The 144,179-nt window shown below is 36.9% G+C and overlaps 1 protein-coding gene across 1 annotated transcript; it reads left to right on the forward strand.

The window, feature by feature from the left end:
* Positions 1 to 4,294: 4,294 nt before the first annotated feature.
* NECTIN3 (nectin cell adhesion molecule 3) lies at positions 4,295 to 68,974 on the forward strand. Its single transcript, XM_028110554.2, has 6 exons — positions 4,295 to 4,454; positions 44,698 to 45,039; positions 52,186 to 52,482; positions 55,241 to 55,358; positions 61,820 to 61,971; positions 68,394 to 68,974. The coding sequence occupies exons 1-6, from the start codon at positions 4,295 to 4,297 to the stop codon at positions 68,972 to 68,974; spliced, it is 1,650 nt and encodes a 549-aa protein (XP_027966355.2).
* Positions 68,975 to 144,179: the final 75,205 nt, after the last annotated feature.

Here is a 144,179-nt window from a genome sequence, read left to right on the forward strand (position 1 = left end):
AGACTCCTTGCTGAGCAGGGATCCCAACACAGGGCTCTCAATCCCAGGACCCTGGGATCATGACCTGAGCCGAAGGCAGACATTTAACCAACTGAGCCACCCAGGTCCCCCTAAATAGAAAGTCTTAAGCAATGGTCAGCTAATCATCTTCCAGCTTAAAAAACTCAATATGATCATATGCTCAAGGCCTTAAAAAATCAATAAATTAATAGTCTTCTGTTGACTTTGTCTGTGATTAGACACACACCTGAGTATGCTATGTCACTATAGTTATCATTTAGTCATCCGGTCTGGGACTTACATGGCAGATGCTGTTCTAGGCGGTTGGGTTTCAACAGTGAAAAAATAGGTCCCCGCCCACCCTCGTGGAACTTTCATTCTAGTGAAGGGGAAACAGACAATAAATAAAAACATAACGTGTCAGATGGTGAGTACAATTAATAAAGGCAAGTTAAGGGGGATAGGAATTGGGGGTAGGGGAGCTCTTTATATGGGGTAGTGATACAAGATCTCAATAATAGAGTGAAACTTGAGCAAAGATCCAAAGGAAATATGAGGGGGAAATCAGTATGAATATATAGGGGGAATCTTTTCAGTAGAAAATGGTTGCATTTGATAAATGTGAGACTGGTGAAGATTTTGCAAGTGGGTGGACTTTTTTGTGGGTTTGCGGTTTGATTTTAACTATTTGCATAGTTCTGCTTTAGAAGACTGTGATTCTAGTAGAGTGACATCAACTTATTATCAAATATAGTACCAAGTTCAAACATTCCACAAAGCATTGCTCATCTCTTCCACTGAGGGAAAAACTATACTTCTTCACACAGCAGGTTATAAAAAATTCACTGATGGTAAGGAGAATGAGCTGAGTACATAATGGCCCACCTTCACTATAAAGTACTTTCTTTGTTTCAGAGTCAGCTATGAAATTATTATAATAGTCTCAAACCTTTAATTTGGATTATTTGAGTAAATGTAAAGTGCCCAGTACTGTACATAATTACTTCTTTGTTAAGATGTCAACCTTTGTTTTTTAGTTAAGAGTTAATGAACCTCGATAATTAGCCAACAGTCTTTGAGGCAGAAAGTGGGATGGACACCATCAGTACTCTTAACCCAAAACAATGAAATCATTGTTGGCAGTAGGATCTGTTGCCTTTTGTTCAGATAATTTTCTTCTTGGAAAATACATGCATATTTTGGATTTAATGGTGCCAGAAATATTAATAAGTTAGCTATAATTATTCCTGAACCGGTTTGTCACTCAAACAATAAAAGTGAACTTATCTATAAAGTTAGACAACTAAAATGGTATAAAACACAGTAATACTCTCATGATAAAGGTTTTTTTTTTAAGTCAACAGTAATTCTGGCCCTTGAAAGAAAATGAACTGTATCATATAAAATCTCTTTCTGTAGCTAGTAATAATTTCCAACAGCAAGGCTCGGGGTGAGTGTGTCTTCATTTGAGAACAGTGTAATTTAAGACTGGACACTTAGAAAGTAGAAATTTGAGTTACCTCAGTAAATTTGTTTTTAACGTTAAAAGGAATCTTGGGAGGTCAGTGTGCCCAGCGGAAGGCAAGAACTTGGATCAGGCAGGAAAACCACCCACATGTGGCTTGTAGTATTTTCAATTAACCTCTCTGCCTAGGTTCCTCTCCTTGTCAGGTAGGGATAATAGTAATTGCTACCTTCCATGGGAAGTAAGCCTGTGCTCTGACATCTCTGGCCAAAGATGCTATATCAACACAAATGATTAATATTAGGACATAATGCATGTATGCACATAAAACACCAGCATAGTGCTCTTTTAATGCTTATATTAATATCTATAAATACTGCTCTTCCATGCTCTCTCTTCACTTTAGGTCAGAGAATAATATAATCATAGCATGTCACTAATCCAATTTCTCAAAATATGGAGGAAATACATTTTTTAAAGCTCCATATCATCCTTTTGAGAAGCACTAAACCTGCTAATCCCTCCTGGTCTCTGTAGCAATTGCACAATGGCCCCCCATATTAAGCCTTTGGCACCTTTTCAAATGTTGGCCAAATTACTTTTTCTGGAAACTGGAACCATCAGGGGAAGGCCAGGGGAATGAAATTGGCTAGTGATATTAAAATTTTGGTTGTTTAATATTTAACTTGCTCTCAACAACGTGAAGTGCTATCTAAACAGATAATTAGCTAGTCGCTGCACAGTGGGCTTTATCTAAATTTAGCAGTGAAATTAGGTTTAGAGAATGAGAAAATAGGAAAAGAAATTTTCTCAAGGGAAACGGTGGTGTCAGCACAGCTGAGGAATGTCACAATAGCTACATTTCGTCAATTATGATCATCATCAGGGGATCTCCGGGAGAGACGCAGGACAAGGTTTATTCACAAGTGCATCCTGAGGATAGGCGATGGAAAAGAGTGGCCGCAGGAGACAGGCTGGATGAGAGACAGAGATAGAAAGAGAGAAAAAGAAAAACAGAGGATGGAGGAAGAGAGGTACTAAGCCGAGCGCTTGTAGACAGGATGGGAGGCGGAAGTTGAGAAAGAAAAAAGAGCGGTAGGGAGGGGTAGAATGGTGTGTAGCTTTGGAGGTGAGTAAAACACTGTAAACCGGGGGGGGGGGGGGGGGGCTGCTAGTGATGGAAAGGGTGTGATCTTGGCGGCAGGCAAGCATTGGTTTAACTGCGACAGGCGGCTAAATCCTTGTTCGACTTTCCTTCTTGCTGGGAGCACATTTCTAGCTATCTGGTGGAGATGCCAGGACCTCCATAAAATTAATGGTGTCCGGATTGAGGACGTGTGTCCTCTGCCTCCAGTCCCTCTCGGGACAGTCCAAACTGTCCTCCGCCCCTGCAGAACCGCTAGTGGCTGTGGCTTCAAGGTCAGGCCACCAGGGCTGTGCGTGGCGGGCGGATGAAGAGGGCAGGGCGCGTAGCCACCTGGGGTGAGGGAGGGTCGTGATGGATCCCAGACATCTTACGGGCAAATGCTTAACACTTCCCGAGGTCGCTTTACCGCGATCAGTTCAGAGGAAAACAGGCAATGAAAATAAAATTACACGTGCGAACATGCAAATGAAACAAAACCAAAGAGAAACACCACCGCACTCGAGGCGCTCAGATGGGGGAAATCCATGGCCTCCTGTTACCAGTTGCCCGGCGAGGACAGCGGACAGCTCGGCGGCCGGAGAAGCAAGAGCGAAAAAGCAAACCTTCTGGGGCCCCTCTTCTCCCCTGCCTCCGCTGACCCTTCCACCAAGCCGCCCTCCCAAGAGAAAGGAGCAAGAAAAACGCCTGTGCAAACAAGCCTCGGAGGGCTGGGGGAAGTGGAGCTGGAAAGAAGGGAGGGATTCGGGGAGCGCCGCTGTCCCGGGAAGCAGGAAGGAGAAAATCTCTCCTTTCAGTCCCCGGCGAGGAGGGAGATGACTAGTTCTGCAGGCTATGTACAGCCTCCTAGACAGGGACCTTTAGCGTGGGCAACGGAAGGGCAGCCCCATCCTGCCTTCCCCTCCTAACTCCCCCCGCCTCCTGTCCCGGCTCCCCGCCAGAGGGAGAGCGCGGCCCGGGCGAGGCGAGAAGCCAGCACGATTGTCCCGCCGCCCTCCACCTCCGTCTGCGCCTGGGCAGCGGTGGACCCGCGAGGGGCGGAGTGGGAGAGACCATTGGAAACGTTGGGAAGGGGGGAACGAGGCGGGGACGAGGCAGGAACGAGGGGCGGGGCCTACTAACCTATTCCAGATTTTCCTGTCCTCTTGAAAGCCCTGCTTTGGGAGAAACCCGTTATCAAAGTAGAGAGAAGAGATTTTTTTTTTTTTTGAAGAGGGAGGAGCGTGTGTAGGAGGGCGGGGTGGGAGGAGACGCGGCTTGCAGTCCGCGATCAGACGGGAGCTGGAGTTGTGCGGGGAGGGCGGGCGAGTCCCAGCGCCGGCTCTGAGGGTCGGCTTCTTCTCCCCCTCCCGTGCGGGGCGGGGTGGTGCGTTCCGAGTTCCCAGGAGTTCGAGGCGGGCGGGTGCCTGGGGGAGGGGAGTGGCGGCGGCGGCGGCGGCGGCGGCGGCGGCGGGCGGCTCCCGCCTCAGCCTCGGCAGTGGCGTCGGCGACGGCGGAGTCGAGGCAGCCGTGAGCGCTCCGCTTAGTGTCAGCCCGCGGCGACGGCTCAAGAACTGGGAGTTGGGGACCCGCGCGCCGGACTCTCCGCCGTCGCCGCCGCTGCTGCCGCCGCCCAGAGCCTAAGGCGCCGGGGCCGGGGGAGCCGGGGGGGCGGGCGAGCCAGCGGGCCGGGGGGAGGGTGGGGGATGGCGCGGACCCCGGGGCCGGCCCCGCTGTGTCCCGGAGGCGGCAAAGCACAACTTTCCTCCGCCTCTCCCCCCGGGGCCGGACTCCTGCTGCCGCCCCCGACGCCACCACCGCTACTGCTGCTGCTTTTCCCGCTGCTGCTCTTCTCCCGTCTCTGTGGTAGGTGAACCTCGGCGGCCGGCGCGGGCTGAGGGAGGCGCGACCTAGGGTCCCGGCGCCGTGGCCGGCCGGCGCGGGCCGCTCTCCGGGGCGGCGAGGCAGTTGTGCTCGGCGGTTGGCTGCGCGAGCGGGTGCCGCGGACTTTGGCTGGAAACTTTTCGCCGCGCCCGGGGCGAGGCCGGGGAAGGGCCGGGGCCGGCGGGTGCAGCGCCGGCCGCCCGCTCCCCTCCCCCGCTCACCGCGCCGTTGCCCGACGCCGAGTGCTGGGTGCGCTGGGAGCTCCTCAGTGTTTGCTCCGGGGACCGTTACCTCCTCTCTCTTTCGCGGAGGAAGCCGAGAGCGCGGACTTCTGGGCTGGGGCGAAGGTGCCTGGCTGCACGGTTGCTGCCTCCTTTCCCTCCCTCCCCCCCGCCGTGAAACTTGAGCTCTGAGCCCGGATACCTTTTGGGACCACAGCCCGACGGGATGAAACCTTTGGCTGCCAACCCCTCATCGCCTTCCACCCTGGAGAAGGCACCATGTTAGCCCACCCTACAGCATCCCCTACAGTCAGTTTTCTACGGTCGTCCGGCCCGGTTCTGCCCTCGCAGCCTCTGGGTCACGTTGCATTGAGCCCGTCGCTGCCTTCCAGTTTGTGGGACGTCTCTCACACTGTCCGCGTTTATCTTAGCGAACCCTGTTTGTCTTCGGGACTTTGATTTATGTGTTAAATACCTGATTGCATCTACTGTGCTCCGGCTGTTCTGATCAAAACAAACCCCACACCTCTTCCCGTTTCTTTCTTCCCTCGTTTTATGTTACAGTTTTCCTGTCACATTTGGGAGTTAGTCTCTTTGTAAATTCTGTACCTAGGTATCGGAGACTAGAAGTCCACTTGTTAAGGATCGTGTAAAAAAAAAAATCTGATCTCTCACGCAAGAGAGATGGACGTAAGTGATCATTAATGGAAGGCGGTGATTTGGGAAAGTAAGATCACCAGTCTTTGGGGATTAGCTCTGTGTGTCTTTTGGTAATACTGAAATACTGCAGGAAGTTATTCATTTCTGACACTTACTTGGTGAGGAAGGTGGAGAAGCAAAAACTTAACGCTTGCTAAAGATTGGTTTACTCAAAACATTTTTATTGGTACATTAAGGCTGCTGTTGGATCTGTGTTTAATGAAATCGTAAATGAAACCAGAAGTTTTATCAGTGTTTATTAAAAGGAGAGATGTGTGCAGATTTCTGGGATGGTGTGATTTAGAAGAAAGAACGTCCTGTTCCGGGAGGTTGTGTCAGGGTAGTTGGTTATGAGGGAGGCAGAGTTTTCAAGAGATGAGTGCCCCTTATAGGCTGAGAATTTCCTCTACCAGTTCACCACCACGTTTCAAGCATTGTAATGAAAGTTTCTGATTTACAGAGTATAGTCTGATAAACTGCTTGTTATCTAATCTGCATTGTTTCTGTAGCTCCACTCCCCAGCTGTTTGGTTCCACAACACAGTTCTTAATGCTGTTACCTCTTTAAATTGATTTAAGATTCTAAGTTGAATTTGTGTACTGTTCTTTTCCATTAGGGAGGATTGTGGGTTACAGTTGGGTGGGAGAAAAGTTGGAGGGGGTGTTTGTTAACAGTTTACTGGCCTGATTTCGATTGTGTTAAGGACCCAGTGAGTAGTACTTGTATCTCTAATAAAGGCTTATCTAGCTGGGCGAAGCCTTATAGAAGACTAGAACTAGGTGGTATGTGCAGATAATCAAGGATATAGATTTTGAGTAATAATTTCATAGTGCTTGTACAAGTGAAATGTTGATTACTTTTGAAGGAATGCATTGGTTTTCATATGGAAGAAGAAAGGAGCTTTTTTTTCTTTAACCTCTTTAGTAATGTCCTATCGGAGGGGCTTGATATTTTTATTTTAGGTCCTAAAAATTCAAGTAAAATAGGCAAATGGATTGTGATTTAGAGCAGGTGTAAATTGAATTTTTAGAGTCAATTCTGCTTGTAGTTGTAGAGACAGGCACTAGCTTTGTGTTACTGTGTGCCCTGTTCTTTTAAAAAGCTTCCTTTTCTGGCTTATAGTGTTAATAACACCCTAATTTGTGAATCCTTATGACTTTTTTTTTTTTTCCATCAACCTCTCTCTCTATTTTAGAAAGTCTTTGAGTAGGGCACAGTTTTCCCGACTTTCGGATCCTTAATAAGTATGGAAGTAGAATTTTCTTCATGTAACCTGTTTGTTGATCTGACATTCATAGTACTACTGACAAGGTTTTATGTGTACTATTGTTTGAGTAGTCAGTTTTAGAGTTGAAAAGATTTTTAGGCTTTAAAGAGATGATTATCTGATTTGTTAATCAGAATCCATTACTTGTTCAACATTTACGGATATTTTTTTCTTTTTGCTGCTATTTTTGATATGCTGCTTGTGTAAATTTAGCACGACCTTAGCTATGCTTAACATCTGCAATATCATCTATTAGTGCAAGGTAATTTTTACACCATGTTCATTTACTTAAAAAAAAAAAAAACCCTTGCAACTGGTAGACTTGATACTCTGAAAGCTGTAAAAAATGACATCATTTATGTTGTTTTGCGGGTGTACACTGTCTTCTATGAAGAACTGAACTTTTAAAATGTTTACAAACTGTCAAGTTTTTTGCTTTTTGTTTTTTAAGCCTAAGAAATAAATTTCTAGGTATAAAGGTCAAGGGGACTAGATTTACAATACCATGTGACTTCATAAATCTCATTTATTTAAAGCTCATTATTCGGGAATTCCATATTTTTTTTAACTGAAGTAGAGTTAACACACAATGTTATATTAGTTTCAGCCATATTTTTTTATGATGGCAATAATTAATTTAGAGGTGATTAGATTTATCTCACTTTCCTTCCACCATTTTCTTTAAAGGTAGAGAATTCTACCTGGGATATGGTATCAATGAAGGAAGAAGGTAAAGGCTTCTTGACCTTTGTCAATTCCTATTTGAAACTAGGATTCTGTGACTTTCCATTTTCATCAAAGTTTTATCTGAAGGTGGATGTTAGAAGGTGATAAAAAAGATCTAATATTATATTGAACCTTTAACAGCACTTATAGTACTTTCCGTATTCCGGCACTTGTTAGGCACGTGGGGACATAAAACATGAGTAAGGCAGAGTCCTGGCTTCAAGGAGCTTACAGCATTGTGATGATAGACATGAAAGAAACAGTTGTTCATAGGACAGTCCAGTGTTTATGATAGAGATCTGTATGAGGTACTATGGGGTTGCCCAGAAGAGCGATACCTAACTCATTAGGTAAAGATATATGAATGTGAACTGAGGAAAAAAAAATTACTTTTTAAACTATCAGTTGAGGGGCACCTGGGTGGCTCAGTTGGTTGAGCATCCGACTCTTGATTTCAGCTCAGGTCATGATCTCAGGGTCCTGGGATCTAGCGGATTCTGCTTCTCTCCCTCTCCTTCTACCCCCGCCTCTCAAATAAATAAATAAATCTTTTAAAAAAGTAAAAAATCAGTTGAGTCAGATCTTATTGAGATTAGGCATTGTGGTAGGTGGTACAAGTTTGCTTTCTCTCTCTCTGCTCTTTATGGTTTAGATACTAAATAGGCAGTTTGATTCTGAAAAAAGGCTGCCACTTACTAGCCTTTTTGAATCCTTGGCAAGCTGTTTAACCTCAGTAAACTTAAGGTTTTTCATCTTAAAAAAAAAAAGATGTTATCACTTTGCCTATAGAGTTGAGAGGATTAAATCAAAGAATAAAATAAAACAGGGTGCATGGAATATAACGAACGTTCAAATGTTAGCATTTATTAGATTGCACCTTATAAGCTAACCTGCGTAGTATTTGTCATTCTTAAATTCTACTCTGATGTCTTGAATAATTGAGTTTTCAAGGTAATTGACTTATTCTGTTTGCACTTTACATCTTTATTTTGAGTGTATAATGCAGTGTTCTTCAAATATTTGTTAAATTTACCTCAGATAAATATTCAGAAGACCAATTTTCAGATTAGGACACAGTGAAATTAACTAACTTGTGTAATTGTATGGAACCAAGTTGAATCTTCCCTTGGTGATGCAGAATGCCTTTTAAGATTTGGCAGTTCCATAGGTTGCTTGGAATGTTAGTGTTTATATTGAAAATGTAGAGTTGGAGAAAAGTGTTACAATTAAGTTTATCAAGTTATCAGATTGGGACCTGTAATACACACAGCCTATATAAATCTTTATGCATCCTAAACAGATATAATTCGAAAGTGAACCAAATTTAGAAGCAAGCAAAAACACCCAAATCTTCCATTCTTGCATTTAGCTATAGCATCAGAAATAGGAATTGGAAAAAGCCGGGCAATTATATATTTGTGCATGTATGTATTTATAGTCTTGCCTTGTTTATTTCACCTATGCTTCCATATATTTATATATGTTTAATTTAGTGATTCAGTAACTCTGATGTACATTTTGTATCAGTGTAGTAAGAAGTAAAACTTACGGCTTATTGCCTGTTATTTGAAAATTACTGAAAAGAAGCTGGGTGGGATACCCTTTTTAAAAAGTAGAGTATTTTGACATTTTGTAATTTGCCCCTTTAAAATGAGAGTAAGTAACATTTTTATAGCATATTCTATACTCTACTAAGGTGCTCATAACAATTCATAATAAAAAACTAGTTTGTGAAAGATGTGACATTTAATTAATAATGGCTATTAATATATAAATTTAGGATAAAATCAAATAATCCTTAAGTTAGTAATGGGATGACTACTAGATGATTTTATGTACCAGGCATTCAGATCCAAAAATCTAAGTAGATAAATGTCATACTTTTGATTACCTTTTGTATTTTTATGTAAAATTATTTAAAGTCTTGAATATGTATCATTTCCTGAATTTTATAAAACTTAAGATTTCTATTTTTATAATAGGTTCTGACATATTTAATCATTTAAATAAAATTTGTTGTGAATCTTTATCAAGGGTGAGCTTTAAGTTTTATCCTAAATGACTCACTTATTATACCATAGGTCATTAATTTAAAATTTTAGTGAGAGCTGCCCCTTATGAGTTTAGGTACAGCCATTTTGCAAGTACTGTAGTTATTTTAGAAAGGATATTGTATCGCAGACTTATTCTGAATTTTACATATTCTCTTTAATATAGCATCTAGGGAGATTGTTTTTCTTGCAATTCCCCAACAGACATCTGCTAATTAAGATGAGTAGGAAAAAACTACCTGTTGTATCGTGAGTAGATATTCATAAACTGGAATTTGAGGCATGTGTGAAAATATGCCAGTTTGTAACTGGATTAAGTGGCTAAGAATTGGCAGTATGCTTTTCAGTACGTCAGATGATTATTTTGTAGGTGTAAGATACTAAATTGTACATGTGGCTCTATAGATAGGAAAGTTTTAAAAACTTTGATTTTCTTTAATGGTTAAAAAGAATCAAAGTTATTTTAAATAGGTTGGCTTTGAACTGAATGGAGGCTTTTTAGGCTCTCAGGTTATTCAGGTTATTCAGAAGAAATAAAGGTGGGGGGGGCTATAAATCACTGTTCTCAGCTGGCCAGGGTCAGCAGAAGTAGGGCGCGCAGGTGCGTTCATATCTTCGTTACTAGGAAATCTTTTTGAAACAACTTTCTAGGCCCCACTGTGGACTTCCTGGATTGACAATTTTTGCAAGAGGGGTGGATATGGAGCCTGGGGATTGGGGTATTTGTATTTTGAGAGACATCTTCAGATGATTCTTTCCTTGATGAATGCTGTTTGTTATATTTTAATTTATGGTTTGACGAGATGTCCATATATTCCACTTGTTTTGTGCACTCATGTATCAGAAGTGCTTGGCATGTAGTAGGCACTCAAATTTCTTTATTTCAAGATTTTAACAGCAAAATCAAATTTAATCTAGTCCAGTACTGTCCAACAGAAATATAATGAGCCATATACATAATTTTAAGTTATCCTGATACCACATTAAAAATAATAAAACAGGTGAAATTAACCTTAATAATATATTTTATTTAACACAACATAACCAAAATATCACTTCATGACACAATTTGATGTTAAAAAGTTGAGATATTTTACATTTTCTTTCCTAGTCTTTGAAATTTGGTGTGTATTTTATACTTACCATTCGTTATTTAAACTAGCTATATTTCATGTGCTCAGTAGTCAGTTGTGGCTGGAGGCTACCATATTGGTCAGTGCAGGTCTAAACTGTACATGTCTCTGAAGTAGGTTGTGCCCTTCTTTGGTCCTTACTTACAAGGCCTAAAATGACATTGCTCTTCCTGCCTGCCAACTCAAACTCTGAAGTACCTGGTTTAAGGTTAATTTTCTCTGTGAAGCCTTCTCTTACCACTTCTTGCCTAAAGTGAGCAAATTCTTTGTAAAGTAGTTAGTCTTCGTACTTGTTATGTAGTATTTAATTGTAAGTTGTTTTGTGATATGTGGTCTTTGCCTAAAGATCTTGCCTCAGGCTTCATTGTATGTATTATAACACATATCACAGAATAAACAAATTATTTTTCAAACTATATAGATTTTAACATTTGCTTTTTTTTCCTGTTTAAGAAACTGACCAAATTTGCTATACTGTAAATGGCATCAAAAGAATGGTTTATGATTTCATCTTTCATGTTGAAATGAAATAATAGAATAATAGCTATACTAAGTAACTGTGAAACTTTTCTGAACTTGATTTTATTTCTTATCTGATCCTAGGTATCTTTTATTCCTTAGTCCCCGGATGCCTACTGTGTTTAATAATGTGACATGCAGTCATTAGAGGGAAAAACATGCACACTCTATTCACTTTTTTTTTTTTTCCTGTTTTTAGGTTTAGAGCAATGTTTGCCAAAGTGTTTCTGTGGAACTTAAGTCTCAGAAGATATGTTTCTGGGAGAAAGTACCATGGTGAAATAGACTTGGGAATGGGAAAAACTAACCATATAACCCCCTTATGTAAAGTTAGTTTGTTAATAGTCTAAGAAATTCTTCCATAAGATATCCTGTTTTACAAATTAATTAAATTCTTTTTTGTGTAATATCTGTTATGTTGAAGAAACTATATTTTAAAAAGCACACTAGAAAATATATCTTTAGAGAGATGCGTGTATTTGATATTATTCCTATTTTGACATTCCTATTCCTACCTTCCAAGATAGGGGGAATATGTGTGTGTGTATATTTATATAAATTTATTATATATTATATATAAAACTAGAAGAGGTTGTTAGCAACATTTAAAGATACTGCTTGATGAGGTAGTTATTGGTTTTTCTTTTTTCTAAAATTCCTTTTGCTTTCTTTAGTTCTGTCTCTTTATTCCCCATTGTCTTATCCATTTTGAATCTGAGATGTTTGCAAAATTGACCTTCTAGGAGGAATGCAATTTTTTTTCCTTTGGTATTGCAAAATCAGTTGTGTATTATTTATCCCAGGACATATGTAGTTTAAGCAGCTTCTGTGTGACATACCTCACTTTATGTATAACACATCTCACTCTGGGTTTGAATTTTTGAAATAAGTTGGGTAAATTTAAGATAGCCAATTGTTTTGTAATGGAAATATGTCAGTGCTGTTATTGGGAAGGACATGAAAAAACCAAGAGGCAATTATAAAAATAGGTGCATACAGTGAGGACTCCAACTCAGTGTTGAGAACATTGTATAAAATTAAGAGTGTACTCAGCTTTTCTAATGGCTTCAATTTAGAGGAAAAAAATACTAATGAAATGCTAGTATTGCTAAACTCTGGAGAGACCATTTTCATATAGTAACTATTTCTATGTGTTACCCATGATAAACATTATTGTCATTATTAAAATATTTTAATATTTTTTGAATATTGCCATTGTTTTTGAAATTTATTAATATGATTTCTAATTTAGTCATAGCTATTGTGGGCTAGATTAAGATTCATTTCACAAGTGTCCTGTCATTATGAACTCCAAATTCCCTTCTAATTTGATTTAGATTAGAGATAATCATTCATGGTTATAAGTTCAATTTAATATTGACTAAGTCACACCATTATAAACTGTCTAGTTTTTAAATCTGCTTAGAGATACCCTGGTTCATTTATTTTAAATGCAAAATTTTTAAAAAAGCTTCTCTATTTACTTTTTACTGAAGAGATTCAAGTGGGAGAAGGTACTTAGCTACAGTTCAAGCCTTCTCATTAGGGGCACAGGGCTAGAACATCATAGCATTTTTCACTAAACCATGAGTCTGCATATGTTAATGGCTCTAACAGCTGCTCTAAATCTCTGATTTCTGCTTGTTAAACTTAAAAGAGATTAAAAGAAAATTACCACAAGGAAAAGCCTTGGGTAACATGTGCAAGTAATGCAGTTGTATCAACTTTTATGGTAGTTTCACTATCCTTGTAAGCATTGTAAATATCTGATTATAAATATAATTATAAGCATATGATTGTTTTATGGTACAGTTTTGGCTAATTCATGTTAAAACCAGAATGAACTTTAATATTAAAGTATAATGGTAGGAACTCCTATTCTCTTTGAAGTTGTTACCTTCTGTTTGTTGTACACGAGTATAATGTCAGAGATTTATTATTTTTTTCTGTTAAAACTGGTATAGCTCCTGTGGTTGCCTGACTGATTTTGAATAACAAAAAGAAGGCATATCAAGGCTAGAATTAATAACACTAATGATGACATCTATCCTTAGCAAGAAATAAGGCTGTTTAGACTACTGACATTCTTTTCTGTATTTAAGATAGATTATTTTTACACTTTTTAATGAAAAAACATTTCAACTTTTAGATTCGTAAGAATTAGCAATTATGGTGGCTGTTTTGAAGCCATGCATTATTGTTCATCAAACTTATTTTTCCATATTGTGTATAAAAGGATCTGGACATTGACACAGTTTTGTTATATTTATAACTGATAGTGAAAATGTTTAAATACATAAATAGTTGGTGAAATTTGTATAGAGGATGCAGAAATGTCTCTTGCCTTCTAAAAGCTTTAATCCTAACAACATCTGTTAAAATATAAAAACAAATCTGAAATTGCCTAAGAAATATACGTAGTTTTCTTTGGGGATACTGCTGTTGCTTTGCTGCCCTCTACAGTCATCTAAAATAGTCACTCTAGATTTTTCTTCCAGCAGATGATTAAAATACTTGACATGGGAACTTTAAATTTCAGGAGTGGGTTGAGTAATATTTACTGTTAAAATATAATGTATAGTCACAACAGTTGACTCATTCCTGTAATGCAAAAAATAAAGGACATAGAAATTAGAGCAGGGGATAGAGAGGGGACCATTGAGCATCAATCAGGAAATAGGTAATATAGCACCAACTGACTGCTAGGTAGTTTAGAGGATACCTCAGTGAAATAAGATATGGTGGTTGGTGCCAAGTTTATAAACCCATTAGTAAGACTAACTGCATGCTAAAATATAGACAAAGATATTTGTAAAAATGGGCGCCTGGGTGGCTCAGTTGGTTAAGCGACTGCCTTCGGCTCAGGTCATGATCCTGGAGTCCCTGGATCGAGTCCCGCATCGGGCTCCCTGCTCGGCGGGGAGTCTGCTTCTCCCTCTGACCCTCCCCCCCATCTCATGTGCTTTCTCTCTCATTCTCTCTGTCTCTCAAATAAATAAATAAAATCTTTAAAAAAAAAGATATTTGTAAAAAAACATTGCAAGTAGTATGATACAAGCTTAAAAAAAGACTAGTAGGGCCTGGAAGAGTCAAGGAAAGCTAATTAGAGGAGATGAAACTTTTGAGCTCTGTCTTCAAGAATGGATTAAGTTTGGACAAGTAAAACAGGGTTATTTCAAACAGGGAAAAGAATATTAAAACACAAAGCATCTGTTACACAGAAAGGACTGTATGCAAGGGGCTTTGGACTCTTTCTTAATAAATGTAAAACTTAATTGTTAGGAGATTTGGAATTAGAAGTGTGTGTGTGTGTGTGTGTGTGTGTGTGTGTGTTAAATCCAGTTACTTAGCCTCTCTGCCTGTTTCACTCCCTGTTTCATAAAGGTGGCTAAATAGTTCATTTACAGAGTTGCTGTGAAAATTAAATGAAATCCTTATTAAACTGCAATAAAGTGCTTTGTAAATACAACTAACAATAATGCAAGGGAAATTGAATTGTCTTATATTAGAAATTTATATAAGAGTATTGTGGGATTATAGAAGGAGCAGTTTTATTGGCAATGGAGGAAGACTTAATAGAAGATCTAATTCTGTAGCTGAACCTTGCAGGAAGAATCTAGATTTCCATTTGTGAGGAAAAGTCAAAGAAAAAGGGCATTCCAGGATGAAAAAAAATCACTGGACTGAGAACTCTGTGGAAGGAATGTTCCCATGTGGTTCAAGCATGAGCTTTTTGTAGGGAAGTCATGGGATTTTTAAATACTTTGCTGATGCTGAGGAGAGTAGACTTTGTATGGTAGGCAGTGAGGAGCTTTTGAAGGCAGGTAACTACTGAATCTTTCTGTGATTTGCGGATATTGTATAGCCCTGACAGCAATGCATAAGATATATTGGAGATATGAGAGACAAAAGGGAAAACCGTTGCAATTGTCCATGGAAGACAAGGTTGTGGAGACAAATGACAATTTGGCAAAAGGCTTGAGTGGAGAGATGGATCTGAGCAGAATACCTGGTGTTTGGATATCATAGTGGGTGAAGAAGGAAGAGTTGGATATGTACTTAATGCTTATCTTTTGAATGGCTAGAAAAGGATAGTAAAAGGATTGATGGATTTTAGTCCCGTAACTTTTTCAGAGGCATTTAAATTGTGGTGCCTCAGGGATATATTTTAGAGCTGTAGTTGGAAATTTATTATGAGATGGTGGGGGTAGTATGTGGAATTGGGAATTATCGGGATTGAGGTATTTGGAATAGATGAATTGTTTGAGGTGGGGGGAGGGGGGAGGAAAGAGGGAGGGAGAAGAGAAGGAAAAAGGAGGAAAGGGAAGCGGGTAGGGGACTGGGAACGTTTTTCAAGATTGCGGTATTTTAATTGAATAAGAAGGGGGAGGGAGGATAATCTAGAAAAAAATTACTTGATAAATAGATCAATATATTTAGTAGTTAAGAGGAGTCCGCGGATGACTCAGTGATTTAGTAAAAGTGGTTAGAAGTCAAATTCCAAAAAATCAACAAATGAGGGGATAGTTAAGAAGTAGTAGGGTAGGGCCTACTCTTGGGAAAGATGGAAAAGAGAAAGAGTAATTTGAAGGGGAAGAATAATGTATCAGTTGTTATGGGCTGAATGTTTGTCATCCCAAAATGATACGTTGAAGCCCTAACTCCCAATGTGATGGTATTAGGAAGGGTTCTTTGGGACGTAATTAGATTTAGATGAGGTTCTTGAGGTTAGAGCCCCATAATGAGATCAGTGGTCTTATAAGCAGAGGAAGAGACATCAGAGTTTCCTGTCTACATCATATTGTGGATACAGTAAGAAGTCAGCCATCTGTAAGCCAGGAAGAGAGTTCTCACCAGAACTAATCATGCTAGCACCCAGATCTTGGACTCCCTATCCTCTGAACTATGAGAAATGTTTGCTGTTTAAGTTACCTAGTCTATGGTATTTTGTTATAGCAGCCTGAGTTGACTAAGACATCAGTCAAGGTTCTGAATTACAAATATTAGAAATTTAACTTTCACTAAAAGGAAGTCTTTTGAGGGATATCAGGTGGTTCAGGTATGGAAATTAAGACCCAAAGGAGGCTAGGCATCTAGAACCATATCCAAAACTACAGCCAAGATAATGTCAAGGGGCAGTCTGTCAAGGTCATTGCTTTTTGCTTCTTGAGACACTGGATGTTATAGCTTCGCCTCTTAGACTGGCATTGCTGTTCTTGGAAACTGGAAATTGTTACCATAGCACAGGGGAATATACTTTCTAATGGTGTCACTACAAAAAGTTGAAGAAAAGCTTTTTTAAAAAAAATGATGTGTAGTTGAGATATACAGTATTCTTTTTTAATTTAATTTTAATATGTTATATTAATCACCATACATTATATCATTAGTTTTTGATGTAGTGTTCCATGATTCATTGTTTGCGTATAACACCCAGTGCTCCATGCCCAATGTGCCCTCTTTAATACCCATCCCCAGGCTAACCCATCCCCCTAACCCCCTCCCCTCTAGAACCCTCAGTTTGTTTTTCAGAGTCCATCGTCTCTCATGGTTCGTCTCCCCCTCCGATTTCATTTTTCCCTTCCTACTATCTTTTTTTTTTTTTTTTAACATATAACGTATTATTTGTTTCAGAGGTACAGGTCTGTGATTCAACAGCCTTACACAATTCACAGCATATACAGTATTCTATTAGTTTCAGATGTACAACATAGTGACTCGACAATTATATACGTTATTAGGCTGTGCTTACCACAGTAAGTATAGTTACCCTTTGTCACCATGCAATGTTATTATAATATTATTGACTTTTTTATTCCCTATGCTGTAGTTATCATCCCCATGACTTACTTATTTTATAACTGGAAGTTTGTACCTCTTATCTTCTTTACCTGTTTCACTCTTCCCTCCCACCCCCTACTGTTTGGCAACCACCAATTTGTTCTCTGTATTTGTGATTCTATTTATTTGTTTCTTCATTTTTTTTTAGATCTACATATAAGTAGAATCATATGGTACTTGTCTTCTTTGTCTGACATATTTTACTTAGCACAATACTCTCTAGGTCCATCCATGTTGTCACAAATAGCGAGATCTCATTCTTTTTTATGGCTGAGTAATATTCCACTGTGTGTGTGTGTGTGTGTGTGTGTGTGTGTGTGTGTGTGTGCGCGCGCGCGCGCGCACGTACATACGTACGTACTACACCTTCTTTATCCATTCATCTACTGATGGACACTCAAGTTCCTTCCATAACCAGTAAATATACTGCAGTAAATTAGTGTTTTTGTTTTCTTTGGGTAAATATCCAGTAGTGGAATTACAGAATCATGGTATTTCTCTTTTTAACTTTTTAAGGAACCTCTGTACTGTTTTCCACAAGAGGTTTCACCAGTTTACATTCCCACCAGCAGTGCTATATAGTTCCCTTTTCTCCACGTCTTTGGCAACACTTGTTATATCTCGTCTTTGTGATACTAGCCATTCTGATAGGTGTAAGGAGATATATCTCATTGTGGTTTTAATTTGTATTTCCCTGATGATTAATGATGTTGAGCATCTTTTCATGTGTCTGTTGGCCCTCTATATCTTCTTTGGAAAAAAGCATGTTCAAGTTGTCTGCCCATTTTTAATTGGATTTTTTGTTTGTTTTGGTCCTGAGTTGTATAAGTTCTTTACATATTTTGAATATTAACCTCTTAAAAGATACATGATTTGTAAATATCTGCTCCCACGCAGTAAGTAGTCTTTTTGTTTTGTTGATGGTTTCCTTAGCTGTGCAAAAGTTTTTTATTTGGGTGTTGTCCTAATAAGGTTTATTTTTGCTTTTGTTTCCCTTGTCTGAGGAGACATATCTAGAAAAATGTTGCTAAGGCCAGTGTCCAATAGATTACTGCCTCTGTCTTCTTTAAGGAGTTGTATGGTTTCAGGTCTCAAGTTTAGGTCATTAATACATTTTATTTTTGTGTATGCTGTAAGAAAATGGTCCAGTTTCATTTTTTTTTTTTTTTTTTGCATGTTGGTGTTCTGTTTTTTCAACATCCTTTATTGAAGAGACTCCCCCCCCCCCCATTCTATACTCTTGGTCTCCTTTGTCATAGATTAATGACCATGTAAGTGTGGGGCTCTTTTGGGGCTCTCTATCCTGTTCTGTTAATCTATATGTCTGTTTTTGTGTAAGTACTATACTCTTTTAATTAATACAGCTTTTGTAGTCTATCTTGAGATCTGAGATTTCGATACCTCAAGCTTTGTTCTTTTTAAGATTGGTTTGGCTATTCAAGGTCTTTCATGGTTCCATACAAGTTTTAGGATTATTTATTCTAGTTCTATGAGAAATACTATTTTTTTAAATAGAGATTGCATTGAATCTGTAGATTGCTTTGAGTGGTATGGACATTTTACCAATACTAATTTTTCCAATTTATGAGCATGGTATACCTTTTCATGTGTTTTTGTATTATCTTCACTTTCATCACTGTATTTTAGTTTTCAGAGTACAGGTCTTTCATCTCTTTGATTAAATTTATTCCTAGGTATTTTATTCTTTTTGAAGCAGTTATAAATGGGATTGTTTTCTTAATTTCTCTTAAAATCTTTTTTAGTTTTTATGATGATATTTGTCTGTCTAGGTGAGGCGGGGGGTGGGGCACAGTGGGAGAAGCACAATGATAATGGTAAGGTCCAGGAACAGAAAGGAAGTAGAAAGATAAGATCACAGATGAGAGAGGGTAGCCTTAGAAATGATGAGCAGCTCTTCTTTCTACTAGATAGGGGATAATAAAATGATGGGTGAAGATAGACATGTCAAGGTCTAAGAAAGGGAGGTTGTGGCAAGGCTTGGATCTTTATGATATAAGTGATATATTTTGACAATAAATGAGTGTAGGGTAATATGGGACTTCATAGTGGAATTTTGGGGGCAAAAATGGAATAAGATATCAACTAAGAATGAATAAAATAATGGGGTATTTGAAAGCATGAGTTGGCATAACATGAACTTGTAAAATATAATAGCGTGGCGGTAGTAATAAGTTTATGTTGGTGGTTAGTATTTAATTGAGCAGTGTCTACCAGAATTATTCTAGATACTGAGAAAAACTAGCTGGTAAAGAATAAAATGTGGGGGTGCCTGGGTGGCTCAGCTGGTTAAGCGTCTTCCTTCGGCTCAGGTCATGATCTCAGGGTCCTGGGATCGAGCCCCACATTAGGCTCCCTGCTCAGCGGGGAGTCTACTTCTCCCTCTCCCTCTGTCACTCCCCCTGCTTGTGCTCTCTTGCTGTCAAATAAAATCTTTAAAAAAATGTGTTCTTGGGAACCAATTGTGTTTATGTATTGAAAAAAGTAGAATAGAGCCAGACTGCCAAGCACCTTTTGAATATGATGTAATAGAGTGTTACTGAAAGTTTGGGAACAGAAAAAAATGACACAGGAAAGTAGTATTTAAGCAGTACTTATCATAAGTGGGATAGTCTAGTTGTGGAGTTATTAAGGCCTGAATTAGGACGGCAGTGGTAGAAATGAAAGGGAAAAGTTTAAAAACAATAGATAATTAAAAGGCAAAATATCTCTTGATGATCCCAGTATATGAGGAGTGCATTTGGCGTTTGTGTATTAGATAGATGGGAGAATAGTGTAAATACTGCTGAAAGGGAGGTTGAGGTAAGAATTAAGATTTTACATGGAAGGGTGTATTAGTTTCCTAGGGCTGCCACAACAAAATATCACAAACTGGGTGGCTTACAACAACAGAAATTTATTCTCTCACAGTTCTGGAGCCTAGAAAGTCTGAAATCAAAATGTCAGGAGGACCACATTCACTCTGAGACTCTGGGTAGAACTCTTTATTGTCTCATCCTAGCTTCTGATGGTGGCCATCAATCTGTAGCTTTCCTTGGGTTGCATTACTACAATCTCTTCCTCTGGTGTCAATGGCATTTCTGTCATGGCATTTTCCTTTTTGTATAAAGATAGCAGTCACATTGGATTAAGCCCACCCTCCTCCAGTATGACCTTATCTTAACTTACATTGTGATTACATATGCAAAGACTGTATTTCCAAGGTCTTTGGAATCTTGGTTCCTAAAGTCACTTTCACAGGTACTTGGAATTAAGGGTTTCATTGTATCTTAAGGGGAACACAATTCAACTCATAACAAAGGGGTAATGATTTTGGTTTTGACTGTGTTAACTGAGATTTTGAGGCTTGATTTGAATCAAAGGGCCAAGTGAGCACAGCATTAGAAGACGTGAGGTATGAGTTAGTTTGAACAAGGCTGGAGACATAGATTCATGAATTATTAAAACTTTATTGACTTACATACAGAAAAGTATTCATGGTAAGTGTGCAGTTGGATGAACTGTTGCAAAGTGAGCATGTCCATGAAACCATCACCCTGGTCAAGAAATAAATCTTTACTGGCACTCCAGAAGCCCCCTCACACTCTTAGACTCTTTCCAATCACAAATCTCTCTGTCTTCCCTAGTAATAACCACAATTCTGACTTCTAACACCATAAATTATTTTGAACTTTATATATAATACTTTTTTGTTGACGTTGTGAAAGTCATTCATCTTGTTAGATGTAGCATTTTTTTTAACACCACTGTGCAGTATTCTGTCCATCACTGATCCATAATTTATCAGTTTTAATGTTGGGCACACGTTTGGGTTGTGTTCACTTTGAGGCTTTTATGAACAGTACTGCTATGAACATCACCGTACTTCTCTTTTAGTGGTGGAATTTCTGGCTCATTTTGTGCATGTTTTCGTTTGAATAAGTTCTCAAAGAATACCAATTTATACTTCCTATCAGTAGCTTATAAATTTCAGTTGCTTCACATCTTCACCAGCCCCTTGTAATGTCAGTATTTTTTTTTTTAACCATTCTGAGCAGTATGCGGTGGTATGACATTGTGATTGTAATTTGTATTTCCCTGATGGCTGGGATCTAAGGATTATGGGCCATTTGAATATTCTCTTGTGAAGTGTCTGTTAATTCTTTTCCCATTTTATTCAGTTGTATTGTCTTTGTCTTATGGATTTGTTGGAATTGTTTATGCTAGGTTTGAAACCTTATATGTATTGCAAATTCCTCCTATTCTGGCCTTTTCCCTCTATTAATGGTATCTGTAGATGAACAGAAGTTCTTTAATAATTATCCAGGTAGTCAGAACCAATCTTTGTCTTTATAATTAATTCTTTGCCTTATTTACAACATCTTTCTCTAGTGCATCATCATGAAAACATTTTTCCCCAGGGATCTTTATCATTTTTGCCTTTACTATGATTCATCCAGAATTTGTTTTTGTGATTCTGAAGTAGGGCCCATATTTTTTCATTTACTATCCAGTTGACCATCACCATTTATGGAAGATAGCTTCTGCTCTGCCGTGCTGCCTTTATAATAAATCAAGTAGCTGCCCATGCCTGGGTTTATTTTTGGACTCTCTTTGTTCTATTGGTCCACTTTGCTATCTTGGCATAAATGTCACAATATCTCATTATAGTTTTATGATATATCCTGGTATTGGGTAGAGGAAGTCCACCTACTTGTTCAAGTTTAATGTGGCTAGTCTTTGTCCTTTCCCTTTCTATATACATTTTAGTAGCAGTTTATCAATTGCCACAAAAAACCTGCAGGGATTTTTTTATTGTGAGTGCATTAAATCTATATGAATTAATGTGGGGCTAAATTGACATCTTTATAATACTGAATCTTTCAGTATGTGAATCTGGTTTATCTTGCCATTTACTGAGGTTTTCTTTACTTTTTTTCCCCATAAAACTTTCTAGGTTTTTCCGTGTGTAGCGATCTTGCATAACTATAAATTTTTTATTAAATTTAATCTTATTCTTTTTTTTTTTAGATTTTATTTATTCAGAGAGAGAGCGAGTGAATGAACATGAGTGGGGGGTGGAGCAGGGATGCGGGGGAGAGAGAGAATCTTAAGCAGACTCTGCCCTGAGTGTAGAGCCCTTGAGGGACCTGAGATCATGACCTGAGCTGAAATCCAGAGTCAGTCACTTTACCAACTGAGCCACCCAGGTGCCCCTAATTCAAGTTATTCTAATTAAAGATTTCAAATTATTTGTTTTTTGATGTTATTGTAAATCATATTTTAAAATATTACTCATTATTTTCAGGCATATAAAAATCTGATGATTTAGATATCATGACCTTATATCCAGAGACCTTGTTAACTTCATTTATTTCTAACACTTTGTTGAATCTTTTGGATTCTCCATCTACACAGTCATGCCATCTGTGAAAAAAGAAAGCCTTATTTCTCTCCAATCCCTGTACTTTTTTTTGTCTTTTCCTTTGTTTATTGCTCTGGCTAGGACCTCCACTGTGATGTTGAATTAAAGTGGTGATCACGGGCATCGTTGTCTCATTCCTAATCTCAGAGTTAAAAAAAAAAAAAAGTGTTCAACATTTCATAATTAAGTATGATGTTCTCTGTAGTTTTTTTTTTTAATAGAATCCTTATCAGATTAGGAAATTTTCTATTCCTAGTTTGCTAAGAAATTTTATCATGAATGGTGTTTAATTTTATCAAGTACTATATCTTAATTTTGAGGTGATTGGGTGATTTTTTCCCTCTTTTTAAATAATGTGTTGAATTCCATTTAAAAAAATGTTAAACCATCTTTGTGTTTCTGGAATAATCACAGTTTGGTTTTGATGAATATATATCTCTCTTATTATATCACTGGATTCAGTTTACCGTTATTTTCTTTTTTCATCTATATTTATCCATTGTCTTGGACTATTCCTTTCTTATGATCTTGCCAAGTTTTGGTATCAAGGTTATGCTGGGCTCAAAAAAACTGAGTAGTATTGCATCTTTTTCTATTCTGTGTATGAATTTAAGATTGGTACTATTTTTCTCTTTAACTGTTTGATGGAATTAATAGGTAAAGCCATCTGAGCCTGGAGTATTTTTTTATGGGGAGGATTTTTAGTTACAGGTTCAATTTCTTAATAATTTTGGTACTACTTAGATTTTCTTTATTCTGTGTCACTTAGGACCCATTCTGTTTTTGTAGGTATTTGTCAATTTTGTGCTTTTAAATCTAATGACATGAAGCTTTTTTATAGTGTCCTCTTACTACCTTTTTTTTTTTTAATATCTGAAGGATCTGCAGTGATGCCCCCCTTTTCATTCCTCATATTTGTAATTTGTGTCAGCTTGGTTTCTGGATCAGTGGCAGGGAGTTTTATCAATTTTATTAGACCTACTGAAGAACTCATCTTTGATTCATGACTGATCCTATTTTATGTTTTTGTTGTTTTTTCTATTTCACTATTTTCTGTTCCATATTTTCTTCTACTTTTTTTGCAGTTTATTTCCTCTTTTCTGTTTCTTGAGATGAATGGTTATTGATCTGAGTCTTTCTCTTTTTCTTATATATACATTTGAGCCTATTTTTTTCCCTTTAGTTATGATTTTGCAGATATATGTAAAAAAATTTCCATGTGATCTTTTTTGGAGTCTTGGATTATTTTGAAAATTATTATTGGGGTGCCTGGTAGCTCAGTTGGTTGAGCGTCCAACTCTTGGTTGCAGCTCAGGCCATGATCTCAAGGTTATGAGATTGAGCCCCGTGCCAGGCCCCACGTCAGGCTCTATACTCAGCTTGGAGTCTGCTTGAGAAATTCCATCTCCCTTCCCCTTTGCCCCTCCCTCTGTTTGGGCGCTTGTGCTCTCTCTCCCTTTCTGAAATAAATAAAACCTTAAAAAAAATTACTTAACATATGAAGATATTTTAGTGACCTTAGTTTTTGATTTTTAGCTTAATTAAATTGTGTCAAAGAACTTGTGTCTGAATTCAGTCTTTGGGCGCAACATTAGGTCAATGTTGACAATTCCATGTATACTTGAAGAGAATTTACATTGCCCTTGTTCAGTTAATTGTTTTCTCTGTGTGTTATATATCAATTAGGTCAAGTTGGTTGCATTGTTCAATCTGTCCCTTTTGATTTTTTCTCTGATTTTTAAGTTAATTACTGAGGTGTCTTAAAATGATATTCCATGTTGTGGATTTGTCTTTTTTTTTTATTTTGATTCTGTGAAGTTTTGCTATGTATACTTTGAGGCTGATTTATCAAGTACAATTAAATTTGGAATTGTTTTATCTTTTGGTACCTGGCCCTTTTATCATTAAATAGCCCACTCTCTCTCACAATACGTCTTTCCTTAAAGTCTACTTTGATTTTAGTATAGCTATGTTAGGTATATTTTGGTTAGTGTTTGCATTTTATCTTTTCCCCAACCTTTACTTTCAACCTTTCTGTGCTCTTAAATTTAAGGCATGTCCCTTGTAAACAGCATGTAATTTTTAAATCGAAGCTGCTAAGCTTTGTCTTTTATTTGGCATATTTAATTATTTATAATTAATTATCACTTACATATTTGGGCTTAAATGTTATGTTACATTTTAATTTCTGCTTGTGCATATGTTCTTTGTTTTATTCATTTATTCATTGCTTTCCTTTCTATTACTTTTCATTCTGTTTTCCCCCTTATTAAATTGTTAGTGTTGTAGTTTTTTACTGTTCATTCAGTGGCTACTTTAGAGATTATAAAAGACATTCTTGACTTTATTAAAGTTTGATATAAATTAGTATGTATATTATTCCTTTTTAGACAGTACAGGAGACCGTCAAACCCTTCAACTCTACGCTTAGTCTGCTATTAGTGCTAGCATCTGTGTCTGTGTATGTGTATCCTATAAGACTTTAATGTTTTATACAGTAAATAGTTTTTGCAGTATGTTTACCTTTTCTATAGTTCTTTCTCTCTGCATCTTGTTTCTGTCTGGAATCTTTTCTTCTGCCTAAAGAACATCCTTTGTATTTTCTTTAGTGAGAATCTGCTGATTAATTTTTTTTTTTGCCAGAAATTTTTCTACTTTCTTTTAAAATATATAACAGCTTTATTGATATAATTTGCACACCATATACTTTACTGATTTAAAGTGCATAATTCATGGTTTTTAGTATATTTAGAGCTTTTCAACCATAACCAATTTTAGAATATTTTCATCACTGTCTGCTCCCCCCAAAGCAGTCATTCTCCCATTTCCCGTCCTCTCCCAATACTAGGCAATCATTATTATACTTTGTTTTTATAGATTTACTTATTCTGTACATTTCATGTAGATGTTATATAATACATAGTCTAATATGTCTGATTTATTTCAAGGTTCATCCATGTACATATATCAGTACTTCATTCTTTTTTATTGCCACATAATCTGTTGTGTGGATATATCACATTCATCAGTTGATGGACATTTGCATTATTTATGCTTTTTGGCTATTATGAATAGTGTTGCTGTATACATTCATGTGTTAGTTTTTGTGTGGACATATATTTTTATTTCACTTGGGTATTTACCTAGGAGTGGAACTGTGGTAACCGTAACCTCTGAAGAATTACCGGTTTGTTTTCCAGAGTGGATGTACTGTTATACATTCCTACTAGCATTGTAGGGGGCTTTTCCAGGTCCTTAACAAACACTTATTATTTGGCTTTTTTTTTTTTTTTTTTTTTAGGGTTTTATTTATTCACTTGAGAAGAGAGCAAGTACAAGCAGGGGGGGAGGGAGAGGGACAAGCAGACTCCCTGCTGAGCACAGAGCCAAGAGGCGGGCTCAATCCCAGGACCCTGAGATTATGACTTGAACCCAAGTCAGTCGCTTAACCAACTGAGCCACCCATGCATCCCTATCTGACTTTTTGATTGTAGCCATCATAGTGGGTGTGAGGTGGTATGTCATTGTTGTTTTAATTTGCATTTTCCTGATGGCTAATTCACCTTTAAATGTGTTTATTGGCCACGTGTCTGTCTTCTTTCAAGACATGCCTATTTAGATCCTTTGCTCATTTTTCAATTGGATTATTTGTAATTTTACTATTGAGTTACAAGAGTTCTTTTTATATTTCTAGATACAAATACCTTTGATCTATGATCTGCAATTTTTTTCTTCCAATCTGTAGGCTCTATTTTTACTCTTGATGTTGTTCACTTAAACACAAAAGTTTTTGTTTTTAAGTCCAGTTTATCTCCTTTTTTATCCTTTTGTTGCTTGTGCTTTCAGTGTCCTAACTAAAAAGGTTTTGCCTAACATAAGTTCATAAATATTTGTTACTATACTATAGGAGTTTTATAGTTTCACTCTTACATTTGTGTCTATGATCTCCTTTGGATTAATTTTTATGTATGCTCTGATGTTTTTATGTGGATATTCAGTTGTCCCAGGACTGTTTGTTGAAAGATTATTCTTTCCCCATTGAATTGTACAGGCACCTTTGTTGAAAATCAATTGACCTTAAATGTAATAAACTTGTTACTGGACTCTCCATACTATTCCATTGATCTCTCTGTCTTACACTAGTTTCACACAGTTTTGATTACTTTATACAGTTTTGCCACATGTTTTTTATTACTATATAGTTTTGCATAGTCCTGAAATTTAGAAGGTGTTAGTCTTCCAACTTTGTCTTTTTTTTTTTTTGGTTTGGTTGTTCCTACTCACTTAAATTTCCATATGCATTTAAGGTAACCTTATCAGTTTCAGCAGTGATGCCAGAAACTACACAATAGGTTAATCAGGGAAAGTTTAACTTAAAGAATTATTAACTTTGATAAAAGAAAAACTATACAATATAAGGAGACTGTGTGGTATGGGAAGGCTGTGAGGGAGTGTACTCAAGGAAGGACAAACTTGGAAGGGGCTCAGACTTTGTTGAGAAAGTATAGTTCAGGCCACCTGATAGTAGAGAAGGCTGGAGCTTGTCTGGAATTATTAGGCAAGGAATAAGCTACTTTCTGGGAGTAAAAGTGGTGGAGTGTGTAGTGGGATTTGTGGTGCTAGTGGGGCAGTAGACTTTTGAGAACATTTGGCTGCATGGAGTCTGGTTTCTGTGTTATGAAGACTGAGGAATGGTTATTGCCCAGCTGAGGCTGCAATTTGTAGGGGGACTGAGTCTGGACACATGGCTGGGGCTGGCTTTTCCCAATATCCTCACACCCATGCTGCTCACTCCTAGTCTGCATTGGACATAGTCGGAGAGCCTCTCCCTGCAGAGTTCCTTAGTGCCATGTTCTGAGGAAGCTTAACACCATATTTACATGAAAGGAGAAGTGCTTAAAGGAATTCCATTTATCAGAGCATATATGGATGGTGCATTTGGAGTTGACAGACAATAAATTGGATAACACATTTGTCTCCATAGTGTAGAGGCACTTTAAAGGTATATGAGATTAGAAGCTAAATATTATGTGTTTTGTTGTCCTCTTAAGCCAAATGAAATGAAACACGTCTATATGAACTATCCATTCATGTAAATAAAACATTTTAATTTAAATATTTAGAAAGTATATGGAATGTAGAAACAACATAAATATAATTATTTTTAAATTTCTACTAGTCTGTTTTTTGAATGTTATAGTTTACATTAATTTCTGACTTATGTGAGATACTTATTCTGCACATGCTGATTTACTGCTTTAACATATCAAATTTTGACAGTTATATTTCATCAAATGTAAGAGGTCATTGATTAAGAGATACACTGATTTTATAGACCATTAAGAAGAAAACAACCTATGACAGTACTTTCCTATCACCTGGAATTTTTATTTTATGTGTATTGACTTATTTTTATTTATTGGACTTTTATTTCATACTTACCAGTATTCATAGGTTTATAGACATCATCATAACTTGTGTGCATCCATGAAAAGCAAAATGTAAGTGGAAAAATGGTTAAGGTATTTCTAGTCTTCAAATTCAGAGTCCTTTATGTTTTTGCCTCTGTGCTGTGAAGAGCTCTTTGATGCTCTTTCTTAAAAGATGTGTTTGTAGCATAGGGAATATAGTTAATAGTATTTTGATAACTTTATATGGTGACAGCTGGTAACATTTACCGTGGTGAGCATTTTGTAAGGTATACAATTGTCAAATGACTTACGTTGTATACCTGAAAGTAATATATTATTGTATGTCAATAATACTTTAAAAAAAAATGTGTTGTAGAGTTATAAGACCACCCTTAGATTCAGTAATTCTCTAAGATTTTTAGGACTGAGCATATATTTGTACTCATGGTTATGATTTATTACAGTAGAAGCTCCCACACTAAGCAAAAGATCACAATGCAAAGTCTGGGGAAAATCAGGCACAAGCTTCCAGAGCCCTCTCCCAGTGGAGTTGAACAGCATGTACTTAGTTCCCCCAGGAATGACTTGTAACAACATGGGTGAAACGTAGCTAGCCATGGAAGTTCATTAGAGACTCCATGAACAGAATTTTATTGGAGATTGATCATGTAGGCCTAGCCCATATCCAAATTCCAGATTCTTAGAAGGAAAGTAGGTGTTCGTCATAAACCTATTGTTTGTACAAAACAGTTTAGGCACAGTGAGCCACTGTTACCAATTAATGGTGAGAACTTTCCTCAGATCTTTTAAGTTACCCACCATTAGCCAAAGGCCATCCTTGCATGAAGGCCTTTTTAAGGATACCAGTTTAGGTTCACTATGTTAACTCTTTATTGCACAGAAGTACATTGTCTCTGAGATTTTTCTTACAAGCCTCTAATACCCATTCTGCAAGATTTCATTCTAGTACTGTCCTGATCTTACTAGAAAGATACAGTGGAACATATAATTCTTGCTTTAAAGGTCATAGGTCATAGGGTTGCCTATCATCAGTCATGCCACCAGGAATAATAACCAAGTTTGCATATACATAGGCCACTTGTGACCCAGTTTTAGACGTGGAAAAGATCTGCATCTTGGAGACAGTGGAAAAAAAGTGGTGTAAAAACAGCTTTTTTTTTTTTTGAGATTGCTTGCTATATTGAATGGTATATTAAAGAGCTTAACTAGATTCAAAGGATAGTGAATATTTTCACTGAGATGATCTTTATGGAAATTAGGATGGAAGAGATTATGGTGGATGGTAGGATTATAGTATAAATCGTGGGCGTCTAGTCTTGTCTGTCTTTTGACAATGCAGAAGAAGGGCCAAATCGCCAAACAGTGCTGAAAATGATTCTAGACATATAGTCTGGTAATATTCATCCTCCTTACTTTTTCCATTTTCTTTCCCCTTCATCAGTTTTACATGTGTAAGATTGGAACTGCTCTGATAGAAGTTCTAAGCACTGTGCTTTGTACTTTTCTCCCGTAAGTCTTTTCTGTTTGCATGTGTATTCTCACTACTCTTGTTCTAGGCATTTATATCTCATGCTTAGTTTAGTACAGTGGCCTCCTATGACAGTTTCTTAGGGCTGCCAAATTATCATAAACTTGGCTTATAACAACAGATATATTCTTTCATAGTTGTGGAGAATAGAAGACCATGCTACGAGTGTCTGCAGGGCCACATTCCCTCCAGAAAGCTCTAGGGGAGATTCTGTTCCTTCCTTCTCCCAGCTTCTGGTGGTCATAGACATTCCTTGGCTGCATAACTCCAGTCTCTGCCTCAATTTTAACATGGTCTTTGCCACTCTTTTCCATGTTTGTTACTTATAAGGATACTTGTCACTGGATTTGGGGCCTACTTGGGTAATTCAGGATGTTCTCATCCTGAGATTTTTAACTATATCTGTAGAGACCCCTTTTCCAAATAAGATCATAATCAGACCTTAATGCTCCTAATTGCTCTTTCTGTATCTGTGCTTTTTCCCCCACTATAACATGTGAACTTCTGCTGGATGAATTTCCTAGCTCATTTTTTGGCTTCCTAAATCTTCACTCTATAACGTTACTTCTTTTTTTTTTTCTTCTTCTGCTTGTTTGCACTTTCTCTGATTTGGCTTTAAGCTTCTGAAGGGTAAGGAATGTTCCTCCTCCTTGTCCTTCCTCAGCATGAAGCTTGGTCAATAGAGGTAGGTGTTAAATAAGTGTTAATGAACAAAATGGATGCACACATAAACTGAATTAAGAATTTGCCTTTCTGGCTTAATTTCTGTTATTTTTTAATTTTTTATTTTTATCAATACCTGGATTTTTTGGTTTCTCAGACTCTCCTTGCATTTTCTGTTTCTGTTTTCTATAGTGCCTTTTCTCTGCTTGGAAAAACTCCCCTTGCCTAAGATCCAGCTTAAATTCCACTATTCTTCCACAAATTTACTGAAATAAAATTAGAATTACTAGTTTAAGCTTAGCTAAAAGAAAATATCACTTTTTCGATGGAGCTTTTCTCACTGTATACATCTCTCATTCCTTCTCCCAAGTTACTATACGTTGACACCCTTGCCTGGGGTGGCTCTCATAAAGGTGATATGTCCCATTTTTTCTCGGAATGCCTAGGTAACTGTTATTCTGACACAATTATCAATAATGCTCTCTCACTTCCCATTCACTCTAAAAAATTTATGTTTTGGCTCGGATAACAAATTATATGGTCACTCTACCCATAATATCCATTGCCTTAGAAGCATTATTTTCTCTTCTAAATTCTTAGCTCTTGGAAATCCCAGGGTATACTCTTTTCTACCTGATAGTACCTAGTACTTAATATTCAGTGAATGAAATTCAGTAAATATTTTAACTCTCACTATGTGCCATACCTACTTTATTTTGGTCCATATTAGCTCACTTCCTTTTTCAATCTGGATTTGTCTTATAATATCGAATCCTTTGCCCCAATATTTTTCACTTATACCAGCCTTGTAAAATCTTAACTCTAAAATCAGCATAGCTGTACAGATGTTTTATGCTTACCTCTCAGCTACTAGTGGTGCTCGGGGGGGGGGCATACAGATTGGTGCCACTATAGAATTAGGTGTTAGCTTTAACTGGATCTAAAACAATTCTAGCAGAGTTTCCTTTGGTGCTGTATGTTTTGAATTTTTTGAAAAAATTTAGTGAAATCTTGTTAATTAGGTGATAATAGTCCCATTTTATAGGTGCTAAAACAGGCTGTCAAGTACCCAGGGTCGCAGTGATAAAAATTTAGACATCTGTGTGTTCTTGAATCTAGGTTAGTCTAGCTCCAAAGTTCTTGCTTTTTCGTTCCACCCTCTCATCGTTCACAATTTAAGTCTCATTCTCAGTTCTGAGAAGTACTGTACTACTGAACCATAGGCTCCACATAATTGTTTAGAGATATCTCTTAAAACAGTAAATTTGAGTTTTCTGGATTATTAATACATGTTGTATAAATGTGTGTATAAATTTTTACTTGGGTCTGGCTGTCCTTTATGAGAATTGATATAGATCAGTGTCTTTGAAGCACCTGTTCTTTACAATGTCTACTTCATCTGAGAGTACATTTCATAGGTCTTCTGTTTTTATGTATCACTTTTAAGGTTAAAGTAAATTAAAGGATCAGAAATAAATTCATTAGTATAGTTTAAAAACAATTCTTTTGGTTGAAAAATTGCTTAATATTGATTATAAATAAAGCTTAAGTTAATATAATTAGTATTTGGGGAAAGAAATGTTATTAGGATTAAAACTCATAATTTCATTGGTGGTTAAAACTTGCCACAATTTCACAGGTTGCAATGGGATTGAAAGAGCAAATTTTTAGTAATTGTTAGGAAAATCCATTCTCCCAAGAGCATTTCACCTCTGGTAGGAGTAGTACTGACTTAAGAACTATAGCCCCCCCCGCTTTTATTTTGAAAATCACTGAGCTTTTGAATGTCCCCACTAATAGCCTTTCTAGATATTCTTTCTGTGGAACATTTAGAATTTATTTATAATGTGCTCAGCATAATGGAGTTGGAAAGATTACTTTTTGAAGCCAGAAGGCTTCTTGTCTTTCTTTTGCCACTAGCTATATGTTCAGGGCAGATCACCTCAAATGTCTCTCTAAAATGATATTAGATTAGATGTTCTCTGAATTCTCTTCCAGATCTAAGATTTTGTGCTTCTGTTCTGAAAATATGAAGAAACTGTGCTTTTAAGCATAAAGTAAACTTAAGAGAACCTTTATTTATGTTGGTTAAATCAAGATATTGTCTTTATTTGAAATTGAAAGGTGTGATTGAGAATAGATTGTGGAAACAACATTTTAGAGCATTTTGTAAAGGCTGAAATTACTACTTCAAGATAAGATGGTATGATACAATGGGACAAAATTTATAGTTAGTGTTAATATATGGAAATATTGTAGTAGAAGTTTGCCGTCTCTTTCACCCGTTATTCCTGTGTTTGGTTACATGTAAATCATTATAACTTTTTGGCTGATTTTTTTGTTGAGTTTTATAGAAAACTCAGACCTGTAGTTAGAAGTTAAGTTTTATTAAACTTCCATTCTAGAACTGTACCCCATGAAACAAATGTTACATAGCTGTACTCGAACTGTAGTCATTGGCCACCTGAGGCAATTGAGCTCTTCTAGGAATTGTTAAACACGGTGCCAAAGCATAATTAGAAGTTTTAGTTTTAGTTTAGTTCTCTGCTGTGTCATTTCTGATTACTGCCCTTTACTCATTTTGGATTCAGCCTTCCCTCTCGTCTTATTTTCTGTATTTTGGCCTAATATTGGATCTTTGATTAACCTGCATTGGTATACCTAGCCTATGAAAATCTTAGTTTTCAAGGCACAGCTTAAATTCCACCTCTTGCAAAGCTTTCCCTGATTCTACTATGGCAGATGGCACTGTCTTATTATTTGTATGACCTCGGGTAAGTTTTTTTTTTTTCCTTGATGTGTCATATGGGGAAAAAAATTACCTCTCTACCTCACAGTGTGCTTTTTTTGTGGGGAGGGATAGGGTGTGGCGATCAAATGAAATGGTTAAATGGAAATCCAATAAAATGGTATGTAAAAACTGACAGTTTTAGGAAATGTACAACTGTAAGGTGATGAGACATCTTAGAAATGTGAAAACTAAGTCTCAGAGAAATTGACTTCCCTACCATCTCACATTATCCACGTCACTTTGCTTAGAACTTTAATTCCGACAATCTTTAGCTACGTTGGTTTCTATAACCCTTTGATCCTATTTCCTTTTCTTCTTTTCTTGACGAGCTGAAAGTCTGTGGCCTGTCATTGAACTCACTTCTTTGTACCATCAACCCCTTGTTCATCTTTTATCTGTGCTAGCCTGGCAAAACTCTCAACCTAGGTTCAATCTTACATATTTTTGCCTTTTCTATGCCTCCACTCAGGCAGCTGCATGCTGATGGATGTCACCATAATTCAAGAGTAGTAACTGCAGATGATTCTTGGTACTACCCTGAAATCTACGTTTTCCTAGTCAGTGGTTCTTTTTTCTACTCTTAAAAAAATTATTGAGGACTACAGTGAGCTTTTGTTAGTGTGGATCTTATCTGCCAGTATTTACTTGATTAAAAATTAAAACAGTAATTTTTAGATGCTTTCATTCCTTCAAAAGTCATTATTATATGTTAACAGATATTTTTATGAAAATAAGTATCTTCTAAAAATAGTGATGAGTGGTATACTTCTTTATTTTGCAAATGTTTTTAACATCTATCATAGTGACAACTGGATTTTCATAGCTGCTTCTGTATTTAACCTGAATATCATATGTTCTGGAATATCCACTGTATACTTATGACAGAAGGGAATGAAAAAGATGGTTACCTAGAACAACTGTGACCTTAGTTTTGATTTTATTAACTGCCTTAAAAGGTCTTGGGGACTCTCAAGAGTCATACTTTGAATACTACTTTGTTCCGTCTACTCTTCCCCCACAGCTATTTTATACCTTATGTCTTTTTAAGCCTCTAGACATCCTCTCTTATTCTTACATGAAATCCTTGCTTTCTGTTTTAAAGAGCAAATACAAGTGGTCAGAAAAGAACTTTCACTACCATACCTACCCATCTGTGAAGGTAGACTGCAAGCTATACCTGAGGTACAATCAATGGCTAACGATATCCCTCAGAGTCCTGTCCCACACTGTCTTTTCTCAAATCTTTGAGATTTTAACACTTTTAACAACTGTCCTTTTCTTGTCTCATATATTTTCTTTTCAATCATTTCAGTCAGCATGAAAATATGTTCTAATATTTCTCATTAAGAAAAGACTTTCCGTGATGCATAGTCTCTCTTGAGCTACTGTCTGATCTCTTTGTCTTTATAGTAAAAATCGTCTCAAGTTACCTATATACAAAATGTTCTCCCATTCTTCCCCTAGTCTCTTTTTTATATAAAACAGTTTTATTGGGTGTAAGTGACATATAATAAGCTGTACTACTTAAGGTTTAGAATTTGATAAGTTTTAACAAAGATGTTGCCTGTTAAAACGTCACTACAGTGAAGATATTGAATATTATCACTCCCCAAAGTTTCCTTGTATTGTCTGTAAATCATCCATCCCATCCCTTCCTATCCCCCTTCCCCTAAGCAAGCACCTGCCTGCTTTTTGTCAGTGTAGTTTGCATTTTCTAGAGTTTTAATATAAATGGAATTATATTTTATGTACTCTTTTTTCTTTCAGCATAATTAATTTGAAATTTAACCATATTGTTGTATGTGTCAGTTTATTTCCTTTTATTGTGAGTAGTATTTGGTTATATTAAGTATTCCTTTTTAAAATTTTTAATAGACTTTACTTTTTAAGAGCAGTTTCAGTTCATAGCAAAATTGAATGGAGAGTTCCCATATGCACTCTAGTCACCCTTCCCCTAGGCAACCCCCATCAGCATCTTCTACCCGAGTGACACATTTGTTGAAATTGATGAACTACTTTGACACTTCATCATCATCACCTAAAGGCCATAGTTTACATTAGGGTTCATTCTTAGTATTGTACATTCCATGGGTTTTGACAATTGCATGACATGGATTCACCATTATAGTATTATGCAGAGTAGTTTTACTGCCCTAAAAATTCTTGATATTTTACAGCTGTTCATTTCCCCCTTCCCTCCAACTCCTGGCAACCACTGATCTTTTTACAGTCTCCACAGTTTAGCCTTTTCCAACATACCACATAATTGGAATCATTCAAGTATATGGCCTTTACAGATTGGCTTTTTTTAACTATATACTTTTTAAAGTTCCTCCATGTCTTTTTGTGGCTTGATACCTCACTTCTTTTTAGTGCTGAATAATATTCCATTCTCTGAATGACCACAGTTTATTCATTCATCCCCTGAAGGACACCTTGGTTGCTTCCAAATTTTGGCAATTCTCAGTAAAGCTGCCATAAACATCCATGTGTACGTTTCTATGTAGATGTAAGTTTTCTACTTTTTTGGGTAAATACAAAGGAACACAGTTGCTGGTTTGTAGCATAAGAGTATATCTAGTTTTCTAAGAAACTGCCAAACTGTCTTCCATAGTGGCTGTACCATTTTTCATTTCCACCAGTAATGAATGGTAGTTCCTGTTGCTCTCTATCTTTGTTAGCATTTGGTATTGGCAGTGTTTGGATTTTAGCCATTTTAATAGGTGTGTGGTGATATATATTGTTGTTTTAAATTGGAATTACTTAATATGTCGAGCATCTTTTCATACATTTCTTTGCCATTGATATCTCTTTGGTAATGTGTCTGTTAAAGTCTTTGGCTCATTTTTTAATTGGGTTGTTTCTTTTCTTACTGTTGAGTTTTAAAAGTTCTTTATGTATTTTGGATATTAGCCCTTTATTAGGGTGTTTCTTTTGCAAACATATGTAATCTCCCAATCTGTGGCCTGTTTTCTCATTCTCTTGATAGTGTTGTTTGCAGAGCAGAAATTTTTATTTTGATGATGTTCAGCTTGTCCATTATTTCTTGGATCATATCTTTGATGTCATGTCTAAAAAATGATCACCATCCCCAACATCATCTAGGTTTCTTCCTGTGTTATCTTCTAGGAATTTTAGAGTTTTGCATTTTACATTTATGTTTGTGATCCATTTTGAGTTAATTTTTGTGAAGGGTGTAAGGTTGGTCGAGATTCATATTTTTGCATGTGGATATCAGTTGTTCCAGCACCATTTCCTGAAAATATTCCCTTTGCTCTATTATATTGCCTTTGCTCCTTTGTTAGAATCTATTGACTATAGTCATCTACTTCTGGGCTGTCTATTCTGTTTTATTGATCTGTTTATTCTTTCATCGGTGCCACACTTTCTTGGTTACTATAGCTTTATACTAAGTCTTGAAGTCATGTGGTGATAGTCCTCTGACTTTGTCCTTTTTCAGTATTGTGTGGGCTCTTCTGAGTCTTCCATTTCTCCAAGAATCAGTGTGTTGATATCCACAAAGTAACTTGCTGGAATTTTGCCTAGGACTATGTTGAATGTATAGATCAAGTGGGAAGAACTGACATCTTGACAATATTGAGTCTTCCTATCCATGGACATGGAATATGTTTACGTTTATTTAGTTCTTTGATAATTTTGATCAGTTTTGTAGTTTTCCTCACTTAGGTCTTGTACATATTTTGTTAAGATTTATATCCAGGGGCCCCTGGGTGGCTCAGTCGTTAAGCGTCTGCCTTCGGCTCAGGTCATGATCCCAGGGTCCTGGGATCTAGCCCCACATTGGGCTCCCTGCTCCATGGGGAGCCTGCTTCTCCCTCCCCCACTCCCCCTGCTTGTGTTCCCTCTCTCGCTGTGTCTCACTCTGTCAAATAAATAAATAAAAATCTTAAAAAAAATTTATATCCAAATATTTTATTTTGGGGGTACTAATGTAAATGATACTGTGTTTTTAATTTGAAATTATACTTTTCATTGCTAGCATATAGGAAAATGTATCCTACAGCTTTGCTATAACCGCTTATTAGTTTGAAGAGGGTTTTTTTTGGTCATTTCTTTCTGATTTTCTACGTAGACAATCATGTCATCTGTTAACAAAGTTTTATTTCTTCTTTCCCAATCACTATATGTTTCAGTTCCCTTTCTTCTTACATTAGCTAGAATTTCTAGTATAATGCTGAAAAGCTACAACGGAGGGGGGCATCCTTGCCTTGTTCCTGATCTTACTGGGAAAGCAGTTAGTGTCTCTCCATTAGTATAACGTTAACTGTAGGTTTTTAAAAAATAAGTGTACTTTTTCAAGTTGAAGGTGATCCCCTCTGTTCCTATTTGGGTTTTTCCCTTTGTTGCTGAATAATATTTTATTGTATGGCTGTGCTACAATGTGTTTCTTCATTTACTTGTTAATGGACATTTGGGTTGGTTCCAGTTTTTGGCTGTTAAGAATAAAGTTGCTGTGGGAGCACCTGGGTGGCTCAATTGGTTAAGCATCTGCCTTCAGCTTAGGTCATGATCCCAGGGTCCTGGGATTGAGCCCCACATCAGTATCCCTGCCCAGCAGCTCTGCTTCTCCCTTCTCCCTCTACCCTGCTCATGCTCTCTCTGTGCCTCACTCTCTGTCTCAAATAAATAAAAATCTTAGAAAATAAATAAAGTTGCTGTGAACATTTGTGTACAGGTTTTTGTATAGACACTTGTTTTTCTTTCTAGTGAGTGAAGACATAAGAATGAAATGGGTGAATGATATGGTGCTTGTATATTTAACTTTTAAGAAACTGCTGGTGTGGGGCGCCTGGGTGGCTCAGTTGGTTGAGCGACTGCCTTCGGCTCGGGTCATGATCCTGGAGTCCCGGGATCAAGTCCTGCATCGGGCTCTCTGCTCGGCGGGGAGTCTGCTTCTCCCTCTGGCCCTCCCCCCTCTTGTGCTTTCTCTCTCTCTCTCTCTCATGCTCTCTCTCTCAAATAAATAAATAAAATCTTTAAAAAAAAAAAAAGAAACTGCTGGTGTGTTCCAATGTGATTGTACCATTTTGCAGTTCAACCAGCAATGGAGAGTTCTAGTTCCTCCACATTCTAACATTTGGTATTTCAGTCTTTTTGATTTTAGCCTCTCTAATGGATGAGTGTGGTATCTTATTGTGGTCTTAATTTACATTTCTCTAATGATGTTGAGCACCTATTCATATGCTGCTGGGTGATGTGTCTGTTCAGATCTTTTGCTCATTTTTTTATTGGCTTGTTTTCTTTTTATGAAGTTTTAAGAGGTCTTCATGTATTTGCATTCGAGTTCTTTATCAGATGTAAATCCTTTATCAGATATGTTCTGAAAAGTTTTTTTTCCCCATTAAATGGCTTAAGAGTGTGTTTTGAAGAGTAGAAAATTTTTTATGAAATCCACCAATTGTGCTTTTGGGTAACATACCTAAGAAATATTTGCCAACCTGAAGTCACAAAAATTTACATTTGCACGTCCATGTGAATTTTAAGAAAAACTTGTCAATTTTTAAAAAAATCTGCTTGGATTCAGATTGGGATTGTGTTTAATCAGTAGCTCAATTTAGAAAAAAATAATCTTTTAAGAATATTGAGTTTCTAACCTATGAGAAAAGTTTATCTTTCCATTTATTTAGGTCTTTAATTTCTCTTAGCAAATTTTGTAGTTTTAACTGTAGGTGTTTCATACTTTTTGTCAGATCTGTGCCCATTTCATCTTTTTTTTCTTTTGATGTTATAACAGCAGTGTTTTAAAATTTTTTCCCCAATTTTTCACTGTTAACACATGGAAATAAAATTGATATTGATCTTAGGTGCTATATAAGAACTACTGTCCTTGCTAAATACCCTTGTTATAGTAGTTTTCTTGTAGAAAATCCATCAGATTTTTCACACAGATGATTGTTTTCTGCAAATACATTTTTCCCCCTAATCTAGATGCCTTTTATTTCTTTTTCTTCTTGATTGTACAGTGTTGGATAGAACTCAGGGAGAGATTTCTTAGCTGTTAGATTTTCTCTCCCTATGTTAAGGCCTTGGAATTCATGCCAGGTGGTAAGCTGAGGCCAATTACTGGGCTTACCTTGTATGTTCACTGTTTATCAGGATCAATATTCTTTGTTGCCTGTTGATTGTTGTCTTGAAATGGTTGTTTCAAGCAGGAGGGTAAATCCCTTTACTACTCCTTGTCTACAAGCAGAGGTCTCTGTACTATTATAAATCTATTCTAGTCAGGCATTTATCCTCACCACTCACTAAGACACTTGCTAAATTCATTGGTTACTTACGGGTTCTTCTTTTTTGGCCAGTTGGTAGTATTTGGAATAACTGATCACTCTCTCTTTCAAGGTACTTGCTTCACTAACAGTGCAGGATTTTTCTTTCTTCCCTGACTAGTCTTTGTCATCTTTTTTTGGATTCTACTCAACTTCCAAATCTTTTGAATGTTTGAATGCACCAGGGATGCTTGGTCTTAATGCTGTTATAATACTTTGTAGGTGGTTTCATTCAGTCTCATGACTTTATATACCTTTTATGTGATGATTGGTCTAAATTTATATCTTCAGTCTATCACTTTCTCCAGAACAGCATATTCTTATATAGCCAGCTGCTTATTCAACAATATGCATTTGGTTGTGAAATAGGCAAGTCCAAAACTACTTCTGAATTCCTGCCTACCTCTAACCCTTAAAAATGTTCCACTTGCTAGTTCTCATTTTGGTAAATGGCACCTCTTTTCATTTCACTTGCTCAGGTCAAAAACTTTGGAGTAATTTTGTCTTCTCTCTTTCTCTCAGACCCAGCTTTTTGTTCCACCAGCAATCCTATTTTGTTTTGTTTTGCTTTTGTTTTGCAATACAGTATATCCAGAATCTGACTGCTGCTTACCACTACCACTTTGATTATCCTGATTCAAATCCCATCTTCTCTCTCTTGCATCAACAAAAAGCTATGCTAGTGCCCTTAAAAAAGCTACGGTGGTACCCTAAACCAATCACTGTTACCTTCCTTTATTTTCCTCCATAGTTCTTACTATCTGATATCTTTTTATTTTAATTCTTTTTCTCCGATTAGAATGTAAACTGCATAAAGACAGGGGCAGCTGTTCAGTACTTATATCCAGTACTTAGAACAGTACCTGACACAAAAGCGTGTACCTAATTCAAACTGATAAATGAATGGTCCTGGGTTTTCTCCATCATTTTCAGTATGTAATCCAGTTTCTTCTTTAGGCTGTAGGACCTCCTATGGTCTCAGAGTTATTTTTTCTAATTAAAACATGACAAGAAGTTAGAGATTCTCTCACATTCTAATAGTATTTGAGTTTGCTGTTACACTTAGTCCTTATGTTGTATTACTTAATTCACTTGGCTTCACTCTTCTATGCTTATTTCTGTTTTGAGTGTTGTTTGGGGATGTTGTTGAAAAGACTTTTTTACATTTTTAAAGCTCATGTGACTTAAACACTTAAAACAATTCAAATTAATTATTGAGTGTACTAGTGATAAATCTGATTCCTCTAAAATTTAAGTATGCCGAAATTGTTGAGAATACCTAGATACTGTGATTTTGCTAGTTTCTTGAAAATGTATACTACTTCAGTTGTTGCTTTAAAAATTATTCTAAATTTGAGGAGTCTAAAAGGGTCCACACCTTAGAGATTTTTGGAGGTTTTATTTGTATTTGGACATAGAGTACAGTAAAGTTTGATTTGTAGAATATTTACATATACCTATTTTCTAGATCGTAACATTTGAAAGATCCTGGTACCTAAAATGTCCAAGATGCCTGCCGTTTCCATAGTTTGAAAATGAGATATGATTAAAAAAATAATAACAAAGTACCAAAAAAGGTAGTATTAAAGATAGATTTGTGATAACTTCTATTGCTTTTTGGTTCATTGTTGGTAGTGGGAGAGGTAGGAAAGTGAACTGTTGTCACTTTCTACTTGCATTTCAGACACTTTAATATGATCTCTAATATGAATGTCAAGTCATTTTGTTTTTGTTTTTAAATAACCCATAGAAGTTATAGTACACAAATCACTACATTTTATTTTTCTGTCACAATTCTTTTTGAATATTTCCAAATGATCTGTGTTCTCTGTATGCTCTAAAACCTGACTGACTGTTCAAATATACATGAAAAATCCAGACAGTTTTATTTTCATGGTTCTAGCATTTTCATAGGAGCTACAAGTAGGAGGAAAACACTTATTTCTCTCTCTTTCTCTCTGAAAGGATAATAAGTTCAATTTAATTAATTAGTTAATGGTACAAATGGTGTGTTTTTCTTCGGCCTCTAGAGTGTACTTTCTTTTATGCTGAATGGCTTTCCCTATTTAAATATTGTAGAGTGTATTTAAATAATGTAAATATGTTTTTGAGTCAGTGGACTCGTTTTTTCTTTTTCCTTTCTCCCAATACTCCCCGCTTCACTAATGGTGGCTCACTAGGTCATACTTCTTACCAGTTGTAAGGAGTTAGGATTTAGCACTATCCCTCCCAGGTTATTTTGATATTTAATGTCTTAGATCAGATTGCTATAACAAAGCACTATGGACTGGGTGGCTTAAACAACAGATACTTATTTCTCACAGTTTTGGAGGCTGAGCAGTCCAAGATCAAGGTGTGAGCAGATTCAGTTCCTGGTGAGGACCCTCTTCTTGACTTGTAGATAGCCACCTTCTTTGTCCTCACATGGTAGAAAGAGAGAGCTTGTCCTTCTTCCTTTTCTTATATGAACACTAATGTCACCATAGGGGCTCTACCCTCATGACCTCATAAACCTGATTACCACACAAGGGCCCCATTTATAGACATTATCACTTTAGAGATTAGGGCTGTAATATAAAAATTTGGGGAAGTGCAAATACTCAGTCCCTAACACCTTATCCTATCTCTTTTCCATTTCTACCTGAGGATTTAATTCTGTTTATTTTTATTTTTAATTTGCTTTTATTATGAACATTACTTATAAATGATTTTGACATCAAAGAGGAACACAAAGTAAAAAACTGAAAGTTCTTTCCTTAATCCTCAGTATCCCACTCTCTAGGAGTAACTAATGTTATTTGCCAGAATATACAAATTTATTGTCAGTATATGTGCAGGCATATGTGCCTGTTTTTTACATTTTGATCTTCAGTCCTTGTGTGTGTGTGTGTGTGTGTGTGTGTGTGTGTGTGTGTGTTTAGTGTGAAGCAGGGATCTATTTCCAAGTATTTAGCTCTTGTCCTTTCAGCATCTTGACTAATTCGCTATTTCCCCACTCATACAAAATACTTTGTTGTGTATCAATACTATTTTATGTATGTGTGTATATATATGTTTGTGTACTGTAAATTGTTTTCAGATACTAATAGTAAGCTTTTTATTATTTTTACTTTAGCATTTCTCCTCCCTCCTACTGGGCCATTGTTGTTTTTGAAATATTTCTTAGCTATTGTCCCTAGTCTAGTTTCAAGAATTTTTATCAGAGATTTCACTGCAGTTGCTTTGAAATTTGTGTGATATGGGGAGATATGATGTCTAAATAGTATTAAGTTTTCCTACAGGAACATGACATATCTTACATTTATTCAAGTCAGTTGCTCAGGTTTATAGTTCTTTACAACTTTATGGATGGGCATTTGAAATATTAATGTTTTACAAATACTGTCTTTTTCATAAATTTGTAAAGGGTATCACCTATCCTAACATGTTGATTATATATTTTGGATATATTTTGCATGTTTTATATGCACCCATATTATTTGTTCTCATAGCCCTTTACTTGGTCTTCTTAGATTTTTCAGGTAATAGGTTTTTCAAATAATAATTCTGTCTGTTCCTTTCTAATGCTTTACCTTCCCTGTTTCTTTCTTTCTCTTTGTTTCTTTGTTTCTTTGTTTCTCTTTCTTTCTTTCTTTCTTTCTTTCTCTCTTTCTTTCTTTCTTTCTTTCTTTCTTTGTTTTATCTCATTGCACTGGAATTTCCATTGTCAGTTGAACAGTGATAATGATACTGCACCGTTTTGTCTTGATCTTTTTTTAATAGCAATGCCCCCTTTTTCTATTTTAGTGTTGTGATGGCCACTGATTTGAAAATAATCTACTTTATTATTAAGAATCCTTCTTTTCTCAGTTGTTAGAGTTTTCTAAAAAATCAGATAATGAATGCTAAACTTTATAAAATGCCTTTTCAGCATCAAATGAGAAAGTCAATGTGAGCTTTCAGTGTGATAAATAGTTTAAAAATATCCTTACAATCTTGGAATATCCTACTTTGTCATTGTGTCTTTTTCTTTAAACACAAAGCTGGGTATTATTTCATAATATGTGAAAATTTTAATATTCATAAACTATCCTTTTCTTTGTATATTTTCTGTTTTAGTACTAGGCTTTTGATAGTCTGCTAAAATACATTACAATACTTATAAAATTTATATGTTTTGGGTTAATTTTAAAAGCTTAGTAATTATCTACACTTGAAAGCATGATAGAACACAATGGTAAATTTTGAGGACTTGATACTTTTTTGGGACAATGGTTAAAAAAACCTTTTTCTTCCATAACTGTTAAGTATAGTCAATGCGAATTCTCTGTCCTTTTTTGTTTTGTTTTTTTTTATGATTTCTTATTTTTTTATTATGTTATTCTCTCTTGTAAGACATCTTCAATCATCTCCTAGATGGTACACTTTGCTCTCTTGTTTGTTTATTTACTATTTTTTAATTCATTTACAATTTGGATGACATAGTTTGCCTATTTCTTTATATTTTACTTATACATTTATGGTTTTTTTCTGCCAAAAAGTGCTGGTGGAAATAATAATTTGTAAAGTTTTTGTTGTTGTTTAGAACTCTCTGAACATGTTTAAACACATTTTTCTTGGTTATTTTTAAAGTGATACCCTCTACATTTTTGTATTTAAGAATATTAATAAGACATAACTTTAAATTTCAAAAATGATATTTATACAGTGTATTGTTTTTACAGTTTCCATGTTTGAGTGTTTATATTGATTTACTTCTGAATTTGAATATTTATTTTGTCAGGAGACATGTGAGTCATAAACTCTCCAAGGGCTTATATGTATGTTCCAATATACTTGTCACTGAGCAGCATCTTGCCTGACTTTAATATTCATAAATATTAGTCTTATTTGTCCTAAAATAATTTAGATTTGGCCCAAGGAAATCACTATTACAGGGGAGAAGTTTGATGTCATTTCATTTTAACTTTTGCTTGTGGGATTTTTTTCTTCATCCATGAAACAGGAAAAAAAATTGATTTCACATTTTATGTAAATGTTTTTTAAATTAATGCTTTCTGGTAGTTGGTCTATCTTAAATGAAGTTTTTTATAGAGATTCTTGTTAGAGGAACCCTCCAGAAGATACTTTAGTATTATATTTGGTTTGACAGATCCTTCATGTATTAGTGATCTATTGTGAAGTAATAAATTACCCTGAAGTTCAGTGGCTTTAAAATGACATGCATTTATTATCCCTCTTTGTGTCAGAAATTCATGCATGGCTCATCTGGTTTCTTTGCCTGAGAGTCTTTCACAAGACTGCAATCAAGGTGTCAGTTAGGGCTGGGATCTTATCTGAAGGCTTGACTGGGGAATGATCTCCTTCCAAGCTTATTCTTGGCCCAATCTAATGCTTTTTCCACTGCAACACATATTGGCAGGTATTTGATTTATTTGAGAGTCACTCTTTGGGTCTAACATTCAGCCCTAGGAACATCTGCCTCTTTTGAGTCCTTCCTACTAATTAGTCATAAATGTATGTGTGTATGTGAATTTGCATGGACACGCAGGTGAGCACCTATAGAAGGGCTTGTGGGAGGGACAGAGGGAAAGAAGAAGGGAGGGAGAATGATCATATGTTAGTATAACTTTTTTGTATTTTAAGAACTATTTTTTCCCCCATAGGTGCCTTAGCTGGGCCAATTATTGTGGAGCCACATGTCACAGCAGTATGGGGAAAGAATGTTTCATTGAAGTGTTTAATAGAAGTAAATGAAACTATAACACAGATTTCATGGGAGAAGATCCATGGCAAAAGTTCACAGACTGTTGCAGTTCATCATCCTCAGTATGGATTCTCTGTTCAAGGAGAGTATCAGGGAAGAGTCTTATTTAAAAACTATTCACTTAATGATGCGACAATTACTCTACATAACATAGGATTCTCTGATTCTGGAAAATACATATGCAAAGCTGTTACATTCCCACTTGGAAATGCTCAGTCCTCTACAACTGTAACTGTATTAGGTAGGTATGCTTGAATTGTATATTTTTGTGGTAGTGGCAAGGATTGTAGTAAAAGTTTTTTCAAGATTTTAAAGTAATTGATTGTATATATATAAATCTAGATTTGAAATAATTCAAATGTGATTTTTCAAGTTTTGTCTTAAAATTCTGTGATTCTCAGCTGTCTCAATTTAAACAAAATTTTGTATCTACCTACCTATCTATATAATGCTATGTGGTTCTTAGTTATTTTACTTTCTTCATGAAAGATTGTTTTTTATTTATAATACTAAGTGCTGAGTGTTTTTTACATTTTCAATATTCTTTCTCAAAATTTCAAACTTTAAGTTTCCTTTTTAAATAAGCTTTTCCATTTATTTAAATGACTGTTGTTTTAGAGCCATTGATAAACTTCATGTTTGTTTCTGAAATCAAATTTTATTTCTGCTACTGTGGATTTCATAGCTGTTTAAATCTTGGGCCGTTGCTCATAATGAGCGATCTGCTTTTTCCTGTCTGATAACTCTTAGAATTTATGGTGGAATTTAAAATGAGCTTATTAGCATTAAGATAGCCACTTGCAGTGAAAGGTATACCAATTTGGAAATACTCGCTTGTACTTTTAGAATAATAGAGTAAAGATTAATAGCAACCTTAGCCATTTCCACTCACAGTAGGACTCCTTTAATGGGCAGTCTGCTCTGCATCTACCTGTTTGTCTGTTGGGGACTTGGTTGGATCTGCTGATAGCTCCCCTCCCCAACCCTCCTTCACTCTTCTCCTGGGTGTTACGCTCTAGTAAAAAGCCCTTTGTGCTCCTCACTTGGTCTTAGTTTCTGCTTCCCGAGCAGCCAACAAGTTCGCAGACCCCAAGATTTAAAGGCATCGTTTCAGGGTCTCTGACATGCAGGAGAGCCGTTTCGTCCAGCTTTGTCTAGATTTTTTTTCATGTTGAAAGATACTTTTTAAAAATAGAAATAAAATTAAATATTTGAGGACTTCATATGTTTATCACACTGCCCGAACAGCTGCAGGAAAATATAACTCATGTTTATGAAATTAATACTTTTGAGAAACATTTTGATTAGAAGACAAGGCATAAAATAAATATCTGAAAAATCAAGTGCAGACCATCAGGGTGAAAAAGGTCACCAAAGAAGTTCATTGGCTAGAAAATAATAGTTTGTGTGTGGAAGAGGGAACCCATGGGAGTAAAGGCTTTTTTTGCTATAAATTTTAGTAATTCCCCTTAAATTAATACAGTACTCAGTGGTTTAAAACTCAAGACTGTTTATAGTACAAGACTAGTCATGATTTTACCCATGCCTATGTCTCTAGCTTCATCTATTTCATCTCTTTCTCCACTTTTCCTAATAACACAGATTTAATAATCATGATGAACTATTTGCAGTTCTGGTAATACCTGTTTATGTTTTGCATGTATTTTTCTTTCTTCTTGGATTGCTTTCTTTTTCTTCCTGTCTCTCTTCCTACTTTCTTGTATTTAACTCTTATTTACAAACCACAGTCTTTTAGAAGCCGTTGTTGAAATGTATACCCACTTGCAGTTTGATGTTTTTTTTTTTTCTTTTTTGGCTCTTTTGCCATTGTATCTTGAGCTTATCTATTGCCCGCAGTTACCATACCGTTGTGTGTTTTCTCCATTATAAACACGTGGTGGACTGCATCTCTGTACTTCAAAATTTAACTCTCTCTCTCAGGCCTACAAGAGTTCCTAGTATATAGCAGTCATACACCATTTAAGTGTTATTTAAGTAGGGTGTAGGAATGGATTGGTGAAACTTAGTAGTCTACAAAAGTCCTTGAATTTTGGGTAGGTTTAGGGTAAGCAAAAGGGAAATAAGTATGGGGAGAATAAATGAGCCAGTGCAGGGAGGCAGAAAACAACATACATTAGGGTAGAGTTCTTTTTAGCGTCAGCATTGTTGACATTTTGGGCCGGGATTCTTTGTTGTAGTGAGCTGTCATGTCCGTTGTAGACTGTTTGGTAGCATCCATGACCTCTACCCACCAGATGCTAGTAGCAGTTATGACAACTTAGAATGTCTCCAGACATTGCCAAGTTGTCCTCTGGAAGAGGAGGGGAGAGATCGCTCATTGTTGAGAACCCTCATTAGTGGAACCACTGAATAATTTGTTGATTGTTCAGAGGATTTATATAAAGTACCAGAATTGAAGGGTAGAAAGGTTGAGTAGGACTGCATTAAAGTAGCTTGAATGTTATGATGGGGAATTTGAGCTTTGTATTACTAAGAAATGCCAAGTTGGTGTAAGGTGTTGTACTTCTCGCCTCCCTTCTTTTACCGTCAGACTCTTGCTATGTAAAATGTGATTGCTGAACCAGCAGCATTGGCAGCACTTGGGAGTTTGTTAGAAATACAGAATTCCAGGCCCCTCCCAACCTTACTGAATGATAAGTCTACATTTTAGCAGGATTTCTAAGTGATTTGTATGCAGAATAAAGTTTGAGAAACACTGCTTTGATCACCTTCTCACCTTGCTTAGAGGGATATTTAAGTTATAGTAGAGTAGATTCAGGGAGTAATGTGATAAAAGTTGTGATTTATGAAGATTAGTCTGGTGTTTTTGATGGATTGAAATGAAGTCCTAAAATCATAATCCCTCAGTCATGTGGCCATGAAAGCTTGAAATTAATTTTCTGATTTCCGCCACTTGAGGGAAGAAGGGAGCTATTACAAAGGAATAGCTGTCAAGACTTTGTAACTGATTGGATACAAGAAACAAAGGAGGTTTGAACATAAACAGGTTTTGAACCTTGGTGATTGAGTAAGTGTGTTATTAATTCCAATGGGCGTGTCTGAATGAAAACCAGGCGTTGGGATTGGGAGGCTAAGATTGGGAGTCATTTGCTTTAGTGAGTTTGAGTATATATAGGCAAACAACACCAGGCAGGTGGTTAGAAACTGTGGAGTCAGGCCTTGTATCAAAATTGAAGAAAATTAGGGATCATGTAGATAGTAGTGTGTATCAGATAAAAGTTTCTAAGGGAGATGCAAACAGTAACTGAAGGCCCAGAACCCAGTATTTATTAGGGCAGAGGTTAGAAGAAATAGAGATGAAGAGCTCAACGAGAGCTTTGAGGAAAACTCGGGCAAAATAATACTACTTGTAACAGGAGAAGATAAAAATTTTAAGATTATTCTAGCAGTTTTTTTTCCACAGTGAGTATTAAGCCCTATTGAACATGATTTGAATAACCATTTTTTTCAGTTTTCCTAAGAATGGTGCTTAGCTAGTATTCTAAATGTGTAGCCCAGATGACAATTCATTACTTAGAACAGGGACCTTAAGGCATTAGTACTTAATTCTTTTGGAACTGAATGTGAAGAACTGTGGCAAAGTTTGATTCCTACCAAATTAGTCAAAGAGAATGGCAAACAAAAATATTAAGCCTGTAGATTACGTGGTAACATTAGCGTTTCAGTGGAGTGGTATTAATAGAAGCCAAATTAAGGGAATGTGATATAACAAAAAAACTTTGGGAAAATTTAGCAACAAATGCCCCACAGTAGAACAGTTGTTTTGCAATTGCTTACTTCTCTTGATGGGATATTTTATAGTTGTTAAAATTATGGTTAAGAGAAGTGTTGCTGCCTGAGGAGAAGAACCAAAAAATTGTAGGTGTGCCATGATTATTACATCCATATGGAAACTAGAAAAAGAAAGAGAAGTGGAAGAAAATGATAATAACTGAATTAGGATATTGTAGTTGTGGATAATTTTTCCCCATTTTCCCAATTTTTAGAAATACTGCTTTTGCAATAAAAATACAGACTTCCACTATATGTTGGCTAATTAAGCATAATTAAAAAAAATAGACTTCCCTTGCTGTGGATGATGGAATACAGGGACTGGATTTACCCTCTTTCTCAGAACAAGAAACCAGGCAAATAAGAAACAGTTTTTAGTCATTGGACAGTAGGCAGTGTAGGATTATGATCCCTGAAAGAAGGGAAACAAACAAGGTGAGTCCCTATAATGTTCTAGCTTCCTCCTTAGGCAGTTTCCAGGCTACAGCTCAGTGACAAGGATTTGAAGCAGAGAATGATGGTGTCAGGGAGTAAGAGAGACATACTGGAATTCACGGAGGACAGGTGATTAGAATTCGTGGAGCAGAAATACTGGAAAGCAGAGAGCATCAGAGAGTATGTGTTTTAGAGATCTACAGAAGGGCCCTCTGAAGTCTTTGGGTTAGTAGTGATCTGTGTCCATGGGAGAGGAAACTTTTGAGGTTTGGGGAAAGAACCAGCAGAAAGCATTAGATCTAAGTAACAATCCTGGTCTTTACACAGGGCTAGGAAAACCATGTTCCTGCCATTCAAGTACACAAGGCATTGGTAGCATCTTAAGAGGAAGCAACAGCAAAACTGCTAGACAGGGAAGGTTATAGAGAAGTTAACTAAAATATTGAAGTATATGAGAAAAGTAACTTTAGAAAGCCAATAAAGTCTACAACCAGGAGATTGATTCCCTTCAGAAGAAACAGAAATAACGTAACTTAAAATTGACTTTAAAAGTTTCTATTAATGATGGCATAAGTTGTTCAGACCAACTCTCCCTTGGGAGTGAAATATAAAATACCATCGAAAGCTTCAAGGAAGTAAGAACATAGTGAGAAATATAAGTAGATCAAAATCTAGGAGAAGGTAAAAACAAAAATAAGCCTAGCACTGAAAGTTGCATTCAACCTCTGAGGACTTTTGATAATTCAGAAGAAACACCTGAGATGCTAAGCTGCGATTTTGAAAGCCTTGAGAAGACAGAGACAAATTTCTAAGTGTAGTTCTGCTCAAGATGGGGGATGTCTAATTACTCTTCTCTTATTCACCTGGTATCCAAAGGCTTACATTTTCGGAATAGTAGGAAACTAGAAATAAACCAGCCTTCTTACAGACTTTATAGGTTTATAATGATCTAAGTGGTTTGATCTTAAATTCAGGAGATCCTGGACTGGTTAGTGATTTCAGGAGTTTGGCAGAAGAAAACTCAGGTCTTTTTTAGAGGAAAAGTATCTTTATTCTAGACCTCACATTATTTCTACCTTAGTTACTCAAACACAGGCATATAGTCTCCTTGAATCGGCAGGTATACAAGTAAAGAACACCCCACAAGGAGCAGCCAGCACAAATAAGACAACAGAAACAGACATGCAAAGATACAGGATGTTGGAATTATCAGATACAGACTATTAAACAGCATCATTTAACATTTGAAGAGATAAGTCAATCTATAAAATTTCTGCAGGAAACTATAAAAAAAATCACATAGTAATTGGCCTTGAAGTAGCGAAGTAATTTTTAGTGTATAAAAGCAGTTAAAACTGATCAATTTTAGTACGTTTGAACTAAAACTTCTGCTCATCAAAACAACCATTGGGCAAAAAGATAAGCCCTAAACTGGTAGAGGATATTTTTACCACATATAATTTAAAAAAGGGCTCTCCTTCCAAATCAATAAGAAAAAGCAGTTGGCTTTAATAGGCATTTTGCAGAAGAAATTCCAAATGGCCTAAACATGGAAAGACCTTTAACTTCATTCATAATATGAGAAATTAAAAAATACAGTCTCGACAATACGCCATTATATATAAGATGGACAGACAGTGAGAAGTCAGTATCAACTGTGGTGTGTGTCTGAACTGATAGGAACTCTAAGATTAGGAGTAAATTGTTACTTTGGAAAGCTTTTTGGCATTATCTGGTAAAGTTGAAAATAAAAAGAGTAGTAGCAATTCTACTACAAGGGACAAACTAGAGAAACATCCGTACAAATATACCATGATACACCAATGAGAATGTTTCTTGTAAAATTGTTAATACTCAACAGGAAATAGCACCAATGTGCAATGGTAAATAAACCGTATAGCAGTTAATAATTTATAGAATTGCATGTAAATTTAAATGATTTAAAAATTAAAAGTAAAAAGAACCCCGAATTTCAAAATAATAAATTAAGTCTGATTATTCTCAAATAAATTAATCTCGGGAGCACAAAGTTGAGTCAAAGAAAAATGCATATAGTTCAATACCATTCATGTAAAGTTCAGAAACAGATAAAATGCCATTGTTATTTAGCTTTGCAGTTGTTGCTTGTAGACCCGTCGTGGAAAGTAAGCAAAAATTTATTTCCAAAGTCAGTATAATGATTTCATACTTGGGCAGGTAGGTGTTAAGATCAAGAAGCATGTTGAGTGACCTGGAAGGTACTAATGTTTTTGATTAAAATGTGAATATAAAGTATTCATTACATGTGTTGTATGTACTTCCCCTTTGTTATTTTACAATAATACATCTTATGCAATACATAAGGAAATACATAAGGAAAATATTAGTATCTCGAATAGATTATGAAACAAAAATAGTTAGACACAAATCAAGAACAGATGGCATTGAAAACCAGTTGGAAACTTTGGAAATGAATAAGTTATTGAGATAAAAATTTAATATACAGAATAAACTATAGGCTTGAGGCAAATACTTTATGAAGTGAGACTGAGGAATTTATGCAGAAGGAAGCACTTGAAATTTGCTGGAAAAAATGAAGAGATAGGTAGGACATATGGAAAGTAGACTGAAAGGTCTAAACATTAAGGTTACTTTCACTTGCTGAGGACCTTTCTTATACTAGAATAAGGTAATGGGATACACATTCTAATAAATGTAACTTATTGACATTGCATTTTAACAGTGTCGGTTCCATACTGGTAACTTAATTTATATTTTCTATAAGCATTTTTGCTGCAAAATGAAGCACTGTGTCTTAAAACTACATCTTTTCCCCTTTCAGAGTAATATTTAAAATCTCATAATGAAAATTATCCAATTTACAGGAATTTTTCATATACTCACTTTGGGGCAAGCTCATCGGTCCGTATAAAGAAAAATCGTATCTCTCCTAGGGAGAACCGTCTTTAAGGTTTTCAAGTCTTGCTGAGCTTCTTGTTTGTCTTGGCTCATGATCTTCTCTTCCAAGAATCCAGCTGATGTTGGCATTACTTAAAAGCATATGTGTAGATTTTATATGCATTTGCCCCTAAGTTTATGAAATATGGCTAGATATGGCTTGGAAAGATGTAAATATATTCATCTTTGAAATGTGACTAATTGTTTTTTAAAATTTAAACAGTTGAGCCCACTGTGAGCCTGATAAAAGGGCCAGATTCTTTAATTGATGGAGGAAATGAAACGGTAGCAGCCATCTGCATCGCAGCCACTGGAAAACCAGTCGCACATATTGACTGGGAAGGTGATCTTGGTGAAATGGAATCCACTACAACTTCTTTTCCAAATGAAACGGCAACAATTGTCAGCCAGTACAAGCTGTTTCCAACCAGATTTGCTAGAGGAAGGCGGATTACCTGTGTTGTGAAACATCCAGCCTTGGAAAAGGACATCCGATATTCTTTCATATTAGATATACAGTGTAAGTAAACAATAACATTTGCTTTTTAAACATGTCACGCATTTTATTTGAACTTTCTTCCTGTGACATAATTGTGTCAGACTTGTTAGTTTGAATATTTAATATTCAGATATTCTTACATCTTTTCCTTATTGACATTTTTTTTCTTAATTGTTAAAAATACCTTCATGGAAATTTCATTTAACCTGAACAATTTTTATTAGTTTGTAAAGATGGACAATGACTTTAAAGTTGCTCTCCGACCTAAAATTGTTTAGCTTTCTCCTTTTTAGACCTTAAAAATAGGCTGGACTTAAGCAAATTGTAGAAATTTATACCTCAAAATGTGCAGTACTTAGAGACAAACAACTACTTTGCCAGTTCGATTAATTTAACTATTACTCAGTTTTATTGGTGCTACCCATGATGTTTTCAGCAAGAATCTTTTACTGCCTAGATGCATATTAATTAGTTTGAAAATCTTTGTTTTTCCAGGACTATTTCTCATTTGATTTTACTGATCATGTAAGATTCTCATATAGTAAGACAGTATTTTAAAGACATCATTGAGATAATAACCCTTGTAGATAAGGTTCAAAGCTTGGCCCATCTCCTATTTTTATTTTTTTGTTAAGGGCTGCTCCTTGTGTGTAAAGTTTGTATGTGTATATACCTATGGTGTATACTTTTCCTGTACATTAGCTGTTATTGATGCATTCTTTGTGTTGCATTTAAAAATTTTGAGGAAAAAAAGTGATAATGCACGTAACTTAAAACAAGGATAATGAAAATTAATAGGTTTTTAAAAGGTGTTACAGTTTTTGTTCTTAGTGTTTATTTTTTGATATGACATAACATGAAATTTTAAATTGCACATATTTGTTACCCTTGATGTAATGGTTTCTAAAGCTAATTCTGAGAATCTTTTTCAACATTTATAGGGTTGAACTTGGGAAGTTATCTTACGTAAATGTTACTACCATTTTATTCTCGAGTGCAGATAACCTTCTTTTCACTTCTCTGGAGAATCCAATTAAAATTTCTCTTTTTCCTTTTCCTACCTTACTTTCACAGACTCTTAACTTTTTCCTTTTTCTTGTAAAATTCAGATCCCAGTTGTAAGTACCATTAATATTTTTCTTATATATAATGTCCTTCCTTGTATCTAGTAATTGACTGAAATTTTCTTCATTTGTATTGTGTACATTATGCCTTTTTGGTTGTTGTTTGCTTGAATGCAATCCTAAATATATAAAAATATTTCTTTTAATGTAAGACTTATATAATTATGGCTTAGATTTATTGCCTTACTCCTAAAATATTCTTAGAGTGCTCATGGTTTTTTTCCTTTTTTTAATTGGGACCTATAAAACATGTGAATAAAGTTTAAGGAGATAAAATCTTATATCTAAAGTTCAGATCTCAAAATTTGGAGGTTTCTTTGGGGATACCTTACCTTAGTACCTATTCCCTCCTATTAAAAGAAATTAAACTTACAGATCTCTCTACTGTTCTTTCAGCAACACTTTTTAGTACCAATTGTAAGTTACAAAAATGTTTGTTAATTCTTGTTATTTATGAGGCAGGCATTTCTTAAAATTACTAAGGTAATTAATTGTACTTTAGTATAAGTTTAATTTTTTACTACTCTTTTTTTGTAAACCTTGCTTGATAATAGATCAAGCTTCCCTGACAGAATTGAACTGACCTGGTCTCTCTCTGACTTCCCATCTGATCCTGTACTCTTTATCTAGTTTACTGTGTAACTCACAGGAGGGTCCCTGTGCTATGTATAAGTGACATTTCCTTAGGGAAGTGTTCATGGCCTTCCTTGGCCTCACCCCCAGTCTGAATTAGGTTCTTCTTCTCTATATGACCCTGTTCTTTTGTTTCTTGGCTCTCATAACAGGCTTTAGTTTAATACTTTTAAAATATTCTCTTCCTTATTAAAAACTATTGGAAAATAAATTTTACGAAGACAGAGTCTGTATTTATACCAAATGTCTAAAACAGTGCCTGCCACTTATTAGGAGTTAAACAATACGACAGTTGAATGAATGATTCATATTGGATTGTATGGTTTAAGTGCATAAATTTATATTGCTGGTAAATACGGATAATTGCTTATTTAACTATATTGCACATATATCAAAAGACGTTTGGGTTGCATTGAATGGTTAAAATTTAATGTTTTAGAACAGTTGAGGCCACAGATAACTTACTTTAGTTGTAATTATAGCCTTAGAAAGTTTGTCTCACATCTCTACTTACCCATAGAATATTAATTAATTATAATACAGGGAATCTAATCTCTATAATTGACTTTGTAACTCTCAGGAGATATTTTCTTTCCGATTAAACATTTCTTTAAAGACAGTTTTATATGGTGACTTGGAACTTAAATGCCATGTCTCATCAAATTAAATAGTATAATGTATTTCCTTTTTTCATAAATCTACACTTCTCATAATAGGACTCATATTTTGTTCTTGGTGATTATATGTTTGTGAATATCCTTATATTCAGTGTCCATAATAACTAGAACTGTACTTGCTATAGTCACCTAGTGTTTGGGTACTCATTGTCCATTCATGCACTCATTCTTTCAGTCAACTAATATTTATTAACTACTGTCTTCCACAATGGTTATGTATATTGACAGAAGGAAAAATGATTTCTGTTCTTCTGAAGTTTAGTCATTATGTTAATGCTTTATCATTATATGTTGCATTTATCATTAACAAAAGATAATTTGTACTGTTATGCATTTATTTTATAGATGCTCCAGAAGTTTCGGTAACAGGCTATGATGGGAATTGGTTTGTAGGAAGAAAAGGTGTTAATCTCAAGTGTAATGCTGATGCAAATCCACCACCCTTCAAATCTGTGTGGAGCAGGTAATAATGTCACATACTTCTAAAGGGAAATTATTTAGTGAAAAGCATTCTTTTTTTAAAATTTAATTTAATTTTATTATGTTAGTCACCATACAATACATCATTAGTTTTTGATGTAGTGATCCATGATTCATTGTTTTCGTATAACACCCAGTGCTCCATGCAGTACGTGCCCTCCTTAATACCCATCACCAGGCTAACCCATCCCCGCACCCCCTCCCCTCTAGAACCCTCAGTTTGTTTCTCGGAGTCCATAGTCTCTCATGGTTCATCTCCCCCTCCAATTTCCCCCCCCTTCATTTTTCCCTTCCTTCTCCTAATGTCCTCCATGCTATTCCTTATTTCCACAAATAAGGGAAACCATATGACAATTGACTTTCTCTACTTGACTTATTTCCCTTAGCATAATCTCCAGTCCCATTCATGTTGATGTAAAAGTTGGGGAATTCATCCTTTCTGATGGCTGAGTAATATTCCATTGTATATATGGACCACATCTTCTTTATCCATTTATCTCTTGAGGGGCATCTCAGCTCTTTCCACAGTTTGGCTATTGCAGACGTTGCTGCTATGAACATTGGGGCGCATATGGCCCTTCTTTTCACTACATCTATCTGTGTCTTTGTGGTAAATACCCAGTAGTGCAATTTTTGGGTCATAGGTAGCTCTGTTTTTAATTTTTTGAGGCACTTCCACAGTTTTCCGAAGTGTCTCTACCAACTTGCATTCCCACCAACAGTGTAAGAGGGTTCCCCTTTCTCCACAACCTCTCCAACGTTTGTTGTTTCTTGCCTTGTCAGTTTTTGCCATTCTAACTGGTGTAAAGTGGTATCTCAATGTGGTTTTGATTTGAATTTCCCAGATGGCTAATGATGATGAACATTTTTTCATGTGTCTTTTTGCCATTTGTAGGTCTTTGGAGAAGTGTCTGTTCATGTCTTCTGCCCATTTTTTGACTTGATTATTTGTTTTTTGGGTGTTGAGTTTGAGAAGTTCTTTATAGATCTTGGAAATCAGTGCTTTGTCTGTAGTGTCATTTGCAAATATCTTCTACCATTCTGTGAGTTGCCTCTTTGTTTTGTTGACTGTTTCCTTTGCTGTGCAGAAGCTTTTAATCTTGATGAAGTCCCAAAAGTTCATTTTTGCTTTTGTTTCACTAGCCTTTGGAGATGTATCTTGAAAGAAGTTGCTGTGGCCGATGTCAAAGAGGTTACTGCCTATGTTCTCCTCTAGGATTTTGATGGTTTCCTGTCTCATATTGAGGTCTTTCATCCATTTTGAGTTTATCTTTGTGTATGGTATTAGAGAATGGTCGAGTTTCATTCTTCTGTATATTGCCCAATTTTCCCAGCACCACTTATTGAAGAGACTTTTTTCCATTGCATATTTTTTCCTGCTTTGTCGAAGATTATTTGACCATAGAGTTGAGGGTCCATATCTGGGTCTCTGTTCTGTTCCATTGGTCTTTGTGTCTGTTTTTGTGCCATTATCATGCCTACTTGGTGATCACTGCTTTGTAATAAAGCTTGAAATCGACATCATGATGCCCCAGCTTTGTTTTTGTTTTTCCACATTTCCTGGCGATTTGGGGGCTTTTCTGATTCCATACAAATTTTAGGATTGTTTGTTCCAGCACTTTGAAAAATGTCATTGGAATTTTGATCGGGATGGTGTTGAAGGTATAGATTGCTCTGGGTAGCATAGACATTTTAACAGTGTTTATTCTTCCGATCCATGAGCATGGAATGTTTTTCCATCTTTTTGTGTCTTCTTCAATTTCTTTCATGAGTGTTCTGTAGTTCCTAGAGCATAGATCCTTTACCTCTTTGGTTAGGTTTATTCCAAGGTAACTTATGGTTTTTGGTGCTATTGTAAATGGAATCGTTTCTCTAATTTCTCTTTCTACAGTTGGCATTGTTAGTGTATAAGAAAGCAACTGATCTCTGTGCATTGATTTTGTATCCTGCCACATTACTGAATTGCTGTATGAGTTCTAGTAATTTGGGGGTGGAGTCTTTTGGATTTTCTGCATAAAGTATCATGTCATCTGCGAAGAGAGAGAGTTTGACTTCTTCTTTGCCAATTTGAATACCTTTTATTTCTTTTTGTCGTCTGATTGCTGTTGCTAGGACTTCTAGTACTATGTTGAACAGCAGTGGCGAGAGTGGGCATCCTTGTTGTGTTCCTGATCTTAGGGGAAAGGCTCTCTGCTTTTCCCCCTTGAGGATGACATTTGCTGTGGGATTTTCATAGATGGATTTTATTAACTTGAGGAATGTTCCCTCTATCCCTATACTCTGAAGAGTTTTAATCAGGAAAGGATGCTGTATTTTGTCAAATGCTTTTTCTGCATCAATTGAGAGGACCATATGGTTCTTCTCTCTCCTCTTACTAATGTGTTCTATCACATTGATTGATTTGCGAATGTTGAACCACCCTTGTATCCCGGGGATAAATCCCACTTGGTCATGGTGGATGATCCTTTTAATGTATTGTTGGATCCTGTTAGCTAGGATTTTGTTGAGAATTTTGGAATCTATATTCTTCAGGGATATCGGTGTGAAATTCTCCTTTTTGATGGGGTCTTTGCCTGGTTTGGGTATTAAGGTAATGCTGGCCTCATAGAATGAGTCTGGAAGCTTTCCTTCTGTTTCTATTTTTTGAAACAGCTTCAGGAGAATAGGTATTATTTCTTCTTTGAATGTTTGGTAGAATTCCCCAGGGAATGCATCAGGCCCCGGACTCTTGTTTTTTGGGAGGTTTTTGATCACTGCTTCAATCTCCTTACTGGTTATTGTCCTGTTCAGGTTGTCAATTTCTTCCTGTTTTAGTCTTGGTAGTTTATAGGTTTCCAGTAAGGCATCCATTTCTTTCAGGTTGCTTAATTTATTGGCATATAGTTGTTGATAGAAACTATTTCCTTGGTGTTGGTCATGATCTCTCCTTTTTCATTCATAATTTTATTAATTTGGGTCCTTTCTCTTCTCTTTTGGCTAAGTCTGGCCAGTGGTTTATCAGTCTTACTAATTCTTTCAAAGAACCAGCTTCTGGTTTCGTTGATCTGCCTCCCTATGACAGGTAAATATTATTTACTGCCAGTAGTATACTGGAATTCTGTTTTCTTTTGTCTAAGGTCTTTGTTTTCCCTGAGCCTAATAATTCTTAGCCTCAAAGAATGTCCTTAATTCTCTTTATCTGTAAAATTTCAAACTGTTATAGTAAGGTTTTCATTTGTATTTCTCAGTATTTAGGGCCTGCCTTTATTTAGTCTTGAGACTTGTAGCTATCAACTGTGTATAATTTTGTCATTTTTTTTTATCATTTCCCCTTTTTTTAATTTGCTTTTACTAGACTTCCTATTTATTGTGTACTGAACATCCTTTCTTATTTTTCAAACAGTTTTTTGTTTGGTTTTGTTTTTCCTAGGAAATTTCTTTTTCTGGGGGAAATTTCTTTTCTGGGGGAAAATTGACTTTTTTCCCCATTGACTTAATTGATTTAAAACATTTTGGGGGCATATTTTAATTTCTTTTTTTTTTCTTTTTTTAAGATTTATTTATGGGGGGTAGGGGGAGGGGCAGAGAGAGAGAGAGAGAGAGAGAGAAAATCCTCAGGCAGATTCCCGCAGATCCTGATCCCAGGACACAAAGATCATGGCCTGGGTCAAAATCAAGAGTTGGCAACTTAACTGATTGAGCCACCGAGGAGCCCCCATACTTTTAATTTCTAAGAGCGTTTTCTTATTTCTCTTTCATTTCATTGCATTTTTTCTTATTTTATGGATGTAATGTCTTGTTTCTTCCTAGGAACACAGTACTAAAGTTATTTCCTCTTCAGAGAGTTTTTGCTGCTTCTTATTGTCTCTTCTTTTCTTCCTTTGTTTTTTTGTTTGGTTTTTCATTTTGTAGATATTCCTTAATTTTCTCAGTTGTCCAGTCATTTCACAGTGATGCATTAAAATATTAAAATGTATTAAAATTCTGAGTGGAAACTCTGTCTTTATAGTGGGGTTTACTCATAGTAGATACCATTTAGAATGATCAGGTAGAGAGTTATTTCCCTGGGGAAGCTTCACATGTCACTCAGGAAGAGTGGAAGTCTTTTTTGGTTTATTTATTGAATTAACCTTCATTGTTCTTTTTAAAACATAAATGCCTAGTATTTGTACAAAGTTGAGAGGAGTCTGTTTTTTCAACTTTCAACTAATGTCCATAATTCTAGCCCTCTGCTTCACTCTGGCCTTCTGTAGTAGTACAGTGAGTCAGACTCCAAATCTTGGGTTCCTTGGACCAAATTGGCTGCATTCCCATTCATATGCTTCTTGGAGGCACTTCTTCAGCCCAACGTGGAGCTTTTCATCCTTGGCACTGTTGACACGTTGAGCTGGATAAACTTTTGCTGGGGGAGGCAATCCTATGAACTGCAGGATGTTTAGCAGCATCCCTGGCCTCATACCCCATTGTGAAAACCAAAAATGTCTCCAGACTTGCACGTTGTCTCCTGGAGACAAAATCACTCTTGACTGAGAAACCGTGGCTCATAGCATGTATTGTTTCCTCCGTCTGTTTTCTGTCTTCTAAAAGTTTGTTGAAACATCTTATCTGATGAATTCTGCCTCCTGTTCTCTTTCTCCTAGTGGGTTTTTAATAGCTTTTAATTCCTTTACTCTTGTTTTAGGTGGGATTTTGTGGGAGTAAGGAAACAGTGTATTTAGTCAATCTGTTGTCTTTAAGCAAAGATGCAGTTTTTAAAGTAGAGAAGGTTTTTTTCATTTACATTTTCTTAAAAGTGGGAAGCAGTCATTGGTTAAGATGTGTGATAGGTTATTTCTAAAAGTCATACAATTTCAAGTTCCCTTCCAAGTATCTATACTTGGAAGTGTCTTCTTGAATAAGACATCTAGCCTCTCTAAGCCTTTGTTTCCTCACTGATAATAGTACTTTATAGAGTTGTAAGGGTAGAGACAGTGGTAACATAGGTAAAAGTGTAGAAGGTGCTTAGCATGTCATTTGCTGTGAGTTTAATGTGATATTTAGATTTTTTTGATTGTGGCTTGTTTGAATAAGCAACTTTAAAGGATTATAAGCCATTTTTATATTTCTCAGAATTAAAGGGATTAGAATTTGGGCCTCAAAATGCAGAGAGATAATTGGTATTTATATACTCCATATTCATTCTCATCCTCCTAGAAGTTCACCTTTTGAAAGTCGGTGCTTGTACAAAGGTTCTTTTCAAAGTTTTTGTAGAACGTTGGGTGTTTTTGTTTTTTAAACCATGTAAGAATATTACCTTTTTTCTTCAATGCCAAATTGAAGTTCCTGCACTGTAAAAGACTTTATTGACTGTTCTTCATTTTTTGTTCTTACTCTCTTTGTAATTAGTTGTCAGTCTTCTGTGTACTTAGACCATTGAAAGCAAATACAATATCTTATTTACTTCAGTATCTCAGCAACACCAGCAGAGCAGAGTATGGTTAATATTAAGCTCCTGGCAATTAAATAATGGATGGCTGAGTGAATGAATAAATGAACCTTTTGAAAATCTGCTTAGCTCAAACTATAATAGTTGAGTGCCTGGTTTACTCGACTTTTTGTTCTCCTAAAAAATAACTCATAGGCTTTAAAAATAATTTCAAAATAAATGCCTCTTGGTGTGTTTTTTGGTACCCTGAGGTTGGCAGTATGATGTATAACAGTATACTTAGTTCCATTGCAATGAATGGCTTTAGAGTTGTCATAGTGGGATTTTATTCCTATTGTGGTTTATAGTAATGCATACACTAGACCTCTTAGCCAAATTAGACACCATTTTTAAAAGTTGGTAATTGATGCAGAATGGCACGTTGGTTTTTACCATCACAGATGCCCACTTTACAAATGAGATTATTTTATAAGAAGACCCTTTTTGGTGCTTTAGAAACTGTCTTTGAATGGGGCACAGTATAGATTTGCTCAGTATGAATTGAATATGTTAAGTATTTAATATGTTACATAAAAATATTTAAATATGTTATGGAAGGTGCTAAAACATTATCAGTACTTAAGTGGCTTTTATCTTAAATTTCTTAAGAAATTTGTAGATATATCATGAATAGATCTATTCACTGAGAATTATTTTTAATTCTTTTGATACTGTAGGTCTTCAAATAATATATTTTTCTAGTTTTCTGAATATAATTCTTTAAAATCACCTAATTTTTTTTCTTTCCTTCCCTCCCATTCTAATATGTTGACTTTCTTGCACTTATGTCAATTGCTATTTTGAAAGAATGGATTTTATCAATTACTTCATTCTTATTGAAATGAAAATTCATATATATTTCCGTTTCATAGTGCATTTTACCTAAAGAATGCCAGTTCTTGAATCACTAACATCTCAAAAGTGTAATATTTTATTTAAATAGCTATCAATGAATAAAGTCTGAAGCTGCTTAAAATAATTTCATGCTTTTTAAAATCTAGGTTGGATGGACAGTGGCCTGATGGTTTATTGGCTTCAGACAATACTCTTCATTTTGTCCATCCCTTGACTTTCAATTATTCTGGTGTTTATATCTGTAAAGTGACCAATTCCCTTGGTCAAAGAAGTGATCAAAAGGTCATCTACATTTCAGGTAAGTTACTATCTGCTCGCAAAATGAGTTACTTAAATTGTTCCTATAACAACAGTCATAATAACGCTGTGTTCTAGTTGGTAATTTATATTTGCTAATATACAGATTCCTCACTGTGAGGTTTTCCAAATAATCCAAAAGAAATATAATAAAGTAACCCTACCTGAACCACATATGTAAAGTGGTGTTACTTTACTTAAAGAAATGTCAAAATGTCTATGCAGCAAGCTTATATACATTTTAATTAAGATCTTTGTTTATAGTTAATTTTTCAGTTACATAGTATTAAGTGTATTCCTTTTATAGGTAGTGTGTACTTTTCTAGGTTCTCTCATTTTTATACCCGAGAGCAAACACTGGGTTTTGTTTGTGTGTTTTTTGGTGTCTACTCTTGGCACAGGTGTCTCATAAAAAAAATGGGATATTGACTTTGATGACCTGGCTTATTAAATAACATAGTTTGTCACTCGATATGGAACTATATCATATTGAGTTACTGAGAGTGAAGTAGGAATGCTACTGAAAACGTTCTAATGAAATGTAAGATGTTTCTTATTGTCAGTCCTTAAGCCACTAAGAACTTATATTTTTCACATTCCATTTGTTTTGCTATGAATGTTTTGTTAATTTGAGTATGTAAGTTCGGTACTCACAAAATACATTTAGAGCTAATAATATATTTTTCATGGGTGTGGCTATAAATAACAAATTATCAATGTAATGCTCATTTATAAAAATTATATAAAATATTTTGAGCATCTACTTACTGACTACAAGACTATAGCAATCTTCATGTCTAAACAATGGAAAATTAAAGGAAAAAGGAAGAGAACCTTGAGAAAAGCAGGTTTGTATGGCAATTATGTAATTTTGTAAAACTGAATAGTTAGATTTTTAGAGAAATTTTAAGCTTGCTTTCATGTTATATTCTTTGTATGATCACTCAATCTAAGAACAGTTCCCAATATTATTTTCTCATGGCATTTCCCACAGTTTGTAATTGTATACTTACTTGTGTACTTACTATTTATCCATCCTTATATTTAAGCAATTTGTGTTTGCTTCATTTACCGTTGAATACTCAGTACTTAGTTAGTGTCTGGCACATGATAGGGATGATGCAAATATATTTTTGCATGAATCTCACAAGAAGCTTAGAGCTGTGTACATCCCTAGCCAGCCCTTTCTGCCAGTAGCAGTGCTTTGGTGGAAATCAGAATGAGATTAAATATTAGTCTATTAGTCTCCCCTTCTTCCCTTAAAGGTCTCTCCCTTTTCCTTTGCCCTTACTTCTTGGATCTTAAAGCCACAGGGAATGTATATTTAGAATGTAGTTACTAAGGATGCTTACTTTTTGTTTCTGTTGTACAAAATTTGGTATGGGATATTACTTGTAAATCTCAGGCTCAATGTATTATGTAATCATTTAAATATCGAGGCTCGATTTGGGCATTGTTATATATACTGATTCTGTTGATGATATCCTAAATTTATTATATCTTTTGGCATTCTGGATCCATTTCCCAGTACTTTCGACTTATGTGTCCAACTGCCTATTAAAATTACTCTGTGTAGAGGTATAATAAGCATTTATGGCTTAATATTCAAAACCAAGGTCCTGATTTTTCTTCTGCCCCTTGCCACCATACCTCTTCCTCCCAACAGTTTCCCTCCTTTCTGTCATTGGTAACTCCATCCTTATATTTGCTCAGGGTTTAATCCCTGATGCTTATTCTTGATTTCAGTTGTTCTCTCATACCCCATCCAGTCCATCAACAAATCCATGGCAGCTCTTCCATGACATTATATGTAGAACCTTACTATTTTTCCACTTCTGCTATGAGTGTTCTGACCCAAGCCATCAGCAACCCTTACTTCATTTTTAAAAGAGCCATTTAATCTTCCTACTTTTAATTTATCCTCAAAAGAGCAGCCAGAATGATCCTTGTAAAGGGCATGTCAGATCATGTCGCTTCTTTCCTGCAAACCTTTCACGAACTTCTCATTTGACCCACAATGAAAACCAATTCTTGCAATGACTTACAAGGGTCTATACATGCTCTGGTCCTAGATGACCTCATCTCTTACTATATCCCTTGCTCACTTGGCCTTGTTGCTGGCTTCCTTGCTGTTCTCTGAACATAACAGGAACATTGCTAACTCAGAGTCCTTGACTTGCTGTTTCTCCAGCTGGAAAGCTCTTCAGATATCCTTATGGTTCTTTCCCTCACTTCCTTTAGGTCTTTGCTCAAGTTTCACTTTCATGACTATAATTAAAATTGAAAATTGAAACTTCTCTTTTCTAACCCCTTTACTCCTGTCTCCTTTTCTGCCTTATTTTTCTTTACAGTATTTATTGACACACACCATCTACATGTTTTATTTATATGCTTTTCTGTTTATACTTCTACTAGAACATAAGTCCTTTCATCTGCTTTAATCACTACTGTATTTCCACCATCTGCAGTAATGTTTGGCATGTGATAGGTATTCAGTAAACTTTTCTTGCATGACTGAAAAAATTTGAGAAGAAAACAGTCAGGAAAGAATTAAAAATCTAGAATGTGCTTTTATATAGCTTTATTTTCTTTGACAAGGGAAATAACGTAACACTGGTGATAAACTTCATGCATTTTTTGATCAACCTCTAAGTCCTAAAAGAGAGGAAATAAAATTTTGAGTAAATATGAAAAATCAATTAATTACTGCTAGGTGATTCAGAAAGATAGCATTATATAAGATGATTTTGAGTAATCATTAGAATTAGACTTTACCTTTCTATCCAGCATCTTTAATATTTAATACAGTACACTACGTTGAGTTTAGTTATCACCCCTGAGAGCTTCTTGGAGGACATGAAATATCCTAGATATAATACTGCCTTTCCAAAATGACTAGTAAATCCTAGTAGGCTTTTATCAGAATGAAAGGCTATAATTCACCCAGAGTAAACAATCAAGATGTTGATCTTTTTTATTGTCAATTATATGTACCCTTTTTCCTCTAGAAAATTTTTTTTTACCTCAGTATTAAAATTGAGAAAAAAAATTTAGGAAATGATTTTTTAAAATATTTCTAAAATGAATGCATCTTATGACTGGAGACTAAAAGATCTACTCAGAACAGAGTTAGCAACTCTGTTTGAGGGAAATTGTAATTTTATTCTGCATTTTATCCACATTGGTAAGTGTAAGATTTTGGACAAGATGTGATTGATCCAAGATTACAATATTCAACTTCAGTGACTAGTCATGGGGGTACAGTGAATCTTTGTCCATTACTAAATGCTGCAAATTGTGATTTTTCTAGTTCTTGGTGTGTTATCCCCTGATATTTTGTACTTCTCTTTGAGAATAGAGGAACAAATTTTTATATATCATGTAAGTTCTCCAATGCCTAAAACTCAAAGTATATTCCTGTGCAAATCTTGAATTTTGAATCCTATTGATTTTAGGAATTAGGTGTAATATTTGGCATAAGAATCGACACTTAATTAGGAAACTTTAAAATTCATAGATTTTGGTTATGTAAATAATTCATATAAAGTCTAAAAGAAAAAGAAATCAATTCATTTATTTTTTTAATATATTAGGCTAAAATACACTTTATAGCTACAAAAGCCTTACTGGACTTTTTGTTTTCCTCTTTGGCAGAACTCATTAATTTGAAAAAAAAAAAAAAAAACTTCATTTGGTTGTAGAGAACTCAGTCTCTACTAGTTCATTACATTCGTTATATACTGATTTATCACACATTCTGCAAATAGTACCAAAAAACAATGAAGAAATAAGGAATGCTGTGGGAAAGGATTTTAAATTATGATAAATAAGTAACTATTAGTGATTACAAAATAGTCCATTTGATTCCTTATGCAAATTCTAACTCAGTTATTTTGGAGCGGGGCAAGAATTCGGAAATGTGAATAAATGTCTTGTGTGCATTGTCCTATATAAGTCCACTGCTTAAAATACAAAATAATTATTAACAATAGTCCCTCTTCCACGGAATCATATTAATAGTGAGGCTATGCTATCTTTATTTGATTGAGGAGGAGATGGCAGGTTAAAAAATGTCTAAACCACTGACAAAATTAAATAAGATTTTAAAATAGGGACTTTTTTTTGTTTGGTTTGTTTTTGTTTTGTTTTTCGGTAACTTTTTTTTTTTAGTTAGATTTTCTGAAAGCTGTATTTTGTTAAATCAGAGTTAATTAGTGGCCATCCCTCTGTGTTTTTTTTTTTTTTTTTAAGATTTTATTTATTTATTCATGAGAGACAGGGAGAGAGAGAGAGAGAGAGAAGCAGAGGGAGAAGCAGGCTCCTCAAGGAGCAGGGAGCCCGATGCGGGACTCGATCCCAGGACCCTGGGATCATGACCTGAGCCGAAGGCAGACGCTTAACCATCTGAGCCACCCAGGCGCCCCCTCTGTGTTTACATAAAGAACATTGCAAGTAGAAATAAAAAATAGCAATGTGTGTGTGTGTTTTTTTTTTAAGGAATACTTGATAAAAATAATGAGTTATATATCTTATACTGGGTGAGAGTTCAGGTGCATACACTGTTTTGAGAAAAATAGCATTTGATTAAGAGCTGTCAAAAAGTTTTAAAATCTTACGTGCACAAAAATGTGTGAATTACAAATAATTATTTAGGTGATTTGTACTTAACATTTAAACATGCTGATGCCAGTTTATTGTAATTTTTTTTCTTTGGAAATCATTGTAAAGATGACACTTAATATTTAAAACTTTTCCATTAGTCCTACCACCTCAGAAAATACATGAGTTGTCTTACAGATGATACATTTTTAATTTATTTCTTTAATATCCTGGTTCTCTGAAGTTGCATTCTATGATAGGCTTTACTACTTTTATACTAGAAATGATGCTACAATTCCACAATTTTTTTTTAAGATGGAATCTGTTCAGCTAGTGAATAATAGGTTCTTACAAATTAAAACCCTTCCTTGATTCTACATATAATATGATGACTAATATTCACTTCAAAGTACTTGGCAGGATTGCCTGTTATATTGGTTTAAATTCATAAGAAATTAGTTATACTGTACTTGTTAAATTTTATACTGTACTTGCTAAATTTTTACCACATTCTGTACATATGGCATTCCGTGATGAAACCTGTTTCAGTAAGTATTTTTCTTTAGCTTGTAATTTTAGAATAACTTACCCCATGTAGATTTAGTATTTTTCTAACAATCATTTTTTAAAAGCTCTATCAGTACCACTCATTTAAAAATTAATTATAGGAAATTACCATTCGGGTCATTTATTTTTATCAAAGAAGAAATTCAAGATTTTTTAACTCATCCTTTCTTCAAACTCTAGAGTTTTGTGTAACATGACCTACAAATACCACTTAATTGATAATTAACCAATCTTTAATTTTTACTATTTATGTTTAGTTGCTTTTTAATATTAATGGCTATTTACTCTGTAATCTAATGGCAATACACAGGATCATCTGCATCTAATATTTAAGTATTATTAGAATGTTCTCTCTAAAATATTAGCTACTCTTTGAGACTCCACACTAAAGCAATGTGACACTAAATTTTGCAGATATGGTTGAAATTCTTCAACTTCCTAAATGTTCAGATATCTTACCCATGGGATATAGACATGGTGATGACATTTTTATAACACTTGGTAACATGTTTTTACTTTGTCTTTGTCTGTTAGTCTCATTTGATAATATAGCCCATTTGGCTAACACAGTTTAAACATATGCTTTTTATTTTAAATTACTAAATAATGGTATGTACTACATATGTCCTTTCTAAAAATTGAAGATTTCTCTTTACTTAAGGAAAATATTTTTGAGAGAATTATTAAACCAACAGCTTATACTATGGCCACTTAACAAGAATCTATAGTTTTTCATTCTTTTAAGGATAAGTTAAGATCTTATAAAAGTAAATGAAATTAGGTAAAGATGTATATTAAGAAAACATACTTTAATTTTTTTTTTATTCTTTCATTTTATTTCTTTGTTCTTCTGGCTAAGAAAATGTATATTTGGATTACTTAATCTTTTTGTCTGATAATTCTTAAGCCAGCTGTGTGTAGGACACTTAAGTAATGCTCTTCATTAAAAAAAAGAAAAAAAAAAAGTATTCCTTGAAGTACAATACCATGCTTAAACTTGGAATAGAATAATTTAGGATTTACACCATAGGTAATTTTTCATTCCTTTTACTTCATTGGTAACTGGCTAAATGTCAGTTTTTGTTATTTTTTTAAAAATATATAATACCACTACATTCTGATCTTAAGAATGAAAAACTATTGTTACTATGAATATATATTCATTAACTGTGCTGTCTTTTCAACTTGCTGCTGAATCAGCCTGCATTGACATTCTTTGCCTTTCTGTGTCTTGTCTATCTTTACTGTTTCCATTAGATCCTCCTACTACTACCACCCTTCAGCCTACAGTTCAGTGGCAACCCTCAACAGCTGACATCGAGGATCTAGCAACAGAACCAAAAAAGTTGCCCTTCCCATTGTCAACTTTGGCAACAATTAAGGATGACACAATTGGCACAATCATTGCTAGTGTAGTGGGTGGGGCTCTCTTCATAGTACTTGTAAGTGTTTTGGCTGGAATATTCTGCTATAGGAGAAGACGGACGTTTCGTGGAGACTACTTTGCCAAGAACTACATCCCACCATCGGATATGCAAAAAGAATCACAAATAGATGTTCTTCAACAAGATGAGCTTGATTCCTACCCAGACAGTGTGAAAAAAGAAAATAAAAATCCAGTGAACAATCTAATACGGAAAGACTATTTAGAAGAGCCTGAAAAAACGCAGTGGAACAATGTAGAAAATCTCAGTAGGTTTGAAAGACCAATGGATTATTATGAAGATCTAAAAATGGGAATGAAGTTCGTCAGCGATGAACATTACGACGACAATGAAGATGACTTGGTTTCACACGTAGATGGTTCAGTAATTTCCAGGAGGGAGTGGTATGTTTAGCAACCACTAAATGTGACTTACCAATGTACAATGTTTCATTCATAATAGTTGATCATTTTCAGATTGTTCATACTTTTTCTTGAGGAAGAATAAGCTTTTTCAACTTGATTTTCAAGCTTACTTTTTATATTCTAATTTGACAAATGAAAATGTAAAATCTGGGTTCAATGTATCTGAGCTGCTTTACAATTTTTTTTTTCAATGCTGTACTACTGTCTCAAGATTTAAATTTTAATGCAGAGTACTTTATTGGTCTGAGGCACAAAGGTAAGAAGAAATGTCAACATTAAATGTATGACTTTTTTGGTACAAAAATTAAAAAGAAAAAAAAAGGAAACTACCTTGGCATTGTGTATTAAATGTTTACCTAAGACTATAATCTCAAGTATAATGTTTGTTAAACATATACCTCTCAAAATTTATCACCACTAAATGATACTACATCAAAATTGACTATAAAACTAATTCAAGAAATGTTTATATATATTTTTAGTATACAGAAAAATATTCAGCCTGATAAAACACCTTTCCTTTTCAAACATTATTTTCTAAGTTTCTATACAAATGGAATCTTTACCTCTGCATTTTAATGAGCCTTGCCATAATTACTGTAGAGTGGCTTTTCAAAGATATTTTGTTGCACTAAAACTGTGGTAGTAAACTCAGTGAACATGATGTGTGGAAGAGCATAATTAGCTGGTCAGTATTTTTGTCCAAAATACGTACAAGAGTTATAATAAAAACATGCCTTTTAAACAGAATTATTACAATTTTTTTCATCTCTGGAGGACAATTCTTAAATGTTGTATGAACATGGATTTTGGTATGTTAAGTGGCATAGTTTTGTTTGAGTGCTTTATGTCCTAAATATAAGAATAATAATGAAAAGATGGTATGCAGTTAAATAAAGTTCAGAGAGGGCATTTCAGTATATGGAACAACGTGGGTAAACTAGCATTGGAGTACTGGTTTTCAGAAATGAGACATGTCAGCCAAGAAACTATACAAAAAATTTTTTAGCCCATCTTGTTTTAGTCATCTAATAGTGATGTTGTTCAAACGGGTAAATATATAGAAAAATTAGAACAGACTTGTAAATTTGAGGTTTAATGAGAAAAATCTGAATTATAGAACCAGTTGCTAACACTTGCTGATGGATATTGGCAAACCATCCTCCTTTTCCTCCTAAATGTATGTATTTGTTTCAAGTTTTTGTTTTTCCAATTAAAACTGGAAACATCATAAGGTTTTATGTTTTGTTTTTGTTTTTTGCATAATTCATTAAGTATATTCTTTCCAGAAATCATGTATCTTTAAAAGAAATGTTATCTAAATCTTCAAATGTGGATCTTATTTGTGAGGTAATTAAATTGCTTCTACAGTAGAGTCCTATAAAATTGTAATAATGACAGCTATTTTGAAGCCCAAAGAATATGTTTTTTCTGTTGATGATTCATTTGAAAAAGGACTGTGTAGAATTGCCTTAGGTGTTTTGCCAGGGAATTGAAGTGGAAGTTAGTAGGAAAATCATAAATAAATTATTTTGTTAATAAAAAGGCAAAGTAGGTACTTTTTTTTTTACCCCCCAACCACCCAAATCCTGATGATTCTCATCACATCTAAAGGCAAAGTTCTAACATGTTCATAGAATTTTGCAAGTAGTCAAGGCCTTATTCTAAACGATTATAACATAATTTCCTTTCTTTGAACTAGCAGTATTTTGTGGAAATTAGGAACCTATTTTATTTCTCTTCCCAAACATTCACACACTTAGTCTAAAACTATTAATATATCAGCTAAGGATACAGGTAAGCTTACTGATACATTGTTAAGACTATCTGGCTTTAATATACTTAACCACTGATACACAAATATTAAGACTGTTTGGTCCAAGTCATTGGAAGCAAAACTTTATTGGTAATACCCTGTGATTGAAGTAGACTTTATGTTTTAATTTAAATACCAGCACTGATATGGCCACAAGAAAGATGGATCTAAAATTCTTGCCATGGAAGATGTGAATTTGTGGCTTTTTGTTCACAATTTCATCTTTAGAGCAATGGTTTGAAATGCTATATGAATCTGAGCAGGATAATCACTGTATAAATCTCAACTTGAGTATTATTTGAAGGAAATCAATGTATTTTAAGAACTGCATTTCAAAAATATAAATACTTAGTGATTAAGACCTTCCTTTATATTGTGGCCATTATGTGTTTAGGGTGGCTTTTTTGTTTTTGTTTGTTTGTTTTGTTTTGTTTTTTGATGGGAGAGGGGAGAGGTTGACATGGAAAACTACAAGTGAGTGTTTGATACATTCTGTATCCTTAAACTAAATCATTTGGCAAACTGAAAAGATTTCAAAATTGTAAGAATCTGATACTACTTAAGACTTTTTGAAGCATTGCACTGCTGTTTATTAGAACTTTGTTTACTGTACATATAGACTTATTTGTGAACATGAATAGTCATTATTAAACATTTTTGTTAAATTAATTTTTTAATATCCGTGATATACGCAGCTAATTGATAGGTACATATGAAAATCCTTTTCTTTTTCTGGAAAAGATGGAAGAATGTTTTATTTTGACCATGTTTATTTTTGTTTCTTTATTCTTTGAACTGACTTTTCATTTTTGTATTCACTTTAGGGTTTTCTTCCACACTGGTTAAAATATTTCAGTAATGCAGGGATGATGAATGCAACTTTTATTTTTTCCTGCCATTTTTATTAAAATATATTAAAACTTTAATAGGCTAGGGGTTAACTTTAAAAATGACATTTGAGTAATACATTATCGTTGAAATATTTAGTATTTTACCATGTGCCTAAAAGGTTTCTATTTGATAAGTCTAACATTTAAAGAAACCATTACGGTTTTTCAGTAGTAAGTATTGCTTCTGATAGCCATATATAGGAATGTTTTCTAAAGATAACCCTAGCTAAATGTGTAGCAGAAGGGCTTGTAGGAAGTACATTGTATGTGAGCGCAAAAATTGAGATAAATATAACAGTTTTACATCTGATTTGAGTTTAATTTTGTTTTTGATAAATACTAAAGGTATATGAACAAGAAGTTATGAATGTGTGGAGGTAATCAGTGTAAAATATAAGAAAGGAAGAAATGGTACACATATTGAATTTTTAATTCTAATAGAGGAATGATATACAGATTTAATTGTTCTTTCTGTTTACTTGTTAATTGGAAATGTATCATCCCTAAGAATCTCCTTTCTCACATTTTTGGTGTATTGGGTTTGGATTTAACTTTAATTTGTACTAGTGGTATTTTTTACCAAGTTATTTATCAGGTGGTAGCCCTAATAGCCATGCAACAAATCTTTAAATAAAAGTTTTTAAAAAATTCTTTAGAGGCATATTTCTATAACAAACCTATGTCTCTGTATTACCTTCTTTGTCTTCATTATGTTATTTGATGGAGTGTGTGTGTGTGTGTGTATGTGCATGTATGTGTTGTATGTATAACCTAGTTCTTATATTTTAATTAAGTTTTTGTGGGAATTTGAAGTCTATTTCTCTTACCAAATAAGACTCTATCAGGTTAAGGATACAGTTAAAGTTTGAGAGAGCATCTAAGTTTGTAGGTTAGCCATTATAGAATTTGCTTTTAATTGACCATTTAGTTCCTATTTCCTATCTACACATTATGAATAACATTCTCCACAGTCATGAATTATCTGTTTCTCTAGTCTTAGCAGTTAAAACAAATTTTGAATGTTTTTGCTGTTGTGAGTTTGACATAAATTATATATATTGGCTTTCATTTGGATGAACATATTTCACGAAATATTTTGTAAGTTGGCATTTAGTGTTTTTCACTTATAAACATTATAATGGCTTTCTTTATAAATGCCATTGTTTCTAATTGTAATTACCTCCATGTTTTCTATCTCTGATGTTTAAAATTATACTTGTTTTCCTAAACTTTAAATTATCTTCAAGCAGCAGTTTTTTTGTTTGTTTTTGTTTTTAAATAGCATACAGTTTGACCGGTTTCCCTCTTGTTATACCAATGGAAATTCATGCATGAAAGAATCTCTGGAATAGTGTACATGGCATATCACCTTTTCTATGTTCTAAAAAATGCTTTCTGTTTAATATTTGTTTTCTCCTATTCCAGTAAGTTGCAAGTTTTTTTGTTTTTGTTTTGTTTTGTTTGGTACCTATGTACTTTGAGTTGAGTAGTGATAGGTTTGCTTATAAAAGCTTTCACTGTATATATCCTTAGGGGTCATTTTCTTGAACCTTGTTAATAGTTATTTTATCATGTTCATTTCAGTTTATGAGGCTAAAACTTGATTCAATTTTGGGTTGTCCTAGTTCACTTACCTTTTCTGCTGTTCTGGCTGGATGCTATGCATGAAGCAGAGTGAAAGTGAGTTTAGTAGGATAACTTTATAATCTTAAAAACTTGAGAGGATAAGTCAAGGCCCCATTTCCCTACATATATAATATTTCTATAGAGATATGATATCCAGTTTCACAGTTTCATTTATGAGAAATATCTCCGGAAACACCTAGTCTTAAAGGGACAGCCTGATCTAAACTTTTTTAAGCCAGAGGTAACTAAATCTAGAAGACTGGCCTCCCTTTCAAAAAAACAAAACAAAACACTGTATTATGGGAAATTATACAAAAGTAGGATAGAATAATGAAATGAACCTTCATGTACCTGCTTCAATTATTACCAATTCATGGTCAATCTTGTTCCATTTAAACTCTTACCCACATAATCCCTCGTGCCATTAATTCATCTGTAAATATATCAACACACAGCTCTAAAAGAGAAGGAACATTTAGGAAAAGTAACCACAAATTTATTATTACACAAAAAATTAATTTGCAGTTTTATTTAGTATCTGAATGTAATCCATATATTGTTCTATCTTTCAATCTATATGTTCTCTGTGAGGCACTCCCCTCCTCCCTTGATTTTTGCTTTGTAATTTATTTGTTGAGGAAATGGCTTCATGTGTGTCCTGCAGTTTCCTGGTTTGGATTGTGCCAGTTGTACCTCTCTATTTTCTGTAAATTGTCAGGGCTAGAAACTTTATAAGGTTAAGGTTTAATTTGGGGTGGGGGGGTAATTACTTAAGTGGTGGTATCTTCTGTCGGAAGGCACATCATACCTGCTTTTCTTTTGATATTTGCAGTCATTAGATGCTCAAAGCCTAGATCTAACCGGGAACCTACTTAATGTCTAGATTTATTAACTCTTGTTTTTCTTACCATACTATGTGCTTTGATGTCTGAATAATTACGTCCGTGCTGCTTTTACCTGAACTTTTCTTTCCACCCTTTTCCATATTCAAGGTCCAGCTCAAACCATATGATTGTTCATTTGTTTTGTTTTTTTGTGTTTTTTTTTTTTATCTTGGTTTTAGACTTTTGATTAAGTGATTCAGGGGTTTGATTCCATATTCAGTATATTTTGTTATTTGGTTTTTATTTCGATACTTGGTAGCTAAAATGCTACCTCTCAAAAACAAGTAGATTTAAATGGAAGAAGTACACTGTTGGGGACCTTAACAGTTTTAATACCAACTACTGTTTTTAGAGCTAGTCTCCTGTTCAGAATGTTTGGTTTTTCAATGTTTTGCTAATCAAATAACCTCACACCTCATATTACCTACTACTACAGCACAGTATGGGTCTAGTGTGAGGTTTCTCATTAATAAGAGTGAATGTAAACCTTTATCTTATTTGGTCTTCTAATGTGTTTCAGTTTTTTTGGTTGACCCATCAACATCTGATTATATGGCTATGGTTTTACTTCATAATGTAACTGATCAAGTTTATGCATTAAGAGTTAGATATTTGCATTGCTGTTTTAGGGGGTTTTGTCATTGTCTGCATCTTCATTATTGGTGTTCTCTTCATTCTGCCAGTTCTTTGCAGGAATGACATCTACTGGGAGTAAATGCTTACTAATATATAACATGGATTAGCACCATACCCTCATTTGGTCTAGTGTCAGATGTTCACCCGTCACCCAGGGCACGCATGTCGTGCCTCCTTCACATTCTTGACCTCTTGTTAAATCGAGGGTGGTTACTGGTTCACTCAGCTGAGCTTTCATATATCGCAGTGGGTCACAGTATGCTGACTGTGCTGAGAGGGAACAACCACATGTCTATTGGATTTCATTCTGGAACTGTCCCACCCCACACTTCCTACAGGATTTTGTGGGTGCCTTGTGTAGCACATTAACTCCTGACATTTGGACTAAGTAGGGCTACCAGTGCCAGTCCACATATTAATGTACTAGTACAACATGTATTTTGTAATTATCACTTATCCTAAAAGGGACAGGATAAATGATGATAATCCCTTTGTTGGAAAATATACATGTATGGATTCTGTGACCCCACTTTGGGGATTTTGCTCTCTGCGGTGAAGATGGGGACGATGTAAAATTCATCCTTGCTCTCTTGGCACCTAGCATGTGCCTGACACATATTAGGTTACTATTGAGAATTTGTTGAATGAGATGCTGACAACATTGTTCTGACCCAGAGAGCGGACTTTTATTAAAAAGTGGTGAGATAAATATTTGGATGGATATAAAGAACTAGATGTATTGAAAAGGTAAGCATTAAGGAGGCTATTGAAAAATAAAAATGAGATATATTCATGGGGAAAATTTGTAATACAGTGATAGATATTATGAGAGCAAATAGAAGTTTGTAGATAGTTCACATAAATGTGTGAATCGTGATGACATCACTGAAGTTTTGGTGAAGGGAATGAAAAAATGAAACAATGTTTCAAGTAATTGTTAGGACTTAGTATTTGAATATAAGTGTGAAAAGGGCCTGTAGATTTCTATACTCACCCATTTTAAGTGGTTTTAGCAAATTGCTCTATTTTACTGTATATTTTTTTTTCAAATCTTGTGAGATGTGAATTAGATGAACACGTTTGAATAGCTTTCACATATTTTTTATTCATATGTATCAGTAATAAAGACAAACTTAAATTCAGTTTAGTAGTTATATGTATATTTTTTCAAAAAGTAATGAAATTTCTCCTATCTATATTGTTTCTTTTGGTATGATGTGTTAACAGATTTTTGAACATTTTCGCCTTAAGGCATAGGCATGATATCTCTGGTTATGGGCTCTTAGGTTTTTTGTTGTATTGGGGAGTGCTATTTCTTTTGTTTTTGTGGATGAGTTTCCAATATATGTGGGTTGATATAGATGCCATGAAAATAGGAAGCTATTCTTTTGAGATACACATAACACCAATCCTTTAATGTCAAATATTTTAACACTTTGTCTTATTTTCTACTGATTGTAAGCCTATCATTAAGATTTAGTAGGCCATTTCCTTGGGTGATAGTAATGTTGCTTCATGTCAGTCACTCAGTAAATTAGCTGAATGTTTAAGAATGCCAAATTTTTATACATTTGCTTACTTTTTTTCTATTGTTATAGAGTCTATGTAGATTATGTGGGCAGATGTGGAGGAGACAGTGTTAGAACTAAATTCTCAATTTTCATTAAAATTCTTTTTGAATGCAAGAAATTTCAGCCCTTCCTTTGCATTTCATACTAGTGTTCATCACCTGTTAATACCCTTAAATATATTCTTTAGTTTTTTTGTCAATTAATAGAAAAATCAGAAAGGGAAATATGAAATTTATCCCATATATTTAACATAGTTTACCTCTATAGAATATCCAGTTGGTAAATGGATTCATACCTAGCTTTTCTTTCAGTTGCTCTTTTCAGCACTTGCTAGACTGTTCTGATACTAAGAAGAGGTGGAAAAAAAAAAGACAAATATGAATAAAGAATGAATGGAACCCAGTGAAATAAGTATGCCTAATTAAATAGAAGGAAGAGTTATGGTCTACATGCAGTCAACTCTCAGTTACAGAGTCCTGGAGCTAGGAATTATAAGGCTAATGGGACAGAAGTAGATAAGTAGACCGTAACTTAAATGTTTAGAAATAGTGTCTATTTGGACTTGAGAGTTACTTAAGGATAGGAAAATAGTGTATAGAGTTGGGAATTACTTTAGGGTATGAAAAGTATGTGATTATGTTTTATTACAAGCACTATCAAATTTAATATCTTTGCTAAGATTAACTGAAAGGTTTTCTTGGAGGTGTGCAGTTTGATGAAGAATATAATGACCTGTACATTTAAAATCTTAAATTCAAAGAGTAACCTGGGTTTTTCAACAATAATTTTGGAAGTATTAATATAAATATGGTATTAACTTTGTCCTCACCATCAAGATAACCCTCAAATTTGAATTCAGTACACTTAGGCAAAAATGATAGGGCTGCTTTTTATCCTTTAACAAAATCAAGATTTCCTTTAAAGGAAAACCTTTAGAATAATTAGTGTGGCATAAGTAGCATATTTGACACGATGGGATTTTTTATTTGTGCCACTGACAATGTATATGGCCTTTGGTCACATAACCTCAGGCACGTAACCCTAATAGGTTTCAAATGACCTATTGTTAAAAGACTGAATACAAAGCTATAATTTATACAGTGAGAAAAGTGATAGTGTAGAGTAGAAATTATTCCTAGGTCATTCCAAATCTTTGAACATTTACAAGAGCAGAATAATACTTGACTGGCTTGGATTTCAGAGCTTTCCTTGTATAGCACATATTCAAATGGAGATAGTGGGGATTAGAGAAATGAGCAGTAATAGGAAGATAAACTAGGCATGTATTAGCAAATAAGGGTAAGATCCCGAATGAGTAAGCTGGTTATATTGCTTAAAATAATTGTATTATCTAAGGACATCCGGGTGGCTCAGTTGGTTAAGCGTCCTACTCTGATCTCAACTCAGGTCTTGGTCTCAGGGTCATGAGTTCAAGCCCCCGCATGGGGCTCCACTCCATGGAGCCTATTTAAAAAAAAAAAAAGTAAAACATTTTTTAAGCAATCTAAAAAACCATGCAACTCACATTTTAATAGAAACAGAGTTGGAAAATACTTCTAAATATGTATTTATATGGAAATATGATGGTAAGTTGGTGAAACATATTTCAAAACTGATAGTGCTTTAATTTCCTTTAAATTTGCCATGTCTGTTTCCAGCGGTCATTGCAGTTATTTAGAAGTTTATGTGAATGTCCCTTTAAGTGAAAGCTGAGTTCATTTCCAAGTGGGGGCCCAAAAGGAGAGTCTATGTTAGATATTGCAAAAACCATTTTCTCCCAACAAGGGCTTACGTAATGGTGAGGGCTTCTAGCCTGCCCCGGCTAGCTTTATTTTACTCTTTGTTCTCTACTAGTTGTTAATTGAATGAGCTTGGGCAGAATATTTAACTTTAGAACTGCAGTATTTTCATTTTTACAATATTATCTTAAACATCTTATTGGTTAGAAAATATAATTGTGTATATTGATAGTACTTGGTAGTTACTCAAAAAGTTTAATGTCACTGAAATTATCAAAATATTTACACATAAGGATTGATTGTATTGTCATATCCAAATATTTATACTTGAAAATACTTAGATACAATAGTTTTAGGTAAATTCCCTTATTTGAATGTTCATAAAGTAGAGTGACTTAATTTTTCAGGATCATATAAAGTGATAATTGCTAAATATGTTTTTAAAATCCTTAACAAAATTTATGGTGCAGGCTAGGAAAGAGAAATTGGTATTTAGAAATGATGTAGTGTGTTTACAGCCAAGGGATAGGGATGATTTTCCATTTAATTTTGTAGTAAAGACACTATCTTCAGTGTACTTTGTATTAAATGTTCATGAATTAAGGGAAATTATCTGCAACAAGTGCTGTTTTTATAATACCTCCATTTAAAAACATACACAGTGTCATTTTCAACTATTTATTAGATCTGGGGTATTTTTTATGTCTGGTTTGCCCCTTCTTGAAACCCTTTGGTTTCCTTAATAGAATTTCTTTTATATCTTACTAGAATAAAAATGGTAAATGTATATATTGTTGGTTAACTCGAATAATGAAAAAAATTGTTTTATCTTTTAGAGTAAGAATTTAAAATAGTTTTCATCCTTTTCTCCTCCAGACATTTCTTTGTCCATAGAAAATAGATTCACTTGTTGCTATCTGACTGAGGATATTATTTTCATAGCTTGAAAAAAGCAAAGCTGAGGTGCTAAGGTGATATCTTGGCAAGGAAGAAGGGTCTTAGCGTAATCCTACAAAAAGTAACGAATCCAATTTGGGGTTCTCTAAGCTTGCTGTTGGGTAACATGCTTCAATCAGTCTTTGAACATTTTAGAAATTAGGGTATGCAAATTTAAGAACTTTTAAAATTGTTTGAAAAGCCTAATTTTTGTTGCTTTACAGATGTCCCGTTTAAGCAGACCTCTTCTGTAGCCGTAGCTGGAGCTGTAATTGGAGCTGTTCTTGCTCTCTTCATTATTGCTGTCTTTGTGACCGTCCTGCTGACGCCTCGAAAAAAGAGACCATCCTATCTTGACAAAGTGTAAGTAACATTTTTGCTCATGTTCAACGTTCAGTATGAGTCAGTCTATCTTTACAGCTACTCATGTGTAAAATGTCTGAGGGATGGGAGTAAAGATACGGTTAGATCTTTGTGAGATGACCATGGTTGCATCAGAATGTACTGTTTTGGTAAATAGTGTCAAGGAGCCGTTGGAGACAAAAATATATTAGACACCTTTTCACCTACAAATATATTGGACATCTTTCCAGATGATAACGTAGTGACACTTTATTTTGTCCTGACTTGTGAATAAAAACGCAGGTCTTTGATGGAGTGTGGTTGAAAGAGAGATTCAAAATACCTTAGAAGTTTAATTGCTTCTCCAGATTGTATATGCCAGTCTTATGTCTAGATAGATCTTATTAATGTTCAACTGCCAAGAATTATCAAATCGAGTTTTAAAGCTTTTTTCCTTAAACAATTTTGGTTTTGGTGAGTTACAAAATGTGCAACTTTTTTATTTAAAGAGAAAGCAGTATTTTGGGCCTAGTCATTGAGCTAGAATGTTAAAGCATAAATTGCACTTCACTGTAGAATCAAAAAGACCAATGTCCCAATTCACTGAGTTCCATCAACAGCGTTGTTGCTTCATCTGTGAAATGTGAATAATATTTTTCCTATTTACCTTCCATGGTTGTGATGAGTAGAATAAGATGTTGTTTATGAACTGTGGCGTTTTATACAAATGGCATTATTTCTTACATAATTATTAATATTTTTATATTAGGACATGAGGCTGTCTCTCAAAGAATGTATTTCTTCTGTCTTCATAAATGCCTTGTATATGTCTCTGCCTCTCTAATCTGGCACAACGATAGCATAGATCTTCTCAGATTAAAGAAAACTTGAGTGTTAGTCTCAGCTCTGTCATGATCAAAGTAGTGGTGTGATCCTGAACAAGTCACAGCACCTCCATGGGCCTCAGTTTTCTCCCCCAAGTGACTGATGGCACCGTGGAGCTATAAATCTGCTGTGATTTTCATTAGATGAAAGGAAATAATTACCTTTCAATAAGAACTGCGAAGTACCTTTTCAGTGCAACACCTGTAACACTGATTCTTTAATATTTATAGTTAAAATATTTATATGTAATAATAATCTGTATAGTTCTTTACTATTTCAGGAGTAGTGTGTGGTTAACTTCATTTTAGTTTCCAAGTTATCTCAGGCTTTTCTCTAATTTCAAAAACATAATTTACTAGTAGGCTAAATAATTACATCCATGTAACCATTTTATTTGTTGTTTGAATTCTGTTCATTTAAAATTATTATTTCATGCCCACCTTGAAAAGTTATTAGACCACAGAGAATTTGTAATTACTTTGGCCTTTATAGATTTCATTCTTTTTATTTTTTAATATAAGTAACGTTTTTGTTTGATTCAGTCATCACATGTATTAAAAATTAGTTATCTTTGAACTTCAAAAGTATGAGAATATATAAAAAATTGTTCTCTAAAATTCAGAGAGCAACCAGATATACTTTTTATTATAACAATACTTAAATACATGAAAATATAAGTTTTTTAAAAGTTTATTAGGTTATTTTGGCAAAAATAAATGTATTCCCTGAGGATGTAATGGCCTCTTTGTTTATTTCATGTGACAAGATTTATAATGGTCTTTAGATTGAAAAATCTTAATTTGCGTGATGGATATTCTAAGAGTAACCAGGGGTTTTGAAAATTAGTTTGGAAGTATTTCCAAAATGCAGTATAATTTTTTTTATTATCATTTTAAGATACAGTTTTTTAAATTACTTTTATGACACGTTGCCTTCCATTGCACACGTTTGACTATCTTTAAAATGATGGTAGGCATAGTCAGATGGAAAAATGTGCAATACTGAAGTTAAATTGGTTATGTACTAGGTTACTTGCTTAATAATTTTCAGAAAAATGCTTCCATTTGAGTTACTTCTTTAAATGAATCAATTAGATTGGTTTTAAACATTAGAAGTTTAAAACCAAGTTTTTTCCCCCCATCTGTGATAGGTTAATGGAAATATAAGAACTGAATTAAGTGTGTACACTAATATAAATATTAGTGTGAGGTTCTCAAAACTTAAGAGTACCTTGTTTTCCCCCTTCTTTTTCTTTTTTTTTTCCTTGCTAAATGTTGCAATCACATTTATTAACATTTTTAATGCAGGATCGACCTTCCACCCACACATAAACCACCTCCCATGTATGAAGAACGATCCCCACCCTTGCCTCAAAAAGATCTATATCAGGTATGTGTTCATGGTTATACTTAAAATAACATGAAATAAAAAATAGTAAGCAGTGTATTTTATTTGAGTATTATCTAGTCATTATACATTAAATGTTGCCTAATAACACATAATCATTTCTCTGAAACATTTGAAGGATCAAACTTTGTTGACAAATTGATAAGAAAAGATGTGATAGCCAGTATGGATAGAACAAAGTAACACTGTATTAAGAGTAGAGATTTTTACTAAAAGTTTATGGCCAAAGACTCACTGTTAATATAGTTTTATTGACATACAGATTCATTGTAAAATATGCATTTTTATACAAAATAAAAGAAAAATTGAATGCCTTTGGTAGGGTATGTTTCTTTTCAGTATACTCAAGGTCTAAATTTTAGCATTCCTTTATTTAGCAACAAAAGGTTTATATTCCAATTTAAAATTCTGGGTACGAATATTCGTCCCCATATTATATTTATGATAACTTTTACATTTTCTTTTGGAATTAGTTTGTAATAATTCATGTGAAGGTATCGATTAAATGCTTCTGTCTCGTGTTCTATACCTAGATTAATATGCTCTCTTAGGGAAAGTTGAAACCATCAGAATATTTGAATACTTGTACTCTTAGCGTTAGTAGTTTCGTTTTTTTCCTCTCATATCCATGTAACCTTTTGGGCTCTGACCCTATATTGGGCTTTTTTGTTTGTTTATTTTTACCTGTGGGAATATTCTATAATATTTTCCTCCAAAGATATGTTTCGTATCTTCAGCTCAAATAAGGTAAATTATTTGCCCACCAATTAATTTAATTTGGTGGGAAAACTCCAAGGGAATATATGTGTTAAGATGTTGTCAGCTTCTGTATCTTTTTTTTTTTTTTTTAAAGATTTTATTTATTTGAGAGAGAGAGAATGAGAGATAGAGAGCACGAGAGGGAAGAGGGTCAGAGGGAGAAGCAGACTCCCTGCTGAGCAGGGAGCCCGATATGGGACTCGATCCCGGGACTCCAGGATCATGACCTGAGCTGAAGGCAGTCGCTCAACCAACTGAGCCACCCAGGCGCCCAGCTTCTGTATCTTAGTTGACCGGATAGTCTCCTGCCTGAGAATGGGGCGGTGAGGAACATTCGTTCCCTGGCTTTTGCAGTCATTGCCAGGGGTCACCTGTTCTGTTGTCTTAACAGAAGCTGGTGTCTGACGGGTAAGACATGCCATCTTTTCAGACACCTTGTTTTCACAGAAAGAGTGTAGCCTCACATCTCTCTTGGCAAATAAACGAACTTGACAAGTAGTGTGGAATGTCAACAAAATATTTAGCTAGAGCTGTTGTTAACTGCTGCAGAAAGAAAGCGGTCTTCCTTCACAAAGCTAGTAATTAATCAGAGGATTTCTAGATTTAGTTTTGGGCATTCTCTTAGAATGTTGTTGGTAATTTTCTAGGACAACCCTAACTGTGTATAATTTCATTCCTGTCTGTAAAACCAACTGACTATATAACTTACTATTTAATATCTTCAAATTAAATATTTATAAAAGCTTATGAATCGGGGAAAAATTATTTCGTTTTGATCATCATCTGTCCTTGGTTTTAGTTTAAAAAATATTGCTATATATGTATTTAGCTACCAAGTAAACACAAAAGGAAGATTTTCCTTGGATGATTTGAGTTGACAGTGCTAGAAACTACAATTTTTAGAATGCTTGGAGTTAGGGAATGCTTCCTGGCTTTCGGAGGTAGGAGTTATGCAATTACTCAGTTGTTGATTAGAGTAATTTGATTTATAGTAAATTGCATACTCAAAAGCATAAATCTGGGTAGAAATAAGAGCCATATGGAAAAGTAATGGAAAGTTTAGAAAGAAAATTGATGAGAGAGCATCTGCAATGAGTAACAAACATTAGACTTCGAAATCAGAGACCATTTAATAACATTTCCTCATCTTGAAATTAAGCAGGTGAAAAATGTGATTGTTTTTCTCTTCTAGCTATAAAACTGGTTTTATAAAATATTGCTGAGGGTTAGCTCTTTTGCTTAAGAGAGTCAGAACTTGAGTTGGAGATGAAATAATTCCTAATTCTATAAAGCTTTTAAGAATAAGTTAGGGGCGCCTGGGTGGCTCAGTTGGTTAAGCGACTGCCTTCGGCTCAGGTCATGATCCTGGAGTCCCGGGATCGAGTCCCGCATCGGGCTCCCTGCTCAGCAGGGAGTCTGCTTCTCCCTCTGACCCTCTCCCCTCTTGTGCTCTCTATCTCTCATTCTCTCTCTCTCAAATAAATAAATAAAATCTTTAAAAAAAAAAAAAAGAATAAGTTAGGCTAGGGGTGCCTGGGTGGCTCAGTCATTTAAGTGCCTGACTCTTGATTTAGGCTCAGGTTATGATCTTAGGGTCATGATCTCAGGATCGTGAGATCATCCCTGCTTCAGGCTCTGCCCTGGGCTTGGAGCCTGCTTAAAATTCTCTCTCTCCCTCCCCTGCGCCCCCACTGGCTAGCATGGGCACACTTGCGCACGCAATCTCCCTCAAAAAAAGGAAAAAAAAAAAAAGAGGCTAAAATCATTATCCATCAGTGAGATAATTTGTTGTGATTCATGCATTATAATGTCATATGTTAATTATGTGGCTGTTTGTGTTTTAATTAATGTGATCTCAAAATGTAAAATACACAGAACTGTGTCTCGGTTACCAAGAAATATGTAAGTGTGTCATTACTATCTGATTAGGTTTGTGCAGTGATAGCATGTTGTAATACTAAATGCCTTTGTAATGTTCCACTTCACTAGGTAACTTGCCACCTTTAAAGTGATGTGATAATTCCTGCTTGAAGTCATTAGCCCTCAGCCCTCCTAGATAACTCGGTCACTAGGCCATGCTCCCAAATGCCTACATGGCTTTAAGGAACAGAGTCCCACTTGTTGTACCCATCAGTGTTCTACCCTTGGGAAGCTACAGAAGGAAGCACTTCCTCACTACCCACATTTGTCCACCTTGTGTGATTATTGCTTTTTGTGGTAATGGTGCCAACACTCATCCCTGAGATGTTTTCTTCTTAATTTAAATTAGGAGAATGAGGCCTGGTACTGTGAAGAGGCAGTTTCCTTGAATGGGAGCTATTACCATACTGCAGAGAACATGGAGGCATGCATAAGTGTGAGGGAAATAAAAAGGAATGTCTTGCCTGAAGGCAAAGATTAATTAAGAAATACCACCAGCTTGTCATGTATTAGGTAATAATCCCACGAAAGTTGAGTCTTCATTTAGGAAACAAATATTAACTTAATGACATTAAAATGTATTTTACCTTTTTGTTATGTTGTATCAACATTATATTGGTAATCTGTAATTATATTCTTGGAACAACAACAACAAAAAAATCAGAAACTACAGAAATTTATAGTCAACTGTGAAAGTCCTTTTTCATTGCTCCATCACCAAATACATAATTTCCTTCTCCAGCAATGACCACTGTTATGAATTTAAATATTCTCCCACCCTTTTTTCCATGAATTTACATTCATGTGTATATCATCCACATTTACATCTGCAAATATTTTTTTAATACAAATGTGATCATAGAATACCTATTGTTCTAGAAATTGCTTTCCCACTCTATTATAGACCAGTATTTTTCAGACTGGCCAATGTTGCTTACAGTTTTAGTGGGTTTCTTTATCTCATTCAGCTTCAAATCCAGCATGAAATACTGAACACTGATATAAAATTTCTTTGTATTAAAATTTTGGACAACAATTTCCATTTTATGAATAATGCTGTATTTTAGCCTTGTATTGGGAGAGTTGTATACTCTGATGTGAAAAAATATTTCCCAAATCAACTAAAATGATCAAGGGATCATTTTCAGGAAAAATATACATAACAAATAGAGTTTGATTTCTGATATAGAAAAAATCTGGATGCAAATGTAGATCTTTTTGAATACTCTGGTTCAGTCTAAAATAGCATTTACTCTTGGAAAGTCAGGGCTAGTAGATTCCATGAAATAAATACCGTTACTTGACTTTGCTGAGGATCATAGCAGGAATTTCAGTCAAGCAGTAATACTGTAGGGAGTGTGGCTCTTGAAATTATTTGCACAATGCTGATATTATTAAAAGCTTTCTAATCTGGAAATATCGTGAGATATGCAGAAGTAACCATATGTCAGTGGATTTTTGGTAACTTAAAAAATTTTTAGCAACCTGGAAAATGTTTTATGAACAGTATTTCAGGTGTTGGAATACACAGATCAGTTTTCAAGATTTCAAACACTTGGTTTGTATATGTAAATATGTGTATGTGGGTATTATTCTGTGTGATTAGATGGGATATATGCATAAAAGTGCTTGTGTGCTTGAATTCCAAGCTGAACTTAGGTGCCTTTTTTGTGGAAAACCATTTTTACTTAAAAGAATGACTAACAAACTGTGCCATTCAGACTTGAGTAATTTTGCAGACATTTTCTCACAAATCAATGAACTGAAGCTGTCACTCAAGGCAAATAACTGACAGTGTTTCTTGCCAATGAAAAAAATTTGAGGTTCCATGTAAAAATTATAATTTCTATAAAACCTGTATCTACAATCATGGGATTGACATTGGTGGGGAAATTAGTAAATATTTTTTTTATATTGAATAACGAAAAGTACCAATGTTTGGAATAATCAAGCTTGCTTCTTTTGATTTGGATATTAAAAGGATTTGCAAAAATGTAAAAAAATAATAAAATGCCACTCTTCTCGCTAATCCTTATTTTGGAAAACATGGTTATTTTTTCATGTAAAAGATGATTTTTGTGTCATATTATCCTGTTTATATAAATTAAATATTTTAAAAATCTCTTAGTTTTAATGTTTAATATGATATAGATAGCTAAAGTAGCTACTACCCATGTAAATGAAAGTACTTTGGGTTCTCAAAATTTTAAAGTATAAAGGGATCCTGATACCCCATTTCTGAGAACCTCTACTGTAGACCTTAAATGCTATGAAGGCAAAGATCATGTCTCCCTTGCTTAGGACTGTAGTCTCAGTGCACAACACTTTGCTTGGCACATTGTAGTTACCTAACAAAAAATTTTTGAATATAAAAGTGAAAAAAAGAATCAAACCCCTCTTTACATTCTTTTCAGTATGTGATCATGTTTACATTGTTTATTCTAGAATATTCCTGTCCCTGATACACAACTATGCTTCATTATATTTAATGTCCCTATATCTAGTATCAGTGTCAGGTATCAATATATCATGTATGAAAAAAAAAAGGAACCAAGAGACTGTATAGCAATATTCTAAAAGATTAACAATGGTTATATATTAGACTTCTCTGTGAATATTGTTTTATGTTATATTTTTCTGTAGTTTCTAATTTTTCTACAGTGCTTTTACTCACCTCTGTGACCTTTTTTTAATTTTATTTTATTGTTAATTACCATACATTACATCCTTAGTTTTTGATGTAGTGTTCCATGACCTTTTAGCATAAGAAAATAGAGAGCAGTTGAAAACCTGAATTACTGGACTGGAATATTGTTATCAGTCATATTGATTATGGCAATACTTCAGCAGAATTTACTATCTGGGAAAATTAAGATTTTCCCCCAAATCATTCATTATGGTTTATCACATTCTTTAGTAAATTTTTGTAAATGCTTATGGCAGAGTGTTGTAAAGGAAGAGTGTTTCTACATAATTTTTTGAGTAGATAATACATATAAAACAATATAAAAAATGGGTATTTTCTAAAGTCTCCTCCCATTTCCATTCCTATTTACCCTATGCCCAGCATCTCCTGCAGAAGATCACTTTGATAAATTTGTTTGTTTTAATATGGTTTATTTAAGCATAGGAAGGAAATATTACAAACCCATTTTATTTTTTCTTGTATAAAATGTAACTGTATGTACTGTTAAGTATTTTTTTGCCCTTCCTCCTAAGATATACTGGAGATCTTTTTTATTGCAGAGCATTCTCATTCATATGTCTACAGAAGATTCTAATGTGCATATATTACTGGTTTATAATGTCAATATTTTAATAAACCAATAATGCAGTGAATAGCTTTATATATTTATATATATATATTGCTTCTATGCAAGTATAATCTTCAGTATAAATTTTTAGATTTGTTCTTGCTATATCAAATAATAAATGTGTTTATACTTTTGATAGATCCTGTCAAATTGTCCTCTATAAATATTGTACTATTTTGCACTCCTATGAGTCATGCTTAAAAGTGCCTATTTCTCCACATCCTTACTAACAGTATATGTATTCCACTTGATTATTGGTAATCTGATAGGTAAAAAATTGTGTGTGTGTATAAAATTATAATTTTGCAATCTAATAGGCCATTTTTTCCTGTAAGCTCTCATTCTTGTCTGTGCTTATTTATTGGACAAAATTATGACCATTTAAACATTTAATAAATAGATAATGAAATTTTTTTCTTTTAATTCCAGTGTGAGTAGTACATACATTGCTTCTTGATATCCAAATTTGTGGTACAGAAAGTTTAGTAAGATGAATCTTATATTTCCATTGATGTATTATAAAATAAGATAAAAAATGAAGTGCTGTTATGATTGGGCTCAAATCTTATCGAATTACGTGGTTTTAGAAACATGAGGGTCCTACTCATTAACAAGTTCTAGAGTTGGAGATAATGTCCTCCAGGTATCTTGTTACCAATCATGCCATATTTCATTCTTGAACCTGTCCACCGACTACTACTGTATAATTTTATACATTTGCATTATTTCCTTTCAAAACTCATCTTTTGGACACAGCACTGCCATTTTCCAATAATATCTTTTAGATAAGCTGCTTTTGTTAATTATCATCAGTGGTCTGGTTTTCTCCCGGATCTGAATATTTTAACATCTATCCAGATACTACCAGTAGTTATAGGCTTTGGGGTCAGGGAGAAGGGGGGGAGAAAGATGACAGAAGAATTAATAGTTTTCATTCAAATTGGAGAAAACTATGCGACTGAGTGGATTATTTTCAAATAAATGAATACTGAGTATTTCTAGCATGGTTTTGCCCTCGAGTGGCAAAAAAAAGTTTGCATCTTGGATATTGCCTCCAATTAATAGGTAGTGGCAATTATTGAGACAGGATGTCAAAGACTTTATTAGGGCCTTGTTCTGGTCTGTGGGGGGTGGGGGAAATTTTGTGATCAGTAAAGCTTGGATGAAATAATGATTTAGAAACATAATATTGAAATAATATATTCAAAGGAAATATAGATGCAACATTTGAAGTGTAAAGGATTGATATCTTTACTAAAAATTGGTATACAACAGATTGCATATATTTAAAGTGTGAGTTTGATACATTTTACATATAATACACAAACACAATACACAGATATACACATGAACATATATACACACTGGGAAAACATCACCATAATCAAGAAAATGCATATATCCATCATTTTCAAAAGTTTCCTGATGCCCCTTTGTAATCTTCCCCTCTCCTCATTTCCCTGCTCCCTTTCCACATCCCCAAGGACCCAACCACTGGATTTACTTTCAGTCTCTGTATATTAACTTACATGTTCTTGAATTTTATATAATAGAACCATATAATATGTTTTTTTTTTTTTTGGTGTCACTTCTTTCAGTCCATATAATTGTTTTGATTTTTGATTCCTTCACGTGGTGTTGGTCAGTGGTTTATTCCTTTTAGATAGGTATACCATGTAGATATACTACATTTTATTTACATTTACCGATTGATGGACATTTGCACTATTTCCATTTTTCGACTATTAAAAGCAGTGCTGCTATGAACATTTGTATATAAGTTTTTATGTAAATATATGTTTTCATTTTTCATTTCTCTTGGGTAAACATCTAGGTTTGGATAGATGGATCATATGATAAATGCAACTTTTTTAAAAGGTGTAACTTTTTAAGAAAATGCCAAATTGTCATCCTAAGCAGTTTTACCATTTATGTTCCCACCAGCAATGTACACGTTGCTCTGTACCCTTACCACCATTTGTTATGATCAGACTTTTAAAATTTCAGATGTTCTAATAGGTGTGTGGTTGGTACTTCATTGTGATTTTAATTTGTATTTTTTCCCTAGTTACTCATATGTGGAACATTTTTTTTAACTTGCTGATCTGTCATCCATTTAACTTCTTTGGTGAAGTGTCTATTCAAATATTTTGCTCATTTTTTATTGGATTGTTTTCTTATTGTTGAATATTGAATGTTCTTTGTTATGGATTGAATATTTGTGTCCTCCCAAAATTCATATGTTGAAATCACGCTTAAACTCCAGTGTGATGATATTTGGAGGTGGGGCCTTTGGGAGGTTTTAGGTAATGAGGGTGGAGCCCTCATGATAGGATTAGTGCCCTCATAAGAAGAAACAGGAGAACTTATTTCTTTCTCTGCTCTCCGCTATGTGGATCAAAGAAAGTAGCCATCTGCAAACCAGGAAGAGGGCCTCCACCAAGAGCCAAAATCTTAGACGGCCTCCGGCACTGTGTGAAACAAATGTTCTTTAAACCACTTAGTACATGGTAATTTGTTATAGCAGCCCAAGTGGAAGAAGACATTTTGGATACCAGTCTTTTGTCAGATAGGTGATTTGAAAATATTTTCTACCATTCTCTGGCTTGTCATTCTCTTAATTGATTTTTTGAAGAGCAGGAGTTCTTAATTTTGATGCAGTCAGTATATGACAGTGTGATACCATGCTTTCTCTCTGCAGTGGGGTAGGGGAGGTAATACCTATTTTTGCTAATTGCTATTAAAACAGTTAAAATATTTTTATGATACATTATTTTCTTTATTTTTCCTGTATAAACTTCATTATCAACTAGGAAATTTATTTAATTTAAATACAGTAGTTTTCCTTGGTCACTAGTGTTCCTTCAGCATCTAGTATCTTCAGGATCCATACACAGTAATTCTCCCTTCATCTGAGAAAATGGAAATTAGGAAAACTTGGCTCCTCTAATAGTGTTTCGTGGCCCATGGCACCTAAGTAGCCACTATCTTTATATATGTTCCATTCATCTCTGTATTAAATAGTAATTATCACAGAGAAGATGCTTGGTAAAATTTTTAAAATAGGACATAAGTAAGTGGTCCGTGAAGGAAAAATGTTTTAGAGTCATGTTGTTAACTTAGTTCTGGTAGAATCAAACGGAATCTAATAATATTATTATAATTAAGAAGGTTGAAGTTGAGTAGACTTGCCGTAAATTGTAAAAATACTCTAAGAAAATTTATTTTAGAGTTACTGTATACATATAAACCACCACTGCTCTGGGAAACCTGGAGTGATGATTTCTAAGTGATAAAGATTGAGTTTAATTGCATTTCAGTATTTTTAATGGTATTACCAGCATCAGCGCATTGATTACGTGATTTTTTTCGAAGAAGTTGAAAACTTCTGACCTCCATTCCCATTGCAGTCTGTTTCTGATTTGTAGCTGAACTGCCTTGAGTGAGTTAGGACTATATTAAGGAAGGAAAAACAAAAACAAAACCCCAAAAACTGAAGTATGCAGTAGTACCCTCAGAACTATTTCTCCTACTGATTGAATTATTTTATGCAGTTTAAATAACCAAAAAGAACTGGCTTCCTTCTAGTCACCAATACTGAATACCAAAAAAAAAATAAATAAAAGATGATTAAAATAAAAGAATTAAAATGTTGGCCTTTTAAGATATTCTGTGCAATCCAGAGAGGAGAATGTCTAATTCACACCCTTTCATAAAACTTTATAGTATAATTCCACTTAGCTCTTTATTATAAACATATCTTCTTCCTTCCTTTCAAATCCTTAGCACTGTGTTTTAAGAACGAATTCATTATAAAAATTGCATACCCACTATTCTTAAATATGTATGTTTTGTGGTTCTCCCATTTTTCTACTTTCTGCTCTTTCAAATCTAAAACCATGACTACTTTGCCTTTTAACCTTTCTTGAGATCTAATAAACTGCTCTGTACAGAGGCTAGTCAATAATTGTTGAGTTGCAGTGATGATAAAATTGTTTATGAAATCAGAATTTCCCAAGCTAGTTGAGAATAATTCCAGGAATTTGAGGGGAACAGGGAAGATATCAGAATTTATATACAGTGTTACCTCATCCTTCTGCCTGTGTAATACCTAGAAAATTTATTTTAAACAGTTTGGAAATTTTATAGTCAGTCTATCATTGTTTTTGAGCAAGATATGTAACAAGATCTCAATCTTTAATATCATTTCCAGAGAATTATCACTATTATTTCATAATTGAAATGAATCTCAACTTTTTAATGTTACCACCAAAATATTTTTAAAGTACCTCATAAACCATGTTAAAGTCTGAAGCATTAACTCAGATGTAATGCTAAACTTTGGGGAAACAAACTTTTAATGGCTCAATGCTACTTGCAACCCAAAGGTATTATCCTAACCATTAACTTACTTAAATTGTGTTTTTTTCCTTCGTTTATGAAGAATTAAATTTAGACTATTCATACTTGAGATACAGTAAGAACATGAAATCTTGAGTGGTTTATTTGAGACCTGTGTTAAATTCACACTGCCATCAGGGAACTAGAAGTCTTAATTAGGGGTGACTCTTGATTGACTCATGAGTAAGTAAAAGTAAAAGAACTGTTGAAATTAAATGCATTAAGCTGAGTACAGTGAAATTTCCTCCCAAATTTTAGCGGACCTAATAGTTGTCTTTATATAAAAGGTCATGATTTCCTTTACTGGAAGTGATTTCCTTTTTTTTTTTTCTAAGATTTTATTTATTTATGAGAGAGAGAGAGAGCACACAAGTAGGGGGAGGGGGCGGAGGGAGAGGGAAACAGACTCCCCACTGAGCGGGGAGCTCCAGGTGGGACTCGATCCCAAGACCCTGGGATCATGACCTGAGCCAAAGGCAGATGCTTGACCAGCTGAGCCACCCAGGCACCCTGGAAGTGATTCCTCTTCAAGTAGAGAAGTTTGGACAGAGAACTGAGTTATTTTAAATGTTCAGAACAAAGCAACTAAATTGTTTTCAGAGAATAGACTTTTTCATTATTTGTGAATTAAATTTTACATGGACATTATCAATCTAATTTTACTTTGAATTTGGCTATTTAGTCTTGATTTTAGTCCTGGCCAATTGTTGTTTGTTTGGTTTTGGTTTTTTTGTTTGTTTGTTTTTTTCCCTGAAGTTTTATTGACAAGTTACAAGAAATGGGTAGAGGCTCTATATGGACTTTTGAAAGAATAATGTAAATAATATATTACCTAAATTAAATGTTATCCCTATGTCTAAACTTAAAATGTTCATTCATTCAGTGAATTATAGTAAGCATTGCTGAGTGACTTTTTTCCCCCTTTTTTTAGACTCTTCCTTTAAAGTAGATTCAATTATGGAGTCCACGATTAAATCAAGCTGACTTAAATGGAGAATCGTTTTAGGCAGCTACCTTCATATTGTGAAGTGTGCAATGCCAGTGGGGTCTTGATGCCCACCACAGTGCTTGATTTCCCAGCAGAGAATAGTAATAGAGATTAATAGAAAATAGAGATTAATAATAGAAAATTAATAGGAATAATAGAAAATTGACATGCAAGTACTATGAGTAGACTCTCTCAGGCTATTGATTATTATCAAAACTCTCCTAGGTATTGGCATAGCAATCTTTTATCCCAGCATTTCCAGGAAGGTCTTGATTTCACATATTTGTGCCCTAATGTTGGTTATATATACATAAGTGCACCTACCCCAATTTTGAGACTTCTGTTTGAGAGATCTCCCTAGTACATCTGACTTCTGTTATTCCCATGCCTTTACCCCAGTTCTTTAATAGCCTCCTTCTCCATTTCTGATTGTTAAACTTCAGAGTGCTTTCTTCCCATAGTCAAAATGGCCCTTACATCTCAGCCTCCTCTAAAAAATCTTCCTAAGCTGATAAGAAGAATATTTAATTTAGAATAAAATGTACCAGTGTGAACTATGGTAAAAGTACTTGTATTGTGATAGTCACTTTCCAAAGTGTAATTAGAGACAGTAATCTTATTTGGAGAACTCTAAGACATGGAGCGTAACCTAGGGTTCTAATCTTGTGATTTGCTATAAATTATATCATTTAATATTTTTATTGTTTCATAAAATGGTGGCGTAACTACGGAGCAAGAATTCCTGTCCCCTCAAAGGTCCTAGTAGCTGGACTAAGAATCAAATTGACATGAAACAGATTAACAGGAGAAAATAAAATTTAATAGTATATGTACAGGGAATCCCCACAAACATGGAAGTTCCAAAGATAGACAAAATGAGGTGTATGTCATTCTAGACTAAGGAGAAAGGGGAGTAGGGGTCTGCGACTTAAAGGGAAGCAGTGCAATTTACAGGAAGATGAAAAAGAGTTAATGTTTGGAAAAAAATATTTGTGCTGACATAAAAATGGGTTACTCAGATAAAATTTAATGGGTTACTCAGATAAAATTTATCTCTGGTAATTACCCTTATTCTGGAAAGGCTGTACAATTTATATTCTTCTATATAGTTAAGGGAGGGTCAGACTTTTCTCTTGAGCCCACAGGGTGTTGATAGCCTTCAGCTCAAAATAATCCACATGCCAAAAGGGCCCATCTCAGGGCAGCCTACCCTCAGCCCCTACACTAGAAAACAGCATGATATTTTTAGGAAAAACCAGAACCTGGTTAATTAGTCACTTCATTTAAAACCAGTTCATTTCATGACAGATTTACTGAATTCATACTTTTTTTTTTTTTTTAAGATTCATTTATTTTAGAGGAAGAACACACATGGGGTGGGGGGAGGGGCAAAGAGAGAGGGAGAGAGAGAGAATCTTGAGTAGACTCCCCACTGAGTGTGGAGCCTGATGTGGGGCTCAATCTCACGACCCTGAGATCATGGCCTGAGCTGATCAAGTCAGATGTTCAACCAACTGAGCCACCTAAGTACCCCCCTGAACACTAATGTATTTTGATTGTTTTTGAATCTATTCAAATATCTTAGATAAAATTAGAATGTACATTTTCATTAGAATAAAAATTTATGTTCAAAACCTCTTGAATTTGAAGAAAGCATGTTTGAATGAACTAATTTAAATGTTTCTGAAGTTCATTGGTTTAAAAAAAAAACTTACTAATAAAACACAGGCCCCGATTTTTAAAAAAAATGCTCCAGGTTAGAATATCAGTTAGAAATACTAAATTAAATCCGAGATGCTTGTTATTTTAGTAGTCTTTAAAATGCCAAAAATTAAGACATTTAAAAAAATCTAATCGATGGAAAAACATCCAGAGGGGTTTGTTTTGGGTAGTCAAGACCACAATTTATCCTTGGGTGAGTTACCCTTAGTCATTTGACCTAGAGCCACAAAATTATTCTATTTTCTTATATGAGTATGGGAATCTTCCACCCAGTCTGTCTTGGCAACTTGTCAGATAACTTTCCATAGTTACAAGCTACCATAGTGCAAATTGCCTGTTCCTGGACCTCATAGTAAATAGGATTACCACTTTCTTTCCCCAGAGCCATGTTTTCACCACTGGTTTGGTTAAGTTTGGTTGTGGCATGATTCCAAATTCCAAATTTATTTTATTGATTCTTTGGCACATATTTTCAACCAAGATGTTTGTTCCCTCAGTTTTATGTACAGTAATCTCCCTTTGCTTGCCTTACTAATATTTGCTTAATTAGAAATATGTGCAGAGCAAGCAATTAGCCTGTTGTTGACTCCATGTTTTTGTTTTTTAAATATATTGCTTGCTATTTGAGAACCGGATTCTAAGAAGAAATAAGCCTCAAAGCATGTGTTTCCTTGGACATGTGAATTAAATGTTTAATCTTGTATTTCAGAGTAAACAGCATTTTATTATTGGGGAATTTATAAGACGTTGGGAGGGATGGGGAACTTATCTGGAGTGGCATTTTAGTTTGAATCTTTGATGCCTTACAAGTATTTTTTTAAAAATCATTGAGGCCTATTAAAATCATTTCCATATTTACGGACACCTCCCATTACATATCTTTGTGTGCTGATTACTAGCAAATGCATGTGTAACACAGGATCATTCCTTATGATGAATTCTTTAGGTCTATTTCTTGTTTTTTGAGACCCAGCTTGAGTTTGTTCGGGAGGAAAAATTTTCTTTACCCTTCAAGGTTCTTGTAACTGGACTAAGAATTAAATTGACTTGAGATGGATTAACAGGAGAAAATCAAATTTAATTTTGTATGTACCGGGAATCCATGCAAATATGAAATTACAAGGACAGGTAACATGAGGTATACATGTCATTTTCAACTAAGGAGAAGTGGGAGGGGTCTGGGACTTCAAAGGGAAGGAAAGCAATTCACAGGAAGATGAAAAAGAGTAAATGCTTGGTAAACAAATATTTGAACAATGGACATAGAGGACTTTGATCAAATAGGCCTTGCTAAGTTCCTCCCTGTCTGCCATATCTATGGTGATAGCTGTCTTCCTATCTAAATTCTTTTAGGCTCCTGGGTGGCTCAGATGGTTAAGCATCTGCCTTCGGCTCTGAGGTCCTGGGATCGAGCCCCACATCCGGCTCCTGGCTCAGCGGGGAGCCTGCTTCTCCCCCTGCCTCTTTCTCTCTCTCTCTCTCTCTTTGTATCTCTCTGTCTCGAATGAATAAATAAAATCTTTAAAAGAAAAATACTTTTAGGCAGCTGGAGGGGACTGGGAAGGCAAAGGGTTCTTCCTGAGTCTTTTGGGCCTTGATTGTTTTCAGTTCAAAATAATCTGCACGCCAAAGTGGCACATTTGGGGGCAGCCTGTCCTTGGCCCCAAGTTCATTTAGCATCTCTGTGATTACATAGTTGCTTTTCTGTTTTTTTGTTTTTGGTTTTTTTTCCCGCAGAGCTAAACTCCATGATTATTTCCTGTTGTTCAGTCGATTTTGAGAGTGTAATTTTTCTTTGCAGTTGTAGACGACAGAACGAGGATCAGAAGGTGATAGGAACATAGATTTGAATACTTACTGTAAAGAAGACCTTTCCAATAATTAGGTCTATCTGATAATGGGGCTGATGTTCAAGAAGTCCTATATATTTCCTAACTGGACTTGTTGAAAGGACGCAGCTGTTGTCTTTTGTAGTATGTTATAGGAGGCCTTTCTGCTTTGGGAATCAAGCTTAATTTTAAGCCCCTCCTAGTCCTTTTCCCTTGATTCTTTTTTCCCCGAAGAAAATAATATAGGTGGTAGATTAAAAAGTAACATTGGAGTTACTTGGGGCCCACCTTCTACATAGATATCCTAATGTGATTCTGAGTGTATATATAAAATATATGTATAGTTATCATCTCTCTCTCTCTCTCTATATATATATATAGTTAATGAGTTACTAAAAGCACATATGTTAGAGGTAACCAACTCTGTTCTTGTACATGTTTTCACTGAGTTTAATTTCAAGGTCTTTTGGCATTTCCAGATATTACTGAGTCTTTATGAAAAGCAGTTTGATGTAAGCAAAAATTACTTTAAAATATTTTTTTGCCTTTTTTTAAAGAAGAAAAAGGTTTTCTTCTGTAAATGCAAATTATACATTGTTTTATGGTTGGCTTACAATTATAACTGACTGCTCACATAGATACTAAAGCTTTGAATATCTTTATAGCAGCTTTAACTACAATGAAAATTAGATATAAAACTTGCTAACTGCAGAATATTTCATACACATAAGTAACTTTAGAAGAATGAGAATTGTTAAAGGTCTTTAAAAGGAAATACTTAGCTTTATAATGATTCCTACTTTAAATTCATTGGCACTTACAAAAGGTAATAATCTCAATTTCAGCTTTTTGGCGGGCACTAATTATTTAGGCTATCAATCCTGTTTATTAAAAGAGATGCCATTAAATGTATTTGTTTGAAACATTTTAAATGCCTCATTCCTGATGTATATGTTCCTATGGAAACCACAAATATCCCTTTAGAAAAATGATATAAAATAGCAGCTTTACTTTTAAGTAGAACCTGAGAAATTGCAGGCTCTATTCAAGGAAAGGTAGCTGCAAAGTTGAAAATGTTACTGTGATTCTATACCGCTGAGCTAGAAGCTGCATGTAAAACTGTGTAACCATACATCAGGTGCACACACATACACCAAACAGGTTAATTGTACAAGAACAGAAAAATGTGGCATGTAAAAGAATAAGTGATAAATTAGACCTCATTAAAGTTAAAAAATGTTTGCTCTTCTAAAGATACTATTAAGAAGACGAAGAGAAACCACAGATTGGGGAAAAACTACTTGTAACACATAGATCAGACAAAGGAATTGTATCCAGAATAAATAAATAAGTTTTACAATTCAGTAATAGGAAGACAACAACTCAATTTAAAAAAATGGACAGAAGAGTTATATAGACTTTTCATCAAAGAAGATATGCTGATGGCCAATTAACGCTTGATATCATTAGTACTCAGAGAAATACAGATTAAACCACAGCGAAATGTCACTACCCTCCCATTAGATTGGCTAAAGTTAAAAAGACTGTACTAAATGTTGACATAATTAGTAATAATTCCTACTTATAAGTCTACTTTTGTATTTAATTATATAAAAGCAATTTATACTTTAATTATTTTCCATTTTTGCCCTTCTAGTTAATTTTCATTATTTTCTGTTCTTATAGTACTATTTTACTATATTAGGAGTCCAAACACCAAAAACTTTCTTAGAGAATATTCCCTCACCCACATCCCCATTAAAATTCTTATAAAAAGGATTTATAATGAATATGTGATATGGTTCTTGGCTGTACAGGAAGTGACTTGTTTATATTTTTATTTTAAAGCCCTCTATAACTGAGTAATCCTGTGCTTGATGGTAGTTTTTTTTCCCCCCATAATGAACTGCCTATGATCTACATGGTACTTACTTTAAAAAAACAAAAAAAACAAAAAAAAAACAGGGAATGTGACATTATGGGTCAGCTAAGTTGCCAAGGAAGAGAGTTGTCTGGGCGGCATAAGGCAAATGTGAGTTGTTGCCCTGGAGCTGAAACTGTCATTTGAGGTTTTGTAGCCTGGACTCCCACCCAAGACAAAATTTCCTTTAACAATATCTAAGAAGATAGTCATCCAGCCTCAACTTAAAACACCTGCATTAGCAATTTCACTACCTCACAAGGTACTAGATTTCATTTTTGATAGCTAAAATTGCTAGAAAATTAGAAATCTAGCCTCTTTTCAGCTTAATTAGTCCTGATTCTAATTTCTGTAATTCTTTTTTTTTTTTAAGATTTTATTTATTTATTAGAGAGAGAGAGAGAATGAAAGATAGAAAGCATGAGAGGGAAAGAGGGTCAGAGGGAGAAGCAGACTCCCCGCTGAGCAGGGAGCCCGATGTGGGACTCAATCCCGGGACTCCAGGATCATGACCCGAGCCGAAGGCAGTCGCTTAACCAATAATTCTTAAAATTCCTTTCAGCATTTAAAGCTGCATCGATTAAGAACATACTTCTTTTAATCCAGATGCTTTTCATACATAACCTCAAATGTTTATAACAACCCTTCCAGGAATTGTTTTATAGCTTTTCTAATATTTCAAGCTCTCTGACTTGCTCCCACTGTTTTCTACAACCAACTAGAGTGTGTCCCAGTATCTTTCACTATTTCTTTTAGGATATAGTTTATCTTCCCTCACTGGTCTCTCTCCTCTTGAGAAAATTCTAGTTTAATATTTCTCATGAAATATATTCTCTGAACAAAAAGCAGTATTCCAGGATAGCAAGGATCAAGTAAATTTAGATTATAATCTCTGTCTTACCCCCTACATCAGTTAAAACAGTTTGCTTCCATTCGTGTGTGTATATGAGTGTGTTGTTTTGTTAATCCAGACATCTTTCTTGCAGTTATATTGATTGTCTTAACCCAATTATTTTTCTGTTAAGTTTAACCTTTATTTTATTTATTTATTTATTTATTTATTTAAAGATTTTATTTATTTATTTGACCCAGAGACAGGGAGCACAAGCAGGGGGAGTGGCAGGCAGAGGGAGAGGGAGGAGCAGACTCCCCACTAAGCAGAGGGCCTGATGCAGGCTCGAACCCAGGACCCCAGGATCATGACCTGAGCCAAAGGCAGATGCTTAACCGACTGAGCCACCCAGGCGCCCCTAACCTTTATTTTAGATCAAAATTCTGAACTACTGCAAATGTTTTACCTAATACAGTCAAAATTCAGAAATTTTGATTCTTTAATATCCTGAACTGGTAGCCAAAGTGATATGACTCAAAACAAATAAAAGGAGATGACCTTGTTGGATTATCAAAATCCATTATTGTAGCATTCATGCCTTCCTATCTGAAGATAATCTCCTGCTCTTTTCCTTATGGGTCACATCAATCTTTTTTATGTGATTTTTTTTTTTTTTACCTTAAATAGTTTATACTGTGTAGATTTTTCAGATAGTGGGCACATATTTTCTGACTTAAATTTTTTTTTCTAAGACATTGGAACTCGTAGAAAAACATTAGATTGGGACTTAGGGAGGAGCAACTGTTAAGAACAGAGGTAGAGAAAGAATGAACATATATCTCTTATAATCTTGAAATAAGAATGCCTGAGGGTGTGGAGTAAAAATGGGGTGGGGAGAACTGTAAAATGTGTATGGATTCTATATTGGCATCAGTATCCACTGTCACTCTTGGCTTACAGAGAAGAGCCACCACAGAACTCTTCAAGGATGCCAGAGCTCCCCTCATGAATGCATTTCATGCGGAAGTTGGTCAAGAAATGTTCTCAGGATGCTCCTGGAGGGTACAGTTGAGGGGTGGTTACAACAGGCCTTACGTGATAAATCAACTTTAATATCTGGTCTCCTTAAGCTCATAGATACTTTCCTCTTTGGTATCCTCTTTGGTATCGGCTGCAGAGTCCGTTCCAGGGTCGGGGGGGACATGGGGGCCAGGCCTGCAGGGTTCAGACTAGAGGTTGCTCCTGGGCATAGGTTCTCCAGCCTCGCAAGGAGCCTCCCCATTCCCTCACCTTCATTTCACCTTCATTTAGTGTAGTCCACCTTTGTGCCTAGATTTCAGTTATCTAACTGAACTCTTAGAGCTACTAGTAGCCACTCAAATTAATATATTGAATCAAGAATCTTGACATAGTACATCTGTATGAACAAGTTTTGTTTGATTCATTATATTCCATCCACCTGATCTAAAACCCTTAAGATCTATTTCCATGTAGGTTTCTCAGGATTTTGTCTCCATAAACTGTCAAAATCTTGCAATTTGGGGGAGGGGGCACACTTTGCAGTTTACCCTAGGGTAAATTGATGTAGAATATTAAATAATTACTTTAATAAAAAATAATATCTCTCTGCCGTATGCAGCTTAAAGAAAACTTAGTAGGCACTTAGAGTATTCTGCCTAGAAATCTCCTTACGTAAATACACCATTTCATTATATATATAATTTTTTCCATATCATCACAGGCAACAATGCTGCTAAACTTTGTTCCACTATATGGTAGGATTCTCTTTCCTTCAGCTTTGATAGCGTTTTCCTAACCTTCGTTTAAATGTGTACCAAAGCCACCTTGAAGGCTGTCAAGCTTTGTCATTATCTCCCTCTTCAGAGCCCTTCCAGTGGTTGCATGGAGCTTGGGCCTAAAGCCGCTGCCATGTTTTAGGGTGTGTTAAAGTAGCACTCTACTTCCAAGTACTAAAATCTGTTGGTTTCCTATTGCTGCATAACAAATCTTCAGAACTCTACAGCTTACATGAACAGCAGTCATTTATTACTAGCATGTTCTATGATCTGATTCTAGTGGTGGTTCTTGCTCAGGGTTTCTCACAAAATTTCACTCAGATGGTGGCTGGAACTGCAGACATCTGAATGCTCATTCACCTGTCTGGCTCATGGGTTGGAAAGACTCAAACAGCTGGGGGCTGGAACTGTTTGCAGTTCTGTCTCAGGAGGATCTCTCTCTCTCTCCCTCTTTATTTTCCCTGCATGGGCCCTCCAGCATGGCAAATTCAGGGCAGCAAGTTTTCTTACGTAGCAGCTTAAGATTCAAATATACAAGGCAAGATGGTGACACTGACTCCACCCCTTATTGGGGTGTGGCTATATTCTGGAAAAGCATGTGTGGTTGGAAATAATGTTGCAGCGATTTTTGGAAAATAAAATTTGCTTTCTCTGTTTTCTTGTATCCAGAGCCTTTTGAAACATGTAAGTATAAAACTAAGAGTGAAGTAGGTATCAGTATAGGAAAGTAAGTCTTTGCAAGACTTATCGCTTCATAATCTATTTGACATTATATTTGCATTGTGTTTGCCATACATTATTGGATGGTCACAACATTTCATGACCAGTGCAAGACTAAAGGCAAAGATTTTAATGCTGATGAAATGGAATTAAGTAGGGAAAGGTGTTTGAGTGGAAATTCATTTTATAGGTGGTTATTTGATTAATGAATACTTTCATGTCACAGTGACTTTTTCAAGTCCTTTGTGCAATGTCATGATCAGTTACTTGGATAAATAATATTTTGAAAAAGAGTGTTGCTTCTTTTTCACATGTGGGTAGAAGGGACCTATAAAGTAAATGGACAATTCAAAATCAGGAAAAGATTGCCCAATGGAAGAGAGAGAACAAGTAAGAGCTAGGGATACTATCAAAGTAATCTTAAAAAAAAAAAAAGTACAATAAGAATAAAGAATTACTATCTAAAACAAAAAGGAAAGTTAATTACAAAAGTATAAAATATGAAAAGTCATTGTATTTCAGAAGTGATTGTGCCTGACATCAAAGATTAGTCAAACTTCTTGACTAGAATGAGTATTAGAAGATAACTAAGATACCATAGTTCCAAGAAGGGCATCTGAAACTCTCTTAAACCTGTTGTTCCTTGTAGCTATTTTTAAAAATCTGAAACTTGTATTCATTTATAATTTTTTAAATCATTTTTTTTCCATTGTGATAAGTGTACTCTTTAATCCCCATCACCTATTTACCCCATCACTCCACCCACCCACTTTCTGGTAACCATCAGTTCTCTATAGTTAAAGAGTTGTTTTCAGGTTTGTCTTTCTCTGTCTCTTTTTTTTCCTTTGCTTGTTTTCTTTCTTAACTTCCACATGAGTGAGATCATATGAGATTTGTTTTTCTCTGACTGACTTATTTCACTCAGCATTATATTCTCCAGATGGCCATCGTGTTGTAAATGGCAAGATTTCATTCTTTTGGCTGGATAATTGTCCATTGTATATATATATATATAAAACACATTTTCTTTATCCATTCATTAATCAGTGGACACGGGCTGCTACCATAGTTTGGCAATTGTAAATGATGCTGCAGTAAACATTGTTGTGCATGTATCCCTTTGAGCTAGTGTTTTTGTATTCTTTGGGTAAATACCTAGTAGTGTAGTTCCTGGATCATAGGGTAGTTCTATTTTTAATTTTTTGAGGAACCTTCATATTGTTTTCCCCAGGGGCTGTCCCAGTTTGCATTTCCAACAGTGCATGAAAATTCCTTTTTCTCCACATCCTCACCAACACTTGCTGTTTCTTGCCTTTTTGATTTTAGCCATTCTGACAGGTATGAGATGATATCTCATTGTGGTTTTGATTTTCATTTCCCTGATCAATGATATTGAGCATCTTCTCATGTGCGTGTTGGCCATCTGGATGTCTTCTTTGGAGAAGTGTCTGTTCATTTCTTCTGCCCATTTTTAATCAGATTATATGTTTTTTGGGTGTTGAGAATGAAACTTGACCACTTTCTTACATCATACACAAAAATAAACTCAAAATGGATTAAGGACCTAAATGCGAGACCTGAAACCATAAAAATCCCAGAAGAGAGAGCACAGGCAGTAATGTCTCTGACGTCAGCCATAGCAACTTTTTTCTAGATATGTCTCCTAAGGCAAGGGAAACAAAAGCAAAAATAAACTATTGGGACTACATCAAAATAAAAAGCTCCTGCACAACAAAGGAAACAGTCAGAAAAACTAAAAGACAACCTACTGAATGGGAGATATTTCCAAATGACAAATCTCATAAGGGGTCAGTATCCAAAATATATAAAGAACTTATACAACTCAACACCCAAAAAAGAAATAGGCCATTGTTTTTTTCAGCCACAAAAGCCGTTGGGGTCCTCTTCAGTGCTGGTCACTGAGAACCGTGGTTGCTTCCACTGTGTGACCGATATTAACCCCTTCTCTTCCTTGTTCCTAGCCGGCTCTGCCTCTCAGTTTTGCCTGTCTCTGGGTGGGCTGAAACTCAGACAGATCCTTCTTGTGGTACTCCAAAACCCTGGGGGAGCTGGTTGTTCATCCCACCCTCCTTTCCCTGCAAGGAGAATTCTTTGTAGCTGGGACATTCCTTCCAGGCACTCAGTGAGCAGAGCCAGCCTAGGGGATGGGATGATGCAGGCAAAATGAAGCTGTTCTTCCTTCTGTTTGTGTGTGGTTATTCTCAGGTTTTTTTGTCCCACTGTTACTGAAATGTGTTAAATGGACTCCTGAGCTCTCCTAGAGCTGTTTTGAGAGAACATATGTTAACACTAATTAGAGCTTACATTTATTTAGCATTTGTTAAATGAGAGGCATTGCCCTAAGTGCTTTATATGTATTAACTCATGTAGTCCTTGTAACAACCTGGTGAGGCACATGCTAGGATTATCCTCGTCTTTCACATGAACAGACTGAAGCTCACAACATTAACTAACTTCACCAGCATCACCCAGCTCTGAGAGCCAGAATTAGAACCCGGGCCATCTAGCTTGAGAGTTCACACTGGATTGCAGGTAAATAATGGAAAGATCACCAGCCTGGGCATCAAGAAGTATGGATCTAGATTTTTGTTCCAGCTCGGCCATGAGTGAATCCTTGCAGAAATACCTTTACTTCTCTGGAACTCTGTTCCCTCCTATGTGAAAGGAGGGCATTTGTTTCTGGATAATTCCTGAGGCCCTCCTTGCACTAACATTTTAGAATTCCTCAGATGGAAAGGGCCAAGCAAGTCTGCTGTTTGTGATTCACCAATTATTAAGGACAATCAGACTTTGGCAGCTAGGTTGTCTCACAGCCTCTGGGATCGTACCCAGAAGATGCTCAGCTGCTGCAATTTAATACATCATCCTTTCCCTACACATCAGGTGACTTTGCATCTGTATAGAACAGAGCTCTATACTCCAGTGCCTATTGCCATTTGAAAGCTATTTATAAGGAGATATCATAAGACCCCACTGCACATATGAGTGGAACCTCATAAGGAAGAAACCATCTTAAATTAAAAGCGGTTGAAATGTATATATATATATATATATATATGTCATCTGTTAAGTTAGAAAAACAGTTTAGCTACACTGAAGTGCACCTATTTTCCTAGAACACCTCACTTTGTCACCCATCTTACTCTGTTAAAGGTCTGTTGCACAGATTTGTAGCCAAGTACTTGAGTAGATGTTTTTTTGTCAACATTTCACAAAATAGGGAAACATTCAGGCATCTTGCTGGCATTATTCATCTAAATATTCTGAGTCTTTTCTTGTTTTGAACTGAGTGCAGAGTGAACTAAAATGATATTCTAAAATAAATTGAGGGCTTTGTACTGTTACACCCCTTTTTCTTTTTGGATACTTGCCATACATTATGACTTTTCTCCATGAGTTCTACATGTAGATTTTAAGCCCTCTGCTCTTGATGCTTTTCTCTTTGCCTGTGTGTGTGTGGCAGCTGCTTTCCTTGCTTCCCTCCCTCCCTCGCTTCCATCCTTCCTTCCTTCCCTCTCACCGTCATTCTGCACCCAGACACACATACACTCAGCGTGTACACACATCACAGATCCTTCTGGGCCCTTTAGCTTGGTGCAGAAACTGAAACAATGCTAAGCTAAAATATATATTCATTCATAAATGAACATGAACTATCACAGACATGTTTAAGTCTGAATGAGGAAGGATGGAAATAAAAACATGAACCTTTCTATCTAATTTTATACATTTAAAGGATCTAAAGTTAGTCTGGATTCTATTTTGCAGAAAAGAAATTTGAACTATCTAACTGCTTCACATACGTATTTTTTAAAAATTTATATTTCCCCAAACCATACTAAATATAAGATGATATGGTATTCAAACTTGATTTTAGAATGAGAAAAATAAAGTGGGTCCTTAGGTTCAATTGTTGAACATACTAAGTGAATCTTTCATCCTTAACGGTGCCATGATACCTGTTAGAGAATTCTCCGCACAAACTATCATCAGGAGGATATTTTTCCTCTGATCTGCCTTGTACCATGCACATGGGCTAGAGGCCTCATTTGTTCCGTGAACACAGTAGAGCGCCTAGACTTACAGTGAGATCTTGCACAAGTCTTTCTAAGAACCTTTGTCTGTCCTACCTATATTGCTGAGTTTCACCAAATCCTTTTGAACTAAAATGAGATTCTAGCATAGACTGTGAGCTTCTTTGGAGGAAAAATGATAAAAGATTTTTGCAGCTTTTGAAGCTACTTGCATTGAGTATGTTCTTTCCCTCCTCTCCTCCAAGCAACTTACATAGAAATGCAATTTTAAAAAAGTGGAGAGGCCTACAATCAAAAGCAAACATTGTCTTTTCCTTTAATACACAGATGTGCTTACTCTCTTTGATATGTTACCCATTCTGGGACTGTTAGGAGAACACGACTTCTCTTCGAAGTGCATGCCACTCTTCCTTAATACAACATGTTTCATCTGTATGAACAAGGGAGGTCTATTTCTGAGCTTGCAGCAGCTGCTCATCTTCACGTAAGCAGCAGTGTTTTCCTCCATGTTAGAACATTTAACCGCTCCCATTTTGTTGCATCTTGTCATTTTCAGGCCTCAAGGGGCTTTCACCCTTCTAGATCTTTCACCGGCAATCATGTGTGATCCGTTCAATCAGAATTCTTTGATTCAACTCTGATTCACCTCAGTCTTTTGTTGGGGCCTAGAAAGTCTTACCTACCGCTTCAGTGCAGAGCCGCCCCATCCCTTCTACTCCTCCTCCCCAGCCTCACAATTGGTTCAGTGTAACAGGAGCTGCTCACTCCCTGGGGATTTTACAGTCTTTGTCTTCTCTTCAAGTGCTGTCATTGCGCCCCTTAGCCAGCCCCTCTAATATACTCTCTCCTACCATTGAGTGGGTATTTTTCTCCTTTCACCGTGCTTTTAAAAAATGTATGTTCTGTTTTCTTGGATGAAATGCGATCATTCTCACAATTCCACTCAATCTGTGGTGGTAATCTCTGCTGTTACCCACACTGTTATCCTTTTCACAGACAAATACAGCTTTTGTCCTATAAGCCTTAATGAAGTACATGGCCTATCCTTATTTTCTTTTTCTCCTGTTTTCTGTCTTTATACAAATTTCTAGGATCCGCAGACTTGACTTAGGTCTGTAGATCTGTTGGCATTTTCTGCCTTCTCTTTCCCCCTTCTCTGCTCTCTACTCTTGGTATCCAAATCCTGGATCCTCCTGTGCTCTAGAAAGACCTAGAGCTCCAGAAGCTCTTCTGTGCTCAGGAAGAAGAATCTAAATAACGTAGCCACACTCACCATCATCGTTATGAGCAGTATCATTGGCTAGTTAGTATTTCTCACATCCTGCTTTCACTATGTTGCTTCATAACCTAGGATCTGTGTGGCTCTGGAGGCTTAGGACTCCCAGTCTGGTGCCCTGTGACTGGACCCGCCATACCTAACCCAGGGCCTTCAGAGTGGTCACATGAGTCCCCCCATCCTACCAGTAAAGTCTGGTTCCTCCCTAACACTGTTTAATCTCCACCTCTCCATAGCTTATCTTGACTTCTAGCCTCTGAATTCCTGTATTGCAGGTGTATACTGTTATCTACATTTCCAAAAGTCTCTAAACATCTAAAATTTTTCCTAACTCATTGTACACCAAAATTTGACCTGAATTGCTGACTCTCATGCAGTTAAATATAGTCATTTCTTTCTTCACTTAATGTGAATATTCATCTTTTCCCCTGAAAAGCTTGATTATGGGGTTCTGTACCAGACCCTGCTGGAGATGTTTTACAAATATGTGGAATAAGTAACTATCATTTTTCTAAAAATCTGAAAAATTCAGAATTCCAAAATGTACCTGTGCCTGAAAGTTTCAGATAAGAAATTGTGGACCCATAGCTATTAGAGGTTAAAATCAGATCAGATCAGCAGGTGGTTATATGGTTCCACACCCACGTGCACTGAGTACCGTGGTAGAAAAGAAAAAGTAAGAGCATAAGATAGGTTTCCCACTTTTAAGGTGCTTGCATTCAAACTACCTTGCTTTGTTGTTTAAACTGGAAGACAAGCCACATGAAACAAGACTGTAAATTCTTGGAGGGCAGTGGTCCATAAGTTCTTTTGCATCCCTATTAGTAGAGCATTGCTAATGATGAGGTTATTTCAGAGGACAGACTATTTCCAGGCCGTTTAGGAGAAGACTTAACTTCACTTTTGTAAAGCTCAGTTGTCATTGACAGCAGACCCCAAATTCCCATCCCATTGCTGGGCAGACATCCCAAACACGATGGCACGCCTTGTAAATACCGTGTCTGAACTAACTGCATGGGACTGGGGAAAGAGCTCTTGCTGCCTGGGACACCCTCTGATGTCTCTCAAGGAGGCAGTTCCAGCCAGGGTCACCCACAGCCTGGGGCCATCCCAGCTTGGGCAGGAGGTAGATAACTTTTGTGACCATAAATACTGTTGATAGTTAATTTCTATATTCTTTGAGTTCATATTTTAAAAATTTGTTTCACTCCCTCTCCTGTTTCTCCGAAAGTCCACGTTCAGTTCTGAATTTTAAAGAATGGAAATGTTCATGTCGTAACAGAGTGACATCCCTTTCTTTCACTCTCAAGTGAAGGACAGGATCTTGCAGTGGCATTTATGAATCCCATATCAAGTAGATGAGCTGTTATTTGCAGCTGTTAGCCTGTTCTGTGGGCTAATAGAAAATACCCAAGCTCTGTTTGGCCATTTAATTATGTGTGCATGAACACAAAATGTTATTTTAACTGGTGTTAACCTCTAGTAAGCAGTGTTTCTTGCCTCAGCGAAGAGTAGCATCTAATAAGACCATATCACTATGTAAACATCCGGTACTGACAGTGTGGAGTGAATTGAAAACATAAAAAAAATCCTTGACTTGTTTTATTAGCTAAGCCACATATCTCCCCTGGAAGGATTTCCCTCCTTTTGTAGCTAACTTGCTTCCCTTGGCCTTCTCAGACTACTGGTGCTGTGAACCTTCATGCCAGTCACTGATGTGTTCTGGTTATGCTTAATTCATGAGTGGGATTCTTCCTCAGGTGCCTTCGCACAGTTGGCTGAAGACTTTAGTATCCGTGTGCAGGGAAGTGCCAAGGTGGGGTTACAGTTACTTCTCTAATTCAAACAAAACTGCCTACTCTGGGTTTTATATTCACAAAATTGCTGTTCCTGAAGGTTAATATTAGTTTTCCATAGCAGATGATTTCTCTTTCTGTCTCACCTTCTTTATTGCTATTAGATTACCTTCCTTCAGAGGAAGAAATAGGGCATGCTATCTATAGTTTCTATTTTCCTTCCAGGAAAATTGTGCAAAATACCATTCAATTAAATTTAAGACCCAAAGGAAAATACATGTGATTATTAACTAAATATGTTCAAGGGATCCCTTCGATGGGTTATAGGATAAGTAACCATTAAGCAAATAGATAAGACCTTTCCGTAGTTTATTTTCTACTTTTGGAAGTAGATGGAAACTCTACAATGGAAAAAGGAGATGATCGGTAAGGGAAATGATTTCTATATTATCTCATCTTTCAATAGGAAAGAATAAGACGATAGTGATGTTCTACATTTAGTATGTTTCCTTTTGTCTCACAATCTAAAATATGTTCAGTATTGAAGATTTTAGGAGGCTCTTTCTAGTTTTTTTTTTATCTTTTTTGCTAAGAATAGCATAATTATTAACCACAAAGAAAGTCTTGCAAAATATCTTTTTTTCAGTGCTACGAGTTAAGGAACTTAGATGCTAGATTAAATAGGAGATTGGGGAGGCCCATATTAATAGTTTCTAGGGAGGAATTAGAGTTTGGTTCTTATTTTAGCATGTAGAATTTTGAGCATTACGACAACTAAACCAGAAATGGGACCATTTTTGTCATGTTTTCTCTGAAAATGCATCTTTTCACAAGGTATATATGACAGTATGATGGATAATATTTCTGCAGAGTGGCTTGGGGTACAGTACTGTGCCTGATGTAAAAAAACAATATCTTCTTTGAGGGTGTTTGGTATGTGGATGAAATTACACTAACAGTCCTAAATTGAAGGATTACCTTGTGGGCAAATTTGGAGATGAAGTGGTGTGAGTGGATAATAATGGCACAGCATTAGGGCAAGGGGTTGAAGATCAAAGATGCCCATTGTGGCAAGGACAGCATAGCATTCTGATGTTAAAATATTTAGTTAGGGAAAATAGTACATATGAATGCATAATCCTTTGATTTGTGTCCTGGAAATGGGTAGGATTTATGATCAGGGACATCTTAGCATTACATGTGGGTGTCTAGTTGGCTCACAAATAATTTTCCATCACCTTTATTGTCTGTCTGCTTTAATTAGATGCTTGGCTGTGCATACATATTATAATTTAGGTAAAGTATCACTGTCTTGGTATTTTAATGTAAGGATTAAGTAAGACCAAAACCAAGATAAGAATTTTCATTAAAATGTGTCATATCAAATTTCACTTTGAAAAATTAAAATCTAGAATGTATACTCAGTAGAAGTAATGAAATTTATTTACCAGTGATAAGGAGGAACACTGTCTCCCTTTTGGATCATACAACATTTTCAACAACAACCTTGGCTGTTCTAATTCTCTGGTGACTTGAGAAAAATTCAGTGCTACCTTGTGAGATAAATTATCTAATATTCTTCTATCATATAAATAAACCTCATGATTTAAGCACACATTTGAAGAGTTTGCCGTAAGGACATTCTGTAGTCATTTCTTCCTGTACCTGCCTCACTGAAGTCTTTGATACGAAGTATTAGAGGAGTGGACATTGCATTTTAAGGTACTAACTATATTACTGAAGAATATAAACAATAAAACTGGAGGGAAGATGCCCTCTGAATTAATTTTAAAGAGTATTATCCCATAGTGGATGACCATTCTGTTTTCAGCACTGGGCTGGAGCCGATTAAAAACTCTCAGAGTCTCAAGGAAAGCCTTGTCTTTGTTTTCCTTTAATCCAGGCTGGAGCCCAAGCAGGAAGTGAAGTAACACAGGCTGTAGCTTTTATTTGACCAGTTCAGATGCAGATAACCCAGAGCAGGGGGCAAAGCCGGAGAGTACTGAGAATCATGACTCTTTCCTCTGGTTTCTGTCCTCTCCCTTTCCAGATGCTCAGTGTCGTCCTGCTTTTCAGTCCCCCTTCTGCAGTCACATTAGGAAGAGACCAGATGTACTATCTTAGGCAACTCTGTGTGACAGTGTAAGACACAGATTTTGGAATTACGTAAACATGGATTTGAATCTTAGCTCTACAAACATGGAAACATTGCTGCTTCTCTCCAAGCCTAGCTTCCTCATCTCTCTTATGGGAACAGTGATAGAATTACTTCAGGGAGATAGAATAAGAACACGAGCACATCTAAAGCATTTTGTACAATACCTACCTTAAGCAGCAGGAGCAGGGGAAGAGTCTTTGGTCAGTCCTTACAAGTTACAGTTGTTCTTTTGCCTACGCTGAATGGAACAATGTCTGTTTTCACCATGTTGACATTATTGAGCCAACTTCTTTCTAGACCTTCTCCTTCAGTCTTCTTTACCAGATTGCTGAGTACTAAGGATCTAGCACCTATTTTCATGGTGCTCACTCCCTTCTCATGAACCAATTCAGATATAAATCTGCCCTGTTCCTTGAAGTTAGGAAGTCAGATCCTGGGGTTTCCAGTCCAACTGGCCCAGGTTGCCCAACATGGGCTAGCATCCAAGACCTCTGTGGGGACCACCTACTAACAGTAAGATTCCAAGGAGATCCTGTGCATGGCACGGATCATACATCAGCCAGTGTTTATTGAGCATCTGCTGTGTGAGAGCGCTGTATGAGGTTTGGAGAAAACCTCCCTGTCTCTTAGGGGGTTAACAGGAAAGGAATTATAGGGCAGGATGTACAGACAGAACATAGAAATGAACCTTACTGCCCAGACACTGGGAAGGAGGAGTTGTAAGTATGTCTTAGGGAATAAGATCCAGACAGACTTCATATATTTAACCTGTATAATGTATAGTAGCAATCTGCATTGGTCATGATTGATTATAGATGCTGCAGAAATAAGAATTAACTAAAAAAATAAGGAACCATTTCTAAATTTCAAAGGAAAAGGTTAATTAATAATACAGCACTCCTCATTGACATTCATAGAGGATACTTCACAAGCTTTTGAGAAACCCTACATTCTTAAATACCCCTATCTTTTATAAAACTCATAAGAGTTGAGAATAACAAAGACACATTGAAAAGTGGATATTGGAGCAGTTGCTAAGCTCATTAACTAGCTAAATGATTATCCCATCACAGAAGCCTCCCCAATCTTGATTCAAATTTGTGTCTCAACAAAATTACAAATTACAACCTTACAACCTGTCATAACCTTTTTAAATTCACTCATGAATGGTTAAAACCAGCAGTGTTAAATCTGTGAATGCCAAGGGTCTACTGTAATAATAAGAGACATTCATGTGAATAGTTAGCCTTATGGTTAATTATCATGGAGAACAGTAACAATTATGTATCTCATTAAACAAGTGCCTAATTAATGTTGTAAATTTCACTTGATTAGAACACACTATAGTTTTGCTCACGCAACATGTCAACACTCTCACAGTTATTAAAAATGAAGTAAAAGGGAAAATTGACTTTTGGTTTATGGGTTTTAGTAATTAAGTTCTTTCAGAGAGGTAGTTAATAGATAGGAATGTAATATCCTTGATGCCTTAGAATCCATATTTTGTGAATTATGTATGGTAGCTATTTCTTCATGTGTTCCTCCTTTAGTGTGGCAAAATCATCTCTGATAGAATGGGACTCAGTCACTAGAACAAAGTAAGCAGTTGGATACTACCACGAAACTCCTGCATCAAGGACAATCTGTGATGAAGTATTTATTGAGAATTTACTAGGTTATTGTATCACAGATTCCAGACTGCATCAGTGACTTCTCATTCTACTTTGCCTCCCCACACATGTTCCCTCAAAATAGAATAACTAGGATAAAATGGAAGGTATAGGTTTTTTTTCAATATTCAACTTTATTGAGATTTAACTTACATAATACTGTGCTCCATTTTAAGTGTACTGTTGGATAAGCTTTGCCAAATGTATACATTCGTGTGAACACTACCCCAATTAAGAACATTTCTGTGACCTGAAAAATTTGTCATACATACCCTCTACCACCAATCCCCCAAACACCTCCTGCCTCAGGCAACCATTAATATGATTTCTATCCCAGTATGTTATACTTTTAAAAAAGAACTTCACATAAAGAGAATCACAGCATGCTCTTTTGTGTCTAATTTCTTTTGCTCAGCATAATGTTCTTGAGATCCATGTTGTTGCATGAATAAATTTCCTTTCATGGCTGTGTAGTATCCCATTTTATGAACATACCATGATCTGTTTATTCATTCCACTGTTGAGGGCTGTTTTTATTTTAGGTTTGGGGATTTATAAATAAAAATCTTTAGTTATCTTTTTTTTGTAATATTTTGGTTTTGGTATTAGGGTGATGCTAATTTCATAAAAGGAGTTACAACGTGTTCTCATCCCCCCCAGTTGCAGAAAGAATTTAAGATGCCTTTAATTGTTTGATAGAATTTACTAGTGATTCCATCTGGGCCTGGAGTTTCTCTGTGGAAAGGATTTTAATTGTGTCTTTCAAGACATTTGTCCATTTCATCTAGGTTTTTGAGATTGTCATCAAATGGTTCATAGCACATCTATCTTATTCTTTTAATTTATATGAGATCAGTTATAGTGTCACCTTTTTCATTTTGATATTGGTTTGTGTTTTCTCTTTTTTCTTACTAGAGGTTTTGCAATTTTATTGAAATTTTAAGAACCAGCTTTTCGGGTTTTGTAGAATGTTTGCCCGTTGTTTATTTATTGATTTTTCACTCTTTCTTATTTCTTTCAACTTCCATTGGATGTAATTTGCCCTTCTTGTTTCAGTTTTTTTTTTTTTTTTTTAAGATTTTTTATTTATTTGACAGAGACACAGCGAGAGAGGGAACACAAGCAGGGGGAGTGGGAGAGGGAGAAGCAGGCTTCCCGCCAAGCAGGGAGCCTGATGCAGGGCTTGATCCCAGGACGCTGGGATCATGACCTGAGCCTAAGGCAGATGCTTAATGACTGAGCCACCCAGGCGCCCCTTGTTTCAGCTTCTTGAAAAGTTTAAACTCGAGCATTAGTTTGGGACTTTCTTCTTTTCTAATACGAGCATTTAAAGCTATAAACTTTTCTTTAAGGAGTCCTTTTTTCAAAATCTCAGAAGTTTGGTATGTTGTAATTTCATTTTTATTCAATTCAAAATACTTTCTAGTTTCCTTGATTATTTCTCCTTTGGCCATTGAGTTATTTAAAAGTGTGTTCTTTAATTTCTAAAGACTTTTGAGTTTTCCAAGTATGTCTTTGTTATTGACTACTCACTAAATTCTGTTATGATTTAAAAATATATCTATAGGATTTCAAGCCTTTTAAATATTTTCAGACCTCTTTTATTGCCCAGCATATGGTCCATCTCACTGAATGTTCCATGTGCACTAAACAAATATATATTCTGTTGTTGAGTGTAGTAGTCTATAAATGTCAATTAGGTCATGTTGGCTGGTCATGTCATTCAAGTATTCTTTACACATAAATGATTTTCAGTTTACATTTTTATCAGTTACTGAGAGAAGAGTGGTATTTCCAGTTGTATTTGTGAATGTTGCTGTTTCTCCTTTCAGTTCTGTCAGTTAGTTACTCATGTGTTTTTATTGGGTGTATACACATTTAAGATTGTTATGCTATGTTGTCCTGTTGATCCTGTGATCATTATGAAAGATTCTTTTTTTTTTTTAAGATTTTTTATTATTTGAGAGAAAGAGACAGAGCAGAGCATTTGAGAATACGAGTTGGGGGAAGGGGGGCAGAAGGAGAGGGAGAAGCAGGCTCCCTGCTGAGCGGGGAGCATGGCATGGGTCTCGATCCCAGGACCCCAAGATCATGACCTGAGCCAAAGGCAGATGCTTTACTGACTGAACTACCCAGGCACCCCTGAAAGATTCTTATCTCTGGTAATTTCCTTGTCCTGTAGTCACTTTGATACTACAGCCACTCTGGTTTAAATTTCTTCTAAATGAATCATGCTTTCCTGGTACATGTTTCTCCATTCCCTTACTTTTAGCCTACCTATATATCTTTATATTTAAAATGCTTTTCACATAGCTAACATCTAGTTGACTTGCTTCTTTACCCAGTCTGAAATTCCCTGACTTTATTTTTTTTTTAAGATTTTGTTTATTTATTTGACACACAGAGAGAGAGAGAGAGAGAGTGCATGAGCAGGAGGAGCAGCAGGCAGAGGGAGAGGGAGAAGCAAGCTCCCCACTGAGTGGGGAGCCAGACACAGGACTTGATCCCAGGACCCCAGGATCATGACCTGAGCTGAATGCAGACACTTAATCGACTGAGCCACCCAGGTGCCCTGTTTAGTCTATTCTTATTAAATATATTTATTGTCATGGTTGGGCTTGAGTTCATTTTTTTTTCTGGTGAATGGCCAGTGTAATTCTTATCTTTATTTCTCTGTACATACTATGTCTTACTTTTTCCTCTGGCCACATCTTAGATTTTCTTTATTATTGTTTTCAGCAATTCAAGTTTGACATGTATTGAAGTAGTTTCCTTTATGTTTACCCTTAGTGGAGTTCATTGAGCTTCTTAGAGCTATTGATGTATTTTTCATCTCATTTGGAAAATTTCAGCAATTCTTCAAATATTTTTTCCTGACTTGCCTTCCTTCTGTGATTCCAGTTATCTACAAGTGGTAGATCTCTTTATATTACTCCACAGATCACTAAAGCTATATTTAATTTTTTTTTTTTTTTTTTAGCTTTTTTCCCATCTGTTCTTTGTATGGATAGTTTCTGTCTTCAAGTGCTTTGGGCTTTTCTTTTGTGGTGTCTATTAAGGCCCTGCAGTGACTTTTTCAGTTCAGATATTGTATTGTTTCAGTCCTAGAAATTCTTTTCAGTTCTTTCATAGTTTTTGATTCTCCTATTAGGTTCATAATTTTTATATCCTTACCCATATTTATAATAAGTGTTATAAAGTTCTTGTCTATTAATTCCCTATTTGTCACTTGTGGGTTTGTTTCTACTGACTTATATTTTCCCTGCTTTTTTTTTTTTTTTTTTCATGTTCAGTACATTGGATGCTGGACATTGTGAATGTTATCCTGTCAATTATTTGAATTTTGCTGTCATTCCTTAATGAGGATCAAGTTTTTTTTTGTCCCTCGGTTAATTTAAGATCAACTTGTTCTTCTGGAAGCTTGTTTTTAAGCTTTGTTAGGGTTATTCTAGAATACTCTGTGTCTTAGAGCTATTTTAACCTTACTCTTAAAGCATGACCTTGGGGTCTCGACTGAATGTCTCACATGTCCAGTGAGGATTTTCTTTCTTTTCAATACCCTGTCCCACAGATTACAGCCACCTCAGCTTGCCTGAGTGCTGAACTCTGTCCCCACAGCTCAGCAAGGTTCTGTGCTTTTCTTGGGTTTTCTCTTCCCAGATCAGCAGAAAAATCAGATAGTTGCCAGGGCTGTTATAGGATCACCATATGTTTTTCTGTCTCTTGAGATCCCAGTCCTATGCAGCACAGTTATCTGCTGTCTGAAAGCTGTTGTTTATGTATTTTGTCCAATTTTCTGGTGTATCTTTCATGACAGGAGAGGCTAGTCTGGTATTAGTTCTCCATCATGACTGGAAGCAGAAGTAAAAAATGTATCACTTCTTATTATAAGGAAGAAGCATTAGAGCAAGAAAGTCTAATGACTTAAGAAATGAGGAAAGTGCTTATGGGTTGTAGCTCAATAGAAGTTGTTACAAGATGGTACATGCCAGTAAGGAAATCAAAATATGTACTGAGATTTAGAGTAGCCCAAGGCTTTCTAGAGAAAAAAATGTAAGAATAATAGAATAATATATGCTCTGTATCCATTAGTTAAAATATCGTAAGTTAATTTAGTACATATATATTAAGCACCAAACATAAGTAAGGTATTATGCAAGACACTTTTCAACATACTGGTGATTAACCTGTTTTTAAAGTCAGATATTCAACATTTCAGGTAGTTTAGGGAGTGCAGAAATAGAACACGTATACCACCCACCATCAGATTAAATGAAATTCCTTATGTATCTTGTCAGAAATTGGATGGCTGCACAATGCAGAGGCAAGGGTGGCATGCTTTTCCGTAACCCCTGATCCCTAATGCAGGGCCATCTCTAGGATGTGTGGTACTTCTTTTCATAGAATTTGGTTCAATATTATATTAACAAAATTCATGGGCGCCCATGAGGGATAGTGGTGTGTTAGTGATAGTTTACAATATTGGGTAGAGAAAGGGACCTTACACGTATGCTTGTCATCCATTCAGTGCAAGTGAAGATCATTCATAGTGTCCTGCTCAGTTCTAGAAACTCTCTCTTCTTGTCCTTTATTTTCGCATGTACCATTTCTGGCTAATTATATATCTTCTACTATGCGACAAATGTAGCAATGCTATTATTACTCATAAAGCCACAGCTCTTTGAAATCTCTTAATTGAAATGAAATAGACAGATTTTCTTGCCTCTGTAATGCTCAAACACTATTAATTTATTCCTGGCTATATTGTTACTCAGGATGCTGAATGGTTCTTCCTGCCCACAATGAACACTGGCTTCCAAAGGCTTTTGGTTGTTGCTGTGTTTCACCGACAATGACCAAATACAAGTATTATCCTGAGTGTTCAGGAAAATCTGGATGGTAATTTATTTTCTAGTCATATTAAATTTGCCATTTGGAATTTTATAGCATAAACATAGAACAGCACATATTCCAACCGAATGTTTTCTTGAACTCTTGAGGCTGTAATCACTGTATTTCTAGAACATGGTCTCTTTTCAGTGTTGACTGCACCCTTGCTTTCTGCACTCTGCCACTAGTGGGAAGAAAGGCACTCGCCCTTCCTACACAGAAGCTTCTGTCTGCCTTTTGCTGAATTCGATAACAGCACTGATGCAGAATAATTTCTCAATTACCTGTATTGATAGAAGGGGAGAACAGCAACCAGGATCATCTAAAACAGCAAACAAAATGCCAGTTTAATTTTAGGTATTTTTTTCCCCTAAATCTATTTTCCTTGGACCAGGACCAGCCATATAATTTGTGAGGCTCAGCATAAAATGAAAATGCAGGGCCTCTTGTTGAAAATTAACAATGTCAAGACGGTGATGTCAGGTTCTTAAATCAGGGTGAAAGACTTGTCCTCACTGAAACGTGTCCTCTAGTCACCTGCCAGAAATACCATGATGCGGGGGACATGCAGCCCTGACCCCAGCCTTCCCTGTACCAGCACTCGGGCCCCTGCCAGGGCAGAGGACAGCACGGTCACTGGACAGGCACAGGGAGGGGAAAGCGAGGGGAATCTGGGACACCAGGCTAAGGGGTGGGGGCCAAGAACCAAATCAAACACAAGCAGCAGGAGAGGACATCCTTGAGTGGAGGCTACAGGTCACTGAGGCATGCTCCACTGTTTCATTAGACCACTTACAAAACACAGAATCTAAGATGGCAACAATCACTGAGCATTAAGCCCCAAAGTGGGACCTTCTGAACACAAGTGTGACTGGTTCCACTCCATGAAGCTGGCCCTGCCTTGAACTTTTACCAGTGTGTACTGTCCATCTCATGTGGTCATGTGGGAAGCACCCTAGAATCATGCAGGATGTGACAAGAGGAACAAATTTGTCAGACATAATTTATAATTTGGATAACCTTAATATGGGATATCAAGAATTAATAGAGTTCAGTAAATTCATTAGTTAACTGTTGACTGCCTACTGTTGCAGAACCACAGGCTAGGGTGTGGAGCTGGAGGAGGGGGGCCAGGAAAACTCTCACTCTTCACTAGGGTTGAAAGGTACAGATGTTGTCAGATCAATGGTGTGTGCTATGATAAAGATATAAGCAAGAACAGTGAGAAAACTTACTAGGAGTAAAGAAATGAACTTCAATGGGCCTTGTAGGAGGAAAAAAAAAAAAATGACTTCAGCCAGGCCAAGATGGATGGGGTAGTATTTCAACTGTCAGAGACTAAGGGGCAAACCTTCCAGGCCCAAAGGACAGCATGAGGAAAGGCAGTGAAAAGGAGAACATGTTGATAGATAGGCCTACATGCTGGGGCTTTCAGACCTTCTTCTGTTATAGTTATTAAACATCTATTTTCCAGACACTGAGCTAGAGGCAGGAGATACAGGAATATAGGATTAGGAGTCACACAAAGCCATGTGTGACTCACAATCCACTACTCCCCAGCTGTGTGACCGGAGACACCTTACTGAACCCCTCTAAGGTTCAGTTTTAGTCATCCGTAGAATAAAAACATCAGTTTTATGGAATTTTTAGAGAGATTATGAAGGAGGTAATGTTTGTAAAATACTCCAACTAGCACCCTCAATCCTAGTGAAGGAGACAAGCAAATATAAACAAATAATTGCAATAATATATGCTTTGTGCAAGGCTTCTTAGAAGAGCTAATATTTGACTAGGGGGCTGAAGGGTAAGAATGCATTTATAAGCCAAGGGGAAGCTGAGAAGGATTCTTCCTAGAGTGAGGTTTGAAAATGAGGAATCCCCTTTATGATCTGTGAGGGGGTGGGAGGCAGGGAGTAGCTATCAGGAAGAAAAGGGTGACCATAGATACAGATAAGGACAAAAATAACTTTTCATTACCATCCCCAAATCACTTTTAGCTGATTCAAAGTATCAGATTCTTCTGCAGAAAAGGTAAGTCCTCCCTCAAGTAAGATGTAAATAAGTTTGCATGAGAGGTTCTGCAGCAGATGCTCTGTATGTTTTCTTCCTTCCAGAAGTCTGGAGTTAGGAGAGAGAGAGACAAACTCAAGAAATGTATTTATTTATCCCCTCCTCAAATGGAACATTGCTTAGTTGGCATACATTTGACAAGACATGAAAGGCTCTTTTAAAAATAGGCATCTTCATGGCCTTGATTGATGTGTTTCACCATGTGTTTGGTGCTTTAAAGTTCATGTCTTGTTCCTTCTCCTTCCTCCAGACTGAACACTTGCCTTTGCAGACTCAGTTCAAAGAAAGAGAAGTTGGCGGTCTCCAGCACTCTGTAAGTAACGTGGTCCTGCTGCAGGGGTCTGCCCAGGTGGAGCTGGCGGCTACCATACTTATTAAAATATCACTTGATTTCCATGAAAATTATTTTTTTCACCTCTCTGCTATCTGAGCATGCGTAGTATGATCTTGTAAAGTCCTTGAGCTTGCTTGCTTGCCCATCTTAGAAGTAATCGAGTTTTATGAAACCAGTAACCGGGTAGAAGGGTCAGTACCAGAGACACCACAGAGCATCATGGGGGTTCTGATTCTCAGTTACGTTGGGCATATGGTCAAATACAAGTTCATTTCACTGTCTTTTCCCTAATTCCCCAGCACTGAATCCTGAGGTTTCTTTTGGTTTAGTTTTGGCTGTTGGACATAATTCTCTGTATATTTCATGCACACATTCCAAGCTTGAGGCTTGCCGAGGGATTCCGGAAGTTCACAGCCTCGTTCTTCCCTAGTTTAACTGATACCAGTTCCAAATTTCGAAGCCTGAAATTGACTCTAGTCCCCGTTAGTCATAACTTTCTATTTAGGAGCTGCTGGGACTCTTATTCAGGTATTGTAAGCAACGCAGGACTGGAAAATGGTAAGTTGTTGGACTTTACCTTGCCTTTCAGTAGCTTGTGGGATAATGAATCAGAGACGCAGACTATAATGAATTCAGTTCTTGCCTGTTTTTACCAAAGTGCTAGAAAAATGCAAACAGCTGCTCTGTTAATGTAAGCAATATTTGAATTTTTAGAATGGACTAAATAGCAGGAGATTGGACTATGAAGATGAGAATCCCATGGGGGAAGATGGGATTCAGCAGCTGTACCCCCTTTACAGTCAGATATGCTACCAAGACCGGAGTCCTGGCAAACATCATGAAAGCAACGAGCCCGAGGGAGTCTACATCAACCCGCGAGAACACTACGTGTGATTTCCCTCTTTCCAGTGGATGTCCTGACAAATGTTTAATCTTAGACTGGGGAGAGAAACTGAGGCCAATGGTTATGATTTTATTCTCTTGTATAAAATAATCCCAGTTTATCTGTATCAGAAGTCGTGATGAATGGCTTGGAGCCAATAGCAAATTTCTTTCCTTCCTTAAGAGTTTCTTAGCCACCAGGTGTGTCTGGGAACTTGACAATAGCTTTGTGTGTCTCTGTGATGGTAGTGTTTAACTGCTAACATTTGGCCTACAACGGCTCGTTCATTTAAACGTAGAGCATCTGCCTGTGATGGCAGCAGTGATTCTCCAGAAGAAAAGGCCCCGGCTGGGAATGTTAACCTTGCTGGGGCTTAGGGAGGTCAGCCTATTCAGCTGTAACTCAAATGAGCAGAAAAAGGAGTTCAGAATCCATCTCACTAATTATTTCATTGGGATTTGGCTTTCCCTGATAAGCTTAATGTAATTACAGTACCTGTGTAAACAGGAGGCCTGAGGAAAGAGGCAAAATTTGCTCTTTATCCAAAACAACAACAATAACAACAAGAACAAAAAGCAGTTGAAGCCCTCGAGCCTCTTGGTTGCTTTGAAAGTCTTGTGCTAACTGTAATCAGTGTTCTTTCTTGATCATTAAGTTCGTGAGGGATACATGTTTTACGCCATTCTCTGCCTAGTCTTGATTAGCTGCGTGCTCGCCAAGGTTCTGCTCTCACTCTGTTGTTCCTACAGTTCTGTTCTTTCCTAGCCAGATTAGCCTATTTCCCACCTATGAAATTCTAAAAGCCTTGGCTAAGTGGTGGACAGCCTTGAGCCCTGTCCTTCTTTTCTGTAGTATTGCATATGACAAGCTCAGCTTTCACTTCTGAAATTCCTTTCAAACTAATCCTAACGACACAGGCTTTGGCCACCCTCTGCTTCTTCAGACTACTTCTCCTCCATGTTTTATCTACCTCAGAAAAGCCTGCTGGAAAATCACCATGAAATAACTCCTGCTCTTAAAAGCCAGGTAGAAAATGTGAATTTTTTTTTTTTTAAGTGCCACTTCAATATGGCATATATGCTAAACCTTCATGTTGTCCTTTATCCCCCCCCTCCCTCTTTTACCTGGTCAAGAACAAGAGTCAAGGGATGCTAAAAAGCAAATAATATAGTGACTGACTTACCAGTGCAACACTTTGGTGCCTGCAAATATCTATCTTGAGTTTTCTCAGTCCCCTTTGCCAGCGTAGCCTCACTGAGATTGAAGGTAGTAATTATAGCAGGGTGAGCAGAGGAGGGGGCCCAGGTACGCGCGCAAATGTCGATCACTCTCCTCACATCTTAAGGAAGGCATTGTTTTACCGTGTGTTCTGGAAGATGAGAGGTATGAAAAACACTGCAGACTTGTCGTATATTAGGAAAGAATGACATAAGTACTAATAAAAGAGTACACGTTTCCACCCTAAGTTTCAGCGGGGACAGGAGAATATGAACCTAGATTTCTAATGAGATACCAAAGACACCTTGTGATTCATGTTGTGCCGGCTCCGGTTCCGGCTCGTGTGTGTGTTCCCTTGTTTTAGTCACCACGCTCTTTCAGGCACGTTTTCCAGGTGGTTCCACAGTAGTCACACGGTCTGCCCCTATTGCCTGGGGGACTGACAGTTCTGGGAAAAAAGATGCTTAAACTCTAACTCAGCACTTTAGCAACTGAAAAGGCTCTAGGGTTATATGGAATTCAAGGGTAAATCCCAAGGACCCTCCTTGCTGTATCACTGCACTACCTCAGAGTTTACTGCCCTTTGTTGCAAGATGGCACGGAAAGAACATATTTGATTATTACCTGGAATCCCATCAGTGAATTAGTGTAGCTGAAGGTGGAGGAATCCTTGCAATTGTTTCCCAACAGAAAGATGGCTGTGGTTGGAGTTCTCCTTCAGAATAAAGTGTTTTTATAAATACTGGATGTTACAAAGGAAGAGATATGGTGGTATGTCAGCTCCTTTAGAAAGCTTTAAAGATGGCTTACACACTAGGGATGGTTTCTAGGGTCCTGCTGGGAAGTGGGTTGCTGAATTAGTATCACAAAAACTTATCTTGGACCTTGGAGGGGGGAGTAAAGAGGTCTTCATTTGCACTAGATTTGGAAGGGCTGGGTTTTCGGTGCCTTTTGGCCTGTCTTCAGAGCCCTCCCTACCAAGAAGAACCCACTATAAAATTTTTAACATTTTGATGTAGTTATGGAAAAGAAATTTCACGGTGTAGACCTACCTCTCGTATAGCCAGCTAGTTCACTATCCTCTTTGCTTCTCTGTCAGCTACAATAGTTCTCGAACAGACTGGTAGATTTTATAGCTATTGGCCCTTTACATGGGTCGGATAAGCTAGATAATTGTTTATCCTGGTGACTCCCATCTGTTCTCTCTGAATACTGAGTGAGACAGAGAAGAGCTTTAAAAGGGTTTGATCAGCCAGCCCCCTCAAACAAAAAATGCCATCCGAAATTAGCCTGTTGATTTCTAAATTTGGAGCTTAGACGACTTGATGATGGCTGTTTAAATTTGGAAGTTAGACTCGTAGAGTTCAGCGAGTGATATAATCCACAGCTGATACTAGATACTCTTCCCATAACTGGTTTACTAGAACACATGGAAACAGAAAGAAATCCCCAGAGTGCTTATCCGCTTAAGGTCGAAGCTTAATGTTTCGGGGGGGGGGTTGGAGTGTGTGTGCTCCCTCTCAGCCCATGGTGGCCCATTTCAGAATTGCAGCCATGGTGGCCTGTTTCGTAGGCAGCCGAGGCTCCAGGGTCACCAACCTTTGCACACCAAGCCAAAGTACAGCCTCTGGGCCGTCCAGGATTGGCCCGGCATAATGGGATATGAATTGACATTAATTCTTAAACGGCAGTGATTTGTTGCCTCTTCTGTGAGGGTTCTCCTATCCTTGGCCTTCTTATATTTTCTAAGTTTGAAGAAGTCCATGCTTTTTGGACTTGTAGTATAAAATTCTTACCTGTGACAGACCTCCTTGTAACACACACATGGTAGATACTAAAGAAATAAACGCCCTCTAAACTAAATAAGCTGGTTCCTCATAAATCTTTTAGGGCCTCATTTACTCACAGGATAGCACAATTTCTTCGTCCATGTTTTGGAGATGATTTCCTAAATGCTCTTCCATAGTAGTCTAAAATTGACTTTTGCTTTTCATTGTACAGTCTTTGCCTGCACTGGGCTGGCCCTTCTGGTACTATTCTTTTTTTTTTTTCCTTTACATTTTTTATTGTTAAGTTAGTCACCATACGTTACATCATTAGTTTTTGATGTAGTGTTCCATGACTCATTGTTTGTGCATAACACCCAGTGCTCCACGCCGAACGTGCCCTCTTTAATACCCATCACCGGGCTAACCCATCCCCCCACCCCCCTCCGGCACTATTCTTTACATACAATAGAGCCTTCCTTCAAGGCTCTTATTCCCTGGGGTGTCGAGGACAGACCATCCAGCAAGAACCAAAAGAACAGATTCTACTCCCAACTTCCCCCATTCTGGCCGCGAAAACCTGAACAAGTCACCTAACCTCGCTAGGGCATCAGCTGTCCATTATCCATAAAGCGGAGATTTTACCTTTCCTGTCAGCTTCTCAGAAATGTGAGAGTTAAACAAGATAATAATACATGGGAAATTGTAAGTTCTCTTCAAACTGAAAAGGCCTATGACTCTATTATTATTAAATGTTGAACCTAAACTAAATGCATGTTGTCATAACCAGTGGGTGCCCTTGGTTTACAGATCACTACTAATACAGCTACGTTATTGAGTTTGTGATATGGACAGGATTCCCGGGCAAGTCCCCTACATGAATCCCTTCACGGACTAGGACCAGACCCCTGTGTTGTCCCCTTTCCAGGAGCCCCTGTGGGGATGGAAAGGCTCACACTCCTGTGCTGCACACCCACAGACCATGCTAGTCACCAACCAGCTGTTACTTCTTTAAAATCTGCTTCTGGGTAGAGGAGTTAGGGAATACATTTTCCTGACTGTTTTTGAACGGAGGTCTAAGAAAATACATAAGAAAAAAGCCCATAAGAAATGTTCATTAAAATGAAGCACATAGGCTCATTTTTACTCGGTTTTTGAACTCTCAAAATGCTCAGAAAGGCTTATATCTGTTAGATAACCATAGCTGCAAAAACAATCCAATAATTAAAGCCACTGCATCCCAGTTGGTTCAAAATAATTTGGGCACAAACTTCTCTCTTAACACCTTCACCTCAGTTCTTTGGTACACCGATCACTCTGTTTGGTGTGTCCCACCTTTACTGAACTCCCAGGGAGAGGCGGAGAGATGGAAAACTAGCTAGCTTTGGTAGAAAACCAGAAGAAGACTAGGAAGAGTGTGAAGTAGAAATGTCAAGGCCCCCCACCAGGGGCTCAGTTGTGTGCTTAACTGACAAGGTTCTTCATCCTTGGACTCTTTGCTGATCTTCTAGGAGGACCAGGGACTTCAGTTCTTCTGATAAACCAAAAACTGCTATCAGCAAGCCTATTCAACTATAGATGCTGCCTGGATTAATTTTATTATACCTCTAAGGAATTTATATTTCCTCCATTAAAGAAAATTGTGAACTGGACTTGGCCGATTTGGTCCCTTGCAGGGATTAGGTGGTTCTGGTAGCCTTCAGGAGGTAGAGGTGGGTGAGGGCTGTAGCTCTTGTGCGACCCCCACTCCCAACCTCACCAGGTGATTCTTTACACTGAAATCAGCTTTTGACCAATTTCTACATCATTCATCTTGATAAGCAAGCAGGCATCCTGTCCTGTAAGCTTGAAAATGTCCCAGATCTGTTCTTTAGGGAACTCAACAATATCTTATGCAAAAGGTTTATTAGAAGCAAATCCAATAATATTCCAGTATATTTAGTGTCAGGCAACCCAATTCTGTTTAACTGCTAGACACAGAAGAGGTTAGTCATCTAGGGATCCAGGGCTCGTGGGCTTGCTAGAGTCTCATACCCTACTGATGGAAGGGCTGGAGTGCCCTGCAGTATTTGGCCAGTCCCAGTCCACGTACCTTTAACACTACTAATTTGTCCATTGAAAATAATCATTTATTAACAGAGTCTCTGGTGTTAAACTACAAATAAAGCTCTTGTGGTAGAAGCCTCTGAAGAGACTAGAGTTTTTCAAATGCTAACAACCTTTGGAGGATGTTATTCCCCCAACTGGATTCTTCAAATGTTTACTAACCACTCCCAGAGTGTTTATTAAGACTAATTAAAGATTGCCAAAATAATTTAAATTACATAGAATGTAACAGAATTTGTTAAGGATTCCTCAGGATATCACACCTTCTGGCATTTCTCCTTAGTGATGACCTTTCCTTTCTTGGCGGGGAGAGGGCAGGGTCGGTATGTGAGAGAGACAGACAGAGGGGGAGAAGGGTCCACTTAAAAATCGCAGTTAAAATTTTTTTCCATTCACACGCGCAAAAGAACCCTCACATCTGCAAACATTTCACTCAGACCCATTTTATCATACTTTCTTTAACATTATCTCTGCAAAAAAGGTTGGGAGGGGAACAGAAAGGTCATATTTACCTTGATGGTCAAAATACATAAAACATTAGGTTTATTTCTACTGTATTTTCATTACTAGGTTAGTTATTCTCAAGTTTCAGTTTGATTGTGGTGCCGAGTAAACTAGAATGAAAGAGAATGTCAAAACCTAAGATGCCGCTACATACTGTTTTATCATACAGTATCAACTGAGAGCATGATGTGGGAGTTCCTTCTACATTCCAGGGAGAAGGGAAACCGCCAGGAATAAATAAAAGGATTCTTCATGTCATCACTTGGGAATAGCTCCCTTCTATTGGTCCATTCCCAAGAATTTTCTAATCAGTGTTTGGGGTCTAAGGACATGATATGTATCGAGTTACATACCTCCCTGCACCAAAAAGAACTAGCTATATTCTGTATTCTTTACCAAACAGTTGCCCTCTTGAAGTTTTTTCCCAGCAGGATCCTTGGTATCATAGCCTACACTGGTTGTATTTATCATCATGACATGGGATTGAACTGTGACAGTCAATTAGAGGACACCTAGAGGGAAGACCTCCCTGGGAATCCAGAACATCAGATTTGCCACACTGGCTTAGAACTGTGACCCATCCTGCTACAACTATGTCTGACAGCCATGAAGGGATGTTTTATGAGTCTCCTCCAGAGGTTAGGAATAACCTCAAACATCCCTAATGTCCCATAATAACTCATAATAGATCTATGTAGTGCAGGGTCACACAGGATTTTCCAAGTAACAGGGTGCCACTGCTTTTGGTTTTTAATAATGTTTCCAGTAATGACCAGTATTTTTCCTTAAATTAGCACATTGATCAGGCTAAATTAAATTCCTCTCTCAAGTCATGTTGATAGCTCAGTGTCCCTCGTATTTTGACCACAGACAGCAGTATTTTGTCCTACATGCGGTAGTTTGCACTTACCCACACTGTGGCTCAGTTATGCCTCTGCTTTTTCATGCAGTCTTATGAGAACCTATTGCATATTTCAATACCCAGAAGAGCATTTGTCATCTTAGGTTTTGTTGTGTACTTGAAATTCCAAGTCCTTTGTAAAAAAAAAAAAAAAAAAAAGTTAAGTAGCTGGTGTGGCTACTGGATCCCTGGATTATTCCATTTGTCCATCCAGAAAAGTTCCTGTTTATCCTCTACCTTCTGTTTCTGTTTCTAAGCCAGTGCTTTAAGACATAACATCTGCTCCAGCCTATTCCCTCTCTATGCAGTCTTAACGTCTTCACTTCTGGACTCCTCAGTCTCACCCTGTAAGTTCATACTCTACCTCACAGGGCTTCATGGAGGGAAAAATAAGATACTTAAAGGTTGTCTTCAAGAGAGGTCCTACTTTTAAAGTGATTTTATAAAAGCCCCTAGGCTTAGAAATGAGAAACTCTATAGCTCTAATTCTTTTCCTATTCTTGTTTTGCTATTTTTATTTCTGGAAAGTGATCTCTGTCTGAATAGGCTTACTCTGGTTTTAACTTTCTTCCCATTAACCCTTTTCACACTGAAATTGTCCTCTATCTTATCCATGCTCAGAACTTTTTACTTACGGAGCCAAAACTAATTCTCCCACAGCAAATCCCACCTACGTTTACTCCCATCATTAAACAAATGAATGTATTCCATAAACAAGCATTCAGCTCTGCACATAAGTCAGAAGCTAGTGAGACTTCACTCTGACCCTGAGAAGATCTGACCATGTGCCTTGGTTTCCCTGCATAAACTGAGATTAATTCTGCTATTTCACAGCACCTGGGGGTCATGAGTCTTGATTAATAAATGTTGGAAAGCATCTTGCAAATGTCCCATACTGTATAAACATGTAACGAATAATCTGGAGAGTCTTCAAGTAGAAATGTATTCTTGTGCAGCTCAGTTCAGAATACTAATCTACCCATTGTTTTCAAATAAAATGTTTTACTAACCTGTTTTCTCCTTTTTTTCTTTTAAAAATATTTTTAGTAAAAATTAGTTTCTAGGAATTTGAACTATGTATAGGAAGAAACCAATAGTATATATTCTTGCTTGTCAGAAAATGCTCAAGTTGTATTTTAAGTGTTAAAACTAAAAGGGTTGCATAACAATGTAGTGGGGTAAGGAGGAGCATTTTTAGCTCAAATGTGGCAAAATATAGAAATACAAAAATTAGCTTTGATTTTGAGATTATATTATAAATAGTAGAGTTAATGTGGTTGTTATAGATATTCTTTATTTTTAAGTTACCAGAAATTATCTTTTATTTTTGAACTGTATGGTTCTTGACATGTTTTGAATAAAGTTTTTATCACCTAAAGGTTTTCATTTACCTTATTATCAATAAATCAGTTATGTTTAAAATACATATAAAAAGTGATAACCTAATTACATGACTGTAAAATTCAAGATTTGAAGAACATCTTTTATAGAAATGGTAAATTTCTATACTGGAATCCATTTTAAAAAAAGATTTTAAAAATAGCAACAGAAGTACTTTCATACTTAAGGCAGTATTGGAAATGTTTTTGAAACGTGATCAGTCACACATTATTATAACTGCTTGTGAAAATTACTTTAATACCTTTTTTTTAGTGAAGCTAAATTTATTCCACTTAAAGAATTCTTCATTCCTTATTAATCCTTAGGTGTTAAAATATGCTTTCTTTTAGAAATGATAGTAGTAGTAGATAGTAACTTTTTAAAACCTTTGTTTAAGATTTTATTTATTTGAAAGAGAGAGTGAGAGAGAGCATGGGGGTGGGAGGGTCAGAGGGAGAAGCAGACTCCCCACTGAGCAAGGAGCCCCATGGTGCAGGGGCTGGATCCTGGGACTCCGGGATAGTGACCTGAGCCGAAGGCAGTTGTTTAACCGCGTGAGCCACCCGGGTGCCCCAGTAGCTTTAAAAATATTATTACCCCAAAAAAGTTGGCATCTATCATAGGTCCCTGAATTTTGTTTTGGGAATGGATGCTTACTGGTCTGTGAAATGTCAAACTCTGGGAACCACTTAAAATTTTTTTTTATTGAGATACCATAAAATTCATCCTTTTAAAGTATATTAACTCAGTGATTGAGCAATTGATTGCTTGACTTAAAAGATTTATTTACTTGAGAGAGAGAGCATGAGCAGGGGGAAGGGCAGAGGAAGAGGGAGAGAGACTCTCAAGCAGACTCCGCTGAGCACAGAGCCTGACATGGGGCTCCATTCCAGGATGCCAAGATCATGACCTGAGCCGAAATCAAGAGCCGGCCACTTAACCAACTGAGACACCCAGGCGCCCCTCAGTATTTATTTTAGTATATTCCCAGAGTTATGTAATCTTCACCACAGTCAATTTTAGAATATTTTCATCAGCCCCAAAAGAAAACCACCCCCATCCACTCTCCCCACCCCACCACCCCCCTTGCCCCTGGCAACCACCAGACTACATTCTGTCTCTGTGGATTTGCCTGTTCTGTACATTTCTTATAAATAGAATCATATATCGTGTGGTCCTTTGTGTCTGGCTTCTTTCGCTTGACATGCTGTTAAGGTTCATCCATGCGGGCACCTGGGTGGCTCAGTTGGTTAAGCGACTGCCTTTGGCTCAGGTCATGATCCCAGAGTCATGGGACCCAGTCCCCTCATAGGGCTCCCCTTGCTCTGCAGGGAGCTTGCTTCTCCCTCTCCCTCTGCCTGCCACTCTCCCTGCTTGTGCTCTCTCTCTGTCAAATAAAATCTTACAAAAAAATTTTGAAAAACAAAAAAGTTCATCCATGCTTTAGCATTTATCATTCACTTCTTTTTATTGCTGAATAATTTTCCAGGATTGTTCCATTGTATGGAGAGACCACATTTTATCCATTCATTGGTTGATGGGCATTTTAGTTGTTTACAACTTGGGGAAGTAATTATGAATTATGAACAATGCTATGAACTGTCATGTACCAGTCTTTGAACATACGTGTTTATTTTTCTTACATATATATCTCTGGCAACTCGATGGCTTAACTTTTTGAGGAGCTGCCGAACTGTTTTCCAAAGCTGCTGCATTTTTTACGCTCCCATCAACAGTGTGTGCAGGCTCCACTTTTTCCACAACCTCATTAATGCTTGTTATCTGTCTTTTTGCTCGTAGTTGTCCTATCTCACTGTGTTTTTTATTTGAATTTTCCTGATGGCTAATAATGTTTGTTTGTTGTCTTGTCCACACTCTCCTGGGGCTCCCTCTCCCTTTTCTACACACTTCCCTTCCTAGGGATGGTAAAACCCAAAGTGACAGTGGGATTGGTGCTTTTGGCCTCTACTCGTCTGCTCAAATCAAAGAAAAGAAGCAGCTTTGCTGGGCAGAAGTGGGCATGCTGTTATCTTGCTCAGTAGAACAAGGGGTGGAGCTATTCATTGCTCAGAACTCACAATTGTTGATTACCCAAATATGACATTTCCTAAGTGGAAATGTGGGGGTAAAGGGACTTGAAGAATCTGTGACTTTTTGTAAACTCCTATGCTTCTGTTGGCTAAAGAGAAAGCAAAGCCTTTTCTAAAATGCAGAGGACATCCCGGCACAGGTATCCCCTGGAGTAATTCATTCCAACTTCCTGGGTTTCCTGGCACAGCCCTGCTTTCCAAAGTCGGTCCTGTTAAACCTGTGTTCTCTCCTGAGGTTCTCAGACTTTAGCTTGCATTGGAATCACCTGCACAGCTTGATGAAGCTCCGATTTTATCCCAGAGTTTCTGATTCAGTAGGTGTGGCTGGAGTGGTGAGAAGTTGCATTTCTAAGACGTTCCTAGGTGCTGCTGCTGCTGGCCCAGAGATCCTGAGGCTTCTCCACAACGAGGCAGGTCAGGCCCCGTGGCCTCCACTGTCACCCAGCTCCTCACTGAGACCATTGTATCCACCTGGCTTGCTGCAGGCCGTTTCCCACTTGGCCTCTGTTATTTGGGGGTCTTGCCATTTGGGGTCCTCTCCTATTACCATTTGTGGTTCTGTCACTTCTGAACATTTCAGTGATGCTGGAGCCCTTCCCACTAGCGTGTTCCTGATGGCCTTGGTAGATGGTATGTCCTCCAGGCCTTTCTGTGGAATGTAATCCTTTGGTTGGTTGCTGGGTCTTACATAATCTATATTATAATATATATGGAGACAGTCTAGCATCCCTGAGCCTTTTAATCCTTTCTTCCTCAATCGGCCAAGGAAATTCTGGCATTTCAGCTTCGCTTAGTGTAGGCCATTGCCCTCTTCAGGCTCCTAGGAACCATCCTAGTAGCAAGGTGACGTCATCTCCCCAGAGAGGAGGGGGTCTTGCCAAGGTCTGGAGAATGCTCCCTACAGTCGTATGTCCCAGCCGCTCTGGCTCGGGCAGCCTCAGAGTCCAGTGCCAGTGGTGCTACCTTGGCCTTGGCCAGTAATATGTTGGTTAGGCCTTGCAGCTCCTTTGGACCAGAGGCCCTCTTCTCCTGTATTGCGCCCAACCTGACCTCGGGGGAATCATGCTGTGACCTAATCCTCCCAACGACCTAGTAGCCAGCAGAGGTGGGGGTAGCTCTTGAGTGGGGCGCATAGCTCCTAAGGTCTACCTTGGTGGGATATTTAACGGTCTCTGGAGATCAGCACTAGATTTAATTCTGGGCTTGGGCCTCAGCTGCAGGAGCTGAGAGTCTCTTCATAACTACCAAGGAGACCCTCTGGCTCTCATATTTGGCTTTTATTTGCCTATTCATTGCCTGCAGCTTTTCATTACCTTTTGTGTATTAATGGCTTTTAGCAATACTCTTCCAATTCCATTGTCTTTGTAGTTACTCTTTCTCCTTTCTCAACACCTGATAAACCTCACCTGCTAGTTTGTTCCTTTCCAGGGATATATCTTTTCATTTAACCACCTATTGGACCATCACCTTGGGCCAGGGGATGCTGTGTTCTGTTTATCACCAGCTGGGTCCTCATTGCCTGCCAGGTGGCTAGTTATTTGGCTCCAAAATCCCATCTTATTGACTTCTTTCTAGGAGCACTCCTAGAAGAACTGTGGCAGGTTGGGGTCTTTAGAAGTAGATGCTGAGATGGATTTTGGTGTGCAGGGACTTTTTTAGAGATGAATGCCTGTGGATGGGGGTGGGGGCGGGGCAGGGGAAGAGATGGAAAAACTGGGATGCAGGTCTGGAAAGCCTCCACCCACCCCACGGGGCGTGCTGGACTCTGTGCGGCCGGCCTCCCAGAGGCCCCCCACGCTGGGTGAGATAGCCGGGTTTCCATGCCCCTGCCTCCCTCAGCCACTGGATGTGCCCCCGCCCCAGGCTCTTCAGTGAGGAGACGCCCGGCAGCAGGGTCAGCCTTGGTTTCGCCTGCTCACACCAGGAGAGACACTGAAGGAAGCTAGTTACTTTCATTAGACCGGTTGCTCTTTATTTATAGGCTAGGAAGGGGCTGCAGATTGTAAGGTGATGTTTAAGTTATGTTCTCTGCCTGTATGTTTCCGCTCTCTTTCCCCATTCAAGGGGGTGGTTTCCTCATGTCAGGGGAGGTTTGTTCTGTTCTTTCCTGAAATTTCCCCTAAAAGCCTAAAACCATCGTTCTGAGAGTAGAGTTTGAAGAGAAGGCAATTTCTCTCAAACTGAGAAAGATGGTCTAGGATGGTAGGTCCTGCGAGAAATCTAGATGTCCATGTTGTTTCTGATATTTCTGCATTTGGAGTAGAGCCTCAGAGGGAATGGCCATTCAGTAATTAGGGAGTTTGGACTGTCCTGTGTCCTAGTCCTGGCAAAGAAGAGCACGGTGGCGGGCCTGGAGAGACATGCTGCTGCCACCACCATCACGTTGGCACTGTGTAGGACCCCAGGACTTTGAAACAACCTTGAAATAGGAAAGGTAAGCAGAAGAGTGTTGCCAGAATAGCTTTGAATTTCCAACTCACCTGTTGGGATGGAAGCCTGGCTTCAGAAGAAGTTGACTAGGAGAAAAGAAAGAAATGTGATATTTCTTGCACACCTGCGTGTGTGGACTGATTCAGACCTGCTGCACATCAGTAAGGGACCTGGTCATGTCGGTTTTCCTCCACGCTCATAACTGCTGCGGTCCTCTCAGACCCCCAGCTCTTCCACATGTACCTTCTGTGTGCTTAGGCACACGGCCAGACGGATGCTGAGAGGATGGGGAGCACTTTGTGCAAAGCCCTGCTCTGGCTCCTCTCTTGCTCCACCCCCACCCACTTGCCAGTTCTTGGATTGATCTAACCTTGACTCTAGTCCCACAAATATTTATTTATAGCAGCACTTTTGGAAAAATCTTAACTCAGTCTCTCTCTTGTTTTTATCCTCAGTTTTTTTCACCCTCACCTTCATGTTCCTTTCCTTCGTATCACTCATCTCATAATCTTTTTTCTTCCTTATTTTCAATTTCCGCATTATGTGAGGGTCTTTAAGGGTTCTAATTATAAAGCAGTGGATTATAGTGTTTGTCATAAGAAACCTCGAAATGCTATTTTAAAAATGAACTCGAAGTGTGTAGAACATGCTAATACTGAATTTAGAATTCTGAACAGTATTAAAATAGATTTTTTTTTGTAGTACTATCCAGCAGAATTAAAAATAGAAGGAGAAAAAGTCCATGTTTCAAAACCTCATTAGGAATTTCCTGGAAAGATTGAGATTTATTCATGTAGCAGGTCACTTAATCGGTCTCATTTGGATGTTTATCATGCTTCAAAGATGATTCCCCTTTATAACCTAATCAGCCCAGGTTTCAGACACGGCAAGGAACAGGGGTCTTCTGCTGAGAGGACATGCGTTTCCTTAACTCTTCCTTCGGGAATCCAGATGCTGTCAGCTTTATACAGTCACTCATACAGTGATCCCCGTTTTCTCCATTCCTACAGCTCTCATCCACTGTGCACCCTCAAACTCTCTCAGCTTTCTGTGATATTCATTCACTCATTCAGTTCGTATGGTCGAGCCAAGTTCTGCTCTAGGTACTAAGACTATGACAATGAACAGAACAAATAAAAAGCTCTGTCTCATGGGGATGGAGGGGGAGAGAGACAGTAAACAATTTAATTAAAAAATTGTATGTTAGAAGTGTGGATGAAAAAGTAGGGAAGGGAGTCAGTGTTGGGGGCATAGCGTTTACAGTTTAGATAGAGTGGCCAGGAAAGGCCTCACTGACAATACTTAATATTTAAGTAAAAGTGTGAAGGGGTGGAGGGTCATGCACCTGGGGAAAGAACCATGCAGGCAGAGAGGGAGGAGCAGCAAGTACAAAGGTCCTGTGGCAGGACTGTGGCCACCACATTTGAGGAATAGCAATGAGTGAGTGAGGGGAGAAGAGGTAGATGAGGTCTGAGAAGAAATGGGAGGTGGGCACTGGATCAGGTACTACTTTGTGGGGGCATTGTAAAGACTTGGGCTTCTCCTTGCATGAGATAGGAGCCATTGGAGGGATCTATGACAGGGGAGAGGTATAATCTGCTTATGCTTTAACAGGATCACTCTGGCTGCCATCTTGAAACTGACCAAAGAGGGGCAAGGACAGCATTGGGAGTCTAGTTTAGAGACTAGTTAGAGCATTTAATGGAGAGGTCTGGTGGCTTAAATCAGGGTGGTAGCAGGAAAAGTGGCTTTCTATTGAGGGCATACCCTTTTACTCATCTGTCCATGCTCTGATCCTGCCCCCATCCTCCGGACTGAACATCTTTCTTGGAGTCCACTCCTCATGTCACTGTCTTGCTCAAGAATGCCACAAGAACTCTTTGCTGACCAAATCATGTTCTAGTCTGTTTTCTAGTACTCTAACCTTTGCAACTTGGCATTCTTCCTCTCTACTTTATCCCTTCCCACTTCCCAGCATGCGCTCTCTATTCCCACCAGCTAATGTACTATTCCCCCAGCATACACTACCCGCTGTTCTAACCTTTTCGGGGAGAGTCCGCACTCTCTTCTTGCCTGGAATCTTTCTTATCCTTAAAGCCCCTTGCAAGTGCCTCCTCTGGATGTCTCCCCTAGTCGAAAGTCCATATGAGTGTGTTTTCTGGCATGGCCCTTAGGGCCTGCCCCTCCTGTGCTGACAGTTTAGCTTATGCCATTTTGCGCTATTTCCTCATTTGGTTTGTGGTGCCTCCATGAGCTCGTAAGCTCCAAAAAGTCATAACCTATTTTTGCCTCCTCCATCGCTTCCCCAGAACAGATGAGGCATGTAATATGTATTTGTCAAATATTTGCCGGGTTAAACAAAATGCAGCATATGCTCTTCAAAACTAAGATAGCTCTTTCCATAAATGCCTTTCACAGTGACCTGGCAACTGTCCTGAAGGTGTTAAAGATGCCCGAGAAAACATGAGGACGTTGACCCCCACCTGCATTCCTTGCTCAAGCTCGAAACTACGTTTCCCTACGGTATTTCCTAGAGCAGTAGCACACTATCATGCCTGCCTCCCAAGGCCTTGACGAGATCTCTCCTATTTCTTTTGCATAACACCTACCCCCTCGGCCTGCTGCATGGCGCTCTTCAGGAGCTGGCTGCCTTCCCCTGCCTTCCCCACTGCTCCCACCCCCTCCCCACTCTGTCTAACCCTTTCCCCAAGTTGTGTGGATTATTTACAGGCATTACTTCAAGGATGAATTTCATCAAGACCTGCTGAGCTGCATATTTACACAGTCTCCAGGTTTTTCTTACCAGCTGTGGACGTTTTTTGCAAACTCTACATTACCACCTAATTGAAACGACTGCTTGGTTCCATTTTTCTTATTAAAGACAGATTAAGAAAATCAGTTCAATACCTTAGCCATTTTAAAGTCATCATTAATCTCATGCCCTTGATTTACAAACTGGCTTTAAAAAAAAAATATATCCCTACAAATCCTTCTCTTGCTTTTCAGTTCCCTCCCCCCCTTGCTGGTATCAAAACATACTCCATTTGACTGCTCATTCCACTTGGCTTAGCCTGCTTTACTGGTTAGTTTTTGTTCCTTCCCCATTGGGCCTCTTCTAGTACATGCTTTTTTTTTTCCCCTCACCCATAAATCTCTTGCAATTTATCCAGTTGTTCAAGAGCTTGCATGGTGAGAATGAAATGCAGTATTTTGAGTTTCATTTGGGGTGTCCTTAAGAGTTCTCCCCGTGTTTTCTCTGATGACATTCTTGGCCCCTCACCACCTCCATCTACCAGTCCCCATAGCTGAGACCTCTCAAGCCCCAACTGGAGGCAGCATCTGGGCTTGGTCCCAGGCCTTGCCAGGAGAATGTTCGGAGTTGGTACCTAGGTTTTGAGGATATTCCTGTCCAGCCAGGCCAAGCCTTGCATGTCAGCTCTAATAACTGGCCTCCTATTTGGATGTTGGGGCCCAAGGATCTGACTTAACTTGTCCAGATCCTCAGATCATCCAGGGTCCCCTTAGCCTTGCTGGTATATCCCCTGAGCCACAGCTAAGGGCCCATGATCCGCCTTTGCATGTGGCAACACCCTGATCTAGCCTCACATTTGGGCAGACAATATATTTAGCTCTCCATGCCCTATCAAGGTCAGGGACACCCACCAATGACCACTTGCTCATTGCCAAGAACCTGCTCAATGCCAAGTGCTGTCTTGCTCAATGCCAAGTGCTGTCTACCTGAGCGACTGCCACCACCTTACACTCTGGATGCATCCTCTGCCTTCCTAGATGACCGTCTTTCCACTATCTGCTACCAGATAGGTAGGTCTGACCTGCTCCCTTTCTAGCCTGCATCTCGGTGTGACACGCACTGCTGGAGGGCTTTCTGATTCCTGCCCATCCCAGCATCCACTCAAGGCTTGACTCCCAAAAGAAATGTCCTCAGGAAAACAAGCTATTACACAGTGTTTGTCTCCACACCTTCACATCCTCGAAGACTCTTTTCTGTCCTCCAGCACCTCCCTCCTGTGTCCAGAGTCCTCTTGCTGGGCAGCTCTGACCCAGCCTCCTCACTGTGGCCCTGCTCCAGGCTTGAGAGCCACCCTCATCCCCCAAATAGCCCCCTTTGCCCTCCCCCTTTTTGCAGCGGGTGCTCGGACGATTCCATAAGGCATAGCCTCACAGACTGGTGAGTGTCTCTTGAAACTCTACCCTGAGAATACTATAGTTATCACCACATGGTTCCATTTATGATAGTTAAGGAAGTCTCTTTGGGTAGACCTACTTACTATAGATGTTTTGAAGAAAATATGCCATATATGCAATCATGCTTTTTTTCCCTAGAAAAATGAAACCTCTTAGAAACTGTGAAACTTGAAACAACAATGATATGGCCATTTTTCACTCCTTATAGTAATAGAGAATTTTTTTAATTATAATATTTAGTATTGAAAACAGGATATTAAAGTAATACTTTCATACACCACTTCTAGGAATATAAACTAATGCATCTTTCTAAAAAGAAACCCACACTTTCTGACCTAATAATGTCCCATTCAGCACTCTACCCTGTGGATGTAGTAAAACAATTAGACAAAGATTCTTGTGTTAAGATTTGTATTAAATTATTATTTAAAAAAGCAAATATTTGGAAGAAAATACAAAATTCATTAATGGAGAAAAGTTAATATGTAATTATACACTTATACTATGGAACATTATGTATTCATTGAAATGTCTTCAAAGAATATTTTAAACCAAAGAAAATACTAACAATCTGTTATTAAGTGAAATGGTAAGATTCAAAATTCCATATTCTGCGATCTCAGTTATGTCGGAGCCGCTGTGGTACAGTGTGTGTGCGGTGTGATACATACCACCAACTGTGTGCGTGTGTACTGTATAAATAAGACTGGGTATATTCATGTTAACAGAATGTAAATAAATGTTAACGGCCATTCCTTCATGGGATTAGAATTGATTTTTATTTTATATCTACGTTTGCATGTTTTCGTAGGTTTTCTATAATAAACACGTATTACTTTAATGGTCTCAAAAACAGCATTAAACACACAAAGGCTGTTATACTTGAGTTCAAGGTAAACATTTTTAGTGGCTGGAGCGGTGGAGGACTGGAGCTGTTGACAGGGGGTAAGTCGGCACAAAATAGGGCTTCTCTCAGTGAGTTTTACCGCTTCCTCGCTTGAGAAATCACACCCTTGCAGCTTCTTAGCTTATGTGTGTAACATATTTTCTCATGTTCAAGAGGAACACGAGAGCAGAACAATCATAACGCCTGGGTGGCTCAGTTGCTTAAGCGTCTGCCTTTAGCTTAGGTCATGATCCCAGGGTCCTGGGATCGAGCTACGCATTGGGCTCCCTGCTCAGTGGGGAGCCTGCTTCTCCCTCTCTGGCTCCCTTTGCTTGTGCTCTCTCTGTCAAAAAAATAAATAAAAGCTTTAAACAAATCATAACGGTGTAAAATTGTATTTGTTGAGATAAACTCCATGCAGGAAAAAGCCTGGAACTGCAACTGATCCTCTGCCCTTGACCACTGTATTCCCATGATGGGGCCCACGGATGGGGCCCACGGACGGGGCCCACGCCCCTGGCACCCCCCACCCCCCTCCCAAATACAAAATTGTCTGTGTGCACCGCAGAGCCTTTCACAAACTCAGGACACATACAGGAAGGCTGGAAGGAATTCTGAACTCCTAGAACGATGGGTGTCTTCTGAGTACTCAAAAATAAATAAAAATTGTTGTCCCTGAAAAGAACTTTCTTTCTTTGAGTGACTTCCTCGAGCAACCGCCCTGGCGTGTTCCGTTTGCCGAGGATGGGAACGCACCGCGGAGCGGCCGAGCCCAGGCAGCAAACCTCAGACGCCTTCCTGGGCTGGGCCCGCATGTGGTTTGGTTTTCTGAGGCACAGCGCAGCTGTAGAGTAAACCGAGCCTTCGGAATGCCCCTGTTCTCCCTGTTCCGGAGGACGTGCCCCAGGTGGAAGGCCTCGCTGGGGGGCTTCTTGAACTCCTTGCCGGCCCCCCACACCCCCGCCCCAGGCTCTGGTCAGGTGAGGCGTGGCTCTGCCCCCACTCCGGCGTCCGTCCGGGCTCCGGAGCTGTCAGCAGCTTCTCTTCTCTTGGCGGGACACAACGTTTCCCAGCTCTGACTTAGGCATTCCTTACTCCAAAGGCTGTATTTTCCTAACCTCAAACCAGAACATGTGGTACAGGACACTTTTTCCCAATTTGTCTTGGAAAACTTTTCAATATAAAAATTAGATATTTAGTTATATTTAGCAAAATGCTTCTTTTGAGGAAAAAAAATGCATGACCTCGAAGGGTCCCAGCACAGCTGGTTCCTGTGGTCACTGTGTGTATGGCTGGAGCATCAGTGGGGTCTGCCCTGGGACCCCCCTCCCCACCCAGGTCAGGTTACCCCAACCTCAGTGGGCAGCCTGGCTTCTTCTCTCTCATGTTGCTGCTCCCAGGAGAGCTTGGTGCAGAATTACTTAGTCACCTATGAACTAACAGGCTAGTAGTAGTTAGCCACCTCCAAGCTAATTCCTAAAGGAACTTGAGTATTTTCACTGCTAAGCTTTTGAAACAGTCTCTATATTTGAAAAGCAGTAAAAAAACAAACAAAAAAAAATTAGATCTGTCCTCTCCTATTTTTCAATGGTAGCCTTCAGTTTTTCAAAGGTCAGCTAAAGACAGAAACAACTGATCTCAAATTGCAAGTTATTTGCAGTGCGGATCTGAGCAATCAGCTCCGAGGGGGGCGGAGCTGGGGAAGGAGGAACTTGGGTGGGGGGAGCTTCTCACAGTCTGGAGAGCCTAAGCCAGTGGGCAGATACCCCCTCTGTAGGTTAGCTTTATCACTGAGAGCTCTTTCTTTAAGCTGGGTTTCCACGAGTTCCACAAGGGTTAAAGTGTCTCATAAATGTGTTGTGACTCAGCCTAGGAAATAGGATGAGAGCACAGAAATTTTTCTTAGGGAAGAAAGAGAAAATTCTCAGGATGTCTTTTAAAGGTGGTTCCGCGTCTTGGTCCCCTTACTTCGGAGGATCGCCGAGCTGAATGAAATGACCTCCCATCCCTGCCCGCTTTGGGGCCTTTGAGTCAGTGGCTGGTCAGTAGAGCACAGAACTGTCCCCAGCACCTCAGGAACTTGACGGTGTGGACCAACGGCTGTGCTATGTGCCATGGCTACAAGGAAACCCATGTGTCTAGCCTGAGGCAGCCATCTCCAAAACATATTACCTTGGTCAGGGGCGCCTGGGTGGCTTAGTCGTTAGGCATCTGCCTTCTGCTCAGGTCATGATCCCAGGACCCTGGGATTGAGCCCCGCCTCTGGCTCCCTGCTCAGTGGGAAGCCTACTTCTCCCTCTCTTGCTGTCTCTCTGTCAAATAATGAAACCTTTAAAAAAAAAATTACCTTGGTCAAAGAGAAGCAGAGCATAAGAGTATTCAGGAAGAGTGCAAATCCATTACCCCAATGCCAATTCACTCAAAATACATGTCCAACAGTGCCATCTTTCTCTCTGCAAAGGAGACCACTGCTACTAATCTGGGTTATAGACGTTTTTATTTAATACAATTAAATATGCTGTTTCCCAAAAGTGGAAAGCAAGAAGGAAGCTTTGTAAAAGTTATCATGCTAGAATGGCCTTGAAATATATTACTGGACTCATCAATGAAGAGAAGGGAGTAAGGGTGTCTTAGTTCCATTTTTATTATTCATTTCTTTCCCATGGAGATTTAGATAAACTTGTTTCTTTCTCCCTAATCATCTCCAACAGTGGAAGAGGATTTCCTCACAGAATTTTAATGCAGGAAGGAACCCTAGAGAATGTCAAGCCCGAGGGTAGATTTACCAGAAAAATCCCCCTTTTTTCAGATATTCAAAAGAACCTTAGAGCCAGCTTCCCCTCCTGAGAAAGACTCATAAAGGTCATTGATTCCCTCATTTGAAGCCTAATTTCACGCAGGAAGACTTGATGAGGTGGGGAAATAAGAGAGCCAGATTTACTCAGGTATTTTTAACATAAAGTAATGGGAAAAGAAATAAATCTATTAAATGACTGATAAAAAAAGGTCATTGCGAATAATAGACATGAGCCATGAAGTGGTTTCCAAACAACACATGGTAATAGTACCACCTTATCCAGCACTTGTGCAAACCACATGTGCTCTGAGTGCTTTACATTTATATTAACTCATTTAAACCTTTTGAGGTAGGGGTGCTATTATCATCCATACTTCACAGATGAGAATCCTGCCGGAAAAGATGAAATAACTTGCCCCAAGTTATATATACGTAGAAAGTGCTAGAGCCTGGTATTCATAGCTTGGCAGTTTGGCTTCAGGATCTGCGCTCTGAACCACTATGCATACAGTGCCTTGAATTAACAGTTATTCCTGTTCAGTGGTTCCACTCTGTTACTCGAGAACATCTCAGTAAGGGACTAGAGCAAGCATTTATTGAGCACCTACTGTATGCCAACTCTTGGACCAATTCTCACAACAACCCAAGGAGATCTGTTACTTAAGAAAAGCTCAATGAAAGATTTGAGCGAGCATTTATCCTGCAACTGTGGCTTGTTGTTGGGTCAACTCATGCAACTTGGAGGGGTAGTTTTCCTGTTTACAGATGAGGGAATAGACTCAGAGAGTGTGGTTCAGAGAGGTGTAGTAACTTGCCTGAATTACAGCGGGTCAAGAAAGATAGTAGATATTTGAACATGTGTCTGTCTGACTTCACATTTGCATTTATTCCCCTATCCTACACGAAGAAGTACAGGCAAATAATCCGCTATCTGAATTTGTTTTGCTCTCCAGGGGTTTAGTTTTAAAAATATATATATTTATTAAATCTTCCACATGAGATCTTTATAGAACAGAACAATGGCCAGTTAATAATAACGACTCTATTTTGACCTCATATCTTTGGTGTATGACCTCATATCATACACCTTTGCTTTGAAAGCCAGGGCCTGTGAAATTGCCGAAAAGGCTAACCAGTGTCATTCGCATTTTCAAGACACTACCTGGTTGAGTCATACAAGCATCAGAGATGTACATACAGTTGTATGTCCGATCTAACTTGAAGGACCCTCTAGAAAGACAGCTTGCAGAAAGAAAGACCAGAGCCTGCAGCTTGAAATCAGCCATTTGCCACTCTCCTCTGATTAGGGCTTCTCGCTTGACCAGTGATGAGCAGAAACTGAATTACAGACTTTGGCCTTTTCTGCAGGCCCTGTGATGCCAAAAAGCAGCTGATTTATCCGTCAGATCTGTGGACAAAACGAAATCGTCCAGATAAACAGATGGCCTGGTCCCAGTGGTATTTCGCAGCAACATGTGTTTGTTTGAATAACATGGTCATAAACCTTTCACTCTGGGTCTAAAATTAAATTGTGGCTTTTGGAGCTTACCTGGGGCTACTCAAGAGAGAGTGGATTCAAATGTCAAATTTATGGCTTGGTTTCATCAGTAAGTTCTATGTAATTTTCAATATTCATTTATAAGAAGAACTTGAAGCATGTGTCTCTTTTGAGTGTGTCTGTGTGTGTGTGTTTGTGTGTGTTGGGGGGGTGGGTATTGTACATGAAGATCCAAACCCTCCAATTCTGTTTTCAACTAAACAGATTACTGCCTCAGGTTTTTTTTTTTTTTTTTTTTTTGCCTTATCAAATGAAAAATAGGCCTCACTGCCATTCTGAGCCTAAAGTTTTATATTCTAACACAATAGCAGGCCAAGGCTCTGGGATCCACTCTGCTACAAAGTTCCTGATTGTCTCCTATCTTAAAAAATTAAGACAAGGGGGCGCCTAGGTGGTTCAGTCGGTTAAGCATCTGCCTTCAGCTCAGGTCATGATCCCGGGGTCCTGGGATGGAGTCCTCATTGGGCTCCCTGCTCTGCAGGGAGCCTGCTTCTCCCTCTCCCTCTGCTGTTCCCCCTGCTTGCGTGCTCTCTCTCAAACAAATAAATAAAATCTTTAAAAAAAATTAAGAGAAGGTAGGGAAAGAAGCACTCTGTTTGTATAGCATTCTGCCCAGATTGCCTAAATGGTAATCTGCTGTTGTAGGTACGACTCTTCACATTAGTCCTCTCTGGAGAGCCACGGAGGATGGAGGTGGTATGATACTTACACTCATCAGTGGTGGAGTAGCATGAATAAGAGAGGAAACACCAATGCAGCTCAGTACTATTTTCTTCCCATAGCTTATATTTACAGAGAATAAATAAGACTGAAATTTTTGCCTTGTTAAAATCATACATTATTATCTGAGATAGTCTAATAAACCCCATCCTATCCTTTGTATTTATCCAGCTACTACCCATGAGAATAAAAGAAATGGCCATTATTGTTATAACAGTGAATTGGTATTATGGAGATTATGTTCTCTTTTCTACTATTATAATTTTTAATAACATTTTATTTTGAGATAATTATAGATTCAATGCAGTTGGAAGAAACAATAGAGGGTTTCCCGTGTACCCTTCATCTCGTTTCTCCTCACAGTAAAATCTTGAAAAAACTGTGGCACAATGTCACAAACAAGACACTGACGTTGATATAATTCGCGGGTCTTATTCAGATATGCACTCACTTTTGTGCGCACACACACACGTGTGTGTGTGTATGCACTTGGTTCTATGCAGTTTTATCATGTGTAGATTCATACAACACCACAACGAGATACAAAATAATTCCATCATAAGATC

This window comes from Eumetopias jubatus, unplaced genomic scaffold (genome assembly GCF_037043125.1).
Source record: "Eumetopias jubatus isolate StellerSeaLion01/CBP00866 unplaced genomic scaffold, mEumJub1_p1.0 scaffold_1, whole genome shotgun sequence".
In the NCBI taxonomy this organism is placed as follows: Eukaryota; Metazoa; Chordata; class Mammalia; order Carnivora; family Otariidae; genus Eumetopias; species Eumetopias jubatus.

Excerpts from the sequence above, each read along its gene's own strand:
- NECTIN3 (XM_028110554.2), top strand. The coding sequence starts at position 4,295 with ATGGCGCGGACCCCGGGGCCGGCCCCGCTGTGTCCCGGAGGCGGCAAA. Across the intron at positions 45,040-52,185 it reads TACAACTGTAACTGTATTAG|TTGAGCCCACTGTGAGCCTG; the intron begins GTAGGTATGCTT and ends AAATTTAAACAG. Across the intron at positions 52,483-55,240 it reads TTTCATATTAGATATACAGT|ATGCTCCAGAAGTTTCGGTA; the intron begins GTAAGTAAACAA and ends TTTATTTTATAG.